The sequence below is a fragment of the Echeneis naucrates genome, chromosome 6 (genome assembly GCF_900963305.1).
Source record: "Echeneis naucrates chromosome 6, fEcheNa1.1, whole genome shotgun sequence".
Taxonomy (NCBI): Eukaryota; Metazoa; Chordata; class Actinopteri; order Carangiformes; family Echeneidae; genus Echeneis; species Echeneis naucrates.
Genome location: NC_042516.1, coordinates 18,903,756 through 19,047,934, shown reverse-complemented (window position 1 = coordinate 19,047,934; position 144,179 = coordinate 18,903,756). Strand labels below are relative to the sequence as shown.

At 42.1% G+C, this 144,179-nt stretch overlaps 4 protein-coding genes across 11 annotated transcripts; 2 read left to right on the top strand and 2 right to left on the bottom strand.

Moving 5' to 3' along the window:
• The first annotated feature begins 54,244 nt into the window (after nucleotides 1-54,244).
• On the top strand, nucleotides 54,245-55,428 carry pou3f1 (POU class 3 homeobox 1). Its single transcript, XM_029504514.1, has one exon. It carries the CDS (start codon nucleotides 54,274-54,276, stop codon nucleotides 55,399-55,401), a length of 1,128 nt encoding a protein of 375 aa, XP_029360374.1. The 5' UTR covers nucleotides 54,245-54,273; the 3' UTR covers nucleotides 55,402-55,428.
• Nucleotides 55,429-80,197: 24,769 nt separating this feature from the next.
• On the bottom strand, nucleotides 80,198-89,430 carry utp11 (UTP11 small subunit processome component). 6 transcript variants are annotated; one of them, XM_029503449.1, is made up of 10 exons: nucleotides 89,163-89,430; nucleotides 88,997-89,087; nucleotides 88,665-88,769; nucleotides 82,202-82,263; nucleotides 81,974-82,076; nucleotides 81,715-81,834; nucleotides 81,113-81,206; nucleotides 80,851-80,981; nucleotides 80,528-80,638; nucleotides 80,198-80,428 (listed from the first exon to the last, which is right to left on the bottom strand). In XM_029503449.1, the coding sequence occupies exons 2-10, from the start codon at nucleotides 89,003-89,005 to the stop codon at nucleotides 80,345-80,347; spliced, it is 819 nt and encodes a 272-aa protein (XP_029359309.1). In that variant the 5' UTR covers nucleotides 89,006-89,087; nucleotides 89,163-89,430; the 3' UTR covers nucleotides 80,198-80,344. The 6 variants fall into 6 exon arrangements, with proteins under 6 accessions (XP_029359309.1, XP_029359308.1, XP_029359312.1 ...); XM_029503448.1 differs by having other exon boundaries at nucleotides 88,997-89,430; XM_029503452.1 differs by lacking the exon at nucleotides 88,997-89,087 and having other exon boundaries at nucleotides 89,163-89,416.
• fhl3a (four and a half LIM domains 3a) lies at nucleotides 89,173-115,444 on the top strand. Of its 3 annotated transcripts, XM_029503454.1 has the most exons (7): nucleotides 89,173-89,397; nucleotides 98,825-98,930; nucleotides 109,765-109,937; nucleotides 111,042-111,216; nucleotides 113,217-113,386; nucleotides 113,556-113,742; nucleotides 113,947-115,444. In XM_029503454.1, exons 3-7 carry the CDS (start codon nucleotides 109,782-109,784, stop codon nucleotides 114,096-114,098), a joined length of 840 nt encoding a protein of 279 aa, XP_029359314.1. In that variant the 5' UTR covers nucleotides 89,173-89,397; nucleotides 98,825-98,930; nucleotides 109,765-109,781; the 3' UTR covers nucleotides 114,099-115,444. The 3 variants fall into 3 exon arrangements, with proteins under 3 accessions (XP_029359314.1, XP_029359313.1, XP_029359315.1); XM_029503453.1 differs by lacking the exon at nucleotides 98,825-98,930 and having other exon boundaries at nucleotides 89,174-89,397; XM_029503455.1 differs by lacking the exons at nucleotides 89,173-89,397; nucleotides 98,825-98,930 and adding an exon at nucleotides 91,196-91,212.
• A 12,227-nt stretch (nucleotides 115,445-127,671) lies between these two features.
• Nucleotides 127,672-138,950, bottom strand: rspo1 (R-spondin 1). The gene is made up of 5 exons (XM_029504870.1): nucleotides 138,722-138,950; nucleotides 136,621-136,815; nucleotides 134,041-134,184; nucleotides 133,169-133,393; nucleotides 127,672-129,366 (listed from the first exon to the last, which is right to left on the bottom strand). The coding sequence occupies exons 1-5, from the start codon at nucleotides 138,816-138,818 to the stop codon at nucleotides 129,128-129,130; spliced, it is 900 nt and encodes a 299-aa protein (XP_029360730.1). The 5' UTR covers nucleotides 138,819-138,950; the 3' UTR covers nucleotides 127,672-129,127.
• Between the last annotated feature and the right edge of the window lie 5,229 nt (nucleotides 138,951-144,179).

Genomic DNA, 144,179 nt, shown 5'->3' with positions numbered 1-144,179 from the left:
TCCCATGATCCTTTCAAGAGGGTCCATGAGCAGCAGATCAAAGGGATCCGCAATGATGGCCTCCTAATCTGTCGGGACAGCACAGTTGTTTAGATGCAGCCCCACATCATCTCCCTCTCTCCACGCAAACACACACACACACACACACACACACACACACTCTTTCAAACAGGTGCCTTGACTGATAAGTGATACAAAATGAAGCAGTGAAGAAAGAAAGGACCAACATTTAGGAGCTCTCCAGACTTCAGTCTCTTTTGCCTTCATCTCTGCCATCTCTGCTCTTCCTCGCTCTGCGTAGCACCCAGTCTGTAGCCCTTTCCCTAACTCCCTCATATGGTGTGGATGAAATAAAGGCACTTATTCGCTTAGTTCATTCTGGCAGTATGACAATCTCAGCTGACAAAAAAAAAGCAGTCGCACAGCATCCCTCTGTGCCTCCCTTTTCCTTTTTCTTTTTTCTTCCAGTGAGGTGATGAGAGTCCATTGGCGTCTGTCAAACTCTCTGGCTGATTTTATAGCTTGCTTTCAATCACCTGCCTTGTAAAGACCAAGAACACGTGTTCCCTATTGATCATCAATCAATGATCAATTAAGCAAGCCATTTGTCCAATTAGAGCAAAGGGTCCATCCGGACCATGGCTTATTTAGCTGTTTGATTGGAAGAGAGCAGAGGGAATGGATATGCTTGCATAATTGATCAGCAGCAGGTCTTTAAACACTTATCTCATCCATGTCAGATAGTGAAGCCATTAAGGTCGCCATCAAGACATCAAGAAAATCTGTGTGTAACAGACTAGTCAGGATACACATGTATTTTTACAGGTCTTTTAATCAGGACGCATTCCAACTTGTCAATTGATCCATCAACATCTGCTTTTCCTCACTGTATTGTCATTCCTTAATGCTGATAGAAGTGCAAGGTGTGTTATATTCTGCGCCTGTAAAAATATATTTCCCTAGAAATTTCAGTCTTTCATAGATGTCATCAGTCCTTTTAAATAATAGGAACTGTCAACCCACCCGCATTTTAATGACCTCTATTGGCTCCTTGTTTCATACCGGCAGTCAACATTTAATTGATGAAACCACCATCTCCCACAAATGCATTAATTATGAAAGTTTTGATGGGGAAATCTTCAGAGTTCATCTCGGTTTTGGGGAAAACCCAAACGTGCATCAGCTCAAGGAAGTTTTTGTTCCTGTGAGCTCCTCAGTTCCAGTGAATATTTGATCAAATGGCCTGCTGGACTCCTGCCTGAGACGGCGCCCCCTCTCCCTCTACAGTCCTGACTATAGAGGGGGCGCTGCCGCACCCTCATCACCCACACCTCGAACCTCTAACCCCGAGCTCTCTTCCACCTCCTCCTTCCCCTGCTACTTCTTTTGCTGGAGATAGAGATTGTTTATTTGGGTCAAATAGTCAGTTATCTCAGTGAAAAGAAGAGGGGGCGTCATCCCTTTCCCCAAATCCTCACCCTCCTTCTCTTTCTTTTCCACTTTTTTCCACCCCCAGCCCCTCCATTTTGGTTTTCAGCCATTTAACCAGTCAGCAACAATCAGAGCTGACAGAGCAACGGGAAACAATCCAGGCGGGGTCATCGGAGGCGTGACCTCAGAGCACTGGGGGGGTACGGGGGCGGATAGGGATTGAAGGGAGGCCCAGGCAAAACCGCCACCCCAGTGCAGTGTCCCGCCAGGCTCTTTGTTGCAGTCGGGGAGTGAGAAAATGGGGACACTTTAGCACTCCTCTGCATCCACCTCTCTCCAACAACCCCTCCACTCTCTTTCCCTATCGCCTTCTCATTTGCTCCCCTCACACTCTTTTCTTGTCCGTCTTTGTGCTCTTGCCCACAGAGGGGGCAGGGAGCGATAAAGTGACTGACGGGCCACTTTTCCTCTCATTTTTTTCATCTTCCTTTTCTCTCCAGCACTGTCTGTGACTGCGTGACACTTGGGTGTCTGATTGACAGGGGGCGTGGAGGTGTATGTGTGTCTGTGTGTTCGGTAAGGCGGGAGGGGGTGGGGGTAAAGCGACTGTGTATCTCTGTGCATGTACGTCTGGACGTTTTGGGGAGGGCCAAGGGTGGCTAGGGCAAAGTTTGTGGGACTAAAATAGGTGCAGGAGGGAGGAGGCTCGATGATAGGATGGGAGAAGTGTGAGGATGCAGAGAAGGGGGGAGGGGGGAGGCATTTGTGTTTATCCTCTCATTCTCTCACCCTCTCTCTGTGACAGTTTGGAGGTTTCACACTTAGCTGCCCCAGCGTTTGTTTGTCTGCACGCCTCAACCGGGTTCCCACGTGAAAGTGCGCCCTCACTGTCCTCTTGCACTCATCTGACCGTTGGGCATCACAGCAGTCAGAACCGGAGCTGAGTCGGACACACACAGACACCGACAGCTGGGCCCAGGTCTGCAGACGCAGGGCATCCAGCACCTCGGAGGGACTCCCTCTGGTTCCCATGCTGCGTGACCTCATGAGTTTTGTTTACATGAGTCTGGAGGACTCGTTTCATTGCATGCCATTTAGTGGCTTCAGTGTAATCCAAAATCCAAATTAGATTTTTCTGATATTTTACTTGACTTTACTTTTACCTCATAAAAAAACAAACAAATGGAAATATATATATTTTCATGCCATTATCTAGTAAAGGCATCATTAAGGATTTTTTTATTTAGACAAGAACAGTGGTGCAGGAACACTTTTCACAAGGTAACACGTTTTTAAAATTTGAAACACAGATTAGTGTGATGTCATTCTGCTGTTGTAGTAATGTCCAGCAATTTGTTAAATAAATCCCAGTCATTGTATGCATATTATTGCTTTATCTACTGGAAAATGTCAAACTCAGTTGGCTTCATTCTCTCCAAATATCAAACTAATTCACTGATATGCATAATTAGAGGTCATGGGCAGGCAATTAAAACAGTATCCCTTGTTCTCACTAGGCTCATCACAAATGTATGATAATTTAATAATTTTGCTACTCGTGTCATATATGGATGATTGATTAGAGATGGAGAGAAAGGAAAGGGAGATGGGTGGAGGCGAGGCAAAAGGAGGCAGAGTGGGAGGTAAGGTGGGAGGGAAATGAAAGGGGGGGCAAAGGATGAATTAGTGACAGGATGGGGGGAGAATGGGAGGGAAGAAAAGGGGGGAGGGGAGTGTGGTGGGGGGACATTCCTGGGTGATTCAGAACGGTAGAGCAGCGTAAGAGAGGAACAGTGAGTGGATGGACACAGGGTGGGATGGATGGATGGAGGGGAACGGAGGAGGGGTGACAGGGCTCCCCTCTAGCGAGAGCGGCGACAGGGACAGATGGCGTCCCTCGGCGGATAGACTGAGTCCCAGTTTTCACCTGCGGCCCCATGGGAAAAATCCGCCTTCCTCAGACATTCAGACGTACGTGAGGCCCTGGAATGCTTGTGCAACACTACAGCAAAATGAAGGATGTACTTTGAGGAGAAAGGGGGGGGGGGGGGGGGGTGGGATGGGGGTGGGAGGGAGGAAAGCTCAGAAGCAGGTCAAGGGAGTGGCGATGTAGGATAGTCTGAGAAAACTTTAAGATAGGAAATAGAGTTGGAAAAAGCACAGAGGATTAAAAGATTGTGGAAAGTAGAAATTGAAGGAAGGCATAAAAAGAGGCAGTAAATAAAATCAATAAGCACAATGTTTGAAGAAAAGAAAGCAGCAGGGAAGCCTTCACACTGTGAAAACTATTTGACAGATACTTTCCGACAGACAACACCCAGGCAGATGCCTCTCGTTCTCTCTCCCTTTCTCTCTTATTCCTTCCCTCCCTCCTCGGCCGTCATCTCCTTTCTCTCCGCCTTGTTTTCTTTCCCCTTCTTGCCCCATCTCTCCCACTCCCTCACTCCCTGACTGTTGGGTGATACAGATGGTGCCTTTGAGGACTGTGAATGGGGTCAGGCTGGGTCGGGAGGGGAGGGGAGCACAAGGGAGGACCAGACAATAATGTAACGATTCGGCCGGCCCCCTGGACCAGCAGGGCCGTGGAGGAGAGTGAAAGTAAACAATGGTCCGTCGCTGAGGGGGTCAGTGGGAGGGGAGAGAGAAGAGGGGCAAGGGGTGTGCAGGGGGGGGGGGCACTGTCCCAGGGTCTGGGCGCAGGCCGCTGTCAGGAGGGGGCCTAAATGAGTGTGTGTGTGGGTGTATGCACACACAGGCCGGCTGCAGAGAGGCACGGAGATCACAGGGTAGCAGCACTCCAGTGTTGGCATGTGGTCTGCTTTTGCAAGTCCTGTTTTGAAGACTCATTACTGCAGCAGCACTTTAGAGGAGTGCCTTAGTTGTGTCTGAACCTACGGTCTGATTTCAGATTTCCCTCTGCATGCACCAAAGAAATGATCACATTAATGACAATTTAAGCCAATGAGGAGGAAGCTCCTGCACATTACCTGGCAGTTCAACAGAAACTATTCAACAAAATAGTTGTCATTAAACATTGAATTCCTCTGAGTTGTGGTGTTGGGTAATGTGGCTTTGCTCAAGGGCATCAGTTGTCAATAGCTGGGAGTCTTTTAATATAGTCTGTACATGCATAATTGTGATTTGATGAAAGTTTTCATCTATTTTCAGTGGATTTAGTTAACACTGTTGTTGAAAGATAAACAAATGAGATGTACAATTTAATATACAAAAGATTACACTTCACTGATTGTAAGATTTTGAGCTGGCAAATTGGTGAGTTAAAACCGATGAAATTTCGCATGAACATTTCAGGCTTTGCTGTCAAAGTAAAAGTTATTTCATTTAATTCCTAGTTTTGCTCATTGGTTTCACATTATTGTTCTACAGGCTGCAGCGGACGGTAGAAGTTACCATCTGTGCAGTGGCAGCATGTGCCGGAGCACAAATGAAAGGGATAGTAGAGTGTGACAGTTGACACATGGTTAAGCAGGCCTAAAGATGCCCCATTGATCTAATTGACTGGAGAAGCAGGAATCAATGCCAGTGATCAGCAGGCCCCCAAAGTCCAATAATGTGCACAATGACTTCACTTCTCCAGCTAACCAGATGTTGGTCTTTTTAGCTCTCAGCTGAAAAGACCGGTTTGACCTCAGCGAAACACAGGGCATTATCTGGCATTAAGTGCTCACATTTTTATGGGTTGAGAGAGTTACATGTGGCCTAAGATAAAATTCTGTGGCAGAATACTGAAATATATTTTTTCCCCAGTTTTAATTGTATGCAAAATGTCCTGAATGACGACATTTAGTCATCTTTGAAAGGGAGAGTCAGCCCAACCAAAGTCTTTTTCTCCATGCATTAATCATACAACACCATACAAAATGCATACGCAGTAAGTTCAGTTGATGAAAAGATTCCCTTCAAACTGTTCAAAAATATTATTCTGTATGTTTGGAGAGCCATACTATGATGTCACATTAAGTGATAAAAATGTTGTACCACCTGAAAAACCAATGAGCCCGTCTAGCTTCCTCTCATGTCTTCCTCTACACTTCCCATCTGTGGCTTTTGATTGACAGCTGGTGAGAAGTGGAAAGAGGACCTTCAGAGCAGAGATGAGTAGCTAGGCTGCAGGGGTCGAGCCTCTGGGCCCCGGGCGGGGTTTCCTCCTCCTCCTCCACCTCTATTTGGGGCTGAGGGGCCTGGACAGGAGCAAAGAGATGCTGATCACAAACCTACATTGTGTCTGAGGCCCTCACATGTCAATGCTAAAAGTCAAACAGTGTTGTGACATGTTTGGGGAAGTGCAAGTGACACAAACACTCAAGCAAATGTCCTCTGGCAAGGTGTGCACAAATGTACTCATGGTGCACCAATGTGTCTGTGTGCCACATTTGCATGAGATGCATGAGCTGAGCGGTATTCACATTCATAAACGCGCACACACACTGCAAACCACTCTGTTAGTGCCACTTTAAATCTGTCCCTCAGCTCAAACGGAGCTGTCTGCGGTGAAAGATGAGACTTTTAGGGGACAGCTGCTGGAGAATACGCTGAGTTGTCTGCATTTGTGTACATGCACACACATGTATATGTATGTGTAGTCTGCTTTAGCCCCTGGTCATGTTTTTAACAGTTTCTCATCCTGTGACCGAGACTGGACACACACAAATATGAAAACACACACTATGAAGAATTGAGCATGCTTTTACATTGATGGCAATGATGACAGTGATTGGAATTAAATAAATAAATTAAACAAAACAGGATGACTCTTGTTGAAATTGGAGGAAATAGCCTCATGTCTCATTTTATCATTGCCAAATACTTTCATTATATTTTTGAATTTCACCGTTGTTGATCTTTTACAATTATTATTTTACTTACAACTTCTCTCAGTGGAACTTCATGTCAACTTTTGACTTCCCTTTGTCGTCTTGCATTAATAATAGCAGGTAGCCACTGGTTTTTAAATGTGTAGTTTGATACAGGTGATCAATAACTTCAAAATTTACAATCAGTTGACCAAAATAAAAAATGGCAGTGTTGATAATAATTGTATTGAAGTATTGAAGAAGTTAAATGAATTTTCCAAACGGAAGAATTTTATCTGTATTTCAGCAGTAAAAGTAGTTCAGGGGGAAAAAAATAAATCAAGGGAGAAAGTACAGTAAGTATTAGTTTTCAAATGATTTTCTCACTAAATGCTGTCGAGAAGAAGTCTCTAAATACAACCCAACTTCAGCACAATTAAACATTTCTTTCTAAACTTGACATCGATTACTTTGCCTTTGGGACTTTTGAAACTGACTCCGGAGAACAGTATTTTTCTGTAAGAGGTGTAATCTTGTATCAGCGGGACCCAGATATGTGCATGAATATTGCAGGAGGGTGGCTGCATTGCAGCTGAGGCAGCAGTACAGAATCGGTGCACACCCAGTTAATCTCAGGAGGAAATAACAAGGGGACTTTCCACCACCTGGTGAAACAACTGGATAAAAGTCATTACCATAAATACTTCTGGATGCAAGTCTGATGGAAGAGGTCCTCTTATTCATGGGTAAAGATCCAACAAGCAACAGCCTACCAAGAGCCCACTGACGAACAGCAGGGACTTGTTAGGATGTACTCTTGAATGTAACACAGTACCAGTGACAAAACAACAGTAACCTTCTTGCTAAATTCTCAATAAATATCAGTTAGGAAAAAAAATGTCAGGTAAAATTCTGAGAAGAAGTAAAAATCATAATAAGTTTGGATAAAATTCTCCTTTTCTCCAAAATATTGAAATGGAAATTCATGGCTGTGTAGGGAAAACACTGGAGAAAATAATAATGAAATGTGCTGCTTATCCAAAGTCTTCCTATATTTCAAAATGATTCTAAACCAACATTGTCTACCAGTAAAAATGACCTTATTCTTTAGACTCTTGAAACGATGAATGACCAATGATTTGACCTTTCAAGCACCTTCAAACATAATAGCCTTTGAACATGAAAATACATATCCTGAGTAATAGCACGTAAGTTAAAAATGTCCTTCATTGCTGAATGGGCCAGATGTGGGTGGGTATGCAGAGGGACCATGGGGAAAATCATATGGCATTGTGAGCGTAGTGCCTGGGTTCTCACCATCAAAGAATTTAAAGACAAGCATGGATATTGCTGTTGTGTGCTCTGATTTGCTGCTTTTTCCACTGAACAAAGGCTGATGGAAGAAAAATTTAAAGGTCTTGCTTGTTTTGTGGTAAAAGTTTTTCTGTGGTTGTTTAAATGAGAGCAAAGGCTTCTGCTCTCTTTCACATTTTACTTATTTTTATGCTGAGATTTTGGAGACTTGTTACTGGAATTAATTTCTTCAAATAATAGCAAACTTGTTGCTTTTCTTTGAGTGCGGGGAGCCTGAAATGTTTGATTTTTTTTTTCTCTCTGGCAATTCGACATAGAGACCCATATATTGATGTGGGAAATAAATCGAGTTTCCTTTTAATGCTTCTGTGTCGACGACACACGCTGTTTTCAGGTTATCTGTCCAGTTATCTGTCTTTGTTTTTGTTTGTTCGTCCACTTCTTAAGAACACAGTGTCTTAAGTACTCCCCTAGGGAATTTCTTCAAATTTAGTACAAACAATGATTTGAACTTGAGGGTGAACTACTTTCATTTTGGTGGCCAAAAGTCTCTGTGGCTTCACAAAATACATTTTCAGCCATAACTTAAGAACTCTGTTATGACACAATTTGACATATACCTGATGACATTTTATATGAAAATGATGAAGGCTCAACTTCACTGTTATATATTGTTCTTTTGAAGAAACACTAATAATCATTAATTAGCCTTTTATTCTGGAAAAGAAGAGACACTTTGCAGAGGCTGAGCCACGGTAAGGACTTGGTATGAGATTATAATAAACAACGATAACTTTCTAGCATCTAACGCTCTACAAGTAAAAAAAAAAAAAAAAACGCAGAAAAGACAAAAATGGCACATGCTATGCTTTCATATGTGCACATTGTCAACAAAAAAACAATGATAAACACAATAAATATCAACAAAAAATCTGGAGAGGACGATATCAAAATAAAACAAAATAAAAATGAAGTGTTCCTTCTCAAATTAAAAAAATGAAATAAAATTCATGGCTGTGTAGGGAAAACACTGGAGGAGAGTAATAATAATGAATAATGCTGCTTATTCAAAGTCTTACATTTCAAAATGATTCTAAACCAACATTGTCTACCAGTAAAAATGACCTTATTCTTTAGACTCTTGAAACGATGAATGACCAATGCTTTGACCTTTCAAGCACCTTCAAACATAATAGCTTTTGAACATGAAAATACATACCTTGAGTATAAGTGTGTAAGTTAAAAATGTCCTTCATTGCTGAATGGGCCAGATGTGGGTGGGTATGCAGAGGGACCATGGGGAAAATCATATGGCATTGTGAGCGTAGTGCCTGGGTTCTCACCATCAAAGAATTTAAAGACAAGCATGGATATTGCTGTTGTGTGCTCTGATTTGCTGCTTTTTCCACTGAACAAAGGCTGATGGAAGAAAAATTTAAAGGTCTTGCTTGTTTTGTGGTAAAAGTTTTTCTGTGGTTGTTTAAATGAGAGCAAAGGCTTCTGCTCTCTTTCACATTTTACTTATTTTTATGCTGAGATTTTGGAGACTTGTTTCTGCAGTTTACGGAGAGTCTGATGCTTTTCTCTGAGATAGGAAAGTTTCGTTTATCTCTTAAACTTTCTAATCACATTTTTGTCTAAATATAAGAACAAAAATCAGCTATGGACAGAATATCTAAATTAAAATTCATGCTTGTGTCCAGAAAATGCTGGTGGAGAATAATACTTTTTCAGCTTTAAACCTGTACCAATAATCATAAAGAACCGTAATAACCAATAACCCTACAACTACGAATGAGCAAAGCTATTTGGCAAAAATTAACCAAATGGCTAGCATTGAATATGCACATCCTCAGTAAATGTCAAAGATGCCCTTCAGTGCCGAAGGAGCCAAATGTGGTGGCTATGCAGAGGAACGATGGGGAGAATCGTATGGTGTGGTGAAAGTAGTAGCTCGGCTCTCTCCACCAAAACATTTAAAAGACAGGTGTGCATACAGTGTGTGCTGTGACGTTGAGTTTTTGCCACTCAGGAAAGGTCGATGGAAGAAAAGTAGGGAGGTCTTTATTGTTTTGCGACAAAGTTTTTTTTGTGGTTCTAAACTGAGAGCAAGGTCGTTGTCAAATTTACATATAGAGCACTTTGAAAGATAAACCAGGTTTGTAACAAAAAGCTTTCCAAAAAAAACAAACAACCCCAAAAACAAACAAAAATCAATGTTCTTTTTTTTTTTTTTACATAGAAAAGTAAGCATTGTATATCTGCACACAAACACATTTATATTTATATTTAAACTCATGTCAGAAATTATTGTTGGCTCCAGCAAGGGGGTGAAATTAAATCATGACAAGCTTTAAAGGATTCCACACGTTCTGCTGCTCTGTTCTGCTTGTCACTGTATTTTACAGGGAGGGCATTTCAGCCTCTAAACAAACGTCCAGATTTGGGCCTCATTAACAGTCCTTGACCAGTCCTCTCTGGGGATATATGTATTGTAATAAAGAGCATGCACTGCTTAGACACAAATGAGAGATTTTTGTATGGAATCCTATACTGAATGGGAAATGTGCTAAAACACTAATACAGCTGTTCCCTTTTTTCATTTATCATAAATCCAAAAACTGCATTCTGTACCAGTTGTAGGCATTAAATGGAGGCTTAGTTGGCTTAGTTGAAGTTACAGTAATCAGTTCTCAAGAAAATGAGACTGGTGATGTTGCCTGATGGTGTTTTATGCTCAAGCAGAACGGGTTTGTGTTTTCCTTGAATTGTCAGACGTCTCCACAGCTTTGTCTTTGTCAAAGCTCACATGCAGCATGCGCAGGGGCAAACCAACAATGAACCAAGTCACAATTGTTGCACTGGATATCCTTAGTAAAAGTTTTTTATCCTGGTTGGATCACTGTGCTTTTATATCAAGGTGATTGGCAGCCACAAGAGCTTTATGAACAACTTGCTCTGTCAAAAGGATGTACATTTCACAGCCTGGTCTTTGTGCAGCTTTACCTGACAACAAGGCTGAGGAGGAATCTCACAGCGAGAAGACTCTGTGGACTGATCTTACCCATCCCTCACCTCTCTACTACACCGCAGAGGCTCATAGAGAGAGTGACACATTTGCATGCGTGTGCATAGGTGAAGGTAGATTCTGCGAGTATTAATAACAAAGTGTGTGAGTTTCTACAGTCTGTGACTGGGGATAGGTATGCATTAGAGTGTGTGTATGTGTCTATGATTATGTGTGGGTGTTGGAGCTGTGGTAGACATGTAGGCGATGTGAGAAGGTGGAGATGAAGGACACATGAGGGAGAGTGAGGGAAGCGACAGTGAGGGAGAAACTTGGTTGGGGTTTATAATGGGGCACAGCAGACACCAAGCCCTGGCCCTAATTGATCTCTGGGTAGTGCAGAGGGCCCAGCCTCAGGGGCCACTGGAGGGGTCATTAGGATGCAAATCTAACAGTGTTTACCTCAAGCACTCACTAGACAGACACACTGACAAAGGAGGGAGTGATGGAAAGAGCAGGGTCAGGGGAAACGCATGTATGGAATCTGCCTCTCTTTGTCATTCAGCTTCTGATCTTTCTGCTCCCCTGTATTGTCTTTCACCTGCTGTATAATATCTATTTTTTTTTTCAATCTAAATATGCTGCCCTCTCCGAAATTCTTACTCAAAATGAACCAACTAGATATAGTATAATAAAATGAAACAGACAATAGCTGGCAGATTGTGGGTCCAGGGACTACTGGGCATAGGAGACAAAGTAGTGGATATTTGAATATCCCATATTGCCAGAACCTTGTTGCATTTAGACTTTTTTAGATGTTGGATCAATCAAATAGGGCAGTTTTATGTATCTGATTTCTGTTTTTGTTTTGCTTTAATTGTCGCACATGTTCTATTTCCATAAAATTGATAATACAAGCAGTAAAAGTTTTCAGAGCAAGTAAACAAAAGTTACTAGGTCTCAGACTTTTGGATCCCACTGCACTTTTAAAATTGGCGAAGTACTCCGAAGGCGGCCTGATGGTTAAAAAGATGAGTATGATTTCTGAATTAAATTTGGAACATTGATGTGGGAGTGAAGGACAGGAGGTAAAAAGGCAGATACATATGCAGATCAGAACCACATTTCTTCAGGGACAGGCTCAGCGTTGCTTTGTCACTTATGTTTATAATGTTTAAACTAAAAAGCCAATCATGCCCCTCCACTGAAACAAGCCTGGACCTCTGCCCTTTTCAGGATACATGCTGGTTATCCAAATGCTGGTGTCCTGCCCCTTGTACTCATGTCTCTCATTATTTGTCTTTTTCATGTCTCCATTTTTTAAGACAAAAGCTAAGGATATCCGTGGCAGGGGTTGGGGGCTGGGGGCCAGCAAGAGTGGGGATCGTTTTTTCATTCTCCCCTAATTGACGTGAACAGTTCTTTTGACCCTAATTAGCGCTCTGTAATCTCTCATTTGCATATCACAAAGGCAACAGCATTTGCATATTTGTAAACGAGATGGGCTCTGCATCTGCATGCGTTCCCTTGTTTCCTTTCCTTTCTTCTTTGCCCCTCGCCTTTCTCCCTGTCTCCCTCTTTTTTTCTCCAGTTCAGCATCTCTCTCTCTCTCTCTCTCTCTCTCATGAGTCCAGTGCCAGGAAGTGGCAACGACAATGGGGACAACATGCAGACAGGGACAAGAGGCAGCCACCGGTTGCCTGGCACGCACCCTGGCACGGGCGCCGACAGGAAGAGATTGCGGCGAAGAGGAAGGGGAAACCAAGTTGGGATATTAAAGTGAAGATGAGAGAGAACATGAAAATTGGGATATAAAGGACATGCTAGTGAGAAACATAATTGAGTTTTGGGCAGACTGATGATTGAGAAAAAGAGCGAGATAAAGGGACAAACGATGGGGCGAGATACGATAAAGGGGAGAGAAACAAAGCGATACGATAAAGGGGTGAGAGATAGTAATAATATGAGGGAATTAGAAGATGTAGTGGGGAGGAAGAGCTGAGGATTTTTGAGACGGTAAATCTGCCCTCCTTTCTTAATGTCTTTATCGAGCTATCAGATCTGTTCTCTTGGAGGCTTCTCTCATCTGTTATCCCCACTCTACTCGATGTTGTCACTCCCTCAATGAAGAAGAGTTGCAACCAACCAAACAAACAAGAAAAAGAAGATGAAGCGCTCACAGACTGGCATTCGCACTATCTGGTGTCACCATCTTCATTTCCCTTCTTTCTCCTTCCTCCCCCTCTGAAAAATGCATCACCAACATGCATCTTTGCGTGTAGCTGTTTGTTTTACAACAGTCATTATTGGTAATCACTTACGCTTAGCACCAGTTGCTGTAAGTCACTATTGACGTCCTGGAAAAGAACAGCCATGCCCAATTGGCCGTTTCCCTTTTGCTTTCTCCTTTAATTTCCACAATAAGTTCATCGGTTGTTCAAGATGCTTCACGTCTGACAAGGTCGCTGCATCAATCAAGTTCACTCAGGACCTTTTGGTCCAATCTGAGGTTGTTTTTTTTACTAAAATGTTTTCAGCGAGTTTCCTTCTTGCCACCTTTTGTTCTAAACAGTGGTTTCACCATTCCCTGACTTTGGTCTCCATGTTTTTGGCCATAATAGAGGCTGACGTTGGAGTGCCTACAGGTATACTAGCATCTCCTTCCCTCTGACCGCTCTCTTCCTCCCCTTGTCAGTCCTGACCCTTGTGACGCAGCGCTCTATTACTATGGTAATGGGGGCTAATTGAATGGCCGAGGTGTAATGGAGAAGACAACACAGCCTACATTATGATAAGGAGCCTAGACAATAGCCCCACGTCCAGGGTCACCACTCACCAATAAGGTGGGCTTAAGGGAGGATAGATGTCCTTCTTGCCCCCTCTGCTCTTCATCCCGGTCATCTCTGTCATCTCTGCTTGTGTTTACTGCAGCCTGACTCTCATTCTCTCCCACCTTTTCGTACTCTGCATGTGCACGGTTTTGAATCTCAACCCCAGAGCTCATCATTCAAGGTTTTTTCTAATAGCAATATTTTCAAATGGTCAAGGTGTAGGCACAAATACGGTGTGGATGCGGCTACTATAGGTTGGAGGTATGTGTTTTGGCCCAGTCTCGTGGTGGGTGGGGAGGTGGATATCCACTTAGGCAGGTATGATGAGAAATGTAATGGGGACGAATTGTTGTTTTCCACCCCGGCTGCCGTGACGCCAGGGTGCTGGGGAACTGAGCGGGCATTCATTTGCTCGACTCCTCTAATATATTCAACAGGGAAAGGTACTCTGGTCAAACGTGAAAGCAATGGCGTCCAATTGTATAGCTTTCTTTGCCTATGTGAGATCATCAGCTGATTGCAGTGTTTTGGGACAATGTAGTTGTTAAATGCCGCACTTTCACCATTTTGACCACTTTAAATATTCACATGAAATCATAAACCATCAATGCACCATATAAACCATCAATGGAAGCATTGAAATAAGAAGCCACGTATTGAAAAGCAGGAAACAATGGGATCACTTCTTAAATTGGAAATTTTAGATAGATTTGGATCGGTCCGCCATCTGAAGAAGAGCTGCAGTTTAGAAAGCAGGTTAATGGACTACAGATGGAAATTAGTGACTCACTATAATCTGGTGCAACCGTCTCTTCATATTTTCTATATAGTTAATGTCACTTGTACACTGTCCCTTATAACTAAAACTAAAAAAAAGAAGGTAATTTTGGTTCTTCAGCAGCTTCCATTGTGGTTTTCTCCAGCAGAAGAGAATTATTCCCCTAAAAATTCATTTACTGAATAAGATTAAAGAAGGAGCCGGGATGGGAGAAAGTGCAGCTCCCTTTGATTTTGTTTATGATCTGGAAATTGCATCGCCTCTGCAATTAGCAAACAGTGTGTTTTTATGTGTACTTGAACAGATAAAAGAAGAAGGTGAGAGATCAGAGAACAGGGTGTTCAAGTGCTCTGAGAAGTGTTGGACCCACTTGCTATCAACACAAGTACTTATTGGTCTGCTTTGTTTGCCAGATAACAAACTTGACCACCATCACCTCCACCATCCTCTGTTGTCAGTTATTCAACTGCCGGATCTAACTCTGATAATGTCTGAGAGCAAATCTTAAGGTGATTTATAAATGTTATATTTGCTCAGAACTTTCACAAAGAAAGTCAAGAGTATTCACTATGTTATTAAATAATAGGTGAGCATAATTTTGAACAGGTAATTCAACTTGGTGAATTGAGTATGTACTGAGGTGAAGTAGCTGTACTTGATTTTGCACTCTGACAGCAGTAGCAAGACTTCAAGGTTCAGGGTTGATTTACTGTCATTTGAATGTTTGATCATGAAACGAAATTTGTACTCAGGTCAGGAAGCGTACGATATGATAAATCAACATTAATCTATATCATATGTGGAATCTGGAAGGGTCTAAAACTTTGTGTCCTCACAGAATCAAAGAGATAGACAAGCTTCCTTTTTGTCAGATCTGTAAAGCTGCACAAAGGACTGGTTCTGTTTGACAAATCTGAATAAGTCCTGTTTCCAGTCCAGTTTGCCTTCAATGCAAACAGCTTCTGTTTGTAATACGAAGCCGCTTCTCTCTGTCTGTATCTTGACACTGTTCCACTGTGCCGGATTCTCCGTTCAGTCGACCTGTCAGAGAGAAGACCATTGTCAAGGTTCACCAAAAGCACCAGTACAGCCGTCATATTTGGCATAGTTGACGGAAAAATAATGACTTCATTTTAAGATTTTCAAAAAATGACACGGCTCATCACTGAAGCTCGAAAACGTAGAGAAGTTTGATACAATGCATTGCTTTTGTGCACACTGTGCATGTTGCTTCAGTGCCGTGTTTTGCTTCTGTTAGGAGCTCTTGACTCCGTTGCCTCTCAGATTTCACAGCAACCTTCTTTGGCTGTTGATTTTGACTCATGATTGACACACACACATGGCTGTTAAGTGATGGTTTTCAGCACAGTCAAACGGTGTTCACAGCTAGATAGTAATCAGGAGGCTTAATGTCATTAAAAAATCCCTCTGCGTGAATAAACTTCCTGGAATTGCATTTGTCGGCTGGTCATGAGTCATTTCTGACAGCGAAGTTCCATTTCTCTGAGTAAAAAGTGTTTTCCCTTTAGTGACAGAATCACTGTTTAAATCAGCTGTTTACTCTGAGTCCTCTTCCTCTCGACCCACACATCATCTCCCTTCCTCTCTCCTCAGCCCCCTTCGCCCTCTGCCAGAGATCTCCTCACCTTGAGCCACACTCCCACACTTTGTTGATATGAAACTCCCCGACCTGAGAGACCAAGCGGCCATGCATAAAACATGTCATACAGTGTTCGCGCTACTATTCGGGACTAACCATGTTTTCCTTTAGTATTTATACAAAGTGCTATCTTCTTTGACTTTTCAAAACCCACTGAAAGAACTTTCAGAAGTTTTGCTCTGCTTTGGCTTTTGGAGCCTTGAAAGTCTCTGAGGTGAACTAAAGAAAAGGAAAGAGAGAGTGTGAAATAGCGACAGCCAGATGGACAGAGGGTGGTCTCTTTAAAAAACAGATCCCCACGCACACCTTTACACACATACACATACAAAGTCTGGTTCGAACCCCTGCTTCATCTCAGCGGCAGGGTCAAGTGGGCTGCACATCCCAATCCCTGCACTACCCCAGTGAGCAGCGCATCAGTGAGGAAAAACAGAGAAATGGAGAAAAAAAAAGGGAGTGGAAAAAGCAAAGGCAAAGAGAGAGAGAGAAGTGGAGGGAAGATGAGGAAGCCAGGAAGCCATTTGAAGTCATCTCCTGTCGGAGGTCTGGGCATCCTCCACCTCTCTCCTTCATTCTCTACCTCCTCCTTCTCCTCATCGTGTTGTGTTTTCCACCCCTGCTGAGGGCCCACTCGCGCCCCCCTGCCTCAACCCCATATTGGATCTCAGTAGGCATTTTCTGCTTTTAAATGAATAGGCAAATGAGAAACGGGGTCCAATCGACGGAGGATGAGGGCGGGTAGGGGTAGAGGCGGGGGGAACAAGTAGCAGGGGAGCGGAGGCAATCGGGTCTTTGGGCGGAAACACAAGCCCCCACCTATCACCCTAAACACTCAACACACACGCATGCACATGCACATCCTCATCCATACACACAAACACACAACCAAATGTCAATTGTGGCAAAGAGCCTCGGGGAAGGCACCTCATTTCAATACGGTCTCCTGCTGGGTGCCCCTGATGCAGCGACCGGGAGACCCCCGCTCAGAGACCCACTGATCTGTAATAAAAGCTGCCCCTGTATCCTCACCATCCTCTTCTAACTTCAAAATCCAATTCCAACTCCTCAAAATTACTCACTGGTCTTTTTTCTCTCGGTACACTGAGTCTTCATGTACCAGAACACATTTGTTTGAAGTCAAATCTTCCCTGATATGTGTTTTCCCTCATCATTCCAATTTATTACAACTGCAATGGTTGTTATTCTTATTAGTAGAAAGTGCAAAAGACATGAGACAAATACAGACACACGGGATATGTAGAAAAAGCAGAAGGAGAGGAAGCAGTGAAATAAAGGACAGGAGTACAAAGGGACAAATACGCAGCGAGGTGGCCGTTGTGCACCCATTCCATGGTGGTTTGGTAGACCCGGTACAGGGGTCTCCAATAAGGTCCGTTGAAATATTAATCCTTTCCTCTCCTACAGCTGGAATGCGACACACACACACATGCACACACACTTGCATTAACACACACAGTAGCTCCCACTTGCTCCCACACCAAGCCTGCAGAGGGCCCTGAAATATTAATGTACAAAGTAAATTAAAGCTGCAACAAAAAGAGATAGGGTTTTCTATCTCTTCCTGTATATCTGACTGCCTATTCTTTATGACTGGATGAGGGGGTGGCAGTTCGTGCAAGGGAGGAACAAGGAGAGGGAGGGGGGGTGGATGAACAGAGGAGAGGAAGAGGTGAGGAAGGTGGGTGGCAGATGAAGAGAGTGCGACATCAACATATCTAATGACTAAAGACGTTGAGAGGTTTGAGCTATTGCAACTTTGGACGGCCTTCAGAACTGGCAGATCCAGACGAAACAAGAGAAATTGATAAGTAAGGTGCTTGAGAAAAGGAATGAGAACATGGAAAATAATGGCAAGAGAGGCATGAGGGCACTTGAGGGGAAAAGAGAAAAAGAAGTTGAGGGAGACGTCAAAGAAGGGTGCATGTTGGAGCAGTATTATTCTGAAAGGGTCTGGGGTCATGTCTGCTAGAGGTGAGAGACAGAATGCTTTGACACAAGCTTGTTTGCATGTACATGCATACTTTCCCAACTTATTTGTGAATATTGTCCCTCCTGCCTGTAATTGAGCTACGTGATGAGACGGGTGAGAGGTCAGCAGCGACCTTAGACCCCTCTGTTGGCCCCCTTCTCCTTTTAACTTTGACTGGCAGCTCAGCAGACTTCTGCTGGATGTTTGAGAGAATTACTTCCTGTGTGATTGTGGAGGCACATCCACACTCAGAAACATAAACTCAGACATGCACAAGATGGGATCCTTCATTTTCCTTACACATCCCTACTTGTTTTCTGTCACTCAGTTAAATACATGCTCGCCGTGGTTTCAGGTTTTTATGTACATCTCTATATCCGCTTGCTTGTACAGTATCAGCAACTCAAACATGTTGGCACAGCCCAAAGACTCATCCTGAAAAGCCTTAATTGCCACCTGATCAAACACTCGCATATAGACATTGATACATTTCATAAATCTTTCTATCCTTCTGTGACACACACACACACACACACACACATTGAGTGGTAGCAGCAGCAGTACAGACTTTATCTCTACCATCAATTTCCGCTTTCTGCATATGGCTGGAGCTGCTTATGCATGTTCCACGGAGCTGTACTTTATCAAAGGGCCCGTCCTGGGCTTGGGGCCATGCATTATTAAACGCACGCATGCACGCATGCCTGCGCACACACACACACACACACTTACCTAACTAGGAAAGGGCTTGTTGCAAGGCTTGGCCAGACAGGTACACTCCACACACGCGCACACTGCAGTATTTGCAAACACTGTAGACCAGGTGGTAGAGGGCAGACACCACTGGAGCTTATTCAGAAATTTAAGCCAGACATAAAGGTTATCACACAATCACATGCACAAATGTGTACATACAGTCTAAAATGACACCTAGCTTTTCAGGACGTTCATGATGCCGTCACAGCGGTGCACCAGAGAACTTTGCAGAAATGGTTTATAATTGTATTTAGATTGTGGAGAATAAATACATTTATTTAAGTAAAGTACTTTGGTACTGGTGTTCTAAAATCCTGCACCATTTGAGCTTTACATAATTCTGAAATACGTTTATTTGACTGCCATTGACTAGTTGCATTATGTACAATCCTTAATGTGTTTATATATGATTATAGATCTATATATACTATGTACATCCTGTTCATACACCATGAGCAGCTGGGATTGAAGCCTGTAGACCAAGATAAACACTTTCCTAAACAAGGACATGTAGCTGTATTATGTCATGAAACCTTCTATTCCTTTGTTAAAGATCTTCAAACACTGTGTGTCCAGAAACACGCACACACTTTTTCGGTCTCTGTGCTGAGCTTGGCTGCTCACCAGGGTAATATACCCTGTCGCTCTGCAGAAAGTGAATTTGACAAATTGAGCCTCAAGTGTTCTGTACATGAAACTGGACTAGTTTTAAAAACAATTTCCCTTCCAGTCTGTACAAAAAAAAAAAAAAAAAAAGAAAAAAAAGAGAGAGAGAAACATTTGTTTCTAAATGCAACAAAAATTTGTCAAATGATTAGATTTCGACGTGTATTGCACACATGTGGCTCTTCATAAATGAATTGTAACGTGCACAGGAGAAATTCTTGGGACACAGACTCTCGTCTGGTGTCTGCTTTCGTATTAAATGGCTGTTAAGTTTTCCGCTATAATTTTCCAGAATAAGTACAGGCGAAACCAAGGCTGTGCTGGCCGTTACTGCACGCTTGCATCAGCCATTTATTACAGCCCATTAACGCTGTAATATAGTGTGAGATGTGCCTCTTTCTTTAACAGGTGAGAGAGTCAGCCAAGGTAACCAGCTGCTGGGTCGCCCCCCCCCGCTCACCTCCCTCACCCCCTCTGTCTGAAAGGAACTGGAACAGTTACAGCGTTAGTGGCAGAAAGTACCACAGGTGTATGTATATGCGTGTGTGTCGGTATAACATACCCAGCCTCACCCAAACACTGACATGCCTAGCAGGTGTGTTAGGAGACTCTTGTGATCTTGGAGACCTTTCAACGTTTGATACACGGTGATTGGAATTTGATTTATCGCTAGACTGGTGGATATTTATATCAGCTGGAAGAAAGACGGCTTTGCACTCAACCTAGCTGGAGAAAGAATTCCAACAAAAAAAAGTAGACAAGCTTTCAGTCAGGAAAAGAATATTCCCCCTTTTCACCACCTCCACTATATTTTTTTACAGCTTTGGTTTGGTTGTTGCTAGTTAAAACACTATTTTACTTTACAGCTTTGCTTTAAATATTGAACTTGATTTTGCCAATTATCCCCGTGTTTGTGTGTGTGGACCTGAGGGAATTATACCAACATTTAAATTGCATTCATTTCCACTTTCCCTGATAGTGAAGTAAAAAAGTGGACGACAGTCTTAGTTCAGGTTGAAGCACTGAACGCAGATGCACAGATGGATTGGCATGAGCTTTTCTTCGTGCTGCACCGGTGGCTCGAGCCCGGCCATATTCATGCAGCTCGACAGTGTCACTGTAACCTGGCACTTCTGACTTTCACATTTGTCTTCTGTGTTTAAATGAGTTTTCCATGTGTTGGTACTTTATTGTGAATGTTGAGCGCTCTTTCTGAAAAAGCGTTTTTCGGTATTTCCAAAGAAATTTGTCTTTTGTATATGTGTGGTTGAGATACATTCAGTGAATATGCCTCTTTGACCCGCAGAAATGACTCTTACTCTGCTCCTGTCACAGACATTACAAAGGAGTTGGTTTGCATTAATATTTAGAACATTGTTTGCAGCATACCAAGTGGAAGTATTTGGTATACTGATGATCTCAAATCGTCTAACTCTGCCCCTGACTGCACAGCCCTGAGAGATGGTTGGTGTGAGTGGAAAGGTAGAGAACTGCAACGGGTACAGTGTGTATCGTTCATCAAGGTGACTTAAGCACGGAGAGGGCAGCGGGTGACCGTTGTGTTCTCCACCCCGCATGTCAGTCACGCTTCTGACCACCGTTGAGACCATAGCCTTTGCAAATGACGAGCACAGAGGTGGTGGACAAAATGCATGAGCTATGATGAGACTGTGAGGGAGTAGGGGAGAAGCAGAGATGGAGGGGCACACAACGCCCTCCAAACAGGTCATGTATATTCAGGAAGTGAACTCACACCAAGGGCTCCTGAACATTTCCGTGTTCAAGAATGAGTTTTACACAATTTCTTGTGTCCCGGTATAACAGGAACACTAAGAAGGCTCTTTTGAAGGTTATGACCCAAACTGAGATCAGTGTCCTCTATTGCAAAGGCACATAGAGGAGGTGATAGGAATCAACAGGATTCTTTATCAAGTTCCATCTTTTGTGCAGTGATGAACTACATCAGATGGTTCTAGTTGCACACTCGAAATGAGGTTCACAGAGGTTGTTAAATTTGGCATTCATTCGTTGTTTGCAGCTGTTAGGCAGGGGCTGGACTGCTGGGATGCGTCTGTGACCTGTGGCATCATGTAATGTGTTTGACAAGCAATTCCGCCCTGCAAGGCCCAGCATGATGTACGACTGCCAGCTCTGGCTCATCCCTATCTGGGCTGATGCTGGCTGAGTTTCCCTTCTGAATCTCTGGCCAAATTTTCCCCACCAGCTCCCTGCGCTTTGAATAATGTAATCGGATGGGTAATCACCCTCAAGCATTTGTGCTACGTTGAATGTAAAAAGATTAGAGGAAAAAGCACATATTGACAGTGTTTCACTTATTTCGATAATTGTTTTCAAGGTGTCTCTCGGCAGTCACAGCTCACAGATGACAAGCTGGAAGAGGAGTGGAGCACATTCTGCCTGCCTCATTGCACTCGCGCTCAGCCGCAACATGCTTGCTTACCCCAACAAAATGAAAAATCAATACATGTCTCCCTTCTCCCCCATCTTTTGCAGGACAATTCACCCTGACACCATGATCTCTCAGCGAGAGTAATATTATTTCCACTAGGTTGGGCCAGAGGCGAGAGACACATTTTTCAATGGGAAACCAGGACACCTCTGAAGACACCTCCCTACCAATGGCCAGTAAAGTCAAGTGGAGGCCATCGAACAAATAAATAGTTGTGGCAGGTTTAGGGTCTTTAAGGGCTTAATGAAAAAAATTCAGGTGTTGTTACTGTCGGGTGTAAAAAAAAAAAAATAAAAATAAAATAAAACTGTCAAATTTCAACACAACCACTCATATTGAACACATTTTCTCCTTTCTGTTCAAATAACAATATGTAGTTAGAAATTAATCTGTTGATTAAAAGTGCAATGTGGCTTTACAATGTAATAATAGGGTGGTTGCAGGGTTGTAGACCTGTAGTGCTGCTGGAGGCTCATCTTCATTTATACATACACAAGGGCATTCTTTCCAATTTCTCTTTCATTGAAGACTGTGACAACCTGCTGCCAAACTAAGCCTTAAAAATATAAAATATCAAAGCAAGTGAACACTCTTCTCTCTTCCCCTCTCATGCAGTTTTCTTCCAGCTCATGTTGCATTCCTCCTCTTTCCCAAACATGCCGTAACTCAGAGCCAGGGACACAGACTTCCTGCTGAGGTGTCGCGGTTTGAGCTTTCTCAAACGCAGCCATGTTTTAATGTATTAAAATACACTCTGTCAGCACATTTCAGAAATTATGGGCTAGATTAAACGGCAACTTTGACCCACCTGTCAGAAGATACAAGCTTTTTTGCTGAGAGAGATTAATGCTTTGCTCTAACATTTTCTCCTGAACCCCCCAGAATGTTAATCAGAGCCTGAGAGCAGCAGTGGGGAGATTGGTCATTAGGTGAGGTGGAACACATTGATTTTTAATTTTGACATGCAAATATGTTTGCCACCTTATTTGTACAGTAAGCTGACCTGCTTGTGTTCTTCTCAGCATTTCTCAGCATCATGGGATACTTTGTTTCAAAGTGAGTGATTAGTTTACTTTCCTGGCAAGTTGCATGAAGATGGTCATGCCCCCCCCAAACATAACATGATTTTTCACGAAACAATTTCTGTGGTCAAGTTTTCCAGTTTTATTATTGCAGCTTACTTTATGCTGATGTTTGATACAGCGTGCATAACTACAGCATCACTTCATTCTTATCTATACAAAGAATGAAAAATTTGAATCTCCCGATAATAAGATTACTTCTGAAGTGACATGTTGAAACGTTTTTGTCATTTTAATGATTTACGTTTCAAAGTAAATATGTTTATCAATAAAAAAAGTTGTGTTTTTGTTCTAACGTTACCTCCAAAAAAAGTCCAAATTGTTCCATAAAGTATTATTCCTGCACATTTGCATTATTTCAGGTTTTCAAACAGATCACGACAGAACCAGTTTCAAAGCTTCATCCTGTCTAGAACTTGAAACAACACATCTTTTGAGTTTCGTGAGAGGACATTCTGAAGAAAGACCACAAGGGAAGTCATCAGGGCACAAACCTAACCTTACACCTCAACAGGTCATTCTTTTGCCTTCAGTACGTCTCCAAACATGTGGACAGCAATCGATGCAGACTGAGGAGGTGGCCATGTTTCTGACCTCTAATCCTCACCTCCTTAACAGGACTGAGAAATGGGCCTGGAGGGAGGCAAGCAGGGATCAGGCCCCTCAGGAGGAGTGAGAGGAATAAACAAGAGCGCACAGGGAAGAAAACACACAATGTTAACAGTTTGGAGGCGAGGGAGAGGAGGTGTAAAGGGATGTTATATGGATGAGAGCGGGTTATACCCGAGGCGCTGCTCCAATTGATCTGCTCACCTTCCCTCACACCTCTGGCATCGCCGCTCCTGTCTCTGCAAAACACCTGCTCCGTGCAAGTTTTGTTTTTGGCTTTCCTCAACACTGACCTCCTCATCTGAATGTTCGACTGACCTGTCTCACTCCCACTGTTGTTCAGGTAATCCTCCAACAGTGGGAGTTCCTCCTTCACCTGAGCTACTCCTGAACTCACCCCGCATGCTTCACCGTGCGGCCTGCCACCGCGATCGTTGCTTCGGAGAATGTTGGCCACATCAGCAGGAAGATAACTTACGAAACCCGCACTCTGTCAAGGGTGCGTCACAAATTGGGTTCAGCACACACGAGCGCCTGTGGCACTGTCAGGGAGAATTAGAAAAAATTAAGACATCCATCCCAGAGACATCCAGTAGACAGACAGAAACAGAGACAGGCACCAGCAGATTGACATATTTGCCACATATTCATTTGAGCGTGTTCATGGGAGCACAAGCGGTGTCAGTGACAGCACTTTCTCACCTCGGTGACAGTGAAAAAGGCGCTGTGATCAGTGCAGTGGAAGGCGCAGCATGGCGGAGTTGGATTAGCTATGATAATATGATGACAGTAATTGAGCTTGTCATAATTGCTCAATCACTGAGTCTTTCCCCGGGGTCTGAGCGGCAACTGTTATCGCTGTACAAGCCTTCATTACAGGGGTGTGATACCAGGATAATTCACTTACAGTGGGACGACTGGCACTGTGATTATTGAGTGTGCATTACTAGATTAGGCCACTAAAGGATTAGGATGAAATAATCTTAATTGTACCACATGGTACTATTAATACTGAAGGCACTGAGTTTAAAAGACACTTTTCAACAAAGGACTGATGAATGAGAGCTCTTAAAACTTTTGCATTGTTGTGTTTAGATTTATGTTGTTGCTTTGTTCATCTAAATACTGAGGAGAGCCGACCATCTCATGATAACCAGAAAAACAGACAGTTTTTACAAGATGGAAGTTTTCAGTGTTGACTGACCTGATAACAACCATGAGGCCACAAAGAAGCGCATGTTCGCTGTCGCTCGCAAAGACAAAGACAAAAGAAGATGAGCAGCAGGGTTGGAAAGATGGGAGGGAGGAAGGGAGAGAGATATTGGGACAGAGAGGCGGTGACGACAGGACCACCTCACAGCGGAATTTACTGTCAGATTTTCTCCACGAGAATCTGGACCAAAAGCCCCCTTGCCACGAACGAGAGGACGGAGAAGAAAAGAAAAAGAGGGAAATTGGAAAAAACAGCTGAGGGTGTAAATAATTCATGCAGACAATATGACTTTTTTATGTAAATTCAGTGCATTAACCCTCTATTATAATGATGGACGACAGATACGGGTGATGTTTCCTTGGTAAGAGCTAATGGATGACCATCATAAATTCACTGCACATTTTATTGTGTTGCTGGGAAAATTGTGCCTGCAGGCAACGTTGTTTACTTTTATGTCAGGGAGGAGGAGAAAAATCCTGCCGTCTTCAAAAGGAGAGAGGGGAAAAGAGAATGGGGAGCAAAAATAATGGGGCCCACACAGAGCGCCTTGTTCCATACCTTCTGCCATGTTCGGAGCAAGCGATGCCCCGACTGCCTCGGTGTGTGTTCCTCCTCCTGCTCATCCCACTGCCTCTCCTTCTCCTCCTCTTCTTCCTCCCCTCCAGCGCTGTCTTCCTCAGAGAACAGCGGGGTCTTGTCACATTAGCAGCGCCGCACTCCTCCACATCACTCCGATTACAGATTACTCACTTTTTGCCACCGCTGCTAGACTTGAAATTTGGGGAGGTAAAGGGACAATCATTTTTCATTATTGTCTTCTGTGAGCAACATGAGACTTGCTGGGCAGCGTGCGTGACAGTATGATGTGTGCACAAGTATTGCAGATGGCATCAGTTTTTATGAGAAAATGCTTTTGCGTACAGATCCATAGATGTAGTTTCATCCATCAGATGATCTAAATGCATCATTGATTAACTTAAAATTGAGTGACACCTGATGGTGTTTAACGCTGACTTTGAAGCAAATAAGCAAGCAGCTAACAAACTTTTTCTTGCCACTTTAGTTGTTCACTATTGATGTAAAGAGGAGGCATGCACAGGCTCGATCAACATCTGGTTAGCCAGTCTATCATTCCCCTTTCTGCCCCGTAGGCTGCCCCCAGGCCCTGCTCAAATCAACACCCTGCCCTCCCTCGCTCTCTGTTTCTCACTCTCTCTTTTCCCTCCTTCCCTTTCCCCCCTCCTCTATCCCTCCGCCCCTTATCTCCGTCTCCTCCAAACCTTCCCTCCATCCCTGATTTATCTTGTAATATTGGCTCCCTAATTAACACTAGAGCTGCATGTCTCATGTGTCTAGTTTTGGGGGGATTTTAGCATACTAACCCCCCAACCTCCCAATCCTTCTCTCTTTTCCCTGAGTCCGTTCGATAGAGCAGGCTTGCTCCAAGCAAATGATTAACAACCAAAGGGAAAAGCTAACATGCATGAGATAGTCTTAGTGTAGCTTTCAAAGAAACATAAATCCACTGGATTTTCTTTTTAAAATTTTAAAATGAATGACAGAAAAAGTACTTTTTCTTCTATTTGAGGAGTACTTAAATCACTTTTTTTGCACATTACAGCCTCTCAACTCCTTTTAATTTTACATGTTGTGCACAATGTATTTAATTGTGAATAAGACTGAGTTAAAAAAAAAAAAAAATTGACAACACATTCCATGGCTGCTGGTGTAGAGCAATAGCAGATGGTGGGAGCCAGCTGTTTTGTACCAAGCTGGCAGTTGGGCACACACGGAGACACTGAAGGACTCATGTGAATGTATGCACCTAAACACACACACACACTCACACACACACATCTGTTCCCCCTGCTCACCAGGCATCCAGCTGGATCTTCATGGGGTCACTCTCTCACCTTCCCCAAGGACATCAAGCTGCTCCCATTCACAGCAGGGCCACCTCAGCCACCGCCCTGGCACCGCAGCACGGGTCGCACACCTGCACCGCAGTCCAAGCCGCCAACTATGGCTGACTTACCAGTACCTGCAGCAGGCGGAAATGATGCCTACTGTTAAAGTAGCGTATCAGTGAAAATCTGCACTCATCCCCCCAGTCACACATGCACACCGAAGCACAGAGCTAAATGGGCCAACTAAGTGGTTAAAGCACAAGTCATATACATTGCCCTGGATAAGGGCGCCTTGCTAAACACATGATGATAATTACCCACCCAGCTGCCGGGTGCCATGTGCCATAATAGGTCTCGCCTCAGCACCGGGTCCTCCGAGACTTTTCCCACCCGCACATTGCTAATTTCTCAATTTGTCCGCCACATTTCCTCTCTCATTTTACAATGCTTAACCTTTTCCGTCGGCTAATGTACACCTTCCCCAGCCTCTTTGTCAAATCTGGGCCAAAGTGATGCTTCCTAATGATTCACTTACCATTAAAGTCATTCTGTAGATTCAAATGAACAAACAACAGCTCAAATCTCACAGGGGAATTTGATTAATAATTCCATGTACATTTTGAATTGACAAAGTGAATGAATAATTTGCTTTTGTTCAAATGGCGAAGAAGCCTTGCTAGGTATTTAGTAGGTTTTGTTTGTGCTTAGAAGTTCCATCCTGTGCCTCTGGCAAAGCAGACACTTTGTAAAGTGTAGGACCACGTTGCAGAGCCCAGCAAGCGTCTGGGGAGCCCATCTCCTTTGCAATTGCTGGAGGAAAACCAAAGCTCGGTGTCGTTTCCCCCTCTTGTTTGCGGGCACTTGGAGGTTGTTTATCTAGAAAAGAATAACAACTTGTTTTATTCATGTAGGGGATGGTAGACACCATGCCCTCCTGAGAGAGGGGGTTGATGGGAATTAACGGAAGAGGGATAGTCGCTTTTTAGTGTGGTGTGTGTGTGTGCAGGTGCCTCGTAGCGTTGATGGCAGACCTGGACCCAGGGGTGCTGTGTTTGCTCGGTTGCGGCCAGTTCTTGAAGTCCTTTTTTTTTTTTTTTTCCAGAGGGCAATACAGAGGAGGAATACTGCTGGCCTCAAATTATTCTAATGTTTTTGCAACACAAAAACAGGAAACCCTTTGATATGAATACAATCTAAAGAACCATCTCTAAATCTTACAGTAAACAGCTATAAAGATTAAAAAAAAAATGTCAGCCACTTTGTGCAACTGTTAAGAAAAGCAAGTTGTAATAAAACTTCTATCTCATCTGCTTCCTTGTCATTGAACGGTTGTGACGTCATGTCTTCTACACTAAAACTCTGTTATTCCTTTTTACAAATGGCCAGTGCTGCTTTACATTATACGCGAGTGAGAGAGCATGCTGTGAAACATGAGGATGCTTGACATCTTCAAGCAGACAGCACATAACATCAGCCTGTTCCTGTGAGCGGTGTTTAAACCATGGCAATTAAAATATTAATCATCTTACTATTAATTAAGATGGTTAAGTGCTAGTTGGGGTTTTATTAGTGCCGCCATTTGGTGGTCTAAGTGACAACTCTAATGGGGCCACTCTGAGAAAAAGACAGTAATTGGGTTTGGCAATTCCATTTCCACCACCGACCATCCTCTCACCCACCCACTAGTCCATCAATAATTTATCTAATTACTGATATTGTGGCATGAGTCACTCTCAATTTAGGAGACAAACATGATTATTTAATAATAATAATGCTTCCAAACATATGCAATGTGTCCTGGCTGGCCTTACCTCCCTCAATTTTTAATGATGTGTTAACACAATGGGCAAAAGAGACCTCAAACAGCACAACAAAAGAAGTCCATCAGTGACCTTTACGGTCTAAATACCAGGAGCAAAATTACAATAAAGCAAATTGCAAAATACAAAGCTGCGGCTGTAAATGTGTGTGTGTTTATGTTTGACTGTATGCTTTACTGATAAATAAGAACGAGAATAGGACAGCTGTGGTAACCTTTTATAAGAGGTCTTCAAGATTCATAACCAAGAGGGGGGTGGCATTGGAGGTGGGGAAGGGGAGGAGGGGAATACTATCTGAATACTATCCACATCCCATAATGATCTCAATAATAACCCTGACAACACTCATGGACATAAAAATAGTGTGTGATATGGTGATATGAGTATGTGTGCGTGCATATGTGTGTGGTTGGCTTGGATTATGAGGAGCAGTAAAACACAGAGAAACTCAGTGAATATGCTGGAGGTAAATGAAGTCCCATGGGGGTAATATTCACCTCGCCGTAATAATTCTGCCACTGTCAAAAGCCAGCTAGCTTTGCTGTAAGTGCGTGTGTGTGTTTGTGTTAGTGCATGATGTGTCTTCTGAAACTATAACACAAGCTTTCTCTGCCTCTCTCTAGGTCTCGCTCTCCCTTTCTCCCACTCTCTGTCTCACACGCTGCCCTCCATCTGCACCGCGAGCCGAAACCAACTTCCCTTGTTCTTTTTCTCTCTCAGTGGCAAGCTCGACAAGTTGGAACTGCACCTCAGTAGTCGACTGAGGCGAGCAGGAGGAAGTAGTCATTCATCCAGTGTGTGTCAACCACACGTTGACTAGGAGAATGAGCAGGGAAGCAAAGCGATGTCTATTTCTGTCTCGGATGAGTGGGAATGGTCAGGGAGGAGAGCACAGACTGCCCACTGAGGGAAACACTGGGCTTCATTGTGAGCTCCAGGGCTATAGGGAGCAGTGATCGGAAGGATGGATCTGTTGAATATGTGTGTGTGTGTGCGCGCGCGCATGTGCACTTGCACGTCTCCTCTGCACCCAAATGCAATGAATGGCACTCATTAGCCTCATGTTAGCCTTGCTAGCTGCAATGCCCCGCGGCAATGAGGTCACATACAAGGTCATGAGTTGATTACATGGTAACACACTCACTGACATTGGTGTGTAAGTAACACATATTCTCTCCTCTCTCCTTTTCCATGTATTTTCAATTCCCATATCAAAGCTAAAGCCAACAAATATCTACAGAAGTGCCTCTCGATCATCATCTTATGAGTTTAAATTATTAGATTAGATTTACATGTGTTTAGCAGCGGTACGGATTAACAGTTCACTACTAATACAGGTTTTTAAACACACACCCACGGTACAATTCTCGGGGCACGTGCATCAAAAACAAGGCCGAAATAAGGAAAATGACGTCTTTTCCCATCTGCGTGTTGCTCAGTCTTTTGTCTTTAATTTACAGATGTGCGTATAAAAGGAAAAAAGAGCCCGAGGGCACTCTGTGTTCTCTGTCATCAACATTGATTTTTGTTCCTATCGTATTCTGAGCTATAATTTTTACAGCTACTGCACACTTTTCCTCCACTATGAACACCAGCTTTTACACACACACACACACACACACAAACCGTCCACAGTGTGAAGGATTTCAAGGCAAAGTTGTGCTTTTATTTATTTATTTTTTTTGCCCTCTTGATGGCGAGACTTAAGGACCTTGATGGCATCCAGTCTATTGATCCTCCACTTTTATACAGGGCAGGATATCTCAGCGGTATTGGGCAGAATCCCATGAGATTCACAGTTGATATTTATGACCCACAGTGGATGGTTTTCTGTTTTTACTGTAAACACCTGATCTTTTCTTCCAAAGTGCAACCAGCCCAAAGCTTCCACTTTATAATGGTTTGATATTGACAACATGCATACTTCCCCTTTGGTGATCCCTTTCCATTCTGAGCACTCAATGAACTTTCCTCTTGTTGGGCAAGATTGAAAATTTTTGGCCCAGTGCTGGTAAAATCTTTAGTATATCAGAAATAATCAGCACGTTATTTTTCATATTGTTCCTGGGTTACACAGAGAACCCATTTACATGTTTTATCTGAATTTTCTGCATTTCCAGCAACAGCTTCTTTTTTCTTTGTTGTTGTTGGAAAAATTAGCTGTAAGCATCGTGTTCAGCTGTCAGCCCCAAAGAACTAAATATTATTTATATTCTCACCTATTTTGCCCAAAACCAACTGCTTAAGGTAATGACCTCACCTTATAGTTAAGTTATAAACTTCATGATGCTCCATCACAGTGCTAATATAAGTCAAAATTTTATTACTTTTGGCAACTATGTGTGAATGAGCAGCAGCTGCTGAGATGAGGCGTGGATGACTTCCCAAGTGCTGGCAAGTTGTTGAATCTGCTCCGTAGGTGAAAGAATGTCTGAATGTGTGCTGATTTAAGTCAACAGAACACAAATATTCCTGGGCTTAGAGATTGTAGTAGTTTAATTTTGTTTTGTTTTTTTTCCTTCAATTTTTAAAAAAATCTATGAATCTATCTGTTAGAAATAATGATTTGGAAAAATCTAATGGTATATTAAAAAATGCACATCTGTGTGAATGTTTGTGTCTTTGGTTTAAAACTGTTTTGTGAGCTAATGTGTGTGTGATTTGCCTGTGTGCCATTTTAGGCATACATATTTTTACACAGATGCCCGTGTGTGTGTGTGTGTGTGTGTGTGTGTGTGTGTGTTTAAGCTTGAACCCAAAGCCCTCTAACTCAGACTGTCGGCGAAGCTTTCTACCTGAAATTAGTCTCTGTGGGAAGAAGAGAGGCATCGCTAAGGCCTTCTCTTTCAGCCGGTTGGTCCAGCCCACAGCTGCCCAGCCACTGTCACACTGAGAAGCACATGTCATTGAAAGGAGACATTAATTGCCTTGGTGCAATGGCAAGACGCTTACTAGCCGTGCTCAGGTGCACCTTTGCTGCTGCCTTGCAAATGAGATGCAGAGTGTTGGCTACAGAACCTCCTTCCCGGGGATAATTGACCCTGGGGATCCGCCTTGCAGTCCTCCCACCCTCCCTCTTTCCTTGCTTACATCCTCCTTTTCTTCACCTCCTCCTCTGTTTCCCCCTCTGTTGCCTCTGAGACAGCACAGGACACCTTCTGATTGGTCGGCAGTCAGCAGGATGGGGTTGGCCCTTTGACCCCGCAGCCTCCCTTCTCTTCTTCGGCGCCTCTTTCTTTCTCTTCCTGTCTCCAGTTCCTTTACAAGGGCATTCACGTGGCCATGCAGCCAGCGGAGACGAAGGGTGCTGCTGGACGCGGCTGCTGATCAGATCACAACCACGATGAACCCCTTCCTCTCTTCTTATGTTTTTAAACGTGCCCCACCCCACACACCCGCTGCTCAAGTCATGTTGTTTTTGTTGTCGCAGCTCCAACTTTTAATGAGGTGAGACTCCTTGTATTCCACTGTGCTACTGGCTGGGAAACAGCAGGCAGTGCTGTTTATTTACAGCTGAAGGTCCACGCCGCTCAACCTTAATTGACCCACGCACTGCTCAATCACAGGCGAGCGTATGGAAAACAAAGGCCCACCTCTTTACCTGCGCGCAGTAAGCTCTCCAGTCCGGCGCTGATTCTCCAACACAGATTTTGCTGGACTCTTTCATTGTTTGTTCTCTTTTTTTCCCCTCCTCTAACTGTCCCTTTTTATTGTTTGCCCTGTCCTCCTTTCAGTTTAGACTAACCCTCTCTCTCTCATGCACTTTGCTTTTCAGAGCACTGCAAAAGCAGTTAGCACAAGTATGCGCCTGTTAAGCCATTTGCAGGAAGTCTGCGGCTGAGATTGCAGCCCCCTGAGCATAATATGCTAGGGGTGGCAGAGAATGACACTGTTAATCTTGAAGGATTACTTTCTCATGGAGCAATTTGTCACTGGAGAAGTCTATACTGTTTGCTTATGTACTCTGTGCATATCTGCTTGTAGCCCTTGTGTCATTGCTTGTGCTGATGTTCCTTTGTGTGCACTTGCTTATGTGTGGGTGTTAAAATGTTGACTTACTAATCTAATGTAATGGAATAAGGGGGCCATCTGCTTGGATGTTTATCTTCTTTGTTTCTTTTTTCTTTTTTTGCAGATGTAATCACTGCTTGTATATCTGCACATCTGATTTCATCTTAATACGAGCATATGTGTGTTTGCGCGTGCACATGTGTGTGTTTCATCTGCAGCCTTTAACTGGCTGGAAGCCCCCTCTTTGGTGGAGAGGCCAGCCATGGCAGAAGAGGGCTGCGCTTAGTGCGTTTCATGCTTAATTCTGTGTCAATTAGTTGACTGCTACCTTCCCTCCAGCAAAAGAGCGCAGAGAGGAACACAAGCCCACAGAAATCCTCTGGCTTTGACAGGCGCAGTGTTCAATCATTTATCCCAAGGCCCCGGGCCACGGAGCACTGTCAACAAACATTCCATTGAAATCATATCAAGCCTCCTCTGTTCCCTCATTTTTGTACTCTCTCTGCTCTGCCTCTCACTCTTTCCATCTCCCTCTGCCTCTTTATCTTGCTCCTTCTTTACCCTCTGCTTCCTCTTTCGATGTGCCTTTACCCACCTTCGCTATTATTTGTCTCTTCCCCCTTACCCCTCACCCTCTGGGGTTTCTCCATCTCTCTAGCAGGGGTTTTAGTTCTTTCTTTAAGCTGCCTTGCCTCCGTCTCCCTCCTAGGACTTGGCAGCTGAGTGTTAATTTGCTAAGCTGTTCCCTGTTTGCGCTGGTTTCAACTCCCCCTGCTTGGCATGTGGTCAGGTTGTGGTCGGATGTTAAGATGAGCAGCAGATATACTGAGATCACAGAAAATAATATATGATCAGCTTGAATTTGGTTCAGGGGGTATTTAAACAAGGCAGCATTAGATGCATCTTGAAAGATAAATATCAGTGACCACGGTTCAACTGATAAAGTAAAGGCCTTTACAACGCCTTTTGACTCAAATCCTTTACACTAAGAGCATGTTAAGTCTAAAACCTATGCATATGTCTTTGCAGAGGCTGTGGTTTGAAAGGCGTCTTTGATCACAGCATGCAGTTGGATTGAAGATCCATGATCTGACAAATATTGAAACTGAGCAGAGGTATCGTGTAGAGGGCCACTCTTCAGCTTAACTATCTTACTTGACTGTCACACTGAGGAAATGAATAATTCTAGACTACAATTAAATTACACTGCACTCAAATTTCACACGCAGTATGCGCCATTTAAAAGAAAATAAAAATTTAACTGTCTTGAATACATCGGCCAATCAGCTTCATAGCTTCCATCTCTCCAGTTTTCCTCCCTCTTTCCTTTTGGCCCATTGGAACTCTGGGAAATATGCTGATGTAGGGTGTTTTGCAGGTAAGGTGGACAGAGGCCAAATCTGAGTTTTTTTGGTTTGTTTTCTTTTTTACCCCTGGCTTCCTCTGCTCTTGGCTACAAACACTGATGTAGAGCAAGAGATAGAAGAGAAAAACGAGAGGAATCTTCCACTCCTTGCTTTCCCCTGAGCCTTCATCCCGAGAGAAACTCAACTCACCTGGGTATATCCGTGCTGGAGAGTAATAAATAAATGTATTGGGTTAATTATTAAAGACAGCCTAAACGAAGATAGATCCTTCTATCCTCTGAAGGCTTGGTAGATCCTTACTCTGATGTTGTTGTGATTGCTGTTTGTTTGCCCCACTGGTGGACAGGAGACAGATGCTGTAAGTCTTCACAGGTTTAATCTGTCATTTCAGACAATTCCCCATATTCATCCTAATTTGTTGGCCCTGTTTTGCTCTTCATTTTCAAGTAAACCACAAACAGGACAGGATGCAAAGGAGGGGGGAAAAAGCAATTCTTCTACCTGCAACAAACGTGTATTTAAAATTAACCATGAATGCTTGACAACTCTAATAAAATGGATCAAAGGGCATAATTGAATTAGGTCTCACACAATTCAGACTTAAGGCCTTTGAACAACATTTTGTGGGTGCACCCTCTTACTCAGCACAACATGAGCCACCCACAGTAAACAGAACCTTTCTTCAACAACCACCACTATTTGAAACTTTCATCCATTTCTCTCAAACAAAGCAATCATAAACATGTTCTATGCAGAAAAGTTATCCTGCATATAAGCATCAAACAAAATATGTATTTTCTCTTTCCGCACGCTAGCCAAACAGCCTAAACCCTCCTCAGGCTGTTCAGGTTTACGTCCTGCTGCAGAGCGCCTCTGACTTGACAACTCGAAATCCAAAAGACAACAACATGGCCCTTGTATTAGTCCCTGGACAAAGCCAAATTAATATTTAAAGATCATTACTAATGCCCTGAAGTAAAACACAGAGACTAGGTAATTAATTGATTGAGCTGGGTGGTCCACAGAGAGATTAGACCGGATGAGTGTTGTTTATCTCTGTTGTTATTGAAGTATATTTGATTGCTCTGAGCAAATGATTTCCTATTGAATGTAAAGAAGGGGGACACTGTACTGTATATTTGACCTGTAAGGCATATGCAGTGAGTTCATATTCTTGGAGTGATATAATCAGCTGGGGATTAATTGTCCCTCGTGTCTTCCTCCTCTGTTATGTATGTGGTGTAAATTTGCAATGCCAGTGATCTATTGTACATCACAGTTTATATTGGAGTTAAGTGGAATCTGTGGACCTGTATTCACAGGCTCATATAACAAGTGGATGGATTTCCACTGCTGATAATAGCAGATGCACTTGGCAAGACAATAAGTTGTGTTCTACATCATTTGGCCTACTTCCTATATCAACTGTTGGATGTGAATAGAGTGTCAACAGAGTGCTAATTGTTGTTCGGCATTTTGATTTATCACAGGCACAAGCCAAGGGAGAACAGAGGATGATTTTGCATTTGGCAGGCTGCCCCCCCCCCCCAAATTCCCTAGCAGCATGCCAATGGTTCTGTTTGCTGGTGAAAAGCCTAAATTTGCTGATTTAGTACACTGGATAGACCTTCCCTTCTCTGTCCACATGCTGCTACACCACTAATTACATGCTGTATACAAATGCCTTGTAGTTTACACTGTGTAGTAATGTAGACTGTGTGCTAATTTGGCCTTGTGCTTCTACATTTATTTAAGTCTATTTCTACTTGTGTACTTAAATTTCGCAACCCTGGACTTTTTATTTCACATGGTTTATCTGATAATTTAGGTTATTTTGCAGGTAGAGATTTTTCTGTATAAAACTGTTCTAAAAGTTGATTAAATGAAACACGTTGCCAATTTATTGTATAAGCAGCTATTTATTGTTGAATGTGATTGAGTGCCAAGGCTCTAAAGATCATTAAACAGGCTGCTCATTCAGATTTTAATGCTTCTGAAGGATTTTCTTTATTTTCCTGCTAAGTAATAGAAACTTTTAGATGATCTTTTTCATTGGAGGACACTTGTAACATCAGTGACACTGAAATGAAAGACCCATGTTGGTCAATTTCAGCTCTTCTTTCCCTGTTGTGTGTTGTATTGTGTAGCATGAGCATCCATCAACATTACAGTCAAAAATCAATTTATCCATATGTGCTCTACGCTGGCACTTAAAAATGTTCTTGCTTTTGGCATTTTATATTTTAAACATCGATGTGCTCAAAATATTAGGTATGTGGTTAAACTTTTTTGGTGTGTGTGTGTGGCAGTCTAAATGTGAGACGAGTCCTATAAAACCCATAGAAATCATTTTTTGGGGAGCACATTGAATAAACTTTTTCTGAGTCGCCCCGAATGTCCTTGGCTTAGAATACATGAAAAGATGCGCCTTCTTTCCTTTTTTTCGATTTTGCTTTTTCTTTTGAAAGCATTTTGTGAAAGGAGCATTCAAGAATCACCAGGTTTTTCACAAGTTTTTGGAGATGCCTGTCATGAATGAACATGGCGGTCTGTTCCGGTGCCAGCTGGCAGAAGAAGCCTAACACGTCCCAGAAATGAGCGAAGGGCCAGCTGGATGCCCGCCGAGAGCTTTAACACACTCCTCACCAGTGCTGCAATCTCCATCAGCCCATCCTGTTAACTGACACAACACAACACTAATTGTGCATTAATCAGTGGGTTTAGTTATTCGATCCCATGAGTCCATGATGCATTTCAGTGGTCATGAAACAGAAGTCTGATGTTTGTGTTGCACCTCTCCATGACTCTCAAGATTCCTGATGTTGGCTTGCTGTATATCATGTGGTTAGTTAGGCGGTTCTTGCACTTGAGTGTTTATGATTTGATTAAAAGTGCAGATTTGAGGTCAAATGAATCATGGGGACGACAGCTGACTTTATTTTGATACTATCAACTTACGTCTTCCAAACTTTGAGATTAGTTGTTTCAGCCCTTCAGTGTTCGGCCTTTACTTGTTTGCAGCTGAAGAGAGAGAACTTTACTTCATGATCAGGATTGATTACAGACAGTACAGAGAAAGATATACAGTGGATGCAATGCCAGTGAAAACATTGAGCCTTTTTTCTGATGTTACTTTTAAAATCCCCCTCAAACACAGCAGTGACCCTGAGCAGCCAGTCACTGCGGTTTGATAGAGAGAAAGTAGAAAGTAAGGTGAGAAAAAGTACATTACACAAATGTTGCAGACTGGTTTTGTGCTTTGTTCGTTTTTCTGCTTTAGGCGGTAATCAATCATCAAGTCATTTATCTTACACTGGTGCTGAGTTTCTTTTATCAACCGCCAGACTCCCTCAGCTGCACAGTGTTCCTGAGTACAGCTTTGTTGGCTCACTTTGTAAAAATTACCACCTGATAAAAAGTCAAGTTCCCTTTTCTGTCTGCTGTATGTTTTTATTATGAGCACTTTGATCCAACTGAAAGACATATCCAAACCAAAATGTTGTGGTTATTATCCGAGTCAGTCTGTCTATTTATTGGCAGAGATTATGCAAAACGTACCAAAAAAAGTACTCAAACTCAAATCTCATTAAGAAAAGTAAATATTTAGAAACAAACTCAAATTCTGACCTTAACCTTTGGCAGAAATGGTTTTGCTGTAAGTCGCTGTTTGCCTTTTTGGTCTTTGGGATTTGTGCCATCACACATGCAAAACGTCTCTTCTCTGGGTCAAAGACGGCTATGTCTGCGGTGGTGAAGCACTAGGAAGTGTGTCGGTCTCCGTGTGTGTGGGTGTGGGTGTGTGCGTGTGTTGAAGGGGGAGTTGGAGTGTGAGTGCATGCAGATGGTTCACAAGCCAACCTTTCAATTAGGCCCGGAGTATAAATATCCGTGGCTGATTGGAATGTGGCGGCTGCTGGCACAAAAGGCTCAGCTTGGCCGAGCTCCAAGACCCCGTCGCTCACTCACTCTCTCAGTCATGCTGGAAAGCGGCCAAGGTTACTTCGTCAATGGTCGCAATGATTTCTAACTCTGTGTCTACGGACCACCCTCCTTTCTCCATCGCTGTTTCCATTCTCCCTGCTGCATCTCCCACCAGCTCCATAGTAAACATTACAGTGGAGAAAGGCCTTCAGATGAGCCCAGCTGGAGGTCGGCTGTTCATTCTCATTCTTTTCCCTCATATGGTTTACGCCTCATCTGGATTTAGAGAATTAACGCAGCAAAAGGTGTTCACTGTGTGTTTGTCTTAAATATTTTCAAACTAATTTCCAATCCATATTTTTTCTGTGTGTGTATATATATAACATATATAATCTGCCTATGGTGAGTGTTTGGGTTCCGGTCGAGCTTCTAATCTTATTTAGTTAATGCTGCAGGTGAGCAGTCCCTGCAGTCCGCCTGGGGAGACCCTGTATATCCTTCACAGATTATAGGGATGAGCTCTCAGACAACTTATCCCTCCGTCCCTAAAGCCTGTCACCGTAAGCTGTCTGAGAAATTATCCACACACCCAGACACACTCTGGTGAGGGTGTAAAATGACAAAGCAGAAATGTTGTGAGAGAAGGATATGTTATCACTGTCACAGAAAGATTTTAAATGTTGTGTAGTGCACAGTTTACAAATGGGACTGGAATTATTTCTGTTCCAAGGCAGCAAGCTGCAGTCTTTCTGCTCTTGATCTTGCTGTTGATATTTTGAGTTTGGGAACTTTTATAGCACTTTTTAGCATCTTATGAATCCTGAATTTAAATAATTTCTCTGCTGCTACGTTACAAAGATTTCCTTGTGTCGTCTGTACCGTTATCGAGTCATGCCCTGCAAATAATGTCATATGCCCTTTGTTAAACAAAGAAAAAAAAAAACAACCCTCTTTTCTCAGTTCACCTCCCGCCCCCCCTTCTCTGTTACCCATCTACCCACGCTGTGTCAGGGAAGCCCCTCAGTCTTTTACGCATCCCCCTGGAATCAAGAGAGATTAAAAATTAGGGGATTAGATTCCCCTCCTAACCCTGTAATCCAACGAAACAATGCTTTCTAACGCTGAGCGAGAGCTCCCAAGGCGGGGGTAAGTCCTCCATGTCAGTTGGTCCTTATGGAAGTGTTCCCTTGGAAAAGACGCACATTCGCTTTCTGTCTCCAACCACCTCCTCCGTCCCAACCCCCTTTCTTTATGATCCTGGGCTGTAATGAGGCAACAAGGGAGATGGGGCCTAATATCTGCTAATAGGGTCAATGGAATAAACTGTTTTATAGGGGTCACTGTTGGCACAAGGACAAAGGGGCCGCTAAATGCTTGTCTGCCCCGGTGCCAGTTGTAACTATGATTTTTTTTTTTTACAACAACAATACAGTGTCGGGCTGCAATAATGTTTCTGATAACACGGAGGAGCCCCGGTGATGTAAGACGCAGGCAGGCTACTGAATTAAGGCCCTGTTTTAAATATGTCAGTGCCACGCTCAGGCTGGAGCTATAGCCGGCCATGGGATGCCCCCCTTTAATTTCGTCGCTCTGTCAGCTTTTATTAAAACCCATTTGTCTCAAACAGAGAGAGAGAAAACGAGAAGGAGAGAGAAAAAAAGTAGTGGGAGGGGGCACAAACACAGATGGAGAGTGAGAGAAGGGAAAAGAGAGATATACATGGAGGGGAAAGAGATGTAGAGACAAAAGAAGGGTGACTTTCCTGAGGCACTAGATAACAGAAATTGTTGTTTTGAGGAGGGGCAAGTGTTGTGGGTGGTGGTGATAGTGGGCGGGGGGTGGGAGGGATAGGTTGCCATCACCTTGGGGAGTGGGTCTTATAGGTGGAAGACAGGAGTGGTAAGGAGGAATGGGAGGGTCTGAGGAGCTCAGCAGGAGTGATTAATGATGAATCTGGGGTATAGTGGACCTGTGGGACTCCCCATCCCCATCTCCAACCCCGGCCTGCTCATCCACACCCCCACACCACCTTCATGCCCATTTGTAACTGTCTTGGGAGGGGCCATCAAGAACCCAGGGATGTGCCCCCTCATTTTCTTCACGACAGGAATGAGGAATGTGTCCAGAAATGTGTCATTTCCAAATCCAGCGCTTCAGATTTCTTTGTAGATGATGACTGTTTATTAATATCATTGTCATAAGACTAATTATTCTTCCACACTTCTTACAAGATGAATGCCTTTACAATGTTCTCATACACGCTCGAGTGGTGACTCATGCTATTCAGTGTAAAATGAACACGTTTTGATGTTTCTCTTTAAATTTAAATCGTAACAGGATTACATTCAAATTCCTGTCTTTCATTTGAAGGGTTGAGGAAATTATGGAGTGAGAGAAACTTGTGCAGCATGTGCATTTATTTGTTTTCACTGGGGACTAGGCTGGGGTTTCTGCCAGAGAGTGTATGTGCTTGTTCGTGTGTGTGTTGCAGATTCTGCAGCAGCCACACTTTTCACACTCTGTCAAATGGTTTTGACTTGGTACCCCATTCTGAACTGGCATAAAAGTGGCCCACCGCCATATTTCCACCTCATCCTGTGGTCCCTTAGTCCCTGTCATATACCTCTAAGCCCACGCACCCCAGTACCTACAATCAAAAGGAAATTAAATGATTCATTATATCTTCCCGCCTTCTTCACAAAGTAAAAACATGAAAAATAAAAGACAAGAAAGGGCTTCTAAAAACACTTGTACAATGCGTTTTATGTTCTCTGCCCCCCTAGTTTCCCTTTTTCTAACTGAATAGTACATGATGGCACTTGATGGAGAAGAGGAGGCAGAGGAGGAGGCGAAAAAAAGGAGAAAGCAGAAGGAGAAAGAGTGAGAGAGAGAGGGAATAAAATGAAGTGTGACAACATATGAATTTCAAATTTCCGAGGAGACATCAAAGTGCGCCATCCGGGGTGTCTCCTCGACAAGGACACTTTCTGATTTTTAATTCCATTCCCTGATTGTATCGCCGAGGCCCTAACGAAGAACGGAGGAGCAATGCCAGTGAGTGGCATCAGGCAGCAAGAGATAGAGCAGGAAGGGAGGGTGAGGGTGTGGGGGAAAGGGGAAGGGGGTGAGTTGGGGAGGGGCGGGGGGGACACAGAGGAAAGAGAGAGTAAGTGAGATCAGAAGGGGTTAGAGGAGATAGATAGAGGAGGAGGAGGAAGGAGAGAAGAAAGAAGAGCCTCATCCAAACACAGGCGGCTGGGCTCTTTGTTGTCGAAGCGATCATAGCTTCTCTTTCATCAGACAGAGAGATGGAGAGGAGAGAGAGGAAGACAGACAGTGAGAGTGAGAGTGATCCAGTCCTTTTTCCGCTGGGGTGACAGGGACATGCATAGAAGGAGGGCAACTTTTTTCACCCTTTGCACATATCAAATCAAGGCTCCTCTTCCAAGGACTTATCATGTTGTGCTCACTTTGAGAACAAAATGCTTACAAGTATAGCTGCGGGTGCAAGTTAACAGTGTGCTCACTTTAACCTGGAACAATGTGTCTGTTTAGACTCAGTCGAAAAGCCTGTGTCAACACAGCATCAACACAAACTGGTATATATTTACTAATCACCGGTCCTGTTCTCTCTTCCTTCTGCTTCACAGTTCATACGGCAGCTCACCACTGCAGCAGCCTAATTGTTCAGGAGTTTCTCAGCAGGAGAGAGGCAGGTCTCTGGCATCCCATCTCCTGGCAAGGCTCTGAGCCAGCACTGCCGCAATGCCAGCTCGCTCAGCCCAGCATCCACGAGAGGGGTCTCATAACCCACAAGGATCCCCTGTGAGGCGCTCCCCACAAGGCCTCTTTGGAAACGGATGGGAAACCCCAGGGAAGCAGCAGAAAGGTTGGAAAGGTCATATCACTGGCATGTCCTCGCATCTTGTGCAGTTTTTGTTTTCTCTCACACATACACAAACGCCATATAGCAATCAAAAAATCTTCATGACAAAAGAGAAAATCAGAAAATAACTACTACTCAGCCCCGTGTACTCATCCCTGCTGGTATCTGAAATATGGCAGAATAAAATATGCTAATTAATCAAGATCAAATCATGCACTCAAACAAGAGCTCAGGACGAAGCAAACCTTCAATTTATGAGCAGGGTCAGAACACAGAACACCACTGAAAACATTTCACTTCTTTTAAAGAGGGAGCAAATCCACTTTCGCTGGTACCATCAATCAAAATGATAAAGTTAAAGGCTTCAGACTTCACTTCATGACTCTGGATCTAAGGGATCCTCCGATCTACGCAGAGGCAGAGCTGCTAGAGACTAAAGCAACACATCCGGGTTTGAAAGCCATGTGAGCATCAACAGAACATCATCTCAATGCTTTAAAAGAACATAAATTAAGCGATGCTAATGGCAAATGTTTAATTTAATTCTAAAATTATAATGTTTGTTGACTTTTTCAGTTGAAAAGTCACTGACCTGCCTGAAAGTCTTGCTTCACAATAGATGAACACTTCTTTGAAGAATGTCTAAAATCTAAAAATGATTCATCTCTAAAATAAGGATAAAGTGTTGAAAAAAGAGGACTGACATCCAACAGCATGTTTTATATTCATTTTTGATGATTGATAATGGTGAAAATAATTTTACATCATAAATCCTCACAGTTAAACTGGAAAGTCTTGTGGTCTGAATTTGAAAGTCCTGTAGTACATTTTCTGAAAGTTTAACAGCCACAACTTTTGACTAAATGGTAACATCCTGTTTCAACAAATCATCACAGATCCGAATTAAGACAGAAGGTCAAGCACGCCCAGGTCTTGCACAACACGTCACTGTAATACACAGATGCACGCACACAATCATTAGGGCCCCTCCTCAGTTGTAGAGAGGGGAGCATGGTGAAGCAGCTGGGAGACGTGGGGCCACAATGGCCCTTCAGGGCGAGACGGCCCTAATCCGTCCCCAGTCCAACAGCGCTAGTGAAAGGAGGCCTGTCAATCATACCGTGGCACCCTCGGGTCTCTGAGATGGGCGTGCTCAAATTTAGGACTTACAGTAGCCCTTCTCGCCTGTCTTTTTTTTTTTTTTATTTTATTTTATTTTTTTTTCAAACCTATTTGCAGACAGAGATACATGTATGCACGTGCATGGATGCAGCCACATACACCCACAAGCACACATATAAACTGTGCTGCTTCTAAGCTGTCACAGCTTAGTGTGAGTGTGGGGAAGGAAAAAGAGAAAAAAGCAAAAATGAAATATGAATTTTTGTGTTTTACATTCACAATGATACAAATTAATACTTCAAAATGTGAATTACCAAAAATAAATCTTAAAAAAAAAAAAAACTCCACATCAGACAGAGATTCATTCGCATTTTTTATTTTGATTATTTTTGCAACACTTTAAAGTTATACTTCAATTATTTATACACACAATAGGAACATTGTCAAATTAAATGAACAGTTGTACTTGAAGGAATTACATCCTGTCTTCGTTAATGATGGAGACAGCTATGAAGAGGTGGGGAATGGGAGATGATGGTTTTGGATACATTCCATTTCATAGGCCTGAGACACACACGCGCATACACACACACACACACACACACACACACACACACACACACACACACACACACACACACATAAATATGGATATAGAGGAAGCCATACAGACAAATAAGATGCAAAGGCAAGTACACATGCCCAAATACACAAACTCTAACACACACACAGAGTGAACACTTATTTAGAGGTGTCAGACTCTGCATGTAATATCCTCTGGCACAGTTGCAGTGTGTGTGTGTGTGTGTGTGTGTGTGTGTGTCTGTCTGTTTGCGTGTGTGTCAGTGAGCCGTCAGCTGAGCTGAGCTGTGCACTGGCCATTGGTGATGGTGATCAAATCTAACAGACAGTGAGGACGGGAGTACGCTTTCTGCCTCAGAGACATGGTGGGAGAGAGAGGGGGAGAGAGAGCACTAAGACTGCCTCTGGCCACCATTATCTCTTCAGTGCATGACTGTGTCCATGTGAGTGTGACAGTGTGAAAATAGAGTGTTTGTTTGTTTACTTACTGTGTGTATATGTGTGCCCTTGTGCTCTTGTGTGTATGAGTGTTTGCTTGCTCATGTGTGTGCCTGTCAGTGTATCCGAGTGAGTGTGTGTTCATATTTGCTGTTCAATATGCTGAAGCCCAAATAAGTGACTGGGAGATAACTACTGAGCCAGATGACATGACAGGAGGATACTTCTTTTCAGACCCTAATTCAACCCCTCCAACCGGGGTTAAAGCTCCTCACACTTCCTGTCTCACTCGGATGACTGGTTCATTCATCGTCATGTTTAGAGTTAACAAACTTCTCTCCAGCTCCACTTGTCTCTTCTAAAATTAGTTCAACCTGCTGCTGTGGGAGCAGAGAGGGCTAACACTGCGTATTGCAAATTGTAATTGCAAATATTTTTTGATAATTATTCATATTTTTGAACCATCTTAAAGGGGGGAAACTCTGTTTGCAGCTCTTTTTCTCTAACCTTTGTTTATTAATATCTTTATTGTTTTGACTGTGACAAAATGGGAAATTTTAATGGAAATTTTTCTGCCATTTTATTGACAAAACAACAAATCTGTTCATTTCAATGAATAGGCAAATTGCAACCCTACACATGTGATCACTATTTTTGGGGGGTGATTCAGTGGCAAATATGAAATAGTAAAACAGCTTTACAAGGCTTTGTCCTACATGACAGCCCAGAGGCCGCTTTTAATGGCAGAAAGTCAGTGTTGATGTCAGTATTGGTGCTTTTCTCTTATTGCTTGTACATAAGGATCCTAATAATAATGAACAATGCAAAAAATTATGCTGAAGCTCCCCCTGCAAAAACTCATATAGACTTTTTGCTGCAGTTTAAGAACTTAATACTAATTCCTGCCCCAATAAAAAAAAAAAGGAAAAAAAAAGAAATTTATTTCAAGCTGCCTGATAAATATTATATGTTGCAGACGAAACTGTTGAAATTTGCAAAATTGCAACAGGTCGCTTCAGGAAAATGTAAACTTTGTATATTCAAGTGATTTGAAAAAATAAGCAATAGTGCCTGTTTTCCCTCCTATACAAATAGTGATTTAATTTTAAGAGCGGTTCTCTTGGGGACATGTTCAAATACTCTACTTTGTCTGATATAGATGAGTCTATCAAGTATCAGATATATAGTACATAAACAGAATTCAAGATTGTATGTGATGATTGATCACTGCCTGCTTTGTCACATTTGTTCTCTTACTTATTATTGTGATACTTTTTTGTCAGTTTTTTTCAGACAAGGATAATTAAAGACATTCAAACTAAAATCCCTAACACAATGAATAGTCTGCTCCAGGATGTTGCTAACAGAAAACAGCTCGAAGCTGGGCTGGCCTGGTGTCCCACATCATTTAACATACTGCCAACACCACCCCGCCTCTGCAGCCTGTGCACCCAACACACTCCATCCACACATCAGTCACTGCTCGCTGTGTGTGTGATGGAGAGAGAAAGGGAGAGAGTGTGTGTGTGTGTGTGAGAAAGAGAAACAGAGATGAATGACTGTCTAATCACTCACACAATGCAGCTAAGCCCCGTAATGAAAACCATTGATAAGAAAAATTAACATAAAACCTAAGTGGTACAGAACAAGACAGTGGACATAAATAAAGGGGCTTATGCACCATAAATCTAAACTATAAACACAAATATATATGATACATATATTTATAACTCAGAGACTTCCTCATCCTAGGCTGCAGAAATGACCCCAAAGCATATATACACATATCTGCTTCATCCTCATTTTTGCTTTTTGCCAGTTCCCGCAGAGCCAGGCCCTCCACTCATAGCACGGTGCAGTAAGTTTTAATGGTAAATCAACAAAGGGCCGACATGAAAGAAAGGCTAGCTTTCCAGTTTGCAGGGTGAAGAATTATTCATCAGCACTGTAGTGTTGCACTGCAGGCGAAAATCCTGCAGCAGCGCTCCATTTTAATTGCCAGAAAATGACTGTAAATGATACAGAGAGAGAGGGAGAAGGGGGCAAAAAAAAGGAGAAGGAGGGAGAGAGAAAGGAAAGAGAGAGTTGGAATCAGAGGTATAAAGGACAGGGGGAAAAAAGGACGCCCCCACCACCAACAGCTGCCCTCCAAATCGAGGGCCATGGTGATAAAAAGCTATGTGGCAATCAGAGAAGTGGAGTGTCCCCCCAGCAGCCTAAAAGAGAGATAGTGAGGGCAGAAAAGAGGAGAGGAGGGCGAGGGGGAGCGCCATCAAAAAAGGAGTGGTGGGATTAGGTCTGAGAGAGAGTTTACTACGCTCTTTTTGTGCGCCAAACCTGCAGGATTAGAGATAACAAATGTTAGCCGAGGACGGGCACCTGCTGTGAGCTGGGAGGAGGAGGAGGAGCGGAGAGAGGAGCTAACCCGCTAAAACAGCAGAATGGGCTTTTGTGGCCCCATGCAGAATTAGAGGAAAAAGGGCTGAGGGAGGGTGGGGAAGGCGAGGAGAGGATAAAGGGGATGGGAGTGGAGAAGTGGATGGAACGGGTACAAAATAAATTTGTAATTGTCAAACAGATGAAGACGCTGAGATTTTGTGGAAGAGTAAACATTGAACTTGCTAATCTGCGGACCTCAAAGCCCGCTCTGCTCACAGCCGCCGCAGCGCTGTCACCAATATGCCTTTCTGTTTACTTGAATCTCGAGGCCCCTGTAAATCCCAAGATCAAACTTCATGTACTGCTAATAACAAAAACAATAATAAAGAATAAAGCGACAGATTTTCTAACTTTTCAAACTCTCACAGCTCCTCTCCCTCCTGCTCGCCGTGTCCTAACTACCTTTCCACCGTTCACCGCCCTCTTCATCGCTTTCTGCCCCTCTGCAGCACTTGGGTGTGCGTGTGGCCGAAATTGCCGCTGGGGCCTGGGGACCTCCCTGCCTGCTCTCTGCAATGACCCCAGCCCAGGAAGCACTCAGACTGGTCAATCAACAATTAAAAGCCTGTCTGTAGCCACTAACTCAATTCAACCACTCAGCTTAGTGCTCTGTTAGAGCCGAGGCACCCAGACAGAACCGAGACAGACTCAACGGCATTGACCCCTCCAGTCCTGTCCGCACGCACACATCCACGCAGCCTTGCTGATGTTTGAACTTCAAGGTGGGGGTGGGGGGGGGGGGGTCTCCAACAAATGCGAGACCCCAGGTGAGCAGCAGTGTTGTGGACGCAACACGTGACAAGAGGCTCGGCCCGGACAAAAAGGTCACAACCTCCCTCTTACAAATGTCTTGGTACCTGTACTTCAACCGGAGGGTTTAACCCTGCTTAGCGTTCAATACTGAGTTTGACCTTTTCCTTAAGGCATTTACTGTACCGGCCTGTGCATTAAGGAAATCTGTGTGTGTGTGTGTGTGTGTTTGTGTGCTCCTGTGTGTACGTCGTTAAACTTTTCACAGTTATAGGCTTAAATACATCAACACAAAAACAGTTAAAACAAACACTTAAATGAAAATGTAATACGCACAAACATATTTTATACAAGATCCTACTCCCAAGGATTCACACTGACACCCTTTTACACACAAACACACACACTCGCATGCTTCACTCACCCCATATGCTTCCTGTTTTTCCTGTTTCATCATTCACTCACTGCTTGAAAAAAAAAAAAAAAAACAAGACTTGGAAATGTAATATAAAAACAAAAGCCAGAGAATAACTGCAGGGGCTGGTAAACGAAGCATAAAGACCCCGAGTGACCGAGGGGAATTATTTGGCTCCATTAAGCAGGCATTAACATGAATTACTATCTAATTAAAATTAAACAGCTCATTAATAACTTTGCGGTGGGGCCTTAGTGTGGAAGTTCTCTGGAGTGTGTGTGTTTGTGTGTGTGTGTGTGTGTGTGTGTGTGTGTGTGTGTGTGTGTGTGTGTGTGTGTGTGTGTGTGTGTGTGAGTAAGAAGCTGTGTTGTGTCGTGGCCAAGAGAGCAATCAAGTGGGATAAAACTAAGCAGCTGCCCCAAAGGAAAGTCAGGGCCTGAGAGGGCTTACCTGTGGAACAAAAACAACTTCTCTGAATTAGCTGAATGCAAAAAAGATATTCTTCGTCAAATAAAGTTAACTTCATCCGCAGTTTAATTCTGCCACCGCAAAAACCATATTAATACAAAAAAGAAATGTGCACCTGTGCAGCTCAGAGGACCCTTTTTAAATCTGACTTGGGCATGCCATTCCCAGTCTCTTTCCCCCGTCATTTCACTACTGTCACATCTCTAATTAGGCCTGAAAATGCCCGAAAAATACTTTTAAAAAGCAAAACTGAAATCCATTTAGACTGCTGAAAACCTGATCAAGTCTGAAGCTCAGAGAGCCTTTGCAAGGTAGAAAACTCCAAATTGTCAACTTTACATGAATTAAACAGGACTTTTTTGTTAAATTAATATGTACTCTGGGGTTTCTAAAAGAGTTTTTTTTTTCCACTAACTCAATCCTGAATTATGTTTTAAAATTCAAGAAAGTGACATGTAATCCTTTCTATGAAATCCAAAAGCCGACAAACGAGGAGCTACAAATGTGACATGTATGCACAAACTATTCTGCATCTGTTTTCTAAGTTTTTGTGTCTCTCTCTCTCTCACAAACACACACACACACACAAGGACGTGGTCATTCATACTCAATTTTAGTACAGGAGTGTGCATTAAATAAACGGGTGGTGGTGCTGGAATGGAGCTAGCAGAGTTATGAACAAGGCACTTTCCATAACAGGCAATTTGTTTGCACGCTCACATGGGCACACGTTGGGACAATATAGTGTGACACACGTCGACTCACTGCTGCTGTGTCCTGTTGGGGTCGTGGCCTCCGTGTCGGCAAAACGCTCAGCCTCGCAGGGTCTGTCAGGAGACGAGAAGACAGCAAGAGAGAGAGGGGGGGGGGGGTCACAAGTCTGAGATCATCATGTTTTTATTATTGTCCTTGATAGGAGAAGAGAAGAGGTGATTATTGGAGGGGGCAGTATTGGCAAAAGTAATGATCACCATTATCAGTAGTGGCAGAAATATCTGACAGTCCCTCGGCCCTAAAACAATGCCCCCTTTACCCTGCGATTCCAGCTGGACTGATTACATTGTCCTTAAAAATGCAGCATCAGCATCGAGAAACTAAAAACGTCTGAGCCTGAAAACAGGTTTGCAAACACCCCTCCTTCTGCATGTATTCATAATAGAACCTCAAATCCATCAGATTGTCCAAAAGCAAAAACGTAACAATACAACAAATAAGGAGCAGGAATAATGTTAGATAGTTCTCAGAGATGGTGAGCGACTGACAGAGAGAGAGAGGGGACATGGACTTAGGCCTCAAATGTATGCCAGTGCATGCATCAACCCCCTTCCCACCCCCTCTTCTTGCTTCTTCTGGCCAGGAGCTGTTTACCTCTCTATCAGCCCTGCTCTCTAAAAGCAGGGACCCCATCCATATTCACCGGCCTCAAATTCCTCTGCTTATCTCCCCCCCAACCCTTGAAAAACCTCCCTGTGTTCCTCTCTGCACATACATACATACATAAACACGTCTTTATGGAGGCAAGAGGCAAACACGCCGGGCCAGGAGGGGGTCGGGGATAAGAATCACCTTGAATTCAAAGCGGAGGATTGCGGGACCTCGGCGGGCAGATGGACAGGCCGCCAGCCGCTACAAGCTATAAGGCTCATGCCGGCGTGACACACGAACCAGACAGGTAGCAGGCAGCTTTAGCGTTCGGGAGCAGATGTGTGCTCCAGGGGCCATTGGCGATTCAGAGGATTTGGCACAGTGAGGTGTGGTGCTTATGAAATTGTGTGTGGTTAGATGATGTGCATCGTTAGGCGCTAGGCGCATGTGCAAAAGTTATGTGTTTTGGATGTGCACGCACAACTTTGTGTGTCACTTTCTGGTGCAAATATAGATCTTCAGCCTCATTGAAAGAGAGCGTCAATCTTATGGTCCTGCCAGTGACATCTTCAAAAAAAAAATAAAAAAATCTTTTAGCTTAGAGTGAGTCCAAACAACTTCAAAGCCTCACCTGGCACAAGGAATATCTGCTTTGATCATTTAAGAGGTCGTTGAGGAATCTAATTGGATTAGCTGCGGCTCCCAACGTTGGAGGTTTACATGAAGTGGACACATCAGTTGTGTAGGTGGCTGAGGAGAATGCAGAGGAGAAGTTATGGCTCAAAGAGTTGCAGCAGAAGCAGAGACACATGGAGCAGGGGGGACCGGCACCCGGGTTCCTCTGCAAGCTGCCTTGTTTGGGGGATTGAAGTTGGGACTTCTCTCCAACACTAATTGCGCGCCGGTGCCTTTTCATGAATATTCATTTTGGCGTGTTCAGACCCCGCCTAATTAGCCGAGAGATAGAGGAAGAAACTTGCACCTTTTACCACAAGAGAAGCCCCCCCCCCCCCCCCAAACTCTCCCTCCATCCGGCGTATTCTCATGGGGATGCTGGCAGAATAGCCCAAGTTCATTAGCCAAAAAAAGGGGGGAAAAGTTACCTGAAAAGCACGGGACGGTTTGGTCTTCAAAATGGGCAAACAGCTTTTCTTTTTTCTTTTTTCTTTTTTTTTTTTTTTTGCGTTTGCATATTTAGTGCCTATTACGCACGTCTGTCAAAAAAAAAAAAAAGGTGGAAAACGAAATACAATTATCTGATTGAGTGAGTTGGTGAATATTATTCCACTCACTGTAGTTGGGAGGTACATTACATGAATTTTAAAATCTAAACACAGCTCGTGGCAGGTCGAAATGTTCCCCCTGGAATTGAGGGAAACTTGTATTTAACATCTAATATGAGGCCGAGGCCGTTTTAAGAATGTCAGTGTGTTATTCCAGGTATGCTGTGCAAAATAAAACAAGGTTTAACTTTATTCCCCAATTAAACGTATTGCATATTTATAGGCTTGGGACGGGGGATTAGCCTAAAATAACCCAGACTGAAAAAGAAATCACTCATTTCGCCTTAAAAACAACACTAAATTTTGAATTGCATTCTGATTAACTGCAGAGCTGATCTTTTCTTTTTTCCTGCTTTATTTTATCATCTTTTTCAAAGGGCTGTGAATCGCAGTAATTTATTCCTTGAACTACTTGTGGTTGTCGTAGATTAAAGTTCTGCTGTGCATCTTGACATTGTGGACGCACACACACACACACACACACACACACACACACACACACACAGAGGGCGGGGGCTTGGTGAAGTGAGGGGTCGATGGGGTCCTATTGGTTGTGCTGCGTCTTGACAATAACTGCTGCATATTAATTAGACTGGGGTGAAGATTAACACGTGACTGACTGAAAAAAAAAAGAGTCGTTCATTCTAATAATAAACTCCTAAATTACTGCTGCACAGGAATAATACACCTTCTGGATTTAGTTCAACACTGTATCAAAATAAATAAATAAACGATCTCGTTTAGTGAGTGTCCTGATGAAATTCAAAGAAAAGTTTTCACCTCCGTCCAGTTTCTGCATCTTCACCACATTAATGTCAGGGTGATGACAGAAAGGAAACTTGTGAGAAAGTGAAGAATAAATCAGAGGATTTTGTCTCCAGGGTGACACAAAGAAGACACTTATTTCCGGCAAAAGAAGTCATACAACTTCCTCGACACTCATCTCTGCGGTTCATATTCAGTGTGCCTCGCAGTTTCTTTCCTTTCTCCCCCACTCTTACTCTTTTTTCTTCCCTTTTTTTTTTTTATAAAAATCCATCATATCGAGTTCATTTCCAGCTGCCTTTTCCTGTACGGCCTATCATTCACCACTAAGTTCTGTGTGATTCCTTTCATCCAGCGCACCATGGAAACGTCGTGCGTCCTGGCAAAAATGCACCTCAGCTCACACAAGGCCATATTCTTTACAAAAGGGCCATAGCATCTGGATCTTTCTTTTCCAGCAGCTCCTCGCCGGCATGGCAAAGCACAAGACTGGGTCTGTGTGGCAGAAAACCACTGCTTTTTATAGACTGGGGAGACAAGAAAGAGTGAATGGCCAACGCATCTTCATTAACTGAGAGCTACATGGAGTCCCGGTCCCTTATAGCGGCGACACGCAGCCTCTGAGGTCTCTCAGGAGTTTCAGAGAAAAGACACTGACAATAAGAAATGTCCTGGCTGGGGTTTCCCATTAAAGCCTCGCGTTAGAGAAACACTGTCCATCACTGTCATAGGTGTTATTTATTCTTTGTATTTCGTACAATATCCCGGGGATGTCCTATCAATCAAAAATCACGTTAAAGTGTCATTCGTGTTATTATATTTCACTTTATCTCTTATTAAAATGTTCATTTATGACGCAAATTGTCTCTTGAGAATTAAAGGGGAAAAAATATCTACAAAATGTGGCCGAATCATAAGAAATGTTTCGCCAAACGAATTGCGTTAAGAATAGCACAAATTAAAAAAAAAAAATACTGGACATTGCATCAAAAACGGGATAATATATCTGATTATCTGACAGTCCAACAGCAATAAATTATTCCAAAATAACAAGCGGATAAATCGCTAGGATTGTCCCCCACTCATCCCAAATAAATATATAAAGGATGCGATGCGCGGATAAAAACCACGCCTTTCAAGAGATGATGACGAGCACCTGTGACCCCGACAACATTTGACACACACACACATACACACACACACACACACGCACACACACGCACTACACTGTAAAGGCTGCAGACAAGAGTACAGAGCAAGGACGCGGTCACAGCAGAAAGGAGGCAACTTACCTTTTAGTCATGTTGTCCCGGATTAAAATGAACAGTAGAGCCGAGTCGTCCTGTAAATAGAAAGAGAATAGTCGCTTGGAGATGGTGATGGGGGGGGGGGGGGAGGATGAAGCGGAGTAGGGGGGGGGGTGACAACAAACAAACAAACAAACAAACACGCGGCAGAGATAAAACTGCAAAACATTGCTTTCAGGTAAATGATTAAAATGGGACTGTTGCGCCTGAAAAACCTTCCAAAAAGCTCCTGTTTTAGAAGGAGTGGAACATGTGCCTGATTGCAGAGTTTTAGGCGAATGGAACGGGAGAGATGTAAGATTTGTTTAAAGCCCCGCATTTCCATTTAAGAACGTGATTGTGTTTGCAAAGATCCCTTTCAATCTTCGCATCCCCCCCCACACCCACCCACCCTCCCTCCCCCCTCCCCCTCTCTCCTCCACTCTCTCTACCCCTCAGCGTCTCTGAGGCTGCTTTGCAATTCATAGAATTGGTAATTTGCTATTGGGACAAAACGTGAAGGGAAAAATAATCAGATCAACCGGGAGAGAGGTAGAGAGGAAGGAGCCAGGAGGAAGAAACACAAGGTTTCTCAAACCAACTTGCTGCTTAGTAAAAAATGCTCCGAGAGGTAAATGATTTAAGAATATAGCCTATTTTATTTTGTTGAATCGGTGAAATCTAAATTTCCAGTGCTGAGGGGTGGTGTGTGTGTGTGTTTGGGGGAGGGGGGGGGGGGTGTTAGGACAACTGCAGCAGCTTGGCAGTGAGGATACTGTGTGATATAAAATTAAATTAGATTGTTTTATGACACATCATAAATGATTATTATCAGATATGGCACTAAACCTTGATAACATCTATATTATTATGTTCAGGATTTCAAAAATAAGATAGTGAATAAATTGCCTATAATATCTGTCACCTCGGTCACCTGCACATGTGTGTAAGGGTGAGGGTGGATGGAGAGAGAGAGAGAGAGAGAGAGAGAGAGGGTGTATCTTGGCCTTTTATAACTAAGTGGGTGGTGATGATGAGATCACACAACATTGAAAATGACCGAGACAATACAAATAAATGACGTACGCGGAGGCTTTGAGAGAGAGCAAATGCTTTCAAATTTGTCACTCATTTACGGCAGCATTCACAGACACATCACACAGCTTATTTACACGCCTCGTTGTGTGGGCGGCAGCAGAGCCGGAGCATCGCGCCTTATAATCTATTTAAAATGAGGAGCGCTATAATCATCAGTGACCAATTATAAAAGGTACACGAGTGTGTGTTTGTAAGTGTGTGTGTGTGTGTGTGTTGGACTAAGGGGGTGGGTGGGTGAGTGTGTGTGTGTGTGGGGGGGGGGTCAACCCTTCAAAAAGATCTCCGTACTCCCCCACGTGGTTATTTGCAAAACAACCGATCCAAACCGGGGAAACCTAATGAAACCCCGCCGCGGCCGGACCGCTCACCTTCCTCTGAGGGGAGAGGGGGCCATCCGTGCGTGAGTTATCAATGGAGAGCAGCTATGCGAAATGAGAGGGGTAGTGTTAAAAAACTGAAAGAGAGATTTAATAAATAGAGCATGTTTCTCTGTAACACATGTAAGATCGGAGCTCTATTCATCCTGTGCGAAAAATGCGCTGTACCGTGCGCTGAAAGCCTGCGCCTATTGAATCCGTCCCCAGCGGGCTTGAATCGGAGAGGAGCCAATACAAGCGGAGGGGAGGCGTGTCTTCGCTCTTCCCCAAGACCTCCCAGAGCAGGTTGTTGCGTTTTGGCTCTAAAGCCTGGAGACCTCCGAAGTGCTCGTCAGTTTTCGAAGTAGGAGCCATGGCGACAACAGCTCAGTATATTCCGAGGAATAACTCCTTACCGTCCAACCCGCTCATGCATCCGGATTCGGATAGGATGCACCAGGGGACGACCTACAGAGAGGTGCAGAAAATGATGCACCACGAGTACTTGCAAGGGCTTGCGGCGACCAACACGGGACACCCGATGAGCCTGACGCACCACCAGTGGCTGCCCACCTCCAACACCGACTGGTCCAGCGGCACCCACATCGGACAGCAGGAGCACAAAGCCAGCGTGCAGGCGAGCCGGGAGGACCTGAGCAGCGGCTTCCACCACAGATCTCACCTGGTGCACCAGCAGACGCAGAGCGGTCACCATGGTTCGTGGGCGCCCACCACGACGCACCACCTCTCCCCGCTGTCCCCGGCGTCCAACGGCCACCAGTCGCTGGTCTACTCCCAGCCTGGATACACAAACCTCAACGCAATGCTGAGTCCCCAGCCAGGCTCCCTGCACCATGGCATGCGGGACCCGCTCCACGATGACTCGGGCAGCCACGACAACCAGATGGAGTCGCCCCAGCAGGCGTTCAGCCACCACCAGGACCACTCGGACGAGGACGCGCCCAGCTCCGACGACCTGGAGCAGTTTGCCAAGCAGTTCAAGCAGCGGCGGATCAAACTGGGCTTTACGCAGGCGGACGTTGGCTTGGCCTTGGGCACCCTGTATGGAAACGTCTTTTCTCAGACCACTATCTGCAGGTTTGAGGCGCTGCAGCTCAGCTTCAAGAACATGTGCAAACTTAAGCCGCTCCTTAACAAGTGGCTGGAGGAGACAGACTCCAACACTGGCAGTCCCACCAATTTGGACAAGATTGCTGCGCAGGGCAGGAAACGAAAGAAGAGGACCTCCATTGAAGTGGGGGTGAAAGGTGCGCTGGAAAATCATTTCTTAAAATGCCCAAAGCCATCTGCTCATGAAATCAGCACTTTAGCCGGCACTCTGCAGTTGGAAAAAGAGGTTGTCCGCGTTTGGTTTTGCAACAGAAGACAAAAAGAGAAAAGAATGACACCAGTGGGGGTCCCTCACCCGAATATGGAGGACGTATATTCCCAAGCAGAGACCCCTCCTCTACACCGCACACTACAGAGTCCTGTGCAGTGACTGTTTTCATGAACAATCCGAGCAATTTCCGCGGGGTGGGGGTGGAGGTGGGGTGGTGGGGTGGTGGGGGGGGTGATAGGAAAGAAAAAGGGACTATGGAGTTTACAGTATTTAAGTTTGGCTTTTGTTTTTCCAGAGAGAAAAAAAAAGAGACATGGGAAAAGTTTGAACAGATGAGTTTTGCCCTTAGTATTCGGAAATCGTCGTGTCCAGCTAATAGATGGCAAGCGGGGAAAAAATTTTTAAGAAAAAAAAAATCATGCAAAAAAAAAAAAAAAAAAAGAAAGAAAAAAAATGTTCGCTATTACTAATTCCGTGCGCATTTAAAGTGAAACAAAGATCTTTATTTACCAAAATTATATGGAGGAGACACGCAGATAAGGTGAATTTGATATCCCATGGCTGTTTCAGATGGGGAGTAATTAAACGTGTCAATTGAGGCCATCTCCTCCTGGTGTACAATGAACTGTTGGCGCTCACCAGAATGAGGTGGCTGCCTGAAAATGATCAACACTGGAGATGAGCACTGAGTCAACGTTATTTTTTATGCTTTTTCGGGCTTAAACTGATTAACCAGATTTCTGAATATTAGTGTATACTTTCTTTGTTCTATTAAGTGTGATGTTTTGGTTTTGGATTTATTTTATTATTTTTTTTTTTTAACTTGACACGTGTTATTATTTCTGTCATGATTTGTTATGTAGGTGCTGTAACTCATCAGAGCAGCCTCTTAATTATTTTTTTATTATTTTTTTTTTCTGTTGATGGTGGAGGAGTGATAGAAATGATGGCACCAGAAAAACACTCATACTTAACTTACGTGCAGACATATTTCAGAAAATGTTCAAATGCAACAGGACGCCTAAAAGTTCTGACTGCATGCCTTAAAAAAAGAAGAAGAAGAAGAAAAAACAAAAAAGACATTGAGGAAAAAATTATTTAAAGCTTTGCAGCTGACCACGTCGAAATTTGCAAAGAGCACCAGACGCTAAAAGGGAAAATTCTACAAACATGCTTATTTTATTTTAATTTTAATTTTATTTTTTTTTTCTGTGGGAGGGGGTTAGTTGTTGTTAAAATTATTTTTTTTATTTGCATGGAGCACTTATTGTTTTGTTAATATTATTATTGCAAATTTTCCATTAGTTAAAAGAGTAGTGAGTGGAGCTGATCTCAATAGGCTTAAACACAATAAACCCCATGTTTACAGGTTCACCACAGAGCGCTGTCAGCCCACACTGCTCACTGCCTCCTATCCTGTCCTATTCCAAACATTTCAAGAGAGATTGGTCAAAATACGAAATGAAAAGTAATAATAACTCAGGTAACTTCAGTGCCCCATGTCGGAATATCACGCCTGTACATGATTTTTTGTTCCTCTGTGTGTTTTATTTTATATCTATGTTTTCTGTTTGGGTACAACCACACCGTTTTCCTTTGTCCCATAGATCCATTGTATTACACCAAAACGCTGGATTCGGAGGCAAGAAAATAATAATAATAATCCCTGAAGGGAAAGCGACTTTAGATATATATTTATTTTTCTTTTTCTGACCTGAAAGGAAATCTGAAAAATCTCATGCGTTGTGTGTCATTTCTTAATGTTGGACCAGTCCAAAAGCCTACAGCAGTGCTATTCAATACAGATGAGGGAAACTTTTTTTTTCCAAGAAAAAAAAAATAATAATAATAAAAAAAGATTTTAGAGAAAAATGTTGCCAGGATTATTTCCGATATGTAAATATGTCCAATATGTAAACTTGTATTTGTTCTGAGATATTGTTTTGTTTTTGTTTCTTTCCGGGCAGTTTTGTACACTTACTAATTCCAAGAAGATATTTTAATATGATTTCATTTATGAATCTGACCATTTATATATATATATATATTTATTTCTTAAACGTGTTTGGAGCTTTTTGTTTAGCTCTCTTAATGGTTATGTTGCAGTGGATTTCAGTATGTTTTTCCTTTTTTGTTTACTACATTGGTTGTATGTTGATTGCTAAATGTAGACTGCAAAGTCACATTTATATTTATGTTATAGTAATATTTTATTACTTACATAAAACATATATACAAGAAATGGTCTTTTGTCTTCATTAAGATCCAAACCAGTCCTTTGTTGCTGAAACAAGAAAAAGGTGATCATAAAGTTTAATGCTGTTCAGTGCGCTGAGCATTGGAGGCTGGTGAGTGCGCCATGTGTTCAGTGGAAAATCGCAGTGATTCGTTATGTAACAGGGGGTCGTTTTAAGTCAGAAGCTGTGTACATGTGCTGTTAAGGGGGATAGACAACAGCATTTTACCTCAGGCATTCCCTGCTAAGTTCACACAGTCTCTGACGTTGTTCGCATCTTTGTGTAATCGCAGTATTAAATTGTGCAATATTAATACGAAATTACTGTCTTTTCATTGAGTGCGCATCAATACCATTGTTGCCATTGGTAGACTTACATAGCCCAAATGAGAGCCTTCACACACAGTGAAATCTAAAGCTCACTAAGCATCTCACAGGCGGAGAGTTTGGTGTGAAGCTGAAGCACCTGCAGGCAAAAATCAGCCTCATTTCTGGAGATAGAGAGACGGAATAAGAAACATATACAGGATGAACAAATAGGCAGGCCCTGAAGTGTAACGGGAGGAAAACCAGGCCTGCATTTACAGGCGATGCATTTCTAGATTTCGGGACTATATTATGTTGGATTTCTTTAAAGGGAGCATTTAAAGTTGTTTTGAAGTTGGGCCTTTTCTTTGGACACAGCGCGCATTGTACATGCACATCTTCATATTAGATCAGGGCAGAAATTCATTTAGGGGAATAGATAGTGTTGTTATTCTTCTTCTTCTTATTATTGTTATTATCATTATTACCATTATCATTATTATTATTATTATTATTATCATCCGAGCCACATTCATGGTTTTATTTCTAAGTGGTGAAAATCAGCATGGAAAGTTAAAAACGACAGGAAACACAGCAACAGAAGAAAAAAAAAAATCCCCACTCAGTTCTCACTGTTATAAAAATCTGAGTTTAGTGAAGAGACGCCAACCTGTCAGCTTTGCTTTACTTACCAGGGGCAAGATAATCCAAACAGTTGTCAATACGCCATCTTTATTTTATTAGGCTACTCTCAGTTAAAGCGAGACATTATCAAACACGAATAAGCTGTAAAAAGTTGGAAGATGAGAAAGAAAACTCAGCTCAATATTATCCTCTTCACAATTTACACCATCGGTAAATTCACGGTTCCAACCGGCTGTCCACGATTATGTCAACACATTTTGCGCAATTTGATTTTATTTGAAAGGTTTTAACGTGTGTGTTGTCATTTCTGGAACCGAGACAGGCGTTGGAGAAAAAAATGCAACAAAACAAAGCAAACAAACCAAATGGATTTTTTATTTCTTTCTTCCGGACTTTAGTGGTGCTGTAATGATAATGTACAAAGGAGGCTTTGCGGTGTCCGAGCTGGTCAGCTGTGGGAGAGGAGGCCAAGCCTCAGAGCCAAACACACTCAGACAACAGCGAGCTACAGGCTCCCCCTGCTGGCTGCAGCCGGGGAGTGCAGCATGAAAGCTGTCTAAAAGTTAGAGAGGGGAGAAGTGCAAAAAGAAAAACGCAATAATGAAAATAATGAAAATATTACAGCTACCGATGCAAAACTCATTTGACATATTCGCGCATGTCCTGTAAAGGCATATAAGCCAAGAACACACAAAGGAGTCTGGGTTTTCTTTTTTTTCCCCCCGTCCTGTCAAATATGAAGCTGATGAATAAATCTCACCGGGTGTGATGTGTGCAACACTGCAGGAGGTGAAATGTTGTTCCTATGAGGTTGGAATAGCTACAACCCTGCTCACCAGTCATCAGTCTGTTTGTCAAGCAGCAAGACTCGGCTTTTAAATATGACTCAGTCAGGGATCAAAACCAAAACCACAGCAAAATGTATTGAAATGCGATGTAAAATACACAGGCCTACAGAGTGGACATACATGGAGAAACAGAAGGGCTGCACAGTTGACCAGACAAGAGCGATTGCGGTGACTGGTACCAACTGTTATTTTTTGATGATATGCAATTTTTATTCTGGACTGTATGGAGGGACACAACCTCCATTATGCCGATAAATCAATAAAACATGAGGAGAGCTCATCACTAAACAGCAAAACCCAGCTATTTGACCTACAAATCACCACAGTTCACCCTCTTCTCCTCTCCCCTCGCAGCAGACTGCTCTCCTGCACTGAGTGGGCCCTCGGCAGCACTTGCGAAGAAGGCTCCAGCCTGAGCATAGCCTGCCTGTGCCTCGTGAACACCGATGCCTCCTTCATCGGGGAAGTATAGTCACACACAGGAGATGTGGATTAGTGATGATTAGCAGGGATTATGGCTGGTTAATGGTGGGAAAATACATTAGGAACCATCAGCTCTGGGAGGGGGAGGGGATTTCACTCACACTAGCGGATTTGCATTGATCCACAGCAAATGAATGAGGATTAGCAGCATCAAGCTATCTGCCAACAGATAAATAACATTAAGCGTATTATACGCCAACGCCCGTTATTAATGACATTACAAACACCACTACAATGCTGGAAATTATGGAAATAATACAATCGGCTGAATAATGTACTTGGTTGGGATTCTTGGGATTCCAGATCATCCTCATGTATCAAGCAAGCTACTTACTGGCTAAGAAGCATGTAGTTTTTGGGAACCACTTTGTAACAGGACATATTTTGAATATATTGTTAGCCGATTAATGTTGAATAACTTATTTATCACTGAGTCATAGGTCACTCATAAGAACACCTTTTGGGTTGCCAGGTTTGGAAGTCTACCTTTCTTTGTTCTACATCCTTCGCCAACACGCAGAACCCATTAAAGTACAATTGATTTTGTAAGTTACTGTAGTAGGAAACACCTTTATTAAGAATTCACTCACTCCCTATAGTCCAACACCCTAGAAGTCTATAACCTGGTGAAACTATGAATAAGTCATTTTTTATGTTCTTTGATACTGATAATAGTATTAGAAATGGCTGCGATAAAGCTTAAAATAGGACATCAAGTGTCAGCACATCTGCAGGTCTATGCTCGGATCAAATAACACGTCATTTATTAATAAACTTTATAGTTTCATGCCCAGATGAAATCACAGTTTCTGCAGGAATCTATTCTTTTTCTCCGCTCTAAAGAAGTAGACTACACGGTAAGTTGGACTGTGCAGATTCTGGCAACTGCTGGAGGAGCAATTTTGTATTGAGAAAAATATATCCGCTCCATTTGGAAAGTGCCTTATTGTTGTGAACCGGAAAAATGGAAGAAAAACAAAAATGACTCGACTACTGCTCAGTAAAGAGTAGCACACCAGAGTGGAGAAGTATGGGGGGGGGGGGGGGGGGGGTTTGGTTGTTATTTTTATTATCATTATTATTATTGATTATATAATTAAATGAGAAAGGGAAGCTTGGCATCCCTGTACTTGTTCAAGTTTTGCCAAAGGTTGAACCTTAGCCACGCATTACTGATAGAAGTCATTTTACATCCATACAGGGGTCAGCAGTATCCAGCTGGTATCAGTACTGATACGGGCTGATGCACAAGTTCAAGTGTTAGAATCAGTATTGAGAAAGAAATAAAAATGGCAAGTGAGCACCTCTATTTTTAAACACGAGCAAACAGAAACAATGTGATCCTTTATAAAATGTGGTGCCAATTGTGATTCAGGCTGTGTGAATCTGTCACACCAACCATAAAAATACAGTATCGTTTAAAATATACTGAATTTTCTTCTTATATCAGTACTGAAATATGACTGACAGTCCTTCAGCTGCAGAAAGGGTATCTACAACATACTTGTCTATGTAGCCTCACATATTACTCTGGGCAGGAGCGTGGAGGATAAAAAAGAAAAAGAGTGCTCATTCCTCCATCTAACCCACATTTTAACCTGACAGGTGAAACAGCCTTTAGCTTTCCTACTCTCTATTACTACCTCTTCCTCCAGCTGAGTTCTCCTCTCCTCTTTTTACCGTTTATGTAATAAATACTCCACTCCCACAGTGAGTTGCAGAGAAAAGAAGGGTGTGGACTGGAAAAAAAGAACAGAATAATGCATTTTTTTCATCAAAAATTCCTTCTCTTCCCCTACCTCAAGGTTTCCTCCTCTGAGCCACTTGAAAGATGGGCAACAATGTGGCCACACAGCGAACACCTAGTTACCATATGAAACACCCCAGCAGTGAACTGGAGGAGACGGAGAAGGGAGAGGAGAAGTCTTGCGTTATTTATGATACTGGGCCTTGTAGCTATATGGGTTCTCCCTTCATGTCTACTCCGAGGTATGGCCTCCATATGCGAAGGGGTATGAGTGCAGCTTTAGAAAGTTACTCTCCCCTCTCCTCTGCATCTCTTAGCTCTTCATGTGGAGGTTTTGAAGAAGAGAAGTAGCCAGTCTCCCTCTTTCATGGCTTTGAGGGACATTTTATATCGCCTCAGGTGTCTGTCAGTGTGACTAACAGTTCTGAGAGTGGAAAACTAATATCTCAGGAACTTGCCTCGAGGCAGCAGCACATAGATGTTACCGTTGGTGGCATACAATGAAAAGAAAGTCATACTTTAGAGGAATTCAGCAGTAGCAATTACTACAGATTCAGTGGGGTTGTTGGTATTAAACAATGGCTTTGACAACCTTTGCAGAAGATAAGACACAGTAGGAAAGGAAAGATGAATACAATCGTCCATACGACACAAGCTGACTTCATTTTGTTGGATGTCTCACAAAAGCAAGACAAGATCCCAAGGAAAAGCTTTACGGGATAGTATGCTAGCCAAACAAAGCAAAATAATAACAGTTTTATTCTTTTTATCCCTGTTGGGACCTCATGTCACAAGGGGGAAAAAAAAAATCAGACAGTACAGCTTTTAGACTACTGCACAAGGTTGCAAAGTTAATTGATGCACCTAAAAGAACATGGCAGTCCCATGTTAAAGGTTGTCTCCTCTTTTCACCTTCAAGCCTGGCTTTTGTCAACTGTAGGAAAGGCACTGCAATGGCTTCTGACTTCAATAACAAGGTTTACTGCAGAGAAGAGGAGATGAAAAGAAAAGACAAGGCCTTGCAGTAAAGAGACACACACTGGTAAACAATAGGAAGGTCATCTAACCCTAGAGCCTGCTGAGATGTGCAGGGTTTTCTTTCCATCAAGGGTATTCAAAATGGAGAAAAAAAACATGAGTATTCCGAGTTCACAAATGTATAGGCAAAGCAGCCTATCTTCCTGCATACTCTTAGTAGCTTGATTGTCTCATTAAGGAGACGTATGGACAAACTAGGAAATAATAGCCAAAGATTCTCATGTAGCGATCCCGGCAGTCCAAAACTAACAAAGGAAGTTTCAGCTCTGCTCCACAGTGTGCTAGCTTCATAATCCAAACCCTAACAACGTTCTTTACTGTTGTCCTTTACCCATGACAGATCCTTCGTGATATGCTTGCTGGAGTGATTATATTGTGAACACTTGCAAATTGTGGCTGGACAATAGAAAGATCATCAAAGATGATCCCGCTGCGCCTGACAGTCAGTTTTGCCCTGCCATGCTGAGTTCAAAGGATGGAGATCGGTGGGCAAATGAGTGCTGCTGGTCAGTGCACAGTCAACCAAACCAACAACAAAGATAAGGCTGAGGGAAATAAATGTATAAGGCTGGAAGGATGGAGGAGAGGAGGAAAAAATGGGGGGTGGGTGGGACATTAGACGTAGCACAGAGATGAAATGGAGACCTGCCACTGTGCTCAAGGACACCGCGTGCCACTGTGTAATTAGAAATGTACACAGATGATTTGGATGCAGCGATATGATTAGGCAAAGCAGTCCCCAGTCTTAAGGCTAATCAGCTCACTTCTGAGAGATACTCCAAGACTGCTGGTGTGTGTGTGTGTGAGAGAGAGAGAACAGGGTGTTAAACTCCTTCCAATCTCTACAAGCTTTAGGAGGGTACATAAGAGAAACTGGCATACAGGAAAAAAAGTGACACATTGAAAATGAACAGGGAAACATATGCAGGCTCTGTTTATGGTAAAAACTGTGACCGCTGTTGATAGATGGTGACGTTCCAACTGTTTGTATTGCGTGTATTATGAACGGTTTCTGGCGAGCCAGTGTCAAAGACAAAAACACTGGAAACAGTATAGGGAGCTGATTGGCATGATGAAGGATAAGATGAAGGGGAAATGTAGACAGAGATTTTCGTAGAAGTGGTTGGAACCTTCATTATACAGTGTTTCTGGGACAAGCATAGTTTGTCAGTGATAATAAACTTGACTTGAAGTACGACTCAAGAATATCATGAAAGAAAACATTTCACTGTTGTGGTCCCAGTCAGCTTCCAGGTCAAACTTCAAATCCATGTTTTGAGACGCATTTTAACGCATTGTAAGGAAAGCACACGCAGAACTGAACATCCCGACGAACACCACACATATGTGCCCTGCAGCCAGAAGCCGGGACGCAAACAAAAGAAGGCGATGTTCTACAAAGACGCTGGTTACGAGCCGAGGCCAATTAAAAAGAGCTGCCCTTTCCTCCCCCTCATTATCTACCACCTCCCTTTCTCCCCTTCGCTCTATCTATCCTTCTGTCTCTCCTCCTCCAGTGGCTTGTTATTGATCACCTTTAACCCTGTCTCTCAGTGGTGTCAAAACTACCATTTAGGTTCATCCCCAGGGCTGAGTGTGTGTCGATCGCACCCTGTCCCATAAATCATTACTGGGAGGAGGGTTCGGGAGGGTCTGGCCTGCCTGAAGCGTGGAGGTGAGGCCATACTTTTACAGACACATTTTGGCCGAGCCCAGCCCAATTCCCCCAGGAGTCAAGGGGTCATCGATGGTCCCATGGATTAGCACCCAGACACCCCGCTAACCCTGGTTTCTCAAACAGATCTACCTCTATTCCCCCACAGACATGGCAGTAGTGCCCTTTTGATTTTTAAATAAGACAAAAGGTCAGTCGGCGTCTTGCCCTTTCTTAGTAGTGATCTCTCTCTCTGTACATGAAAATTCTTCTTTATTAATGATGGATCCTAATTTTTTATCTTGACACACAAACTGAATATGGGGAGGAAAAAAGTTTTAGGTGAGCTGTAGAGGGAAGTTCACAGAATGATATGGTCAGCGGCATACTGTGGGTTAGAAGAGGCTGTTGTCACTATCTATCTCTCTGGCTATCTGTGTTGGCCTCATACAAACTACCCCTCACCTCCTCCTGGGCCGGAGGCGCCTCATCGCCTCAGTACATGGCTGCATATCAGCCAGATGCTGCATTCACCCAAAGCCCTCCTCCTCTCCTCTTCAGCCCTTTCTTCCCCACCCCACCCAATGCTTTCCTCCCTGTACACAGAGGCAAAGTAACAAATCTCTCCAATCTACTGTCTCTTTGAGTCCGATTTCCCTCCCTGTGTATCTGTCTGTCTACATGCTGCTCTCCTCACAGTGGTCAGTCCAGGTTAGGTAAGCCTCCTAAGTTATAGTCAAGGGGCCTGGGGATGAGGGGATGATGGGTAGAGGTGACAGGTCCTTTGTTGGGGTAAAGACTCATGACCCATGGGTAGGCAGGAAGGTTGTAGGGGAATCTATCACTCACGTCAGATTCAGACCTGTTATATCCCTCAGGATGATGCGCTGCTGGGGGTCATTTTGCTATATTTAGTTTTAGTAAGCAAATCATGCTTTACTGGAATACTTTCAGATGCAATTTCTATTCAACTAAAAAAAAATACTTTACCCATATAGATGATTAGCAATAAATAGAAATAGTAAAGTTTTTATTGTGTTGTTTTCAGATACACCTCAGTTTAAAATATGATTGCAGTTTCCATATGACAGAGAATCAGCTCGCACCAATCAGCGTTCATTGATATAAAGATGAAAGGTGATCCATTGAAGTTGAAGGGGGATGGTAGTGAAATGGAGCAGAGGGCATAGATTTGGCACCCATTGCTGGTAGGGGTGCCCATATGCCTCTCCAACTGCACCCCACCCCCCTATCCCCTGCAGGACAGCCCTGCCAGGGGGTGTAGGCATGGGACAAGGCGCTCCACTACTGAAGGGATTAATTGGTGTGGCACCTCTTTGGTGCACAAGGCTAAAGCAATTAAACAGCGGCCCTAGCCCTTCAGTTTGTTGCTACGAAACCAGCGACAAAGCAGCAAATTGGACCTTTCTCCATACTTATGTCCACATAAGAAACACATTCTGCGTGTGTTTGCAGTTGTTTTACTAAGTGTGAATACAGGCAAAAGGACTCTGGGTATGGCACCATCAAAGACGCGACGGAAAGAACAGATTTTTAAAACACAGATCTTTCAAACATCAGCTCTTTGTGTATGTTTCCATATACATATCTGTGTGTTTCTGCATGGGCACTTGAATGTACTATGTGCAGTGTAAGCAGGGTCTGGTGGCTTTCTTATCTCTCCCACTGTCTCTCCCACTCCCTGCAGCCGTCAATTAGTGAGCCTGGGTGTGCAAAGGCCTTGTGCTTTTTCACATGAGTCTTTGTTGCTTCTCTCTCCCTCTCTCCATCTCCCCGTGTTTGAAGATTGAGAAAAGACACAAGGCAGGTTACTGTAGCTCCTCTCTTGGGTATTGGTTGGCTGCCTGCCCCTCCACAAGCCTGCCTGGGCCTGAAGCAGCAGACCAGAGAGTCCACAGAGTCTTCAAACACAGGGAGGAAGACACAGGCCTGGCCATGGAAAGTCAACCTCAGTCAGAAAAAATGGTTGTGTCAGATACAACACCACCTCTACCAATGTGAAAAGCTGAATAGTCCCTGAAATGGGCATGTACAATATGTGTCGATATTCTACATACATATTTAAAAGATACGGTTTGTAGTTTCCAAGTATGATGAAGAGGGGAAGAAGGTGGAGAGGAAAGTGAAAAGGAAAAAAAAACAAAACAAAACAAGGAGGGCACAGAAGTGAGAAGGGTAGGAATAAAAAGATATCAAGCTCAAAGAATCTGGAGGAAAAAACGTTTTTATCTCTTGTATTGTGGCTCTTAATCGGTTTCATTTATGCTGTCCGGGTTAAACCATCGCATATAAGGCAACATACTCTGTTTAGAGCAAAGGACCCTTTTCAGCTTTGCTGTTGTCCCTAAAGCACGGTCTGCAAATTAATCTATGGAAAAAAAATATCTGTGATCCAGAAAATCCTTCAGAATATAAAATATTCAAAATTAGCTGTAACAAAATTCAGTTTCAGACAACTTTATTTTTCCTGAGTGACAAATCACACACATCCATCCAAACATAAACTACATTTACTCTTATTTAACATTTTCAATATCAAAAATAGAACCAGAAAGGCACCTCTGTTAGATATCAGAGCATTTCCAGGTGCAAAATTGAACAACTTCAAGTCTAGTCTTATAAATAGTGATTGTTCTTTTAAACACAATTTAGCCAAAAAAGAACCATTGAATTTGCCTTTTTTTTTTTTTTTAAGTGCAGGCAACCTTTGTCTAATGAGGGCCAGACGTGCTCACCCCCATCCACCCTGCAGCCCAGCCCCTTTAGCTCTTCACCCCAGCCCAGCTCTCCAGACACTGGGCTGGGGAGGCGTAAAGAAAGGGCCCAGACTGCTAACCATCCATCACATCCGTCGGACCCGCCCCACAGTGCTGAAAAGACCATGGTTATCACTCACCCCTGACACAGTCATCGACGTTTGCCCTTAGAAGCGCACACGCACTCACACTCACACAAACTGACACATATACAGGGACACTGAAGCACACATATAGACACGGCACAACATTTTTGCAGTCACTCCAAAATGTCCCGTCACCACTTGTCCTTCCTCAATTGAACTCTCATCACCATCCATCAACTCTCATCATTCACAAAAATGCCAACAGATGGCCCCAAACCAATAAGATCGTGACAAATGCCAGGTAGCTCCCAACAGGGACCAATCACATCAGTCTGCACTCTCAACTAGGAAAGAGTTATTTCCAGTCCTGGAAAACAGTTATGCAAATCCGGTGTCAGCTTCGATCTAGACTGGTGGGGACCTTTGTGCTGATCTGAGTTGGGCGTTACAATAGCTCGTATTGTCCCACTGCCTCTCAGCTTTATTACATATGTATGTGTTGATTGCTGCAAAACAACAATGCTGGTGCATGGCATTAAGCAGTAACAATAACAGTGATGCTTGGAGCTCCTACTCAGCGTTGGATGTTTATCCAACAAACCTCTGTGCTAACGCCCAGTAGCCACTGGTGTGAAATACCAGTAGAGGAGCCAGCTTGGGAACATCATGAATGAGATCTCCAGTATATTGACTACTTTCCGTTATTCAAGCATATTTAGGCATTTTTTTATCTGATTATTATTGATTGTATTTCTTATTTATTTAAATATTATCGTGAAACGAACCACAACTCACGAGTCATCTGGCTAACTTTGTCATGTATGAAGACACTCAGCTTTGTGTGAGGATCCAGTGAGATCCATACTGTGTAGATGTGTGAAATTGATAGAAACCGTGGCACAATGAACAGATATGAGAGAGCTCCGTGGGCTCAAAGGTCACCTGGCCCACCCACGTCATTGTGGTGTAAGAAGCCTGCGTGGAATGCCTGCGGGTCGTTCTGGTCGAAAACCTTGGGTTTGTCACCAGCCTAACCCTCCAAACATCGTGACACACCCGAGAGGGCCAAGTTTTGTACCACCCCCGCCGGCACCCTGTGGTATCAGAGACCTCTCCACCCTTGGGTCCCATTCACACAAAAACCACACATGGGCGTACGCAGACAACAGACATCTCTGATGCCCTTCTGATTCTCTCAGCTGGCATTTAGCTGGTGAAGTTTAGAGCGTGTGCGTGTGTCAGTGTGTGTGTGTTTGTTTCAGCGGATCGGAGTGCAGCATGGAAGAGGTTGGGCTGAGGTGACAAGAGTTGTGGTGCAGATGTCCCCACAGCCAGCGGAGCCTCATGAATGGCTGCTGTTGTGATGGTGATGGGGAAACGCGTTGGAGGCATGGCCTACGCACTCCAGCGATCTGAATGGCTGGAATTCAGCATGGTCGAAAAGACAAGCTCATGCGTGTAGACGGGAAACAATGTGCCCTCTTTATTACTTTTTCTCTAATTCTCTCAGTCACCCTCATTCTTTCTTCGTTGACTTTTTCCCCCTCTGTAAATGTAGCTGCAATTTTCACTCTGTTGATGGTTTCATTGTGATACAAATCTTTTATGGTACCTTTTTTAAATTAGTGATCACTATCACTGCAAAGAAAATAAATATCTATAAATAAAACTTAAATATAAAATGGAATTAGTAGATGTAGAAATACAATGTACACTGTATGAGAAAAGACATAAAGGCAAACAGATTCATTCTAAATTATTTGTTAATTGAAGCAAATAATTCCTAGAGGATCTGCCACAATCGATTTGAATAAAGGAACAAAGATGGATAGGAAGTCACAGAAAATTTGATTTGAAGTGGAAATGTTATGATTGATCTATTGATTAGCCCTCTGCTGTTCCAGTCCTTTTTAACAGCAGACATACAGCTTCACTCAGGAGACCATGAAGGAAGCAGCCTCAGAGGAATACACACACACACACACACCATAGGTCCAACTATTGACCATGTGACTATCAGGACTCTGAAACAAAGGAGAGATAGGATGAGACGGCCTCATCAGGCTCTGTCCTATTAAACATCTGTTCAGCCGCTCTAAGAAGCTGATGCTTCGTCAAACACATCTTTGAATTTGTTGTCACATAGCTTTTTTTTTTTTTAAACCAATAACAACCATAGAGAGACAATATCGCAAAAACACATCAGAATGCTCCAGCCAGTCTTTGACAATCAGTCCATCAATGTGAATATAAGCTCAAACCTCTGGTGACAAACCGAACAAGTAAAGTAAATTAGTGAGATGACAAGGACCCAAAGGAAATGCTCCGCCATACTGAGGAACGCACACATGCATTGAAGTGAAAATCATAAACATTAGCAAAACAAAAGGACCTGATCAAATACAGACACAAATGTTAGTATTTACATTAGAGTAGATCGAACATATTCTCAATGATAAATGGACTGTTTGATATGTTTATATACCGTAGTTCCAGAGGTGCACTCAACTCTGTCTCCTTCTTTTATTAGAAACAGTGAAGTGGACAGCCAGACGACAGTGAAGCTCTTTATCCTGACTAACAAGCAGATAAATCACTCAGCTCTGACCCACACATTCACACAGGCGTGTGCACACACACACACACACACACACACACTCGGGGGAACGACAGACAGTAAAAGTCCAACATGTCCCACAAGAGACCAAGAAAAGGATTCTTGTTTGAATCAGGAAGGGGTTATTGTTCACTAGATGCCAGGGCGTGGGCATCCAGGCACAGATTAGCTACAGGGAAACATTATCTCTTTGGCACAGTTTACAAGACCTAGTCTGGCCTGGTCGAGTTTGGCCATTTAGGTACCGTATGATCTGAGTGGCTCTTGTCTCCCGTAAGAACAAAGTGAAGGCTTGTTGGAGAAACCCAGAGGACTGAATCCCTGCTCTCCTCCCCTCTTACCCCCTATCTTTTCTCCTCTGGTCCCCAGACCAACAGTGAGGCTGCTGGAGTTCAAGCCTGGCCACGTGTTGGTCATTACACTCCCACAATGACCTTGGTGAGCTCAACATTTAGAGTCCCATAAAAACATTATTGTCCGACTCCTGGGATCATTTGTCCACGACCACAAAGGCTCAGAGAAAACCAAAATGTTAACCCCCCCAGGGTTTTGCGGAGGCACATTTTTCAGATTCTGCCCCTTCTCCTTTCTGCCCATCCACACCCCCCCCCCAGTACCACATTGCACCCACACTGACGTACTTCCCAGTGCTGCCCACAGGGCACTCCTACTTCAGCGCATTCAGAAAAACTGTCTCATAAAACATCCATTTTGTGTTTTGCTCTCCCAAAGAGCAAAACCAACAATAATATCTATTCTCTTCTGCATACATCACCATTTCAGCCTTTTTTCACTCATTTTACTGGCTTTTGGCCACAACGGTTTCTTACTATCATCTGTCCATCTTCCCATCCCTCCATCCTTCCCGTTTCAGATGCATAACTGTGGGCCTAGAACAGCTAGAAGTCCCTAATGGTTATTTAGTATCTGAATATGTCTATTTCACTTTGCCTGGGTGCATGTACCTGAATGGGTAAGGTCGTGCCAGCCTATTAGCCATATTAAAAACCGACCCATTATGGTAATTAGGGGAGTATAATGCATGTACAGGTTGCTTAGCGCCCATGTATTAGCTCTGATAGATGACTCATTGATTAGCATTGAAAGGTACAATGTAGTACATAGCTGCAGCTTGTCCCCATGCTTGCCATCCTTTGATCCCGTCTCTCAATGGGATGACCTCTACTGCGGACACTTAGGTCAGTTATGAGTGTCCCTGACCAAACATTAGCTGCTGGGAATCAAAGTGACCTCTAAGGACAAGGACATTTGTTATTCACTTGAAGAGTGACTAAGAGTTTTACTCTTTGGGACGAAAAATAGACAATTTCCTTTGACCAGCAGGACGTGTTTGTGTTTAAAAATGATAGAATGCATATCTTCATTAAACTAAGCTTACATAAACAGACTTAAAATGCCCGTGTAAATGCAGACAGTGTGTACACCCTGGGGTGTAATCCAAGGCGACAACACACTTAATGCAAATGAAATTGAAAAAGACATCAGAACATTTATTAAAATGGCCATACGTGAGATTTTTAATTATTTATGTATTTAAATGTGGCCAAACATGGTGTCATGTCAGGAGCAGAGTTGTGGTGAATGTCCTTTGACAAGAACTTTGCCATTGCTGTATTTATGAGACAAGAGGTTATAGTAGAGCCTACAGAGAGACTATCATACAGCTGTTGGGCAGTAAGGGAAAGGTAGATGCTGAACAACAACAAGTACAGAGCTGTGCAAGCTAAAACTTACTAACCTTCCAATAGCTCCTTTAAGGAGTTAATGCTGATCATTAACACTGTTCAATTTAAATAGAAGATGTCTTATTTCATTATTATGAGGCAAATATCTTAAAATTTGAATGCAGAGAAAATTTTGAAGTGAGTTCGAAGGGTAGAATGAAATTTCTGCTACGTCGACGACATTGTTTATACTACACAACCAGGTTTCTTAATCTAGAACCCCATAAGGAAAATACATTTCATAAAATTTTACCATCTTCCCTGAACCACCGACACCCACCCTAATCTTCATTTCACTCCCAATCCAGCACTCCCATCCACTGCTCTGTGAGCAGCCCCAACTGGGTCTCTCAGGGAAGGGAGCACATTCTCCTTTCATCCCCTCTTAGAGGACAAACATCAGTCCCATCTCGCCGCCCATCCATATTCATGAGCTGCTTATAAATATCTGATAGCAGCATTGCTACAGCTGTTTAGCTAGGAGAGCAACGTAAATGGCTTTGTGCATGCATGCACACACACACACACACGTGTATGCATCCTGCCACTTTCACCAGGGTGTTCATACAAACATGTACTGTACCATTTCTCTTTTTCACATACATACATACATGCGTTGTTTTGGGGGCCAGATCTTGGTGCCTCATCTTCCAGCGGTTCTACCTGCCTGGCTCTCCGATAGCATCACCTCATTGCAGGGCTATCACTGTCTCGCCCTTACTTTCTCTCTGGCGTTAATTAAAGAGCAAGTCTGACTTAGAAAATGAGAGAGGAATCCTTAAGTGCTGTATTTACCTTCCCTCTGACAGGGCTCATGCTTATCAGTACGGCAAGAGCACTGGAGCCAAGAGACAGGAACCTCTCGCAGGCCTGAGTAATCGCTCAGGCCCTTCTCTCTCAACACACACATACACTTGGATACCTCCTCAACCTGGGCATCACCCACAATGTGACACCTCTCTCAGAACGATGCATATGGAACACAAATCTTTCACTGTGGTTTTCATCAATTGCAGGAATTTAAATGATCTAATGAAACATAGAATAACTACAAAGAGATTAACAAAATCAACATTTGCAACACCTCATTAAGACAAAACAAAACAACATAACAATGTGTGAAAGGAGACTTTAGGATGCTCAGTCATGTGGCTGTAACTATTAATGCTAATTATTCTTCTATTAGTTCAAAACAAACAAAGTTTTTTGTTTTTTTTTTCCCTGTTGCTGGAATACTTCATTTCCTACGTGCAGGAGGATTTTTCCCTGGGAAGATGGAACTGGCACCCAGGTGAACAGAACAATGATTGTAACAGCTCATAAATCTGATATCCATTGTATGACTAGTGTGTTGGAATAGCAGGAGATAATAGCAGCTGAAGAAGGAATTGATAGAGTAAGATCCTGGAGTTGGTCATTCTCAGAGACTTCAGACAGACCGAGTGCGGTGCATTAGGTGGGAAAGCAAGCAACCCAAACATCATGGAGGGCTGATATTGAGTTAGGAAATAGTTGCTCATATACAGATTCAACTGTCATGGAGCAAAACTAACTTCATCTCACTGAGTGAAGCCAGCAAGTAGGCTTGACTTTTATTCATCAGTGAACTCTCAAACATCTTTGCCTAATGCTGAAGTTCTGGACAGAAAAAAATACGCTGATGCTTATTTGAGCCGTCAAAGTGTGAGTAAATCTAAACTGTATTCATTTGGAGCTGCTAAAACCCAAACAACGTGCTTAAAGATGCTAAAATGCTCCAAAGAGCGATGAGTTACTGGCTGATGACTGACTGAACTTGTTGCTATGAGTGACCCTGTTATTAATTTTATACTTCTGTAATACAAGAAAAGCGATTACAGCATCTTTAAATCTCATGCACTTATTTCTTCATTTTAAACCTGTCTGCGATGAAAGATCTTCCACAAATTCTGCCGTGTATGAAAACAAGGCTCACAGTCATTTACAATGCAAAGCCCTTGACAGAGGAAAACAGTGGTGCCTTTTTTTTTTTTTCTTTTTTTTTTCCTGGGGCTCCAGATTAGAAGAGCGATATGAACACCTCCCTATCACTGTCTGCTAGTGGCTTCCTAATCACATCCCTGCAACTGATACTGAGGCAGACACCAAACGTGAGAGGGACGCACAATCTTGGACATCAAATGCCACAATCCTCCACGTACTTAGTGTGACACAGATACCGCAAAAGTGACATTGTAATCAATGGACCATGCTGGTACATGCTCCTGCACTTTCAGGAACGCAGTAGCCGCAGACCTGCAGTTCTAAAGGAACTTTATTTCCTTTTCTTTTCTTTTCTTTTGATACTTTTTTTTTTTTTTTTTTTAACTGACACCTAACTGTTTCCAGTCGCTCCTCTGCTCCTCCGACTCATTAGAAACATTAGAATTGCTGATGCTGGCAAGAAAGCACATTTTGCTTTGGTCTGAAGAATATCTTTGTTCTGTTTCCAATACAAATAGAAGGAGATTTAAATATTGCTCCTCTGGAGTGTGCCTGTGTGGTTGAGTGAAACAGGGAGGCAGAGAGAGAGAGAGAGTTTGCATGTGCTGTGTTCATCTGTGTGTTGATGTGCATACGAAAGGATGAAAAATTGCCTGAGCTTTATGGGTGTGTGTGTGTGTGTGTGTGTGTGTGTGTGTGTGTGTGAGTGAGACTAGATGTGTGCTCCCAGAGGGTGTTTCTGTTTCTTGTGGGGAGTACAGTTAAAGTGAACAATAAGATGTGTTGCACTTCACCCTGTGCAGCCTGATCAGCATACAGTATATCAACAAAAGGCAGCCCAGCTTTGTTGTGGAAGCTTGAATTTTGGAAACGGCCAAAAATGCTGTGGGCTTTTAGCTTTGGTGTTAAATATCAATGATAAACTTGGATGAAAGGCCACTTGCTGGATTGGTCAGTGGCTTAGACCTCATAATTGTGAAAGGAATTCCTGATTTCTTTCCTTTGGGAAAAACAGAATACATTGGTTTTTTAGTGTGCAACACAACAGGTGCATGGGATTGTTTTTGTAGCCTAAGTTAGAACGATCACAACAAAAGCACAAGGCCAAATGTAGAAGAGTGGGGGGGGGGGGGGGACAAAATCACTCTTGAAATAGAGGAGGAAATTTAAGAATTAGCAAGGCGAAATTTCAAAACAAGGAGAAAGAAGAGAAAAGACCAAAACAGAAGTATATAGAATTGGAAGGAGAAAGGGTGAAGCTAGCTAGCTTTCCTCATTAACCATGCAGAGCGTCTTGGCTCTTCTCCCACACCTCCCGGCTCATCATCGCCTGGGCCCTGGCTGCCAGCGCACCCCCACTTCCATGAGCCATCCCTCTTTGCCTCATCCCTCCCCTTCCAGCCCCTATAATCACACCCGCAATCACAGCCCCTAATTAGGTTAATTAATTTGTATCAGCCCTTGTAGGGACTTGGCTGATGAGGCAGCCGTAATAGCCCTCCCCACTCACCCCCCAAAAAAAAGGAGGGAGGGGTGGGGGGGGGGGAATAAAGATCTAATGCAACCCTGAGTGTGACAAGACAGGACTATAAACTATAGGGTCACATTTACCTCCCCACCCCCAACTGCTCTGTCAACTACGTCTCCTCTCCCCTCTAACCCCGACACATCCCTTCCCCCTGCTCTTGTTATTCAATAGGAGTGACACCTAAACTGTGATATATATCTCACAATGTCACGGTGCTTCATTGTATTCGCTGGAATGAAAACATCCTGGATAATAATAACTGAGTCTGCATCTTCCTTATGACACACATACTTGCATGTGTATAGAAGTCTTGGTTGTTTGTTTACACTCTCGCTGTCTGTCGTGGAGTTCACAAAAAAAAAAAAAGAAAAAGGGGGGTGGGGGGGTGGGGGGGTTATGGTATGATAATGATTCTCTTGGTGGTTTGTCTCTGTAGTCGTCAGACAGACCGTTCAAAGCATCACATTACAATCAGAGGCCCTCATCGCCCCTCATCAGGCCACTGACGAACAAACTCTGATTAACACCCCCATCTGATTACTGCAATCACCCAAGCTAAACCGTGCGCAAGCGCTGTCCCCCCACCAGCGCACACACTCTCAGTCAAACACCTCACTGTTGAGCAGATACAGGCGAAAACGTGTACACATAAAGTAGCTCCCATCACGCACCGCTAGGTAGTTACCATTAGAGAGGTAACACAGTGACAGACTGAAAACACAGACAAGGAGAGAGTGTCTGAGTGAAAGAGAGCATTTGAAAAGAAGCTACTGATAATATTATAAAAGAAGTGAAAAGCAGTATGGCAGGAGAGTAAACTGATTTAATGAGTTGTTTTCATAAGCTCACACCTACAGTATCAAACCCAGGTACAGTGTGAATTATGTGTTTTGGCAGAGTAGTGCTCAGTTTCCAAACACACAAACACCTACCCGTACACATGAACTGGCTGCGTTCAATTGTGATGCAAGCAGACAGATGCATAAATATACACACGCACACAATCTCGGGCAGACAATGACACAGGGGAGGCTGCGAGACAAGGACAGATCCGGTAGTTAAAGCGTAATGAACACGTCCCCGGGGCGCGCGCCTGGCATTCCCCTGAATGATGGACTGACAGTAATACCGGGGCAGATGGGTGCGCTCCACGCCCCACTCAACACCACACACACACAGACGCATGCACACAAGTACACACCCTGCCCCTGGTCTATCCTGTCCCTCTCTCCTGCAGAGATACCCCCTGTAGGTCTGATGTGGAGGCAAGGGATGGGGAGGAAGGGTGCTGTGTGTGTGCGTGCACCTAGAGGCGGGGGGTACAAGTATGAGGCCCCTGTCATGATTTAGGCTCCCATGCAAATTTAATCAATTCGAGTACCTCTCGCCAGCCAGGGCTCATTAGCGGCAATTTAAAAAGAGAGCTCTGTGATCCCCACCTCGTTGCATGAGCCAGACGTTCAACTCATATACACACGTTCAAACACGCGCGCACACAGTCTAAGATACACACGTATCCAAAAACTGACACAAATGCACAAAAAACACACGCACGTCAGGGGCACAGTCAAGGCTGTAAAGATTTTCCTTCAGACGTCTTCCCCCTGGCATGGAGAGAGACCCTGCCTGTAACCCACCAGCCAGCACCCCCCCTCCATTTCTGTCCCTCCTCTCTATCCACTACTTCAAAAGCCCAATGACATCCAGCTTCAAGTTAAAGGCGAGAGGGATCCAAAGATAAAGACTACCTCTCATCCCCTACCCCTTACATTCTCAGACACCCTCCCAGCACTCCAAACCCCAGGCTACCTCTCTCTTCTCCCACCTCTAGCTCTGCAGCTCTCAGTAATTGGAGGATCGATTAACACTGTCCTCAACCATCCTTAACCTTGGCTCTGTATGCTTGGCTTTGGAGCAACGCAGAGCTGTGCCTCTGAGTCAGGTGGGTGCGTAGCTCTTGTGGTTTGTGGAGGATTAAATGTCATACAGGGAAATGATAGTGGTACGTGACTGATTTGTGTCCTCTAATAAAGGAAAATAGCAACAAAAAGGGCCAAGTTCACTAAACGTATGGCTTGTTTTCATTTGCCCTCATTTGTCTCAGATTTCCAGTATAACTGAGGTGAGCACTGAAATAATGCATTTGAAGAATTTAACAGCTATAGTCTCCTGTCGCTCTGGATGAGGCACCAAACACACTGTCAACGGCTTTCAGCAGAGAGAACAACTGTGTCGACTGCAAAGTAACTTGTAGATTGGAGAAAATCAATTTTTATTTTCTGAATAAAGCAGAAAAAAGGTTAAATATGTTCACTTCCATTGTCCCGGGATGACTGCTGAAATCACAGTCATTTTCAAGCCTAAGCAGATGAAGTCAGTCGTACTTGTTTTTTAAAGGTGTATTTAATTTGGCTGAACTGATCTCTGTAAAACCAAATAATTCCCCCACATAAATAAAACTACAGGTCGTGTCAAATAGGAGACTCCACGTTGCCATGGATATTGGATATTATTGAATAGACACTGGGATCATATTTGACTGGAACTATGCATCTAATAACTAACCTTGGAAAACAAAGAATAATTTGTTGTACCCTTTCTTAACCAGCCTGCACTTTCACTCTCAAACAGTTACTATATATCGAGGTTAATCTCATACCCTGGAGCGGTGTGACTTCAGCCCCCCCCCCCCCCCCCCCCCAACTCCAAGAAGACTGTTCCTTAGCAAAGCTCCAGGGTCATTAACTTTAGAGATGGCATTGGTGGTGGTGTGGAGACAGGATGCCCTGTGTGAGTCGTCAAATGAATAACAAGGCTTTTTGACAAAAGAAGAATGCTTGTCTATATCTTTAAAATCAGAAGGTCGCCCACTGCCCACCCCTGAGCCCTGCCACTGCACCCTGGCATAAGAGTCCCGTTGCTGGGGGGAATGAAAGGCGAGCTTGAGCAGGAACAGTGGCTCATCTATGCTCGGGTTGCCCAGTCAGATAGGGGTCCCGGAACTGCGCACACAGTGTTTTGACCCCTGGGCTCTCCTCAGTGACCTCCACCCCCTCCGCTTATGGATGCTAGGCCTGAGGGTCCCGATACAGACACGCTCTCTCAGTGGTGTGACGCAGTAGCTGAGGGCAGGGAGGGTAGGAGGAAGGCGTGAGGAAGTAGGAAGGGGAGAATTAGCCGAGGACATCAGTCACTCTTCTGCTGCTTACATCACAGTTCTGACATGAATGGTTTAACACTGAAATGCCAGCGTTGGACCGGCGGCTGCCAATGAAATCCACATGCACGTTCGTATTGTGTGCATTTACTAAATATGTTTACCCCATTAAAAGAAAAAAAAAAAACAACCTCATCAATGTTTCTATTACGATTATGACACTGATAGAAGAATTTATCTCAGAAAAACAAGGCTTTTAGTGCTATTAGTTCTGAATTTTAAATTAAAGCAACTGCCATCACTTTCTCTCTCTCTTTTGGCCCATCATGAGCTGTTGGCTCACCTTTTCTCTGGTCAGCAGTGTTTGGGCCAAGGCCTCTGGTGCCTCTCCTGCAGCTCGTCCACCTCTCACAGCGCCTGGTGACATTTCCACCTGGCTCTGACTCTCTCTCTCTCTCTCTCTCTCTCTCTCTCTCTCCCCTCTTCCCCTCCAGTGGCTCCCAGGAGAGGCTGATGGATGGGGCCTGTTTATGAAGCTGCTGCCACCACAGCGATCAATCAAGCCTGGGCCACTCTGATCTGCTGCCGGGCACAAGGCCCTCAGTCTATTTCACAGTAGAAGCGCAAGGAAGTAACCACACACATACAGTTTTTGTTAGTAATCACTTCATGTACATAAATAGTTGAAAGAGACACAAGACGACAAAATAAGAAAGTAGAAAAGGCCCCATGTTCTAAAAGAATCTTCTGTAGCTGATAGAGAGAAACCAAAGGGTCTTTTTACATTTGGGCATCAGAGCTAATCCTAGAGATGTCAGGAAACATTTTTATGGACAGTTTCATCCACCACAGAAGGAGCAGGTGTAAATAATAAACTGTATGATGGCTGTAGCTGCTCAGTTTCAGGGTTCTGGTGTTGTATCTGTTGGCTCACTGTCACATCTTACTGGGACTCCAGAGGAGAACAGCCATTGTTGATGTCATCAATCTAATCTTACTTTTTATAAATTATACTGTGGAAAGGTCCTATAAATATATGCTGTATGGTTATGTACAAAGACCTAGCATCACACCACCCCCCCCTTCTCCACCAAAATGAGAGTGGGAAAAAAAAGTGAACAATAGTTACCTGTATCCCTCAAGGGAGCTTTTTTAGCAGACATCATTGTGTAAGCGCAGCTGCAGCTAATAACATTAATAATCTCATTTTGATTGATCAAAGCGAGTTAATGAGCTAACATCAGTGATGGTCTTATCAGTGTTTACTAACCGACACCTAAATCAGGTTTAATTTTATTAGCTGCAGCTGTGAAGGATCTGCTGTGATGCCTTTGCAGCTACAAAGGTGTGTCCTTCAGAGGCCCAACGTTTGAGCCACAGCTTTGTGTTTGCAGTGTTGAGTCAAAAAAATATATACATATTTTTTATGTTAGAAAACAAATGTCAACACAGTTACTTACCAGAAGCATGCAAGTCTGGCTCAGCTGCTTTTGTTGCCTTTGCTGGTCCTCGTCAGGTGCCCAGTAATAATTATACATGAGTGTGGGGATGTAATGCGAGGTTTTGCTTTTGTTTGTTTTTTTTTTTCACCTGACTTTATGAGGAGATCTTGAATGTAACATTCTTCAACTAACTCACATGCAGTTGATTGTAGAATTGTGTTTTGTTTTGTTTTTTTTAAGTAGATTTGAAATCTCTTTCCATTATGACAAGTTTGAAATGGGGATGAAAGGTCAAACTTAAAATGTTTACACACCTTACATCACCACGTATTTGTTATAGGGACTGAAAACATCAGTGAGCAGCACACACAAAATTTAACACAAGTCCATTGGGAGGTCTTGGCAGTTGCTTTTGGAAGCCAGTACGGTCTGTGTACTGCAGGATATAATGTCTCGAACCACCAGCTGGTGCCATGAAGTACATTAATGCCACCTACTGGTTCAAGATTAAAATACAACAACTCAGCCAGCTGTAGCATGAACCACGCACAAGTTCAAATTCACGCTGTAGGCTCCCGGACAAGTTATTCTCTTTGTGCTTCAGAATTTTGAATTTCAAAAAACATGAAATATAAAGTTCACAATCACATTTTTCGTAAACCAAGACATTACATCAAGTTGCATGTTCTTCTGACCTTTATTTGAAAGAAACTAAAATTATTTGATAAATATGTACAAAATTGTACTGCTGCAGCAACAGTTGAGAAATAGAAAAATATTCCACAATTTGTGTTATGGTTTGGGAATCCACCATGTTCACCCACACCTCCTTCAGCGTTTCCTTTTGCTCTCAAACTTGTAAATAGCTGCAGAGGTGGCTGTCTCCTTCTTCACCTTCACTTTCTTAGCCTTATCCTGGGGCACAGAGGGAAGAAAAAATGTAGCACTTAAATGACAATAAACAGCAACAAAAAAGAAGACCAGAAACCAAAAGGACAGCCTCTTCCTCCTCACCTGTAGATCCTTGCGTGTCTGGATCTTTTGGCTGATGACAAACATTTTCTTTTCTCTGTCAATCCTCTGTGAAAGGATCCTGTACTGGTGGTCCCTCTGCCTGGCCAGCTTCTGCTCAGACAATGCGGGGAAAGACAAAATATAAATTGAACTGTAGCTTATAAAACAAACAACAAAAAACAAAACAAATTCATCACAATACACAAATTTATATTCAGTTTGTCAATACAGAGATATGCTGATATTGACAGTTATTCAGATTAGAGACAGTGTGCTGTATCTGAACATGTGCGGTGTAATCTGAGTTCATCACAAGCACAGACCTTCACACTGCAAGGATCTGCTGCTCCCTGGATAGTCTTGGTCTCCAGTGTTTTCAGCGTTGGTCTGTTGTATACTCTGTCCACCAGCTGAGGAGCTGTGTTGAGCTGCTTTGCCAGGTCAAATGACTTCACTGATGAGACCCCCCCCCACAGAAAAGCAATATCATTTGAAAAACATGAGGCTATTTTGTGTTCTCATTAATGAACATTTATGTTACAAGCAATAGGTTATTTTCATCATGGGCTAAACATTTATATTTACCTTCCTTCTTGGTATCCACAAAAAAAGTGTGCTTGTTTTTTTGTTTTCTGTCTGCATCCAGAAGGTGGAGCTCTCCTTTCATCCTCTCAATTTTCTGAAAGCAAAAATAAACAGAGATGACAGAAAGAAATGACAGCATGGATTTTACAGCGAGTAGGAAAACATCTGTAATTTATTCATTCTCACTTGCATTTCCTGTGAAAAGTAAACAATAACCTCAATAAAACTCATACGGTCAACAGAAATACAACAATGAAGTCTTGATATGGAAACTGGCACTAAAATACTCAGGGATTTCTTCGGATTATTTTTTTCTTTTTAATAATTACCAAGTTACATTTTTAACAGTTCATTTTACAGCTGAGAAATTAACCTACATCTGCCCTGTGTTGGACAGACTAACTAATGGAGGCTACATTTCCTTTCTGTCCCGCAATTTACTAATAACTCTTTGACAGAAAGTGACAGCGTAAAATTTGTCTCAGGAGTAAATCATCTGTCACACTTTGCTCCACTCTCCGATTCAGTAATATCTTGAACTGAGATATTCATGCACTGGAGATTTTTTGACGGTTGATGTTTTACAGATATATTAAATTTACCTTGGCCTCCGCGACTCTTTTCATCTCCACATACTTGATATCCTGAGTCTTCATAATTCTTTTCTGCTCCTCTGTCACCTCTGCCTCCTCCTTGGGTCTTTTGGCTGTGTGAACTCCATCCTGCCGTAAAACAACACATACATATGAAATCCAAAGACCATCCACTACAGATTTCGCAGAAAGACAGAAATATACTTATTGTTTCTATGTATCTATGCATGAATACATCTTGTGGCTCTGATGGTAATGCACAGCGTACCTGCAGCTGAGAGTTGATCATGTTGAAGTAAAACTCATCCGGGTTCTTCTCCAGGGCTTTCTTTCGCAGAGCAGCCAGAGTGTTTTGTTTCTTGTGGTAGTCACTATATTAACACAAAAAAATTGCACAGATCGGTAAACACAACGAACACAAAGAGTTGCATGAGTTTATATCTACAGCCTGGACACATTGAAGTTTGCTGGAAAACTTAACGTTGAATGAACTCACTCTGCGCGGAGCTTGTAGTCTTTCTTCTTCTCCAACAATCCCAAATGTTTCCTGGAAGCAGGCTGATCAAACAATACGAAGACAGGCGTTAAACATATTATTACATTTTCAGGAATAAGGTATTTGTTGTTGTGTGTGTGTGTGTGTGTGTGTGTGTGTGTGTGTGTGTGTGTGTGTGTGTGTGTGTGTGTGTCACAGGGACACACAACGTCACGTGTGTTCATTTGGTTACCATCTGTTGTCTTCTTTAAAAACAGCAGCTGGCTAACATCACATCGAAACACACTCACCTGAGATCTTTCATGGTGGTTTCTCTGACGGGATTTCAGCGCTTTCCTGAATGAAGACATGTCTGAAAGAAGAGTCTGAGCTCTCTCTCACACACACAGACTTTGGTCAAACGTGAGACCTCCTGTGCTGCTTCTGGTCCGCCACTTCCGCTATCGGCGGAGCCACGTGGTTTCCTGTCTGCCTCAGTCCGCGACGAGTTTGACTTCCCGTCCGCAGATTCGCCACAAAAACACGCACCGACGTGAGCCTGGATTTTTTTTTAATGTTCACTTCAAATAAATGTTGTGTCATTTTCTATTTGAAGTGGAAATGAAGAAATAAGAGTCAGGTTTTCCATCAAATAAGAAGCTGTCGATTGTTTGTAAGCGCGCCTCGAAAACACAAGAGGGCGCAGTTGTGTGTGTGTGTGTGTGGGTGTGTGTGTGTGTCTTGTGTTGGGACTCATAACAGCCTGTTGCTCTGTCACCATACTAATAGTATAAAAACAGTCCGTGGAATCAGATCGGGGGTTCTCGAGTACCTTACTTTGGGATATCTACATTTTCTGTCATTTTATATTCTCATCCTCGCGTTTGAGAGGGAAAATACCCTTTTGACTCATCGAGATTCATGAAACAACTATTTTCCCCAGATTTTCGTGCAAATTCATTCATTCATTCAGTCATCTTCTACCGCTTCTCTGTTTCTGGGTGGTGGGGCATTCTGGAGCCAATCCCAGCTCACTCTGGTTGATGGTGGGTTCACCCTGGACAGGCCACCAGTCCATCACAGGGCCAACACACAGAGACACACAGAGACACACAGAGACCAACAACCACTCACACTCAGACCTACGGACAACCTAAGAGTCACCATTTAACCTAAACATGTCGTCTTTGGACGGTGGGAGGAAACCAGAGTACTCAGAGGAAACTCACACAAGCACAGGGAGAACATGTAAAGTAAAAGACCCCTAGCCCGGGAACCCAACCCACAACCTACTTGCTGTGAGGCAGCAGCCCTAATCACTATGCAGTCATGCTGCCACTGTGCAAATTACGATTTTAAAAAATGTGGCACATTGTTATCCATTAAACGTATAAATGCGACATGCAAAATAGGTAAACTAATCAGGCCTCAACTAGTTACATGATTGAAATGCCAAATAGCACGATTATGCGTGACTGATATTAATCTGCTCCGCCCATAGAGGCTGTTATAGCATAACACTTTCATCTTACATCCAGTTGAATAAAAGAGATAAGAAATACAATCATAAATCTTAGAAATTGTTGGAGACATAACAAAACAGAAAGCCTTTGAACAACTTAATTGCCTCGTTCTAATAGCACCTGTTAATTTGAAATCTTGAAGCCTAATGCCATTTGAGTTCAAAGCCCGTTGCTTGTTAGTTTAACATTAAACATTTAAGACCACAATAACTGCATGACAGGACTTCCTGGGGAAGTGAGATGCGATTACTCACACTGAACCTGTTGTCAAAATTCAACTACAATACCAGTGGATTTGTTTTCAATCTGCATTCAAGCCAGAATGTACCGGAAACGTTCACAATTTGGCTGCAAAGTTCATACACTTACTTTGGTCATTATGATGAGGGCATTGCATTTTCCAGACTGCAGTGTTAACACGAATTGGTAACAAGTTTATGTTTTTCAAACATTTGGTTCCAGATCCCTGCTTTGATTTATGTCCAGACCAATAGACCTAAAAGAGATTACACGGAAACTCTGTCATATTTCTATCCCTCACATTTTGTTGTTTGTATAAATACATATTAAGCATTTCTTTGTGGTTTTTGAGAGAACAAAAGTTCTGCAGGGGGATCACCGCTCTGCTCTGGGCTAAAAGGCCATTTGCTTCCTGGCATGATATAGTGTGAGGAGAAGAGACAAAGGCAAAGCTGCAAAGGCACCAGTTCGCTAATCTCACCACGATTCCCAACTCTTTGTGGATGTGAGAAGAAGCCAGCAGGACAGCGAGTTATATTCCACTAAAAACCCATTTTTCCCCGTGGCAGCTCGGTATCCCTGCTCCAACCACAAGGAATTTGTTTTATATGTGTGAGATTTGCCTGGCACGCACAATGTGTTGCGGGTGATGAGACCCATGAATGGGATCAGTGTTTCCACATTATGTCCCAGGCTTGTTTATCAGTGTGATGGCTAATGACCTCGATTCCTGTGAAGGTTTCAGCCCAAGGCCCGGCTGGTCCACCCACCTGACACACTAACTTGTGTTTAACTAGGCAAACACAGACGGCAGCTCGAGCCAAAATTTATGGGTAAAATGTCTGCATTCTGACTTATTGGGCTCCATGCTGTTTAATTCTTATAAGTATTTATCATTACAAGTGAAATGCCTGGTGAGCCACGGCAGGGGTAAATACTACTTTAGAAATCGGGGGCTTGTAACAAGCTGATGCAAGAGAAGAGGGACAAGAGGTTGTGGGTTTGTTCAGGGTCAGCAGTGGAGGAATGCCCTTGTGGGACAGATGCAGAGCCGTTTGGTTTTCTAATATGACCCTGTAAAAATAACACTGCTGACATATTGTAAGACTGCTGCACTTGGGCTGAGCTCAGGGCTTTGGTATGTCTCCCCTGACCATGGTTGGTCCTCATCTGCAGCGAGCCGCCGGGCCAGCCCAGTTGAAAAATGCATGAGCCAGTAGTTCCTCCAGTGTGATTATTTGGTTGTATCTGCTAAACTTTAAAAGCAACATCAAATAGGTTTGGGAGTCCTTCTTGGCGGCGGCGGAACGTTTTGTATTTCAGTACAAGTTTGAGGTACTCTTCGTGTGATTTATCCTTGCGTCTCACTTTTTCTGTTTACTTCTAAAACTTTCTTTGTACTTTTACTGAGATGGAGGCTTAATACAGATCTCTTAGTTCCATTCATCCATTGTCCGTATCACTTATCTGTACAGGCATGAGGGGGGGGAGGGGGGGGCTGGAGTCAATCCCAGCTGACATTAGCAAGTTCAACCAAGGTCAATGAGTTGTTCAAAGGTTTTTTGTTTTGCCATGTCTCTAAAAATGTTCTAGACAGGTTGCCAGTCACTTGCAGTGCTGTCATACAGAGACAACCAACTGTTCACACTCAGACAAACAGGTAATTTAGATCCACCATTTAACTTAATTCTTCACGACTTTGGACTGCTTAGTTGGAATAAAGTGTTCTTAAATTGTGGTATTCCCACTTTAATTGACGCAAATTACCTGAATACCTTTTTCACTTTTGTTATTGAATGTCTACAACCTCACCTTCAAATGTCCCACTGTTTTTCTTGACAGCCAGTTCCCAGCTTTTACAATGGGTGCACTACTAAGTGCCTTAAATAGAAACTCGTAAAATAAAAAATGTCTGCAGTTCAAGTTAGCAGCATTATGTCGCCTTTTTTTTTAACCTGCTTGAGGTTTGAGTTTGCATATTGCAGTATCACCTATTTAATACTCCAGAGTCCAGACAATCATAGCAGTGCAGTGGAGATAAGTGGAAGGGCTTTAGATGAGGTACGGTATACTGAAACTGCTCTGTAAAAAACCTGTTTTGAGCTTATCTTTGAAAGCCAGCACATGATTCCACATGCCCCTACTGAAATCAAAGGCTGTAATACATTTTCCATACGGAGATTCTTTTTACGTTGCACTACTTAAACATAAAATAAATAATAGTGTGACATGCTACAATTTCCACATACCATCACATGCATGGCTGAAATACGAAATGATGGTCAGTGGAGTGAATTTCACTCAGCTGTTCAGAGAGCAAATATCCAGGAGAGGAACTGAGATTTACAGCGTAGAACTAAATTAAATCTTCTTTAGCACAGCATGACAGTCATTTGAGGCGGCACCACCACCGTTCACATGGTGTATCAAAATGTAGAGTGTGTATTGTTTTGTTCACATATTGTTGATGATACCTAAAATAAAATCACGTTTATCACTTTTTCCATACTGACATTACAGAATTTAAATTCTGACAGTAATGCTCTTAATTTAACCAAATTTTTTGTCCAGTTTTAGAAGAGCTCACACCATAATCTCTTATCAGTTAACTCCTTTTACCCTGTAACTACTTTTTCAAAAGCAAAACAAAGAGACACTTCATGTAAAAGGTAAGAGGAGCAACCATTAATCTTTTCATCAAAGAGAGAAACCGTGAGGGAGCCATCGGGCCATTCCTCAATGATGAACTGACAGGCATCTATCCTCTAATTTGCTGTCTGATGGGGCCACGCCTCTGAGTGTAAAATTAGAGTTTATAATTACTATGTTTGGAGGTATAGAGAGGTCAAACCAGTACAAATCACACTTGTTCAGTTGTTACAGGACCGTAAAAGCCAAGTGTCAGTGTTTGTTTAGTAATGTCAAAAAGTGTATTTTAAACGGGACATCTTGTGCAGCATTTCACAACTGCCTTTTTGGAAAACCAAATGAAAAAAAAAAAAAAAGGCTTCATGCCACATCTATCAAAAATGGAGACATTTGCAAGCACATACAAGACAGTTGTTTTTATGAATCTTCTTATCTAGCTTGAACTTAAATGAAATAAGTGTGCACCTCAAGGGTTGAGCTATCGTGTTGAGAAGCCCATTTGATAGCATTGTCCCCATTATAAATGTGTAAATAGGTAATAATGTTTTTAATCTGAAGAAAGCAGGTAGAGATTGAATATGTGTAGAGCAGAGTGCACTAAAAAATCCATCCCAGAGAGATTGCAGTGTGTGTTATCATACCCATCAATGTTGACTGTAATTTGTCCTACTGTATGGCATCTGGTTTGTTTTTTTTTTTAAGCTTGCAATCAGGATTGCCTGTTTGAAACAGATGTAAACACTTTTGTTTTCTGACATAATTGGACAACAAACTGTGTACAAATCAGTTTGTTTTGGCACAGCCCGACTTTAAAGCCTGAAAGGAATACTCTGACATTTTGATAAATGTACCCGAGCGCTAAGAGGACAAGACTGATGCAAATCTCATATCTGCCTGTTAAACGTGAACCCACAGCCGCATCTGGTCAGTCGACCTCAGCACAAAAAGGTCTCGCATCTTGGTCTTGGCAGCCAGCCGGTATTTTGAAGCCTCCTGACTGTAAGTTTGGACATTATGGGGAATAGATCTGACCTCCTCTGTACTCAAATAAGGGAGATATAAAGCATTCATTATTGAGCTTTTGAAGGAATTTCTAATTATTTAACAATGCAATGCTCGCTGTTTCTCCCTTTTTCCAGTCTTTGCACTCGTCTTAGCTAACTAGCCATTTGCTGTAAATTTGCATTGAGCACACAGGCTTTCTAGTCCTCGGCCAAAATTGGATACTGTAGTTCAAAATATGTCAAAATATTTAAAATGTTGCATTGTTGATTAGGTCTCCTAGATGTTTTTATTCCTCCAGGAGCAATTATTTTTCAGGAAGCATCATTTGGATGACTACTAAGCTTGGTATCAGCTTTCAAAGCGTCATCCAAGTCAAACTCCGGAGCATTTTGTTTGAGATACAGCAGATAAGGCCGGAAACCCAAACCACAGAAAGCGCATGGTGGCTGGATCCTGGCAACCACCATCGGTCCTCTATTTCACGAGAAGCAGGACAATGCCATCTATCACATGGGGTGGTACTTCTGTCAACAATACTGTTTTAAGTGCTGTGAGCACATGCTGATAACAGCACTGACTCCAACGATCAGATGTAAGGGTCCTTCCATGTCTGACTTAACAGCTGCCAGCTGCATCCAGATAAACGTCACTCCCACTTGAGTCACGACAAAAATAAGACATCAGAACTGGAGAAAGGAGCCAGACTGTAAAATAGGGAAGTGAAATTTAACCACTGGGTTGGTCCTTGTTTGGTAATGCTGTGGTCTAAGAAAGAGAGTCAGCAAAGGTCACAAGATATGAGTGATGTAGGTGTTTCAGAAAATGTAATATCAAAAAATTAGACCATAGAGTAATTTAAATGGTTTAAAAATTACAAAACAGGAATTGTACTCTCTGTAAAATGACTCTGACCTTAAATTGGTCCTTATTGTAGAATTTTTACCAAACCGTGTACGAGTCCACCCAACTTATTTGTAATTCCAAACCAAACCTTGGCAGATACTGACATTCACAGGCTGTACATGCAAGTAATTCAAACTAAATCTTTTCAAAACTTTTGCACTTACTTTCTTGGTTGTGAGCAGCTCTGGAACCACCATTACTGATTCAAAGGTGAGCGCCAGGCTTGAAAAAGTGAAATATCTCCCCCCAGCTTCACAGCTGTAATATAGCTGTAAGTTAGGAATGAAAAATTAAATGAAAAGGACAGCTTTTCACATCACGTCTTTAAAAATGACAAAGCTATTCGTTTTTCATTGTATATTGGTTTTATTCAGATGGCAGATTTGACAGTTAATTAGATTTTTTCTTTACGCAGAAATGTAAGCAAACCAGAAAAAACTAAAGAAAAACAGGCTCCACTAATGTTCACCTATAAAACATAATTCTTTGAAAATACCTTGGACATTAAAGGCACCTCAGCACTGACGGGGCCCGGGGCCCGGTCCTCCGAGGACCGAACCGGACTCCTCTGGTCCCGTTTGAAGTCACTGGAGGGAGGGAGGGAGGAATGTGTGTGTGTGTGTGTGTGTTTGGTGAAGGGGGGGCGGGATCTTGTGACTCACCAGTAACTTCCTCAGTAGTAGGACAAAAGTAGCCGGCAAGCTGCATCACTGTTCGCCGTGGAGGTTTGACTGCAGTCAGAAGAATCTGAAAACGCTTTCCGGCTGGAGAAAGACGCTCCGGAGCAGAAACCTGCAGGCTGATCCCGGTCCTGGTCTGATCTGAGACAGAGGGAAGGAAAGAGGAGGGCAACTTCTGACAAGTTGCAAAAAAAGGTGTCTCCAGACATTTCTCTTGGTAAGAGTTTTTTTTTTTTTTTTTTTGGTGGGGCTCTCGAAAACAATTAACTCTTTTGACGCCAAATGACTTAAATTGAATTTGGAAGAGTAAAGTGCTCATAATCCAAACCCCATTTTAACCACTGAAGATTGTGAAAGAGGTTTCCAAATGAACATAGATGTCATAAGGACATCTGCTAACTACTGTTGTCTATGAATCTATGACTTATGGAAGTGACAGACTTCAGTGGAAAAGGTGTTTCCTCAGACCAGCTTTTGCCAAAGTCAACAGTTTAAAAGCAATCAAAACATATTGTGGCTTTATTATTATCTGTAAAGTTATTATAGATATGATTGTTGTTTTGAGTGTAATTTATAGTGTTATTATACACTTATTTCACTGATTGTTATGACCTATTGTGAGATCATATTACTGTCTCAGGAAAATGAAGGCAGGCGTGTGCTTGACAGTGTGACGAGCCCTAATACCTCACACCTTAGTCAAACAGACTGCCGGGGAGAAGCCTGCAGAGTAAAGCCCCGACAAAAGAGGAACCACTTCCTGTGACAAGAGAGGGGGTCTGCACTTTTTTGTCAGCCTGTGTGTTTCTCTGCCTTGTTTTTTTTTTTTTTTTGCTGTTGCTTTTTCTCACACCTGTACACCTGTTAGTGCAACATACACGCACTGTAAGGAAGTACCAAACAAACACCATCCCTTCAGCAGGCCAGACCCTGCTGGATTGTGCGACCTGCTGAACTGTGCGGAGGGAGGATTAAGGAGCAACAGTTGTGTCACAGAAGCTCCCTCCTGAGCCGTGAGTGAAGGCCTCAGAGAGCAAAATCCTTCAGGCTAAACTTATCTTTTCTCTGGCAGCAGGAAGTGGGATATGGCAGTGTGCATCTGGGAAGGGTGTGTCTCTTCTGGGCTCGTGTTGGGCGTTTATCGTCCACATCATAGCACGTAGTAGTAATGCCATCCTCATGACAGTTGTTTTGGTGTTTCACCTGTTGTGTCATCTGGGAACAGTGGGAGCGGTGTGAAACTAAAATGTTGGATGTTGCCAAAGAAGAGAATTTGCTCAAGCTCATACATGTTTCCTAGTGAATGTATCACCTGTTGGTTTCAAAGGTATTGGGAAGCTGCTCTTCAGCTGAGCGTACCGATGGCTGCCATGTTTCGACTCGGTCTGGTTTGGAAATCAGACGTACAAATAGCAAATTTTACTGTAAACACTGTAAACGCATTGACATTTTACCACCATGTGGCATATTTGTTGCAACACATCCAGTAAAAATTGAGCAACTCTGTTATCCATGGAGTCATGTTTCTGGCAACCCACAAAATTCAGTCTGATGTTCAGTCGCCTTGTCAGTTTTTTTCAATTTCCATGAACTCCTGTGGGAAAAAAATCTGGCTCTCAAGCTGCTAAATTCTTCACTGTGTTCACCACCTAGCTGCTAACTTTTTTCGGTCCACTGTTCTGATGCTGGGCAGTTTGTGTACAGTGGCCTAATCTGAGCTCCTTTTCACTGCCGCCTGTTGCTGCCGGAATGATGAATGTGCTCGCTGAATGTAGGAAAAAAAAAATGAAAGCGAAGATGTGGCTGGCAACTGAAAGATGCTAAAACGCCATGTAGAAACAAGAGAAGCTTTAACTGCAAATATCTGTGAAAATTTGATTTAGAATTGACATTTTCAATATATAGCTGCCTGGTTAAATTATGTAGATCTGATGCTGGCCTAGTATCTCTCTCTTCTTTCTGTTGCTGCAGAAATTACACCTTGGAGGAATTTGGTGTCTGAGACGTCCTGCTGTGCTTTCACCACTGACAGGTTATTTTTTTACTCACACTGTTTGTTACAGCACAAGAAATAATCCCCTAGCAAACAAAAGCCAGTCATTTTGCTCCATTTAGCATCTGGGAAGTTTGCCTTGACAGAGACCACGGGCTGTATAATGTATTTGTTTGCTTTCTTCCTCTTCCTGTTTCTCAGTTTCATTGACCATGGTCACATTCTTAAGAGGTCTCAGAGTTTTCCAAAGGTTAGCCCCGCGTGGTGGTTGGACCCCGGCCAGCTCTAAACTACAGTGGGGCTGCAACTAAATGCCTTGGACTGGTTGAGGCTGGTTTTATGGGTAGGCATTGTTTGAAACCAGGCCAACGATAATGATGGAGAATCGGCGGTCAAGTGGTTGCAGGTGGTTAGTGAGCAAAATTTAGATTTATGTTACGTCGTGACTTATTTTTCATGAGACAATAAGCAGCCGTCTGTCGCTCTGCGGTGTTTCAGATGAGTCTGGAGACAATTTGTAAAATACTGGTCGTCATTTAAGCAACAGGTTTTGATGCGTTTACTTTCTAACTGGTGCTCACACCTGGCGAGATTTGAAGTCCCTGTTGTCAAATTTAGAGATATAGGCTGTCTGCCTAATCATGAAGTGCTTGTTCACTTCTTTTTTTTTTTTTTCGCATTTTGGGGACCAGATTACTGTGAAAGGTTTTCACTGTCTGAACATTCCTGCACCGCTATTAGGGTGCATACTTTGTTTTCTTATTCCAAGCAGGATAAAAAAAATGCAACTCAATCCAGCTTTTAGCTGTTGAGACTGATTAAAATAACATCACATCTGTGTTACATGTGAGACCAAAAAAGGGAAATTGGAGCCCTCTCGGCTTTGTAGCTAACAAAACTTATCTGGCACATAATTCTCGTCAAAGCTCTTTGAACTAAGAACCCAGCAAGTCATACTGTTTCGGTTCTGTAGTTTCTTCATATTTCAGACGTTGCTTTTAGTTTGCTGTGCATCTCGTCTCTAGCTTCCTCCTCCTTGGTAGTCATCCCCCTCTTCGACAGGCTGTGGGGGCGCGTGGCTGGCAGCAGGAGTGCGGCTGCATTCCCTGAGAGGGGGGAAGTGACCTCAGGTTTCCTGCATGGGGATGGCCAGGTGCTGCGGTGTTATTGTGAGGGGTGCAAGACTTCCTCCACGGTTGCTTTGTTGGTAAACGTCTGAAATCAGATCCTCTGAGCCAGGGCCCCTGGAGGAGGTAATATGCACCCCCCCACCACTGTCCAATCACCCTGCTTTGCACTCTCTCCCTCTCCTCGCTCTTTCTTTACCTTCGCTGCCACAGTTTTCACTCCATGTGAGATTTTATGTAAAGAGAACACAAGCATTATATAGGCAGCCGAGGAGTGTAAAAGGTAACTGACTCTGTGCTAATGGGGTAATTACATTCCTTTAGGGATACAATTACAGGTCTATACCTGGTACTTACCTGCTACTTGCAGAGGCCGTTTTCAAAGGAAATACCAAATTGTTAGCACAGAACAGATTCCCCACAACGACACAGTTAGTGGTTTAATACAAACTAATTATAGATTCTGAAAGAAGAGGGCTTTACCTATCTTTATCTTTTATCGGGGCTTCACTTTTTTGTCTTGCTGAAGCAGTGATGCGCCTTTTTCCTTATCAGGATTTCCTTTGCACTTACCTGTGCGAACCAGATGTTGTTTGGGTGCAAGAATCCAGACAATTCACTGCTACATCATCGCAGTCTGTAATGTTATGAACCTGCGCTGAGTCACACCATGACTGTTTCCCCGTGTCCTTGCCTGAAGGAAGGAGGGAAACATCATGTACTCTTCAGGGCTTGATGAAAGAATTGCTATGATAAAAAACACGCAGCGGTTACCAACTCCTTCATCATGTGGCAAACTTGCGTCGGTTATTCTCAGGCAATCGGATCCCAGACAAACCTGTCTGTGCTTCCTTGTAAGTCGCCTCTGTATTTTGTTACCACTTCGCCAAAGTGCGTGTAAAGCTCCCCAGATTTGCTTAACATTGCTCAATATGGTGGCACCCATAAAAGATAATATCATGGGAAAACAGTAAAGTTGCAAAAGTCCACAAATAAGCATGACAGCTGTGTATATTTTGTCAGCAAACGGCTTCAGAAACTAACCAAGCAAGTCGCAGTCAGGAAGGAGGGAGGACTGAGAAGGAAGAACAAATTCAACGGTTATGGACAAATTGCAGTGGTTTTTATACAACTGGTAATGTAATGTGTATTGTGAATTCATATGACTAATGGTTATGTTGGGCTGTGGCTAATAACTAAATCATAGGATAACCAATGTTTAACGGAGCAACTTGAGGAGAAGAATGTTGGGTGAGGAGAATTTCTTCAGTGCATGAGGTAATCAGAGGTTATTTCACTGTGACAGAGCTCAGCTAAGAGAAGAAAGAGCCAAATTTTCCACTCCACACTGTCACATCACATCTTTATATCTGGGGTAAGAAAGCTGTCTCCCTAATAATGCTGTTATTGAAGGAATCACTGTGCCACTGGCCTGCAATGATGAAGGCTCCTGTCAGATGTAGATCATTGTAGAATTCCTGCAAGCTCCACTTATTATAGAGGTTAAGATTGTTTTTTGTAAAAATTCAATTCTTACTTACCATGAAAATGAGCCACCATCTGCCTACATGGATCTGACACAGCAGCTTTACCTTTGTGAAAGTAGAAATGTCGTCACCCTTCCCATTGGATGTTCTTGCACGCTAGCTTAATTGGGCAATAATTTGAGACCATGTGGCACGCAGTCCTTAACCACACAGTGATACACAGCGGGCCTCAAACAAGGCAACAATGCATGTGGCCCAAAATGTCACCTTTCAAAACAGCGTAGACCCTGAAGTGAGTCGGTCGTTAACTATTTCCCCACAACAACATGCAAGCAGCACTCTGTTCCCATAACAGATGTCTTGAAGAATTAATGAATCTCTTGGCTCTGTGTATGTGCGTTGTTTGTTCCAGCCTGCCACTACTGTATCCCAACCTTCACCCCCTGCTGCCGTGGTGGTTGTGTCTTTATATGGCCGGTAACTTCAGTTTGCCACATTGCCAGCTGCATTAGTGTTGATTGCTTCCCAAACACTTAATGGGGCTGGCTCCCACATCTGCAAAGAATGAATCCAGACTGTGACATCATAGCAGAGGAAGTGCAGTCATGAGAGCGTGGGCGTATGACAAGGTGTTGGTGTTTAGTATGCTCACATTTCTATTCAAATGCAGTCAAATGTTCCCCGGGTTGCACAACCGTCTTCCAGGCTGAACTAGAAGGACCTAACATGTTGGACAGCAGGAAAAGCTGTTACTTGTTCTGATTAGATGTGTATTATCTTGTCTCTGACAAATACAAGAGTGTTTATTTAGAGTGCAGCTGTGAGTGAGAGCGTTACCCTTGCTGAAAGTAAACACTGTTAAGTTGCCTGCTCTGCATGATGAAACTAGAAGGCGATCAAGAATGCGACTCCTTACCCAGTCTCATACACCATCCCTCACTCATCCTTTTTTTCTTTTTTGCCCACTCATATGTACAGGCATACACCTACACACTTTGTCTCACCCCTCTCAATTTTGTGTCTATGGGTGTTGGAAACAATAGACTCCACAGAGGAGGCAGGCTGAGACAAGCCAGACTTGCCACATACACTGAGATGTGGGTCTGTGTCAGTCAGATTTGTAAATTGAACCGTGTGTACAACAGTTGTGCCCTTTTCAAAAAGCACGGTAGTGTGCACTTGGCATTGCCCAGACACACATTGGCACTGATTTGTAAAGCTGTCAAATGTACAACGAATGGGAGAGAGGGCCAGGCAGGATGTTTCTTCACCTCCTCTGCTTCCCTGTCTTGTGTCTCACCTTCATGGGCTACTCACTGGTGGTCGTACAGTGCCTTGGAGGAGCCATAAATGGCAGAAACTGTCCTTGGTGTGGCTATAAAAGGACCCCTACTCCTCGATGAGAAGATGACAGTAATTTACGACATGGACAAGTAGCAGAAAGCCCAGGCTGGATTTCTTGGCTCATAGAGTTTGGGGAGCGAGAGGAGTGGTCTAAGTGCAACATAACTGCCGGTGGGTGCATCTGTCAACGGGCCGTCACAGAAAGGCGTAATCGAAGATAAATGCAAGTCCTTACTGTGTTTAGGTCTTTGAGTGCGCACCACCTTTCCATCTCTGCAGAGTTTCTGTAAGTGTGCAGAAATTCCAGCAACTATTTACCCTTATCGCAACAACTGCATACAAGAGAAAGTACATGTTGTGACTCCCCGAGGCATCTGGCGTCAGCTCTCATTCACCTTGTGTAGTTAAAGTTCTAGCAATTGGTGCAGAGAGAGCGAAACACTGCTTTGTTTGACAGCATTTTCACAACCCACAGATCGCATTGAGCTCAGGATGTTTGTAATCGGACCTAACTCAATCCAGAGCATTTATATTCAACTAAATTGTCAAATGGTTCACAAAGCAGTACTCGAGAATACCAGTGTTATTTTCGTTTGACTGATAGTCAGCATGGCCATCAGGTATACAACCAACATGGCTGTAGCTAAAAGAATTTTCACTTATTGATTTATTTCTTTTATGGCATTCACCATTCTTATCTTCCTGTCTTTCTCCCAAAGCTGCACATGGAAAGCTCCACTAAATGGAACTAAGATTGTATGATGAGCACAAATCCAGTTAGCAATAAAGATTTTTAATATTTTTATTGAGTTATTGCTATCAGTCATGCAATGCAGCCATTGCCTGGGGTCTACTGTCACCACAGTTCACATAAATGACAAAAACACATGCATAATTGAAGATATATTTAATACTAATGAAAAAAACCCTCCTGTCTCTCTTCCCACAACTGAAAAAGAAAAGATGGGCACACAGCAGAGTGCTTCGTGCAGTGCACATGGTACAGCAATAGCCTGCATGTACAAACGGTACAGTCAAGTAGAAGAACAGTGTCTTGGTATGCGTTCGTAATAATTTAATTTCATTTGATGGGGAAGAAATTGAAGATGTCTGGACCTCACAGTCGTCAATAGTAGCTCTTTTTAGCCTTAAAAGAAATCGTATTTTTGTGTCTGTGGAAAGTCTTTCATTTTGCCATTCAAGGCCTTTTTTCTTTTTTCTTTTTTTCTTTTGTTGGAGACACTAAAGAAGTAACAACATTTTGCACTCGTAAATTTTCAGTTGTGCAGATTTCACTTCTTGCATGAAACCGTAATGATCATGTGCTCTGCCTTATCTGAGCAGGTACAGTGCCGTTCTCTGGAAGATGAAGCCACTTCTGTGATGATGTGACACATACAGACCTCCCATTACAGGTGGCAGCTTGATGTAGAGTATATGTCTTGGGCATTCAGCCAAGCCACCTACAGAGATGAGGCATGACTTCATTTGCTGCACTAAAGTGCAAATCTAGCACGTCTCTGTCACCAATCCCCATATAGGTGGAATATACATGGGCATAAAGTGCTGTGTCCTGACACAACAGGAAACGCCAGCAGAAATACCTTCAAACTGATTTTCAAACAGACTAGATGAAGTCTTGTTTTTAAAGGACAGGTGATATTTGTGTTCTCGTGCAGAAATTCAGATTTTGTTTCACTTTTAATGCCAAATGTTAATTCAAAGCAGCTCAGACTTAGAATGCAAGACGCTCATTAACACCAGCTTTAAAGTGGGCCATAGATTTTCCCACCTCGGCAAACCGCTGAGGAATTATACATTATGTTTACATTTAGGAGTCTGGCAAAAATCACTAAGTTGTTTTCTCTTCTGCTTCTCCTGAAGTCCACCATACGTTTGCAATTCTGTCAGTGCTTTAACGGGCCTAAACATCCAGCTTCAAACAGAACCACATCCAGTGTTGGCAACAGAAATTAGATCAATGGGTAAAATGGGGGCCAGACGGTGAGCAAAGCACAGCAGAGGCCCAATGACACAAGCACCATGACTTCACTATGGAAGTATTCAACCCCCCTCCCACCCTTAAAAACCCCCATCCCTCATCCCGCTGCACGCCTTCTCAACACTGGTGAGTGGAAACTGTTCAAGGTTTGATGATTCCTGAAGAAAGGATGCAAGAAAAAAGTGTCCCATAGTATGAAATTTCATGCATAAAGACGGTCGTTTTTCATACCAAGGCATGCTCGTGGTCATCGCTCAGGGGAGGATTAATGTGGCTCTGTGCAGCACTTGGCTGCAAGTTTGTGCCATGTAGCTTTTAACCTTCATCTACTTGTGCCAGTTGATTCCCTGAGTCCAATAATCAAGCCAGAGTCATACATCCTGTTAATTTACACGATGTATGACATACATTTACACTTTGTTTGATGAACGAAGAGGCCGTGGAGCTGTGACAAGAGCCTTGCGCCTTTAACTATCTTCTTAGCATGCGTGTCTGTTTTTTGTACAGCATTGTTCCCACATCCCTCGAAGCCAAGAATATTCCTGTATAGAAAAAAAAAAGGAGCAGGATAAAAGCAGAAAGAGGGCGAACAGGAGTCAGGCGAGAGCTGCGGTTAATAGATTGAAAACGATAGGCAGGTCTGCTTGGGAAGCAACATAATTCAACCACCCTATCAGTGTTTACCAAAGCACCTGCTTTCACATCTTCTCTCCATTTAACAGCTGCAGCAGGGACTTTGCATTTTATCACTGATAATGAGTTAGGTGGACAAGATGAATAGAGTTTTGCATGGCTGCATGATAAAGAGATCCCAGTATGTGACGCTCTGAGATAAGGACCTGACGGATTGCAGCTCTTTTCTAGCAAAGTCGAGAAACTAGTTATAGGATTTGGGAACTCGCAGCACTTCCCAGGACTTAAACGATACTCTTATAAATCCACTGACCTCCATTGTCTACCAGCGGGAGTGTGCCTTTTTCCCAGCAACATTAAGCAGTTTTAGGTAAGTACATGTTCTTGAATTTACCTCCACTGCTCAGCTGTGCCTCGGCTATAATCTGCTCAACTGTATAGTTGTAGTGTGCGTGGACGCAAAAGCCCAAAACTCAAATGACAAGCCAGAACTAGTGACACACAAAGGCACAAGGTTTGAAGCTGGAGTTAAGGACGGCAGTTGGTAATGTGCAGAGGTGAAGGCGGAGGCTGTCTCAGATACATGGCAGCATGATTTATGGACACCTTTTGAAGTGAGCTCATTCCATCCACAAAGCCTGCCTGCTGCATTTCAGCGGGGACAGTCTCCTGGCAGTACGGTGGGGAAGGGGGTAAATGACCCTGAGGTCACTAACCTCCGATAGTGTACCACTCACTTATGCACTTCCTGATTTTCCACCATTCCGTCAGTGTGTTTAGTTTCCAGCAAGCAAAACTGAGCTTCCAGTGGGGGCATCTGATGAACATGAGACTCACTCCACAGAAATCTATTTGTAGGTCAAACCAACAGGGAGAATGACAAAGAGGAGAAGGAGGTGGTCCCATTCTGGCATGCAGAAATTGGGTCAAGAGAGATATGTTTCGACAGAGCTAGTTTTCTATTTTGCTTCATTGTGCAAAATTATCTGGGAAATTTATAGCAACTGCAGTTGAGCCTGAATGGAAACTGATGATTTTCTTTTTATCATCTCTTGCAGTTTCAACCCCTCTCTACAATCATCTCTAGTGATGTTAACATCATTGTCTGATTAAACAAAGCGTCCCTCTTCTGCTCTGCTGGTGGTGGATTGAGGACTAAGGAGGGTAGGATTGGCAATACAAGTCCCAAACTCTCATTCTGGTTCAAGATCATCATCATCTTGATGTGTTTGGATTTTTATTACCAAGATCTTGCCACTATGTTTGAAGCTCATTTCCTAAATATGTCAAATTGTTTGATCTTATCGGCCTTTTTTATGTGAGCAGAAAAGCAGGGGATTGTGAATATGAGCAGTAATTACACTCGACGGGAAGTCCCCACAAAGAGACTTAAACAAACTGCGGGTGTGTGTATGCAGCTGCTCGCCGTGTCTGCCCTTCCTGCACAAGTCATCCATTGTCCCCCCTGTTTGGCTGCCGTGTTTATTTTGTTGTTTGATTTCTCTATCTGCCCTCAGCTCTGTGCGCTCACATGTGATTGCACGTATGTTATTGGGAGACCTAATATGTGTGGCTGCAGGTGTGTCTATGTCTCTGTGACTTTGTCCTTCTGCATCAGTGTGTTTAGACGCAATACGCCTGTTCCTCATTGTGACTGTGTTTGCAAATGTGTGCGACCGACTTTCTGAGAAATCCCAGAGATGTCTCTGTTTGGGGTAACAGGAAGAAGCACAGTGTGTGCGCGTATACTGGCTTGTGCGCTTCGTTGTTATCAACCCCGCATTGGTGAAAAGGGTCGTTGCCCAGTGAGAAATGAACCCATGTTTGGTTTTTACAGTAAATATCCAAGTGAAGGAAGAAGACATTATGTTTTTATGACAGGAAAGTGGCCCACAGGGATGCTTCAGAGGTCAGCCCACATTATCATCATCACCTATTTATACATCTTCGGTTTTATGCTTTGGGATTTTAAAGTGGGGCGATTTAGAATTCAATTCAATCCAATTACATAAATTTCAAATTGCAAATTTACTCAAAGTAACCTTTTGACCAAATGTTTTACTTTGTAGACTGCATTCCAGAAATAGACAGGAAATCTGAAGTCATCGTCATGATCTAAGTATAGGATGTAGTCCGAGTTCCCTGATGGGTTCAGTATTTATTTTTTATGGCGCTACACGAGAGCTTTCACGTTTCCATGTCCAATCTAGTGAAACAATATGTTGTGCCCTCAGTCAACGGTGCACAGGATGAAATGAGAGCTACACGTCACTGTCAGAGGTTTATGGTCCAAGGGAATGAGGGCACTGTTTACATGTTGCCATGGAGATCTGCCTGAGAGGGGAAAAAATGGTTGCATGTACTGGAAATGACTTCTAAGTTATCCATCCCAGTCGTTTCAAATTTGGCAGGAACCACTTGGCCTTCTAAGCCAATGCTTTTTCTTTTCTTTTCTTTTTTTTCTACATATGAACCCGTCTTCTCTGGGTTACGGAGTCAAAGAGTGAGAGAGGTGAGTGTTTTGGTCTGTTGCGGTTGTGGGGGGATAATTCATGCAGCTGTTGTTAAGAATGTGGATTGCTCTTACTGCTTATAATCTATTATACCCATAAAGGCCCGCTGCACAGAGTGATTGGACATTTCCACTTACCTATAACGACACACTGTTAATATTAAAGTCTGAGGATGTTGGGATGCATGCATTTGTTTTGTTTCGTTTTTTGTTCCTTTTTTAAATAAAGACGACAGAACGCCTCCTCGTCTGGGCATTAACCTCAGGGTCAGGTGCCATCACTGCAGCCACGAGCCACAAGTCTGAATGAGTTATAAATAATTGCTTGCAGTTGTGGGTGTGTACCACACAGTTGTGTGTGGCTTAGATTGCTGTGTGTGCAGTCTGTGAAACCTTAGCCCATGGCTCCTTGATGTCCTGGCTAGTTGTGCTGACTCAGCAACAAGAGAAGACCACCTGGGACTGACCAGGAGCTCGCAGGAGCCAGTCTTTTGTTTTTATAGGTTAACAGCCAGCCTCGGTGTTCAGTACCCTTTAGTTAATAACAGTCATGAAGCCGTCAGAATACTTCATGTCAAAATGATGACACAGCGATTTCCTTTTTTTTTTTTTTTTTTTTTAAGCGGTTATGACGGTGCAATAGTTTTTAAATTCTTTAATTAGTTTAGTAGGGATACAACAGTGAACAGTGAAGGATAATCGGATTTGCATTGGAGGCGCAAATGCGATCAAATGAGCTAATAATGCAGACTAAGAGTTTCTTGTCTTTCTAATAGTTTTAGTTGTTGAGCTCCGTCTCACCAGGGTGTAAAAGTGACATTTCCTTATGTTCCTCTTGCAGGGCAATTGATAAAGAATTATTATGCTTTCATCAAGGCCACAAAGCTGTGCAACGCGGCCTTCTATCAGTGCAACAACACAGATGTAGACATAGCAGAAAGAGAAGGAAAGGAGGAAGCCTGTCACCAGCTTTCTCTATCAAAAACAGGGAAACCATGTCAAAGCATCTTCAAAACACTGATCAGAGTTTATGCTCTCACAGTTCACAACAACAGCTCAAAGACACGCGCCTGAAATCCATATTAGGATCTGTGTAAATTGAAGGAGGCCAAAGTGACCCCTAAATCTTCTGACTGCACTGGTTTAAACTTTTTGTTTTGTTTAAAGAAAGAAGCAGTCCAGAGGTGATTTTCCATTGTGATGACTTGCGAGGCATTTGATGTGTCTCTGAACAGAGACAAAGATTTTTCTGTTATTCCAAGATGTTGCATCAGAAGGGCTCGCTTTCAGCGCTCTCTCTGGAGGTTTGTCTTGTGAGCGCAACATCCTCTCTTGGGGCTCACAAAGCACTGACTGAAACACTGAGCTTCTAAGAGGAAGCGCCTGGACCTCACTAAGCATTCTTCTAATTCTGATCAGATTTGAATGCAGGCATGGTTGTGGGCTGTTAAAAAATGTAGATATTTATTTGAAGACTGCACAGGCCTCAGCCAAACAAAGCAGGCGTCAAAATTGACAAAAGAGGGCAGGCTTTAGATTTCAAAAGGAAGCACTGTCCCTTGGATGACAGGGAGGATGTGAAGATATCAGGACAGTCACTATGGTCGCCATTTTTGGGCACAAATCTTCCCTGGGAAACTCTGCAGGAAAGAGGTTCCCGGGATTAATGACTGTGTTTGCCCAAAGAGCAATAATATAAACTGTCTCTCATATGGCTGTTCAGAAAGGAGAACCCTTCTCAATGTATTTTTTGCTAAAACTAGCAGCCACAGTGAGACCCAAAGAAGATGTAACTGTTACCCTGCGATATTTCACCACCTCCAATGTGTTTCTTTTAAAGATATACAATATGTTCGTCTTTGTGACAGCACACTTAAGTTCAGCAGGCTTCAGCTTTTAATCTTTTTTCTTTTTGGTCGAGTATAGGCTGTTTATCACAAGTTATTTGTATAGCCATTGTTTCTGTTTGTTACCTTCCTATACTCTCACCACTTTGTTTACTTTTGTAAAGTGTGTCCAAAGATCAGCTAGCACAATTTTTTTTTTTTTTTTGCTTTCAAGATTTGCCTTCTCTTTTCTCACTCTCGCTTCAGTTTTCCCTTTGCCATCTAAACATTCACTGTCAAATACCAGCACAGGGAGTGAAAGAAAGAAAGAAAGGAAGGAAGGAAAAAAGACAACCTTTCGTGCATTCTCCAGGCATTGACTCTTTCAAACCTCCACTGGCACACAGAAGTTGACTGCATAGTTTCCCCAATGCAAACCAGATGTGAAGCTCTAATGTATGGCAGCATTTTTTTTTTTTTTTTGCTTCAAAGGAAGACAAATGTAGGCCAAAAATGTAGTTGTTGGGCCATCCGCATAGAATGATATAAAAATAAATTCAGATCCACTCCTCAGCTCCAAACTTTCCCTCACGGTTGGTTGGGACAGTACTGTATGATTTGGAGTAATTGCGATGTTATTGTTTGGTGTCACTGGAGTCTCGTGGAGCATTGGGAGAGAGACGGGAAGGGGACAGATGACATGCAGCTTGCAGCGTTTTCAACTGCGTTTCTCTTCAAAAAGTCCACTGCATGTCGAGTCTTCCCTGCAAACACGTCCTCAAGTCTGCGCGTGCCAAGTAAATGTCAGCTTTAACAAATGTATGTTTTAAGTATAGCTAAATATAACATCGGTGGATGATGTGCTGTGCTTTTGTTTGTCTTTTATACACAACATCACTGTGTCAAACCTTTTTAATAATTGAGTACACAGTGTTTGATGAGCTGGTCTTTTGGGCCAGCTGATGCTTATCTGTAGCTTTTCCTCTAATGCTGCAGAGTACACCACACAACAGGTCCAAGGCTCATATTATAAGACATCAAGTCATATCCCCACACTTGCATGGTCATTAAAAGTTGCCAAGAGGGGACAAATTACAAAGGCCGTGGTGACATTTTCTCCTGCAGGTAGTCATTTTCCTCCTTCATGTTTATGATGCTGGCTTTCATTTGAGCCCTCTGTCACCTCCCACTGCACACCAGCCGGTGTTTAAACGCTCAGGGACAATAACAGGTTAGGGCTCCAGTGTCTGGTCCTACAGCCTCTACTCTATCCTCAAGTCTGACCCAGTCTCCCACAGAGGAGCAGTCTCAGGTGCCCCCACACCAACCCCCAGCCATCTCTGCTCCCCAACGCCCTACCACAACTCATTCAACAGCGTTTTTCAAAGTAAAACACAGGAGATGAAGCCGTTCTGCACACAGGCCCCTGATAATGTGGGTGGCCCAGATTCTGTTCTAATGCAACAGAACGACAACGCTGGCTGTTTACCACTTGCATCTTAACAGTGGCTGAATGCAGACCCCATAGTATAAACTCTGATGACCACAGATTGCTCAAAGCCTTAAATATCATTGTCATGATTACAGCTCTTTTTTTGTTTTGGGGTTTTTTTTGGGGGTTAAGAATCTGTGTAAGAACTACACTAAATAACATAGTCTTTAAATACAATGGAATTGTTTTGCACCAGATTGTTTGTTTAGATTGTTTCTCAACATTAGAATTAAAATGTTCTCTGTATTTCCATAACCAGCGGTTGTGAGCTTGTTTAAATAAGCACATCTGTTTATGAATGAGCTGTAGCATTATCTCTCCTTCATGAACAATTTCCTTCCCTTCCTGTGATAAGATTCATTGCCTCACATTGTCCTTTCGATTGCTGGACTTCATTTATCTGATCCACCAAAAGCCAGAAACAACCAAGCACCAAGCATTGGCTAATGTAACAATATATTTGTGTCTAACTCTTGTGTTGTTTTATTGCAGCCTGAATAAGTTTGTCCACTTGAGTCAATGCTCATGAAAACAATTAGTCATGCAGATGTGATTTAGCTCGTGGAGTGACTCGTCTCAGGGAGTATGTTGAACTGGAAGCTTCTCCCAAAGGACCTGACCTTAGCTGCCAGTGCCTGTGACATTGTGTCATAAACACAACTTCTGAACCATCAAAAAAAAAAGTAGAAGCTTTTTTTGTAATCCACGCCTTTGCCTTTTTGTGTTATTCACCAAACGGAAAGTCCTCCATGGTTATGAGGCACTGGACTAAATCTGATCAGATGTCACCGCCATCAGGATCCTTTCAAGTGGCCACTGGACTGAGTATAATGATTTTTTCTGAAGTGTGTTTTTGACATTGTACTTTATTTTTGATATGCTCAACCGTGCTCTTAAATGATATACTTAAGTGTCCTCTGCTGTACTTTTTCCTCTTTTCAAACCCAGCCAAGGAGCTTTACTGTGTCTGGAAGATGTCCAGGCACAAGACAGAGAGTAATTTGATGGTGTGTGTTTATCCAAAAGCAGCCGTTTCACTTTTCTTCTGATTTGATTTAAGATTTGTCGTAGGTATAAGATTCTGCTCCAGCATTTGTACACTTCTAAATGCCACCTTCTTCTTCTTTTTTTTTTTTTTGTTCCCTTTTTCTCATCCCACTCTTTTGTTTGAGTTGTTCTCTGTTCTTTCATCAGTCTCTCAAGTACCTGTATAAAAGGAAACAGTCATGTGTACTTACAGAGGACGCGTTTAACAACACACTCCTTCCTCTGGTGTATGAGTCCGTTTGCTGCCAAAAGATCTAGACCGTTAAAGGTGATTGAGTAGATTTTGTAGCTGCTTGTTTTTTAGGCAGATAAGACCCTACTATTCACAGTAAAAACCACACTTGTGGTTTCTGCACCAAGTATCCACTCGGACATAAAAAGTACACAAGTCACAATGGACGTGTAAACACAGGCCTAATAAATAAAGCAGTTTCTCTGCTATTAAAATGGTTTATTTTTGACTTCTTGACTGGGCTGCTCATAGACATCAGTGCAGTATATCTGCAACTTTTATACAGTCTACCACTTGGCAGTAACCATTTTAGAATAATTTGCTAGGTCATCGCTGGCAAACTCTGATAGTATTTCCACAGCAAGTCCTGCATTATCAGGATGGATGCAGTTGAGACACTTCTGCGGTTTTTTGTCGGTGATATGACATAAATGCTTGGAGGTTTTTCTGTTGTAAAGAAAAAAAAATAGACTAGTTGTTGTTGCTTAACGATGCGCCGCCAACAATGGATAGGTGAGCATTAGAGCCAGGGCGTAATGGAAGAAGGTGGCTTGGTCAGATGAATCATTTAAAAAGCCAGGTTTGTGTTTTGGGAAACCTTGGGTCCTGCAATTATGGGTATTATTTTGACATCCACGTGCACCCCTTCATGATCACGGTGTTCCCCAATAGCAGTTGAAGGAAAAACGAGTCAAAGGTGTTAGCATGGCCTCCAGATTCCCCAGATCTCCAGCCAATCCAGCAACTGTGGGTCCAATCCTTGTAACTGACAGGACATCTCTTGGTGCCATGTACTGTACCAAGCTCACCTTCAGAGGTTTTGTGGAGTCCCTGCCTCGACAGGTCAGGGCTGTCGTGACTGCTGAAGGGGGACCAGACCTACCTAATGTGAGGCAGGTCCACTTAGTCCTGATGTGATGTGATGTCACTGAGATGAGCCTTTCGTCTAGTTGTTTATCTGTTGTGTATCTGTTTTCCATGACTTTCACAGTCGCATCCCATCCTCCCTGTGCGTTAACTATGTTCTTTCCTTACAGTGCTTTTGTGTAATGATCCTGTATATATTATGGTCTTTTTCTCCTCACAAATTAGATCTTAACAGCTCTGTGAGACATTATAAAAAAAAATGACGCTCTTCAAGATATTATATCCAGATCCTTCTAATGGACGGCAGGGAAGAGCTGGCGAGCTTGTTCGGAGCAGGTTGTGCGGACTGTTCATTTGGAACCAAGCAGAGCGTAAGCGAAGTTTGGACTGGGGATTAACAGGCCGGCCTGTGGGAGTGGACCGGACAGGGTATCTGCTAGCCCTTCAGTAACCAACCATGACCGTGTTGCTCGGCAACAGCATACAGTCTGCTGCCCTGTGGTGTCACTCACCCTGAACTTCTACCCCCTCGTATGAATCGGGACAGATTGTGACGAATAGCAGAAAGCAGCCTTGGCATTCCCCTGCTATCTTATAACTCGATATTTGACAACAAACTAAAAGTCCAAAGGAAGCTCCAAGGTTCATCACATCCCCTGATGTTCAAGGTTTGTGAGGAATGAATAAGATTGAGGATTTTGTGATTAGTGCCTTTATGGCTTCCTGATTTCCGAGTGAAAGTGAACATTTTGTTGTGATGATTGTTAAACAAGGCCAGCGTAGGGTTCATCCACACTTCCCCATTGTGTTCCAGCTTTTGACTGTTCCTGTATATTTTTGTTTCATTTTTTTACATTTATATACATATATACACATACACACACATACACTCCCTCTGGATCATTAAAAAGAATAGAATGCACTGTTGCCAAAATGAAACAATGATCCCGACTTTCTGCTGATATAGTATAACTGACTCTACAACGTTTCTGGACCATTGTCCTGTGTGGAGACAGTGGTGATTTCCTTGAAGCCCACACTTTTCCCATGGGGCTGAATTCAGTCACAGCTTTGGTATTTGGGAATGTTATTAACCCAGAGTGGGGTTCTTAGTCACCAGGTCCTGGGCAAGAAGATGGACCTTTGCTGGGAAGTTTGCATATACAGCAGTAGATTCAAAGCCCTGTGAGAAGTGTGACCCAGATCCAAGTCTTTTCTTCTCCTCTCTTCTCTTTTTCTCTCCTCTCCTCTCTTCTCTTCGCTTCTCTTCGCCTCTCTTCTCCTCTTCTCTCTTCTCTTTTTCTCTCCTCTCCTCTTCTCCTCTTCTCTCTTTGCTTCTCTTCTCCTCTCTTCTCTTCTCTTCTCTTCTCTTCTCCTCTCTCCTCTTCTCTTCTCCTCTCTCCTCTTCTCTCTTCTCTTCTCTTCTCTTCTCCTCTCTTCTCTCCTCTTCTCCTCTTCTCTCTTTGCTTCTCTTCTCCTCTCTTCTCTTCTCTTCTCTTCTCCTCTCCTCTTCTCTCTTCTCTTCTCTCTCTTCTCTCTTTGCTTCTCTTCTCCTCTCCTTCTCTTCTCTTCTCTTCTCTTCTCCTCTCTCCTCTTCTCTTCTCCTCTTCTCTCTTTGCTTCTCTTCTCCTCTCTTCTCTTCTCTTCTCCTCTCCTCTCTCCTCTTCTCTTCTCCTCTTCTCTCTTTGCTTCTCTTCTTCTCTCTTCTCTTTTCTTCTCTTCTTTCTTGAATTTGGGAAAGTCAGTTGGATCAGCAGTTTTTACATGCGGTCACAGCTTAGTCCATCGCTCCTGGGGTCGATGCACTGACATCAGACTCCTCTCTGTGAGAGCCTGTGCCATCAGGAATTCAGAGCTCTGTCTGATGTACATTATCCAAATATATATATATATGTGTGTGTGTGTGTGTGTGCATTAATCAGGATTTAGAATATTTGCAATTGAATCTCCTGTTCCCACCTGAGCTTTAATTCTGTCTTACTTAATCTTATCAGACTTTTAGCAAATAGTTACTCATGCTGAAACCCACAGCTGACTGGAAACCTTAAAGCATTTGTTGAGAAAAGGACCAGCCAAGCCTGCATAGGGCTTTGGTAGCTGGGAAATCGTGGGTGGTGATGATCAATACCAGGCCCCGGGTTGTTGGCTGGATAGACATCTGTGTTCAGATATCCTTCATCCTGTCAGAAAACATATTGTATGTATCTCTGCCTGATGGAAAATGTGACCTACTTTCTGCAGCCTTTTTGTAAGTGGAGATGTGAATAATACATATGAATTGTGGGAGGGCAATAAACAGCTGCCTGATTTGCTTTGGAAATTAAAGCTGACATCAGACGTCATAGCGTTGCCTTCCCAGCTTCATGAGTCATGCCTCATCTCGTTCCCTCTACCTGGCAAGCGAAAGCAGTGCATACCTGCCCGGCACTGCAGATAACATTAAGGTCATTGTGCTCATTCTCAGCTCTGTGCTTTGTTCATCTAATCTTGATGTTGTGGTTATGTGGGCCGATGGAAACGTTGCTGGACTACTCTGACGGATGGTGTGTTTAATGTACAGAAATTGACCTCAAAACAGAGACTTGCAAGATCAGCACCTTGTTGTACATAACACAGCCTGAGCACAGCTGCTTTTTCTGATATATTGCCATAACCTCCAGATGGATACTATAATACGAGACATCAGATACTTAAGATGTATCCACTGAGTCATTTGATAAAGAGATGTGACGGTCCGGTGATACAAGTCAGTGTGTACAACTTAGCTGCAGGATTGCCAAGTATTTACACTCTGTAATTTATGTCTTAAGGTTGTCGGAGTGGTGCTGAGTGTGCTGTTGTTGAACAGCTGGTGTGGTGGTGAACTTTGTCACCCTGACTTATTAAGAGCTGAGACAGATGAAACATGAGTGTGCGCAACTAATGCTTTCTTTCACGATAGATCCTGTGCAATTTGGCTTTCTGGTGTGTCACCCTCTTTTTTTTATGGAAGTTCCCTACAACATCTATGTGTTCAGATGGGTTGGTGTTATTGTGTGTGTGTGTGGGGACATTTTCATGTTTGATTGATTATTACTCTATATCAGAGGTGATTATTATTCCTGGGTGGGGGGAACGAATAGGCATAGGTGAACCCTGCCAGAGGGCCATATCACTTATCCCTGGGCTTTCCTCCAGCCATGCTGTAATGTTTTGGCAACCTGATATAGTTGCCATAATGGCCTCACAATATTATTCTGTCACTTTTGTTGTGTGCTCAGTCATGATCAAGGGCCCTGTTGCACAGTGCAGGCCGTGCTCAGCGCTCCCATATCTGTGCAAGCGTGTTACAGCAGTTGCATCTGTAGGCTGAAATAAATGCGCTTGTTAAGGAGTCATGTTCAAACAGCTTCTTCCGTCTGCTCTTTTGACACGCATACACACTTCCAGTGGGGTTTCTGTATATTTTGGTGGGCCATGCTTTACTCAAGCATAGATTGTTGCTTTGTAAATATTTACAAGATTGTATGATATGTGCATGCTTTTACTTCCACTTCAGTCCTACGAGAGCGTGTGAGTGTGCCTTAATCTCAACTTTGCAGAGTCGAGCAGCTGACAGCAACAGGAAGGATTTTGATAGAGAAAGAAAGAAAAAGTGACAGCTCTCTCGCTCTTTTCCCCTCCCTCTACAGTCACTGCATTTTCATCACACACCAATAAAAGTTAACAGGCCTCTCATGACTCTCATTCGCTCTCTTTCCCTGTTGTCGCACTTTCTTTTTCCACTTGCTCCCACTTGTACCGCGTGTTTTGTTTAAGTTCAACCTCATCACTAATAAAAGCCAAAGTATTTACAACATAAATATTGGCAGTGGAAGTCAATGCCGTTGCTCAACTGTTGCACCGGAAAAGGTGACCGAATGACTCAGTCCTCCTTTCTCTTCAATATACTACTTCTCCTTTTTCCAACCCGAGCTATTCTTGTCCCTACCTTTCTTGTTCTTGGTATTTGAAAATAATACTGTCTTCTTTTTGTGTTTCAGACTTGCTGAAACCTACAATGGCTGACCGTTTTGACTGTGACAATTGCAAAGAATCTCTGTATGGCCGCAAGTACATCCAGTCAGATGACAGTCCCTACTGCATCCCCTGTTACGACAGCCTTTTCTCAAATACATGTGATGAGTGCAAAGAGCTGATCGGCCATGATGCAAGGGTAAGTGTTTTTATTTCAAGCGCAGCTATCCAAGGCATAGTTACTGAATCCAGACCGTGTGTGTGACTTTCATGGCATTTACGTAGCATTTAGATCTGTTCAATTATCACAAAAGGCACTGAAAATTCACCTGATACAATGAGAGGTATTTAATAAAACATTGAGACCGGTGTTGATGTATCACTGGTAACATTTATTTCTGTAATACGTACGCTGGAATGAATCCCACATATGACCTCAACCTTTCCACACTGTGAGCAGCATGTTAAAAGTTGAGACTAATTTAAAACACATCCAAAGAACTACTCTTATAAAGTTAAAGTCATTTTTTAGCAGGTTTTGATGTGGCTTTGGATAGCTCCAACAGAAGTTGTGTCATGTTAATGATGCATAATTCATGGTAAATGAGCCATGTTCTATATATTTTGTGTGGCAAGACACAGTAAAGGCTAATTTAATACACAATTATCCAGCCAATTTCCACTAAGTCTACAAAAGCCAATGGGCTAATTTTGGCAAAGACTGTTAAATTTCAACATGAGGGAGCGTCTCTTCCCCACAATCAGGTTAGAATGTAATCTTTCTTTAATGGAAAACGCTAACATGATGTGGATCATTTAAAACCAACATACATTACTTAATGGAGTTGGAAGAATGGGGTGCAGCAGTTTGTAAATTTAAGGAGCCTTATTGAGTCATCAACACCCTCACAGGCAGTGGACGATAAATAAATCCAGCATATACTTGGCTCTGTGCTTTATAGATCATCATTTCAATCCCATCCTTGAAAAACTTTTAAATGTAAGCACACACGTACTATATAAGTACTACATGTACAAATAACCGCTTACTTGTCACTGAAAACATTAAATGTGTCAGTTTGACCCAGAGCAATCTCACACTCCTCTCTGCTCCCGTTCAGCCTTTTCTGATCTTTACCCTTGTAGTAATTTCTCTTATTTGCTTCTTCTTTAAAGATATAAAAGTCGATGTTTTAGGGGAAATGCGTAATAATTTAGGTGATTGGATTTCGGGAATGTATTTTTAACTGTATGAAATGAACTCCAGTATCCTTTTTTTCCCTTCCTTTTGTTCTGCTGGCAGGAGCTCTTCTATGAGGACCGGCATTATCACGAGCACTGCTTCCGGTGTTTCCGTTGTGACCGCTCACTGGCAGATGAACCTTTTACCAGCCAGGGGGAAGCTTTGCTCTGCAATGACTGCTACTGTAATGAGTTCTCCTCCAAATGTGTAGCCTGTGACAAGATTGTGATGCCAGGTAAAAAAACAAAAAACAGTGTTACTGTCACAAATGTATGCACATTGACCTGCGTGTTCAGATTTACAAGGCGGGGCTCACTGAGTTTGTAGCTTCTTTTTTTATTAAATCTTTCTGTAACATTTTATGTAGAAGTTTAAGAAGTGTCAGTAACTTGTCAAGCACTGTGCATACAACCCTGCCGTATATGGTGGAACTTTACTTACCCACTAAACACCAGTCTCATTGTCCCACATTTCAATTTCCATGTAGTCTACAAATTTGTAATAGAAAGGCAAATAACTTTGGAAAATTATGACATGGCAAGCTAGGAAAACAGGGACAAAAGTATGAAGCCCCAGATCAAGAAGATAGAGGTTTTAGAAAAAAGAAGAAGTGGAAGACAAGGAAGAGAGGACGGCGAGGGCCCACGATCGAGCAGCAGGCAGGCCTGGAGATGACAGAGTAATTGCCAATTGGCTTGACTTGTTGTCTGTAAGCCAGACCCCCAGGGCTGGAAGGCTGCCAGCAGACTGATGATAACAAGAGATAAGCTAGTCAGTCGCCCCTGTAGCAGCATACAGATCCTTCAGAAATAATTATGAAAGAATTATTTCTGTTGTAGGTAATCTCTATGTTTTCTGCTGGAGCACTCACATTTGTCTCCTCATAGAGCGTTGAAATAGGCCCAAACAAACAAGTCACCTTGAGAAGTAAAAATTTTTTACGATGGTTGAATAAATCAGACAATATAAATTACAGCCACATTATTGATCTAACTCTAACCAAGAGTATATAGACCCTCAAAAGCAAACATTCACTTATGTTTGTTTAATAGCTGGACGCTCAGCAGAAGTGGTTTATGTTGGTATCAAAAGGAGAGAAGAAAGTTTATAGCAAAGCCATGTAAACGGATTCCTTGTTAAGCTGTTTGGTTAAAAAGGTTGGCCAGGCACAACTGCTCCCTTTGCTCGATGTTGTCATGTGCAAGTAGTTTTATTGTGCTCTCCTGGACAATGGTCCTCTGCTTTCGTCTCTCGGTTTACCCTGCTGGAATATTTTGTTGACAGCCGACAGTTTAGTTCTCACAGCAGTGTGTCTTATTTGAGTTTTTTTTTTTTTTTTAAAGGCTGAAATCATTTATTCACTGAGTAAAAAATTAAAAAGAAAACAACGACAAATACAACGTGGCAAGTACTTGGTATAAGGAAAAGTGGCTTTGATTGTAGCTGCTAAAAATATACAAATGTGCATATTGAGAGTTAAATCTATAGACAAAAACAATTAAACTTCCTTTGTGTGTAGAGCTCATTGTTTATTGTAGAGACTTTGTTTTCTAATGCTTGCGAAATTGCTCCCAATAATTGGATCTTGCTTGTTTTGGATTAAAGCTTGTTCACGTTTTTGTATTTGCAAAATACTCATATCTAAATGCTAAAATTGTCCTCAGTGAGCCAGTGTGCTTACTGTAAGCTTATGACCTGGAATGTTTTTGAAGAGGATTTTTGTGTTTTTGATTAGAGAACACCACAGCACACAGCCTGAAGCAGTGAAACATTAGGAATCTGCAGACAGGAGAAGTACAGAATGGCAGCCCCACACAAACCACTGCGTCATCATAGAATAAACCAGCTAGTCCAATAAAAAACTCAACGGCCAAGCTGTAGAAGATGGATCTATTGGGGACATGGAAGGGAAAATGACATTATTCCTTTTCTTCTAAGGCGTGATGCCAGTTTCCAGCAGCAGGAAAGAAGTATGGGGCCTGTGGTGTTATGATTTAAAATGAAATAAATCTTAGTGAAACTAAATAAGATTTATATACCTTCATGCAGTTGAAGTCTTCTGTTTCATAGTTCCATAAAATAACCACCAAAAAATACCAAAATGGTCTTGTGATAGACAGTAAAAGATGGATTCTACACCAAGCAGTTTGTCTCCATCTTCTGTCTTTCATTCTTTCCATTTATCTTATTCTCTTTCTGTCTCTGGATCCTGTCATCTCTCTTTCTCCCTGCCAGGTACCAGGAAGTTGGAGTATGGCGGCTCTACATGGCACGAGGCCTGCTTCATCTGTCACAGCTGTGAACAGCCTATTGGTTCGAAGTCCTTCATACCCGACAAGGATGAACACTACTGTGTGCCCTGCTATGAAGACAAGTTCGCTCCACGCTGCACTCGCTGTAAAAAGGTCAGTAAAGTTATCAAAAAACTCCCATCACAGTTGAATTCCCATTGGCCAGCCTGTGAAACACAGGTAAAGACAATGGAGATATCAGGAGATTTAAACCTGGGTCTACAAGGACGTGGGGGAGGTGTGAATATAAGAAGACATGACCTCTGACCTGCCTCATTCTTAGACCCTGGCTAAAGGTGGTGTGACCTATCGGGATGAGCCGTGGCATAAGGAGTGTTTTGTGTGCACCAGCTGTAAGACGCAGCTGGCAGGTCAACACTTCACCTCCCGAGACGACAGCCCTTACTGCCTGAAGTGCTTTGGCAGCCTGTATGCCAAGAAGTGCGAGGCCTGCAGCAAACCCATCACAGGCAAAGCTCCATGTCTATCTTACACCAAAATAAACTGATGACTCTGTAAAAGAATGATTATAAATACTGTAAAGTTTGCAAAGACAGATATGTGTTCTGCTGGACACCACAGTTGAAATAGGGAATTTTTTACTAACATTCAAAGTCAACTTTGCCAGGCTCCATACAAAGTCTAATATCTGACTCTTTTTCTTTCTGTCTCAGGTTTTGGAGGAGGAAAGTACATCTCATTTGAGGAACGGCAGTGGCATCAGCCGTGCTTCACCTGTTCCCAGTGCTCAGTTTCACTGGTGGGCGCCGGCTTCTTCCCTGATGGTGAAAGGATCCTGTGCCGTGACTGCCACAGCAACCTATAGAGCAGTCATACACGATATTCTCATCCTTCCCCTTGACTTCCCTTTTTCCCTTTATCACAGCATTTCGAGAACCCCAGGTCATTACCGAGGAAGGTAACACAGGCTAACAAATGCTGCCTCTCAGGTCATTTTTATATGAAAGACATGAGTTCCTTGTCTGTGTCTGGATCAGATTTTCATCTGGGAACTAGTCTGCAAAATCCTGTGTTGGTTTTGCATTGTTTGCATGAACCACCACAAAGATCTCCTCTTAAACCAAAATGTTAATTATTTTGTGAAACATCTTTTTGGAGTGCCTTAAGAATAAAATTTCATATATGTTATACTCTAGTAAACCAAAGAAATGCAAAATGCTAGTCACTTTGCAGGAAAATAAAACTCTTTCAATATTTTCTATTATTAAGGTGCCACATCAGGTAGCATCAGGCTCCGAAGAGAAGCCACAAAACACTGATACAGTATAGAATATAAACCTTACAGTCTGTATTTTCAAAGTATGGTGGAGTTACTGTTAAAATGCTCTTATAACTGCAGTTTTATGCATTTTGAATGTTGCTTTTTCTTTACACGTCAATTATCTTTCAAAAATGTCTGTCTTGCTTTGTCTTGAACAAGTTACTGTATATAGCGACATAGAAGGAGGTATCACACTGTTGTATAATGTAACAAAAAATTAGACCAATTAAAATAAAATGAAACATTTACACAAGTAAAAACAGGAGGAAACTTTAGACTGTCAGTTTAACATAGTCATGACCAGAAGTTTGCACTTTGGATAAGAAATTCTTTTGTTACCATGTTACAGTATATGCACATAAAACACAATTCTGACATGCCGCAAGACACATGCTAACAACCCCTTTTAATGTTTTATATCTGCTTGTGGAACTTTGCAATGACACTTATTTTACATAATGTTTCTGTCTCTTTCATTTTGTAATGAATCTTTTTTTTTTTATCACCTGTACTCAAAGAGCCAGCATTTATAACCCCGAAAGAAGCTGAATTGAATCGAATTACCATTGTGTATTGCAGGAGTATGCATGTCTTCATCTGCCATGATTTGCCGAGTAATTATTTTCTTACTGTTAAGGCTGTTATTGGTTGTTTTTTTTTTTTTTTTTTGTATTGTTAGTTTTTAACTTGTATGTGAAAAATTATGGAGAAACAAAAAGATCGTAATTACAGCTTTGATGCTGGTGAGTCAGAGTTGGCAAATATACATTTTAAGATGGGAACTAGGCCATTGAGGCAATAAGAATATGAGCGAAAAATATATAATTGAGATGACTAAATGCTACAATGGTTAGTCTTATTTGTGAAGTCTTATTAAATACATTTACATAGACTTGTCTTTACTGAGCAGTTTTTATATTCTGTGGTTGTAGTGAAATATCCACCACGGGTTTATGAGCTCATAGCTTTCTGTGGACTTTTGTTTACTGTCTAAGCCAGAGAAAACCCTTCTGGTGTTTGGAGGTCTTTCTAGGAAAGATCATTTTATGTATGTGTGTGTGTGTCTCTAATCCGGAGGGGGGAAGGGCATGCAAGTGTGTACGTATGAGAAAGTGTTGGGGAAAGAAAGCATGTGTGTAATAAAAAAGTAAATTGTGTGTGTGTGTGCGTGCATGTGGGCAGGTTTAAGGTATTTTTGTGCATATGAGTTAGATGGCAGAGTGTGTGTGTGTGTGTGTGTGCATGTGTGGCCGAATATGTATACATCCACTGTTGTTTATGCTGAGTCGACTGTTTCATCGCCTTGATGAAGCACACATACACAGACGGCCAGATACACTCTCCTGTCTGCGATGGTGAAATGTCCTCCTCCCTGCCTCGTTTCAGATTTTTTCACCAAAAAAGGAAATGGAAAACTCGTAGCTGCATGGGGGAGGGAGAAAAGGAGGGGGGTGGGGTGTGTGTGTGTGTGTGTGTGTGTGTTGGGGGGGGGGGATTGACCGGTGGTGGAAGTAGGAGAGAAAAGACTGTGGGAGAGAGAGGAGAAAGAAAGAGAGCGGGAGGATGTTCACATCTGGAGTTACTCCATGGCACTTTCACTGGGGGGGAAGGTCAGCTTGACACATGGCCCCTTCTGGATTTATTGGAAGGAGGAGATGGGCAAGGAGGTGACGGCTAGCAGGAAGGGTCAGGGGGAGACACTTAACTGTATCATATGGTGCATGCACTCTATGAGCAAGTCAAACATAAACAGCTATTACGAGTGTGAGGGTGAGATGCGGCGATAAGGATTTTATAGCTGTCTTTTCAAGCCTCATTCTCTTACTGTTGTTTTTATTTTTTTCCTCTCTTCTTGTCCAACGTCTTTGTTTTCACCGTCACCCAGAATCAAGCGCGAAAGTGTGCAAACAGCAGCAGGGCTAAGTTCTTAAATGTGTGGTCAATTCACACAAAAGTTATTTGGCTCAATATTTTGCCATGTCGGATATTACATTAAAACAACGACCTCTGATGCAAAAACAAAGACCATCACTTCTATTTAAGCCTCGAACATGAGAAGAAACATGATTCCATCACCCATCCACGGGTTTGTAGAACATGATATGCTGCCTGCCAGTAATGATTGACTAGACTGACACACTCAAACCTCAGATTTGCTCGACAATCAAATACAAATTGTGTGAATTTCTATAAAATGCACACTGAAACAGAAACACTTGTTAATGGAATATGAGGTCCTTTGCATCACTTGCATGATCTTGTATGAAGAGGAATTACAAATTCTCATGGTTCATACAGACAACAGTTTACAGTACAAGTCAAACATGCAAACCTTCTGTGGTCAGTGTCTTCTGGCCCAGCTTCTGATAAACAAACAAACTATAATGTATTTCTGTGGTCTGTACAAGAAAATACGATAGCAATTAAGCTTATCTGTCAAACAAATACTAACGATTTATAAGAATTTTGAAAAACTAATTTTATGTAAATATTTCCTATATCTTAACTACACCATGCATCCCCATATATGTAGAAAGGAAGGTTACAGATGTAGAGCGCACATGAATAACACAGGTCAAAGCTACTTGTAAGGTCTATAAAATGTACCCGAGGAGGGGGAAGGCTGATAGGATCATGTTAAGACAGGCTCAGATCCCAACTTTACTGAAAGTTGGGTCCATAAAAACAGCAGTAAGGGATGATTAGCACCAACCCCATCTTTATCGCTCCCAGATGTCTGCTCTTACCCTGCTGGACCACCTCTCTGCCAGAAATCAGAAGCACTTATCACAGTTTCAGAGCAAAGCTAATCCTCAAAATCTAAAGTAAATGTGTTGTGACAAAAAAAGTATTTTTGTTAAATCTATCTCTGGCCATTTAAACATGTTTTTTTGAGCTCCTGTCTTAAATAACTAATTAATTGCTTGATACATATTTAGATTCAATTGAATGTAATCAATTTACTATCATGTGTTGCATGTGGCAACAGGTTTACATCAGCGGGAGGAAAAAAGGAGTGCTGCACTGGGTCAGAAAAAAATTTGTAAAATCAGGTGCTATTGTGCTCTCAAAGATGAAGAAGAGAAAAGGTCCAAGCCACTCTGATGTGGTGAAAATATATAAAAATCCTTTATTGATACATGGACTAAATAGAGTTTTAAAAGCGTTTCAGCTCACTTTGCCTCTGACCTTTTTTCTTCACTTTTAAGGTCTACATCAGTATCTGTTTATAATTGACAGAAGTCTGATACAACGCTGTGAAACAATAAAACTTTTCCAAGCTGTTAGCCAACCCTAACCCCCGATTCTCAGCATGGTTTTGAAAAATAGCAAATGGAGCGCAGGCCTAAATTAGCTATGATAAATGAAAACATACGTATGGGTGTGTAGTCTTTTAAAGCAACAGGAATTTCATTTTTGCCATTTCATTACACCCCACATATTCTAGGCGCACTACGACAGAAAAACCCCAAATGTCAGGTAATATAGTCCCACTCCAGTAACTATTTGAATCTTCTGACAAGATATGCAATTTACAACAACAGAGCCATTTTTAGACGACTGGGCAATGTATGGGTTACAAATTTAGAAAATACTTGCTGAGTATTACGTCAGTGGTTATTTAAGCCACATCTGTATCCAGTCCTATGATCCACAAATGAGAATGAATACAGACACACACACACACACACACAAAAAAACAGTTGATGAATGAAATGTATGAATACCATGCTCTTGTATTTAATTTGCCAAACATTAAAGCAGTCATAATCAGAGAAACTTGATTGAACAGAGTCAGCGACAGCACATGTTGCAGCACTCATGTGCTGGTCATGTGCTTGGGCCTGTTTCAGAGAGCAGGTTTAATAAAGTCCTGAAATCTGGGTTGACTAACTCTGAGGTGTCAAATTCAGAGTTTTGCATTTCAGTACAGGACAAAAAAATTATTCACTTACCTAACACTGCGTCAAGTTAACCAAAATGCCCACAACAAGCCAAGTCATCCTGGCAGTAGTAAAAAAAGGGGGTTTGATCATCCTAGTAGAATTAGAAACAACAACGAATGTGAGTATTAATTTAAGAAAATAAGTTACAGAGTTACAACATCCAAATAAAACCAGCTGGCATGGCAGAAAAAAGTTGAACAAAATTGTAAATATTAACTGAATCTCTCTGTACACAAAGCAAAGCTGCCCTCTACACAAACAGAAACCTTTTTTTTTTTTTTTTTGACTTAGAAGTCATAGTTTTCCATTACTGGCTACTCATTTCACACTTGTGTTAAAATTTTCTTCTTGTTATTATTATTATTGACAATTAAAGAATAGAAAACACATCAATTGTTTGAGTTCATAAAAAAGGTGAATAAATAAATAAAATAATGGTTTATATAGTAGTTATATTTAATTTGTAATATAATAATGGAATGGCTCAGGGGTTTAACATATTATTAATAGCGTTTTTCATCCATATTCAAAATAAGCCTGTAATGCAAGTTCTACTTTACTCTGGCCTGTCCCACTTCCCATACTTCAGACTTCCAGTTTTGTCAGGTGTGTGTGGTTTCATTATTTATAATGTTCCAACCTGAGTTCCATAACTCTCTAACCCAAAGCCAAAAGTATGTCATGGGAACAGTCATCTACCAATGGCAACAACACAAACAAAATTGCCACCAACAAGCCCATAGTTGAGTTGCATGACTTAAACGTTTGATCACGAGTTATGTTTTTTTGACATTTATTTGATAGCGTGTCTGTGCCTGTGTGCTAGTATATTATTGACACAGGTGAGCAGCAATCTAATTACAAAATTAACTAAACCATATTCAGTGACTACATACAGTACAGGCCGAAAGTTTGGACACACCTTCTCATTCAAATGAATAGGAAAGTGTGTCCAAACTTTTGGCCTGCACTGAACATATGACACCTATATTGCCCCCCCACAACTAATGGTATTCATTATCTATTTAAATGCAACCCGTCTTCAAATTTGTGTTCACTAGATATGTTTGACTTCCATTACAGCTGAAGGGATGGCCACCAGTGAAACAGGAGATGACCTTGCTGAAGGCATTTCTGAAAGTCATCTGATTTACGGGACTACATAAGGTTAGTTGGTCAAACTAAGGATGTATATACATTAATCCCTTTGCTTGTGTTAGACAATAAGTATCATATAAAACTAAAATTATGTCCATGTGTCAACAACAAAACAAAAAAAAAAAAATGGCAAGATTCCTTCCGAGGTAAATGAATGAAAAACAAAACAATACTGTGCTCCAACAGATAATAAGCAGGAATTGATACATCATAACTGAATTCTGATCGTTTGTGCTTCAATATCATCTTGAGTCTGCATAAATTCACTTCGGCTCCTTCTGTGTAGTAATGGCAGGAATTGGAAAAGAATGGAAGTTGGACAAATCGCCACTACACACTTCACTGGTTTGATTTGCTTTGATCCCTTTTAATTTTTCTATGCAATGTTATGCAGGTGAAACAGTGTTTGTTCTACTGACTGCATCCATAGAAACTGACGCACCTGGCAGGAGTAATGACTGTGTGAAGAGTGTCTCACTTGTTGGCTCTGATTGGGAAACACACCTTGGTGAGTGATATGGTGCATGTGTGTGTACATGTAGTGGGTGCTGTCATTTGCGCGCTTGAATTTTAAATCAATTCAGGGATATTAAAATAGTTGTGGTTGAATGATTTTCAGTGTAAATAGTTGTGTTTTGTTTTGTTTTTTTTAAACCTGAATGTGGTTTTGACTGCATGAGCATCTCACCTTAAATTGTGGCATGCAATAAGAAGTGTTGAAATTTGAATTGCTCATGCATTAAAGATTCGAGATTCAAAGTCAATATAAAATAGTTCACATCTTAGTCATAATTTCAGTAGTAGATCAATATTAGTCACACCATTTGAAATGTCAGTTATTTCACTCAAACATTGTGCGTGGTATATTAATTTATTGAACTATTCCTAATCATGTTCAAAACTAAAGTTAAATTATGAGATAAATTCTGACAAATGTTAAATTTTTAAGGTACATTAGCAAGGCCTATAAGAGCCTCAGTAATAATATTTATTCAAAGAAGAAGAAGCTTTCATCTCACACTAACACTCCTAAATTTGGGGCCCATGGAGTGCCCCATCTTCATTTAACTTCTGTTAAACAAGCCACTGAATGTAACTGGTGTCTGTCTACAACCCAGTTATCAGCAGTGATGTAACAAAAGTTGAAACACAGCCAACAAGGAGGGGAAAGATCTGTCTTTTCAGACCAGACTCATAGCTGGGTTTCTGTTTTATGTGTGAGTCATTATTCAAGTGGGTGCAGTAAAAAAAAAAAACCTATGAGAACTGTAAAAACAGATTTATTTTATGTGGTAATCAAAAGAATTGCGGTCATTGTCTATTAGGTGTTCTTACAGGATTAATGGATTACGAGGTGATGGAAACATGGTTTTATACAACAAGCAATGGAGCGGCTCAGCTACCAGAAAGCCAAATGAATCATGTTTTAAGATTCAACTCATGGATTTGTCAGAAACATTAACACGTTTTGTGTTTATTGTGTTGTTACACTGGTCCACCACAGTCAGTCTGTAGTATGGAGCCTCAGCAGACATGGGTTAACCCCAAATGAGAAAATAAGAGCTTATCCTATCCTTGGTAATTCATCTTCAATCTGTGACTACTTCAAATTCAATTTAATTTCCAATGTTATTTGTCACATTGCCAATTATAAAATCTGCAGTGAAATATTGTGACTCAATGAAATAGTGAGAAACATGTCAGCTCACAGTCTGATGTCTGATGCTGTAAACTTGGTTTTTATTTTTATATTTGTAATATTTGTTTTCCCACGTTGCTCACGTGTGTCACGGTGTCCCATTTTGTATTTTCATCTAAAGCTAGGGGCCCTAACGAGGGGTCTTGGAAAGTAAATTCCCAGAATGCTTTGTGAAACTGAAAAATGTTACCGTAGCAACCACTAATAACGTAGCATAATTGATCCGGATATCTTCGCAAACCACCATAAAAAAACATTAGCAAACTGTACGAATTATTGATATGATATATTTCCAGTCCTTTTCTGTGAATTTAGTCGCATTACTAAACATCTATAACACGACAGCTGGTACAGATACGCTGCTCGTAAAGTTAGCTAACGTTAGCTTGCTAGCTAGCGGAAGTACCGCCGTCCTGTGTAATGGCTGTAGGCTGCCACTGATCCGTTCATTCGTCAACAGTGAGTGGAGTCTCTTCCTCTGGCGCCCATCGTTTGAAAATGTACCGGCACAGGTAAATGGCCCACACTCAGTTGTATATTTCCCAAAGTCTTAATATAGTGTTACATGTGTGAAGGTAACGAAGGGTGTCCCAACATTTCCAACACGAACACTTGTGGCTAGGTACTGAAGACCGACTGGTAAAGATGAGGGGTCTTAGATTCGGGCCTAAATGTCACAGCTTTTTCTTTCTTTCTTTCTTTAAATGAGGAAATACAATATGCACAGTTTGCATAATCCATTTGAACTGTGTGCACATATGATTGACAGATAAGAATTGACTAGCTGCCCCCTCCTCCGTGCTGCAGATTATTTTTTTGTCGTTCTAGCAGCATGACTCTTGGGAAGGCGAGTTCATTGCTTTCATTGATCTGGCCCAGATTAAAGCATTGCATCTATTTTAAATAATGTTCATTGTAAACAATGATGTTCCTCAGACTTTTCATTGAGATGGATTTTAAGGTTGGCAATTTTGGCTTCATGAGAAGTTTCTCAGCAGTCCATTGAGCGATACATCCACTGTACCTGTAGCATTTACTGCAGAGGGAACAGTCATTTCCATGGTTGTAATGGACAAACAACAAGGTGACTCATTTATCCACTAGCTATTTTCTTTTTCAAACATACATTTGTGTCCCAAGCTGACATTCATGGGGACGGTGCTGGAGTCGCCCCCTCTGTGGGTTGGCCCAAGCTTGCATCCTCTTCATTCACTCCAATCTGAGATCAAGGAGTTGGGCTTGCTTGTGGGGAGCTCTTATACTGTCTTGTAATGAGTGCTCTCAGCAGGAAAACAAGGCCTTGTTTTTCCAGAGTTCAGGGTTGGATGCACCCACCACTCTGATATGGCCTCTGTTAAAATCCCTCCTTTCCCAAGTGACGGATGAGAACTACATCTCTGTGCAGGATTCCAACTGATTTACTGTTTAAACTAAAAGATGGGGCATGTGAACACAGGAAAATGTGCAACTAATGTAAACGCAACACCATATATAAGATAGTCCTTGTGTAAAACCAACCATGCTAATAATGAGCAGTGAATGTTCTGGGTAGTCAGCTTGTATTCACTGCGCTTGTGCTTCACACTCAAATTGCAATTTCTCACATTCTTCATTGCAGAATGTGTTTAAACACACTTATTAGTTTGTTGTGCTGCCATTTACTCCCTCCCATACATTTTTACACTTTTCAGGGTTTGATGTGGTTTTGGAACGAAAAGTGTCTATTAATGTGGGCATGTAGTAATGTGATGAATTCTCATAAAGAAATTCAGACATGAACATCCGGGATGCGAAAATTTTGCAACTATTGCCTGAAAGTATTGGGAATGCGGTTTTGAGTGTTGCCCTTTTTGGTTTTTGGTTTGTTGAAACTTGGTGATGCATGAAAAGCTTTGTCTAAAAAGGACCTTTGAACTGCAGAAAGAATTATAATGGAAGGCAAAAACCTACTGGATAAGGCACTAACATAATTGCAGACCACATGGATCACAGTTCATTGACTGTCCAGTGATAAAGACAGCAGTCATAATCAAGGACCAACAATGAGTGCAGATATCAGAAAAATTAGCATAAACTGTTGGCGAAATGAAAGAACTTTTGAGTATTTTTCTGCTTCAGGGAGAAAATATTTTTATTGTAGTGTTCAAACTGATGTGGGTTAATGAGTTGGAGAAGAATTAAGAGTAAAGAGACAAATAATATATGAATATTAATTCTTTAAAGAAAACTGTGTAATTTATTGCTGTCTTAGGGTAATCCAAGTATACGTCCTACTACAGTGTAGTCAGTGTAGTGACAGCTGGGCAGCTCAGTTGGAGCAGTTGTTTAGAGATGAGATGTTTGGAATGCAAAAAGTGGAAGGAGGGGATAGACCTGAAATGTTTAATAGCGGGCTAAAAAATAACTAAAATAATATCTAATGCTCATCCATTTGATAGTTGTTATCACAAAGAGGTTATTCAAATTGGCAAATTATTGATTATCAGTGTAAATGTTGTGAAATTCATATTTCATATCAAACCTTCATAGTAGATCGTACCAAAGAACAGTTTGTTCCTTTTTTTGGTATACTGGAAGAGATAGAAATTATTACGTTTGAGATATAAACAGACGTTAATCGTGAAATGTGGCTCACATTATTAAAATTACTTGCTTTCAATGAAGACATTATTTTAGTACACTGAACTGCGACAACAAAGATTGTTACAATTTTAATCCATCATTACATTCTCTGCTATTGTTTTTATTTTCTTTTTGCTTTGTAGCTCTCCTTTGACCTTTACTATGATTATTAGGAATAATATGTTAATGCTTCTTTTCATAGAAAGTTAACTGGTAGTGAATTGTGTTTTAAATGTCAGTACCCCCCTCTTGTGGTTTTGTTTGTCATTACAGCTGTACACCTTCATAGAAGTAAGAACATCTGCAAAATGGTATTGTGAAAATGTAATCATTAAAAACAGTCCTCACAGTGGTTAGTTATTTTCTAAACTATTCTTTAATTATTTTGACTATGCTCATTTCTTTGCCTTTTGTGTGGTGTTTAGTGGTTATTTGTCTTCTCAAATGGGATTAGATTATTAAAACCAGATAACCTGGTTTTATCCTCTTTACTCAAACCAGAGTTAGTTAAAACAAAGAAAACAAACAAAAGTTTGTGTGTGTTATCAAATTTGCTTGAGTTTTCTTTACATACTTATCATGCCCAAAAGGGGGCAGCATGTATCAAGTGTTGCCAGTTTGCCAGTTTCTCGACATTCATCCTCGAAACTCTTCCTCTCCTCTATCAGGAGTAGTTTTTGACCCTTTCTCAGTATAAGACAAACTTGGGTGAAATTAAGCTTTGTTGATAGATGCTTAATCCCTTTTTAGTTTATTACTTGTCCAATGCATTCCCTCAGCTTTTCACTTGCTCATTATATGAAAATGTGTTGGATTCATCACGGGTTCTCCCTGAGAAATCTCAAGTTCAATGCAAAGGCCCCCAGTCTCTCCCACCTCACCTTTGATCCAATTTCAAGTCCCCTGTGTCTTTTAAATGTCATCAGATGTAAATTTGCTGTTTCCCACAAGAAGTGTTGGCTTCATTATAACAAAAAATAGTTTTGTTATTTTGATTTAGCAGCCTTGCCTTTATAGATATCTGTTGCTGATCATACATGTCAGACTGTCAGTGTTGATGTACAATGCTTTGGAATATTTTTGAATCGAAGAGGACATTTTCTCTTTGTACATTTCCAGATTCAGCCCCTCAGATCGTGAGCCATAAAGAGAGGATGGTTGTGGAGTTTTAGAGATGGAAATTATCACGGATCAGTCAGATTGCTGATTTTTAAAGAGCTGGAAGCCACTATAGTGGGAGGAGAGACTCCATTAGATACTGCTGGCATTCATTGGTGACTCGGTTGGAGACTCCAGTGGCCTCAAATACCCCCAACCTCTTATTCACCCATATGATGACATCTTAGGTAGTTTTCTCAAGGAAGTATGTTATTGCTGCTGCACCTTTATCATTGAAATAAGGAACATAGTAGAGCAAATATTATAAAATGAACAGTGACGTCACACTTGTTTCAGAAGAACACAGCTGCAATAAAGGACAGGGGGTCTGGTCCCCCAAATGTAACAGTTCTCCATTTACACACGAGTTTGACATAGCCACTCGTATCACAAAACATGGCAATGGAGGTGAAATTAATTTCTTATGTGAGCTTCACAGCACTGAACAATTACTTGTTATTTTAAAATCTCCCTGTTTTTTAGATAATTCACAGATCTTCCTGTGGAATGATTCCAGTATTTTCTATGCCTGAATGGAAACTTCCTTTTGGATACTGTGATTTCTAAGAGTTATCCAGAGGAAGCAATACATAATTTCTGGGAGAGCTCTTCTCTTGCAGCTTAAACTCTACTTCACTGTCTGACAGGGGAAATTGCACTGCATTTAAATGAGTATTTTCTGCCATTGATTACTGTTTGGAAGTGTCACTGGTACCAACAGACTCAATGCAAATTAGAAGTTTATTCTTGGCTCCAGATTGCCAAATGGGAAGATGGCTCTGCTCTGCAGATGAAAAGCTTTAGCAAGTTTTATTTTATTACTATTATTTTTTTTTTGTCTTCTACTCTCCAGGTCCAAGTTCTCTTCTGGCAGCGAATAAATGCTTAAAATGATTAATGAATGAAACACCTGATCCTGTCACATTCCTAGATTAAAACATTTGGACACATGAAAAGGTGATAGGATTAGTTTTATTCTAATGGCAGTCTTTGTGTTTAAAGACCTGTCAGTCAGTTTGAGTGTGATATCAGGTTGATGTCAAGAGTTCTGGTATCGTGGTGGTACCCTTTTTGTTGTTAATTGGATCAGAGACTGTGTGTTTCAGTCAAGCATAGACATGGGTGTTCCTGATTGACACAATGCACTCCCTGGGGCCAGGCTTAAAGGCCAAACTAAAGTAATGAAATCATTCATTGTTAAGCATCTTGGCAAATCAAGGGCACCCATATACTCCAAGGGTTTACCATTCATTTCTCTAGGAAAACACGGGAGTGGGGAACAAGAGAGTGGAAAAAAAAGAGGGAGTGGGAGGTAAGGGAGAGCTCCGTCCAATGGAGCCAGGGTAAGAATTTATGGTCAGGAAGAGCGATGAATGTGTAATTTACGGTGCATACTCTACCATTCCCCCTGCCCTCCCCGATAGTAATGAGAAACAGCTGTTTTGTTGTTAGGCCAAGCCTTGGTATACCCCCTCCCTTCTGGCTATGACACACCATTAGTTTTTATTTCTGTCTCTGCTTTTACGACCCCTGCCCAGGCGCCAGCATTTGGCCAGCGATCGGGACCATCACACCATCTTAGCTCGTCCACCTCTCAAAATGGCCTGCTGTAGCCAAGGAAAAGCCTACCATAACCACTGAAGGCAGTCACCTGGATGCACAAAGCATCACACCTCAGCAGAATGAAGTTCTTATTCTTTTAATTGAATTCAGGACAGAGATTGAGAAGTTATCAAAGCAGGCAAAATGATAAAGATGTTAAAGACGTTGTTGTTGTTGTTATTGTTATTATTATTATTATTATTATTATTATTCTTATTATTATTATTATTATTATTATTATTATTATTATTATTATTATTTAACAATATTTGTGTTGTTTTGGCCATCACTGTGTTATGTAACATAATGATTCAGAACACACTGAGGTAATTGCTGAGATCTGGAAATAAAGCAACATAGGGAGTTTAAGCAGTAAATCAAAAAAGATTATAACATACTAGAAGTTTAGCCAGATTATCTTTATATTTTATAAAGGTACGCAAATTTTGGGAGACAATTTGCCAAAAGCATACACACAACAATAAGTATATAAAATCAAAAATGTGATGGAAGTTTAAAATTGATCGTTTTGGTTGTAATTTTACAATTACCTTTACAATTGTCTTTTTTCATTCCAAATAAATTTATATCATGCAGGTTAAGTTAAATTCTGTTTCTTTCCATGTGAGGACTATTTATCTTCCCTATCAGCAAGTAACCTAGTAAGTAAAAAACGTGCAAAACTGAAAATAAGAAGAAAAAGAAGTTGTTAAAGAAATATTATTTAAAAAATAATTTACTCTAAGTGTACCAAGTCTTTATGTAAATGTGTCCTTATATGTATAAAAGTTCCTGAGTCTTCGATCATATGTCGCACCGTCAGAAGTGACAAAACCGTTGGTGACATTTCAGCTATAATCAATGACACAAAAAGCAAAATCAGTGTATGACCGAAGTGACATCAGCTTCATCTGAACTTTATTTAGGCTGTCACAGAATAAGCTATACATGATGGTATTAATACTTCTTAGGTTTGATGATAAACACAATTTGACATATTCAGTATGACAATCCATAGTATGAATGAATAATGTAGCGTGTAACTTCTCCTGAATCTAATATCTTGTGGAGAGCAAACAGATCCATTGAGAACATTCTAGGAATAAAAAAGAGAAACTGTATCTGCAATGTTATGAAACCAGGATTTGGAGTATAAATGTGTAAAAACTGTAAATGCTTTCATAGTTATGAAATTTTAGCAGTAGGAAACATCAAAGTTGTGCAAATTCTTCAGACCCTGTTGCAAACATATATGATTACTGAGCAGCTGATGATTTGATGGCTTATATGATAACCAGTGGCTTGAAGTTACTGCATATTTGATACATTATTGTGCATTTACATTTTGTTTCCTTTTGATATCTAGACCCTATCTCTATGAGACCAGCATTAATACATATGTGCAAATGTACACACACATGTAAAAACAACTATGTTCCATCAAGAAAACAACTCAAATCCGTGCAGAAATGCATACGAAGTACACAAACACCCAGACTTTAGATAGGAACAAACAAACGCGCACACACACACATGCAACCTTGTACCATGCAAATATTTGTGTTTTTAATTGCTCATCTTCTGTGCAGAATTGTTTTCTGATTGAAATATTGTTTAATCTGAGAGAAACAGCTATGCTATGAAATGGCAAAAGTTTGCATCAAGACACCAGAGAAGGACATGAGCTGAGGTCCCAGCTGATCCCCCTCTATATCTTCTCTTAGGCCTATTTTCTTGGAGACTCCTTCATCAAAATAATATAGAAGACCTTCCGTCCTCAGCAACCACAAATGATTTCCAGTGCCTTTTCTTTTCATCTAACAATAGGAAATAAAGGTACAAGGACTTAATACTATTCACCATCTTTACATCACATACAGCGGCTGTTGAGAAAATCCATCTGCCATTTCTCACAAAAATGAAAACTAATGAAGAACAGATTGTGATTAAAATCAAACTCCAACACAATACATCATAAACTGGAGAGGCCCTTCATTCGTTATCAGACTTCCAGCTTTGATGCTGCATTTGAAACAGATTCTGTTCTGATTTCAAGAAGTGACACGGGTCGGTTCATGATATGGACTGTGCTGAACCATGACCGCCACGTGACTGCTTGTCCAACAGTGATCCCTCACAGTGGAATGAAACTCAACATCTCTCTCAGAACCACTAAGACACCAGTTTCCTCTGGATGGGTTCAATTATTCAAAAAGCTCTGGAAGGCCTTTTGTGATGCACCTATCCTCCAGTTCTCTTTGCATCTTATACAAAGCATAGCAGCATTAATCCAGTCCTTCATCACTTTTATCTTTGCCTGTGGCTGGCACCACTGGGTGAGGCACTGTCTTTGCTTCGCTCTCTGCCCCACCAGCAGGCACTGAAGTTTAGCTGATGGTGCTGGTTGTGATGCTGGGAGCGGTGGTTGTTCTGTTCTGGCCTTTTCTCCTCTTCCCACCTCCGCCCCCTCCTCCACCACCACCACCGCCACCACCACCTCCTCCTCCTCCTCCTCCTCCTTCTTCTCCTCCTCTACTGCCATCTTTGCCTTCTCGTCCTCGCCCACGTGTGTTATCCCTCTCTCTGCTGTTTGTATCATCGTGTTGATCTCCCTTATTCTTCCTCTCTGAAATTAGAATTCATAGAAAACAGTATTAATGGGATGGGATATTTCTCATATAGGCTCCTGTCAGATTTATTTCATCATCAAATGTCATATTTTGGCTGAGCCAAAAAAAAAAAAGGAAAAAAGGATGGATTCCTAAGAGATGAGAGTAGAGGATATGGGATGTGTGCTGGATGAAAACTTGCGGGTGTGGTTGTGTGGTTTTTAATGCAGGCAAAACGAGTTAGCCATGCACATCCAGCCCAGAATCATTCAAAAGTGCCAAAATAATGTTTGGCCGTATAAGTGCTGTCAGCATGTACCACAAAGGACCCGCAAATAATCAGACTTAATAGGACAAAATAAAACATCCTGAAGGTTAATTTTTATTTTTTTGGGGGGGGCTTAGGGGGGGCTTGTCAGTCGGCTAGTTTACCTTTCTGGCCCAGTACCTCAACAGCAATTTTTTGTGCTAACATTTGCATCCTCCTTAATGTTAACCATATTGTTCATTTAACTTAATCTGAAAAATTGTCAGGTCCCATTAGCCTTGGCTGGATTTTGTTAAAAAACGTTAGAATGCCGATGTGCCAATTTTAGATGGACCAGTTTACCTTATACCTGATATTAACATGGAGCATCAAGAGCTGGTAGCGGGGGTGTCGACTCTTCAATCTTTAATTTCTGTTTCAACGGCTTCTCACTCCTTCAGCCCACTAAATGCACATAAGCTTTCCTACTGCCTTGCATTAGGATTTACACCTGTCACACATTTTTAAGAGTGCTCTCTAAATATGGGCATTCATCATGACGTGGTTAATGGTTGCACATTACACATTCAAGAGTGATAAGAGCTGCTATTCAGCTGGTGATTTAAAAATGCAGCTCGTGTATAAACAGTGAGAGCTCTTATGACAGTCAAGTGACATTAATTTCTGTCACATAAATCACTTTGAAATCACTTCTGGTATAATGAGTTAAACATTGTCAAGAGGCCCAATAATGCCGCACAAGGACATGAGGAATTGTCACCAAGTGGAAATGAACATTGTGTCTAGAGTCAGATGGCTATTGTTTAAGCAGCACTCAAAAGTATTTGGTTTTGTATATCTGTGGGAGTGTAGTTATGTTGGAGGATGTTTATTGTGAACTTGTGCGTTGAGAATCTCTGCACATCCTAGAAACTGAGTGAACACATGCCAAGGGCTGGACAGTGTTCACCATGCAGTTGACAACAGCAGGGCTTATGGCGCCACCATGTTTGTCTACGGCCATTCAGTAATAACTTAAAGTCTGTGTTTATTTCCCTCCGGTATTTTTTAAACTTGTCGAACAAACAGTTATGATTATTTGGTTTAAATGCAAATTTGAAAAAACCTAAAAGCCCAAAGGTACAATGTTTCTCAAATTTCACCAAAAACAATGTGTGCGTAGCCAGTGAAATTTATTATCTGGTGATGAAGTGGAAGTAGAGAAGTAGAGTTGCTGTACTCTCAAATTAAAATTAAAAGGCCCAGTCAGACAGAGTAATGCAAAAAGTGAAACCGATACAGTGAAAATCCCATTTGGTGAGTTGGATCAAATCATTTTTATGTACATGCTCATCATTTATGTTTGTTTTGAATCAATAAATGTACCTTTCAACTTTTATGGCAAACAAGTGCATAATACTGAGCAGTAATAGTTTCAATTGACATCAGTGAGAGACGGTGAACCAGAGTGCAGCCTGAGTGAAGTGGAGGGTCCTCACACACACTCTGCAGCATCTGAGCTAATGTGCTTACTGTGTAAGGACTTAATTATTTCTCTAACAAATTACCAATGGAGCAAAGAGAGGGGGACTCCATCCGTTTATGACAGCTCTGATTGCACCTTCTCTCTATCCAAGCTAAACAATTGTGCCTGACAAATGCAATAACACATCCAGAAAATTCTGTTTTCGCGTGAGACCCTTTTGTGGAGCTTCAGGAAAAGGGGAAAAAATTGCAGCCAAATCAACACAAAGCGTGAGATCTGCAGACCACTAAATCACTAATGTTATACAAGGTCTACCCCCCGTGTTTTATATAGCCAGTCTGCCAGCCAACTCACACAGATGAATCCACAGTTGCACTCTTTCTTTGCACAGTGTTTACCCACATGAACTGGTTGACTGGGGTCACGGTACCATCACCCATGATTTACCTCACAGAGGGAATAGTCACTCTTGTGCATTCTGCCAGTGATGCGTATTTTATTTACATACAAACGTGCATAGCATCCCAACAGAGGAAAAGCTGGACCAAGTTAAACTCAAGTAAGTTGATGCCACCCTTTGCAAAGCTGCCTTGACTCATCACTTGTCAGGTGTTACCTCACGTATCATGCTTGCCTTTCTTCTTGCTGACAGTGGTAATAAGAATTTTAGATACTTTACTTTTATTACTTTTACTTTAATTTAATTTAAGATACTTTACCATTAATTATTTTTCCTTTAGACTGGAGTTCTTTCCAGGATGTAGGTGCAATACAGAGTAAGTTTGCTTCTTATTTCTCAAATTGCATTGCCACAGCATTTTTAATGAACCCTCTACTCCTCACACACCAAGCAAACCTCCTCATCTCTCGACATGCCCATCTGTATGGGACAATTTCAGATTATGTTCTGCTTCCTCAGACTTGTGAAGGAATTTCTCTAGGAAAGGAGAGGATGGTGCTGGTGTATGTGAGCCTCCTCCATGTTTACTCACAAATATCCAGGCATATCATCTGTTAAATGTTGCAACTTCTGTAGAGATGCCAAGACTGTGCAAATATTGTTACGCAATGTTGCTGCTGTGCCTGAAATCCCCTATGCGTGCCACCGTCCAATAAAGACCTTTAAATATGGCTTGTTGGCAGTTCTCTTAGACTTTGCAAATAAGTGTAAGTTTACAGCCTTGGTTAAAATTAATTCATTATGCTAAACAGATTGGTATTTGGTGACTTTAAGAAAACAATAATTTACTAATGGCTCTTAATTAACAAATAACCTCTTTTGGTCCAAGAAAAGGAATCCTATAAATTGAAAGAACAACAGCTCCACTTGTGTTTCTCCACTTTGGAAGGTTCATCTTCCTACCAGCACTGCTGGTAAATTCACAGTTTCTTCACCTCACTGCTAAAGATGGCATTTTTAAAAGCAAAAAAGCAAAAAACTAGGATCATTGCTGTGCTTTGTAGCACTTTTCATCCAATAAACGACTGGAGTGCCTGGCCAGATCTGTCATTTATTGGCACTATCTGCAAATGAGCTCAAGAGTGACTAATTAGCTGTTCCGAAAGCTGATAATGGCCACTGGCTGGCGGGAATGACTGTTAACCTTCTGGAGAGCAAGCTGCTGTGTGGGTGATAAGGACCCAAGTAAATATGTCATGACCCCAAGCTTCAATGGCCTTCAGAACAAATAGCACTTTCTCGCTCTGATCTTTCTCCAGCTTTGCAGTGCTCAATGCCTGCCCTTCATCTGCTTGGCTTGTAGATTGGGGTTTATTGTTTACATGCTGAGAAGTCAAGAGAGTCAGTATCCCTCTGTGAGCTCAGCCAAACAAAACCCAATCAACACACTGTGGGGTCACATACACACTGGCGGGACTACAGGGGTTTTTGCTGTTGAGGAATGGTTCCTTCATTCGTCATATTAACCAGTGGAGACATTTCATGAAGCACATGGATTTTACTGCGCATTTAGCTGTAATCTGAACGGTGTCTTCTGATTACAACTATTTGAAGCAGTAGCCACTATTAAGTGCAGTTTCCTCCTTGTTTGTGCATTGGTTTTCTGCTTATGTGTGTTTTGTTTACCTCGTGTACAGGGTGTCTTGCTCACGACGCATTTCCTTCTCTCTGTCTGAGGAACACAAGTCTCCGACACCACAGAGGCCGTGGAGGTGTCTGGGCTTTGGACCTGTGGCAGGGGGGAACGAACTCGAGCCTGCGAGCCTTTCTTAAATCCACATGTTTTGTTTTTCTTCATGCAGGAACCCCATTGGCTCCACTCACCCAGTTCGCACTCTGAAGCACGCTGACCTGGGGGAAAACATGGCACAAAGACTAAGGTAGGGAGTCAACAGTTTCCAGCTCCAGTGTCTCACATTTGTTTAGTAAACTTCCAGCCTGCTTTTTACAGCTCAGTAGTTTTGGCACAGGATAATGACTTTAAGGTAATTTGGAAATCTGAAAGCAATTTTTTTTTTCCCCCAAATTTTTCAGACAGATTTAGAAGGTTGCTATGAACCTGAAAATGTATCAAAGCATATGCCCGTTAAGTATCCCATGCTTCAACACAACAGCTAGTTTTTAAAGTCAAGTTTGTAATCCCAGTGGACACGCAAGTCGAGTTAATGGTACAAGATGCCAGAAACGCAGTCCAGAGTGCCAGGTCTTTCAGCTCTTAACCAAGATGCCTAGAGAGCTCTGATTTTCACAGTTAATGCCATCATTTATAAGTTATGACATAATCATTTTCAACAGAAATAAAACCCCAGCTAGGAAAACCCAAGAGACTTTATTTATTTTTCTCAAAAGTGTTCACTTCCCTTTTTCCAGGCCAAACAACGGGAGAAAACTGGCTTCTCAGATGAAGTATAGTTTATGTGTTACAGCAGGTAGATGTCATGGATGCCATGATGATATTTTTAAGTGGATAAACAAGTGGGATGTTTAAGGTCACTTACCAACACACTCCATGGTTTCGTTGGAAGTGCGATGGCCTGGAGGGCAGCTTACATAACATCGCCCGCTGTGTGAATACAAGCCCTCCTTACATTTTGTGCAAAAATTCCGATTGAAACATGCTTCACAGTTGTCTATTTTACATTCTGGAAGACACAGGAGAGACAAAAAACAGATGATCAAATGAAATTTTGTTAGATTCATTTTATTGCCGTCCAATTAGTTTTTTCTTGCTTGTGAATATAAAGAAATCTTCACTCTTTTAATGAAGAATTCATTGCATCTTGGCTCAAAAAGAAGGAAATAGGAAGAAGAACTCAAATTTTATTTCCTCTGAGACATTAATTGGTGGTTAAGCAACATGGGGTCTATTTAAGGGGAGTAACACTTCTTTTAAAAACACATGCACCAGAGGCCTTTTTGTTTTGGAAAGTAGATGTGAATGAGTACAGCCAGGAGTGTAATGCTTCACTAGGTTTCTCAAGAGTGGGCTTTTCCCCACTTCAGACTCATTAAACACACTGACTCTCCAGTCAAACAAAGAACTTTTTGAAATTAGTGTAATTACAGGCACAGGAGGATAAAAACCAGATATGGTAGAAGACTTCCAAAAAGCTTTGTCTCATCATTAAAGGTGCTTCCTTCCTCGCGTCATTCATTCCATCTGAATTGACCTGTCTTGCATGAGGACAACAAAGGAAGATAGGAATCTGTAACTTTCCATGTGCCAGTGTTACTCGGATCTAGACGCATCATATTCATGAGTGTTCAGGTCAAGAATATTTGATCTGCGACTGCTCTGATGCCAAGGCCAGAAATGGTCTGAGACTAAATCGCTCATTGGGATCTTTCAGTCTTTGCCTTCTGCTCCCAATTACTATTTTTAAGCCCCTGACAGCTAAATTTGACAGAACTGACGTTTGTAGCCCTATAATGCAAGACAAATGTTGGTAACAAGACATTCTGGGATGTCATGTATAAAGTCAGATGATTTGATAATAACCCAGGTTAGCCCATGAGGGCCTCTGTGTGGAATTTGCTACAAAAATTCAGCCCTTTCTGCAAAAGTCAGGATGGTGAAATAATGCTTCTTTGAGAAATAGAACACATGTGGTTGATTTTATTGAAATGGATCCAGTATTTTAATAGAATAGCAAAAAATATCTCATAAATAATTCTAAATGTGTAATTTGCACTGATGCAACAAACTTTAGAGGCTAAATAAAATTCTGTCAGTTTGGAATAAGATACAGATTCTGTTGTTGACCTCTGAGTATAAAGGCTATAAAACAAAGACAGCTCAGACGAGAAAGCATGGTACTACACTCCACTGTGGCAGCACGAAATGATAGATCTTTAGTTGTATATTCTTTGAGGCTCTTTTAATCTTACAGAATATGTAGTTCATCACATATGACATTAAGAAGGTAGTGTTTTCTTCTTGCAGCAGAAAATCACTATAGGTTTGCTGGCGTTGTAGCTGCCCACCAGCTATCTAATATTAGACTATCTTGAAGCAATGAATGTAGCCGCATGCTAGTAATAAAGTAAAGTAATAAAGATGGTGGAAGCAGTCAGCAAAAGTGCAAAGAAATTATTTTATACCTACACACATTCATGAATAGCGACTGCATAGATTGCTTTAAGGGCATATCCAAATTAAATATACACTAAAACAAACATGGATGGATTGTCTGCAGCATGACCCTTGCCCACGAGGTCCCCCCAAAAAAAAAAAAAAAAAGCAACAACAACAAAGCAAAACACAGAAATCCTCCCAAAAACAGACAAACAACAATGAATTATAAATGATTTTGTTGGGATTTTATTACAATCCTGTTTTCTGCCGGCACTTAAGAGGAACCAGACATCAGACTGAGGTGCTGGCACTCCACTAAGTCAGTGTCGTGACTGTGGCCTCACTTTCACCCACCTTCCAATTGAGCCAAACCTGTCCCATAACCATAAAAAACACCAGATTACTTACAAATCCCTCCGACTTTCCTTCTCTTCAGCAACTATTTTTCCAAATCTGTCAGCTATTTGCCTCCTCTTTTCCAAAGGGACAGAAAAACAGGGATTTGATTTGTGTATTAAGTTATTGTCAATAGTGGCCAGTTGCCTCTTTTTCACACACTTAAAGTGATAAAAGGTTATTATACTTCAGTCACAAGCATGAAAAAAGCAACAGAGATTAGTTTAAAATAACATAAACCACCAGTAAATAGAGTTGATTTGTTCATATTTTAGTATTGATTAAGGTGGGACCCATGGTATTAATATCTTTGTTAAATACAAAGTAGGAGGACACAAAGGAAAAAAATCTGATGTGGTATTCCTCTACTCTTCAAAATGTTAAAACTATTGTAGATACACAGGTTTTAACACTTGCAAGATTGATTTAGCATCAGCTGTGTACATTTTTCCACAGTGAGAGTGAGCAGTTACCAACCAAAAATTGAAGTAAGCTCCAGTCTTTGTGTGTTCGGGAGATTCCAGATGTGTATTTACAAATGTAACGTGCCCACACACATGGTCCTGTTTACTGTACCCCCAAGTCCACAACACAAAGCAGAACTCACGGGTGCATCTGTTGTTGCCTTCTGGGTTCCTCATCCCAAAGTATCCCATGGGGCAGGAGGCGAGGCACACGCCTATCTGACGAATGTCATTGCGCTCCAGGAAAATGAAGAGCTTGGGCTTACATTTGATGCAGCCGTTATACTCAGAGCATCGGTCACAGCCTTTGGGACAAGATGGTGGCCCCTCAGTACTAACTGTGGAAACATAAAGTAAACAGGAGGAAAGTAACAGGCAAGTTGAAATAAGCAACAGCGCAGTGCGGTGTACCCTTACATTAAAACATAAACTGTTTTCAGACAGACATGAATTTAAATAAAAGGAAGTATAAAGTGCATTTGTCAATATACTGCCAATGAGAAAAACATCAGGCAAATGTAACATTATGCTGGCATGTCCTCTGATCCAGTCATAAACCTGCCAGCACTTTATCACTCCAACAAGCAGGGCTTAATGCTTGCAGCTTAATCTAAGTGGGGGCCAGGCCAAACATCTTTGTTTGAACAGTTACTCACTGTTTACTTCAAACTGCTTGCCGGAGATCCTTAACAGATTTTCATTTGGAGAAACCCGGGTAATTGGGGCTGACATTCACCCAAGAACCAGTCAAAATCAGGCAACTCACAACATACAGAGCCTCCACTGGAATCAGTCAGAAATGATCCTGGCATTAGAAAACTCCATTAATGATGGACATGACCAAGAGATGAATATGCGAATATGATGAATATGCCAGTGCTTTTCTATAGCAAGTAAGTCCTGAATCTGAAACTGCACTGCACATGTATTCACACTTCACCTCCTTGTAATCCCAGGCTCAGACTTTAATCCAATTCCTTCATCTTCCCAAAATGAATAGCGCCAGCGCACTTAAATAGAAATCAAGGGTTAGGGCTAGTCATTCAGAGACAAAAGCACGGAGGTTGGAGTTGATTTACAGTAGAGGACTGTAAATCATCAGCTCTAAATAGAAATACTTTCACATTGCCATCCATCCCAGCTACCACCGTGCCTCCCAGAGATGTGTTGGATATTAAAAATGTTGAAAAGGTTTTCCCATGAACGGATCACCCCAGTCCTCAGCTCAAATATGCAATCATCGCAGCCAGGTCTTACTGCTCACTATCACAAATAATGCTAAAAGCAATTACTGGCTTATGAAGTGAAGAGTGTTTGAATCCGAGAATCTGGTGTTGTAAACTGTGATGCGTGGCGGATAGAAATAGAGACAGTTTGCGCTCCCTGGAGCACAAGGACCAGTGGGTGCTACCTTACTCTCTGATGGTTTCAGATTGATTCCTGCATGATGCTGAATTCATTGAGAGAGGCAACAGAGGTTGAAGAAAACGCATGGTCTGACCATCTTAAAGACACAAAGCTGTATAGTCGCAATAGCACAAGTACAGTACAATTTCTATTTATGACATAAACAGTTCCGCCATCCTAGTATCTGTGATTTTAATAACACAACATCTGTTTCTGTGGCCAGCTATGATATTTTATGAATTCTGGTTCATGGAGGTTGGGCTGACTTTGGCATTGGCTGAAAGCTCCTTGTGTGTAAAGGAAGAATTATTTCAAAGCTGACAGTAAGACTATGACGGAGGCTCTGAGGCCAGAGATATACAGCAAGTTGGCCCAAGCACCATCTTTTGGTTGCGTGAGGTCAGAAAAATGCTTACAACAACAGCGGCAGTGAGGTTCAATTGAGAGCTTAGAACTGTCAGGTACTCCTTCCATTATGTACCCACAGAGCCAGACACAAAAAGACTGATGGCTTTGAGGGCAAATACATCAAACCCCCCTCTATATACAATTCTAATACTCTATATGTAAGTTTTACATAAACTGAGAGAGGCATAATCTTAAAGAGAGGAAGAAAGACGAGCCATTCAGAAGAAACACTGAACCTAACATAACCCGCGCAGGAAAAACAAATAAGAATGATGAGAAAATAAACAAGATGTTATCTTTGCTTTGCTTGTTAAATGTTTATAAGACAATATAAGACCTCCGTGACTCAGACCACAGTAACGTAAGGCAGCAATGTTGAAGTGGAAGGAAAAAGAGATCAAAACAAACTAAAGGAGGAAGAGAACTCACCCCGTCTCTGCCTTCTCGCCTTGGAGAGCTTGAGAGCATCGCTATGACCCATGGCGCTAAGGAAGACCATTGCCAGCACCACCAGTCCCAGCTGCATAGTCCCTGTTGCCTTCTCGGCCACGCAGGGTCCCCCCCTGCAACCAGATGGATCAGGTGGGGGGGCCCCCTTCCTCTGTGGGACAGGTGGATCCCTCTGCTGCTGGGACAGATGATCCCACCTCCTCCTCAGTGTGGCGCTTCTCTCTTTCTCTGTCTGTCTCTCCCTCCCCCCCACCCCCCACCCCTCCTCTGTCTCACTGTATCCTTCTCTCTAGTGGCTGCTGTATCCGCAAGTCTGTGTAGTGGAAGGTGATGCTGCGGTTGCAAATCCAAACAAGCCAGAGGCGCAACAAGCCATCACACTGGTGGCAGTACTGGGAAAGGGAGTAGACAGAGCAGTGCTGCAGGTGGGTGTTTTGTCCATTTGTGGGGGTTGAGGGGTTTTGCAGAGGATGAAGAGGAGTAGAGAGTGAAGAGGAGCGTGCCGAACTTGTGGTGGCTCAACCCATTAAGCTTGGGATGGGCAGGCAGGAAAGCAGGGAACCTGCTGTCAGAGCTCGTGTCTTATTGAAGGTGCTCTAAGGATGAACTAAAATTAGCCCTAATAAGCTGGCAGGCTGAGGAAAGATGGATTCTGGTACTTGACTATTTGTGGCAACACATCTGCTTGCACCAGGACCTGCTGAGGGAAAATGAAAGGCAGAAAAGAAGAAAGATAAGGAAGAGGTTTAGAAAAAGTAAATGTTGCAGATACTGATGGGTGAATTAACAATGATGAAATAGTCTCACAATAAGCTTATTTACTATCTTTCTGAAAGTCAGATGAAAAGATCAGTAGCTTCCTCTCTCGTGGACACAACTGGATTAAGACTTGTGGGGACATTGGAGCCAAATTTGTGGTTTGACCCCTACTGAGCCCACATCATAGACAATACTCTTAAGCTGAGGTGATAAATTGATTTTTTTATAATTTCTTTGAGGAAGCATTCATGGGAAAACAATTTTAATAACATAAGATCAAAATTGTGATATGATTTTGATAAGATTCACTGTATAAATAATTTTTGCCAAGAAAGAAATTACACAAACAAACTTGTGTTTCAGGGGAATAATGAAATGAGCAAAAAATAAAGCAAAATCATTTATCTTTCGGTTTTTAGCACCATCTACAAGCATAGAGCTGTGAGCTGAGGAGGGTGAATTGGTTACAGTTGTCAATAAAATTTATATGAGAACTTTCTTTCAAATTACTAGCTGGAGACAAAAATTAAATGAAATAAAAGGTGAAAACATCTAGCCTGCCTCTGTCCAAAGCTACATCGATCTGACCACCAGCAGTCCAAAGCTCAAGTAACATGTTGTATTTTGTTATGACAAGTTGCTTCAGTCATTGTGCTCAATCAGAATATAGTCCAGCAAAAAGTCCTTTGTAAAAGTAGTTTTTAGCACTGATTTATTTACCTTTTTAAATATGCAGCCTGTGTTTACTTGTGAAGGCAGCTGTGGACACCACCCGAATGTTTTCCAATGTTTTTAGTTTCCATGATAATGCAAAACTAAGATAGCTAGTTGCTGGCTGTAGCTTCACTACACTGATGAGAAAATAGTACTAATCTGCTCAACTGGTCATCATCTTTCAGCAAGAAAGCAGATAATTGTTTTTCCAGAATTTTTTCCTTCAATTTGTCCATGAGCTAAGTTTGGATACCCAAACCAGCAAAATTAAATACTAATTCATTGTGAGTAGGCTCTATTACTTAGTCTAAGATGCAGCTGATCAAGTACGACACATACTTTTTCTCTGTAACATCAGATGTTTTCATAATCTGATGAAATCAACTCTTGACTGGTTTATTTGAGTAATCTGGTGTGGTGCAAGGAAACTAAAAACCACATTTGAGCTGTATTTGGACTTGGATGATGAATTGTCATCGTCGTCAAAATACAATGTAGTCAACTCTCTCTGGGAGAATGCCATACATGCTTGGACTGAGGGCCTTTGTCATATTTGGTGCTAAGATCTTTTTTAGATAGTGTCATACACTGCCTGTATTTACAGCTCTTGTGTGAAGAAGATACACAGAACATGTTAGAATCAGAGCAATGGGAGGTCCTCCCTCGCAGCTCAATAAAGAAAAATAGGACCATATTTGGCTGTTGAGTTGGTTGTGGTTCTGAATCACACTAAGGACAATGCCATTTGGTGCGTCTAAACATTCCAGGAGGCAACATTGCATTCTTTGTTCGAGTATAAATCAAAAGAGACAAAACAATATCAGTATTACAGTTAACTTGACGCCAGGAACAAAGTACAATCTTGAAATAATAAAGGCGAATACAGATTTTTTTTTTCCTCCTAACTTCCCCAAATGGGTGTAAAATCATTCTGACAGATTTTCAGTCACAATCTTAAGCTTGTCTTGAAAGAAGCAACAGTTAAAACACCCCATTCAAAGATTGCAGTTGAAGAAATAAAGGTCCCTATGACCAATCTATCTGAAACATGATATTTCATGTGAAGTTTAGTTGACCTATTTAGTAAATGGGGGAATCTGTCATGGTCTGTTGGAATCAGGGAAATTATATATACCTGCGCACAACCATGTAGGATGTGTCACATTTAAAAAAAACAAAAAAAAGAAGCTCATTTTCCAATCACTACCATCATATAGCTCTTTATAGTGTTAAATTACACTGAGGTCTTAACAGAGAGGGGAACGTGTAGCCTCTCCTAATTGGGAAACACTTCAGACTCACTTCTCCCCCAGTATGTTTATTTACTCCGTAATACTTAATGATTCACAATGTCACGGACACCTCTTAGCTTTAGTCATATTTACGGGAAAGGGCCAAAAGAATGGCGCAGCCAGTATTCAGCAGCACCTGTTTGTTACTTGAGAGAGTGATGACTGGAGAATGGGACATGTTAAGTCTCTGGATCTGTCAGGACACAACCTTTCCAGCTCTGAGTAACTCAAGACATGCGCCAGAGATTCTTTCATAACGCAGCACTCCCACGACTCTGCAACCTGCCAAAAAGCTCACCTCAGCCCATCAATATCTGCTCTCGCACACCACGGAGATAAGGCTATTAGGTTGAGAAAATTGATTGTCATACTTTTACTTCATCTACATTGCAAAGCCCCTATGAAAAAAACAAAAACAAAACAAAACTTCAAAAATAATAATATCAATTTAAAAAAAAAAAAAAAACATCCTTCGCAAACACTGACCTCATCAAGTGTGGCAGCTGTATGTTTTGAAAATTCCCTGTTTCTGCTCCTTCACCCATGTAACAGTCTGCCTTTCCTAACCATCAGTCACATTCACCTGAGCCCAATGAAACTAAGCCCCTGCTCATCAAATAATCAGGAGATTAAATTGCCTCCTTTTTAAGTCTTAAGTTTGATCCATCAATTATTCAAGCAGTGAAAGGGAGCTTGCACACTGGGAATTCGTTGAACTCTAGAAGGGGCCAGAATCCTAAACTCAGAGTAACAAACGCAACCTGTCAATGACCTTTTTGCCTGTGGAATCAACCTGCCTTACCTTTTCCTAAAAGGCCTGAGTGGCACGCAAACTTACTGACAGGGCTATGAGAGGCACGCAACAGTGGCATTTGCGATGAGTGATGAGCCCGAGACATAGATGGGAAAGAAGCAATTTTTTATTTATTTATTTTTTCTTAAGAGGTTTTGTGAGTTCATAAAGTATTACGCCTTTTTCCTCACATGGGAATAACAAAAATAGTGAAACTGGTATTTTCCTGTTCGATGGGACCACACTAACCTAAAAACCCTCACTCTCAAAATTAATAAAATTTTTACCAAAAGAATTTGCAGTAAATTTGACTTTCAAATGAGGACATTTTGCTCCTGGAAATTTTGCTGCACGTGTGTTCAGGGAACAAAGCAACAGGAATTAGTGGGTGATTTCACTCTTTTATAGTGTCCATTCATGTTCAATTTACTATGATATTTGTTAAACCCATGATTTGCACATCCAAGCCGTAAGCTCTCTTGGTGCTAGCCAATGTAGACCACAATGAAAAACAGAGACGGAGAACATTAAGAGATGATGTAACTGAAAAAAAAGAGGAAATAGAGAAATGGGGTGTTGACTGAGGCAATGATAAGAATAATACAGTCCGAGTCATCATCATCCGTGCGTACGCACCCATGTTTTCAACACCTATTAATCTAAATCTGTTGATGATGAGTGGACTGTTCAGCCCAGCTCGCTCCGCTGAGAGTAGACAAACACCTGGCTGCATCATCAGGACCCCCGGAAACCCCCATTTTAGTAATCACTTCCTCAGCTATTAAAGAGTCAAGATGCAGCAGCTGAATCGTACTGAGCACAGGGGGCAGAGGAGCAGCGGCACTGACCGCATCTTCCAGGCTAACCACCACCAGAATCTCACTCTTTAAGTTGTCATGTAGCTCTGAAGCCTGCACAGCTCCAGCAGTCAGAGGGCTGATCCTGTACAGCCCGGCTGAGCACAGATCAGCTTCGCCTTGAGGCTCACACACCATAGTGGATTACAGCTGTTTGCACTGCACTGCTCCTCAGGGAGAGGGGAAATCAAATGCAGACCCCTACCTATCCCCAGTCCAGCATCCCTGCTGTCATATCATTATCCTGTTATTTTTCTCAATCCCTCCCTGTGCAAACTTCACTTTGAAGCCGGGGAGGCTGATATTTATGCAGCTCCAGAGGATGATAAGGAACTAGTGCAGAGTGTATGCATGAGTGTGTGTGTGTAGGAGAGCTGTTGTTCAGTGTAATCCTAGTAAGAGAAGGAACAGTGTGTAAACTCTTCCCACTCTGTGAACTGTCAATGTAAGATGTGAAAAAATGGGCTCTCAGTGTTGGTTAATTATTGGCTGAGTTTTGATGCAATTCAGGACAAAGTTGTGCCTAAAGATGGGGCAATAGAGTCTAAAATAAAAATGTTTAAAATTTTAAATGAATTAAAAATAAAATAAATATATAAATAAAATTAGAATCGTTTCAGTAACACAAATTCAATACTACTACTAATAATAATATTAATAACTATTAGTAATCATTTCCAGGAAAAAAAAAATGTTGATTTATTCAAGGCATCAAGTTTTCTTTGACATAATCGAATTTGCAAGTACTTAGAATAAAGAACAACAGCAGTCGAATATTTGTTGATAAGAATAGTACATTTTATCTGAGATCATACAATGTAAGGAGAGAAAGTCAACCCACCTGTACGTCGGGGTCCCTGGATAATGCTGTTCATTGAGCGTCGGGGCTCAATTTCCTTTTTTATAAGGGAAAATCCGTTACTTGTTTGGTCACAAAAAAACTCCTCCTACAGGATACCCCCATGCAACTTTTCTCTGTCATCATTTAAAGACATATGATTTCATCTCTTTCACATCTGTCG

Bases quoted from the DNA above. Each gene is read 5' to 3' on its own strand.
- rspo1 (XM_029504870.1), bottom strand. From the start codon at position 138,818: ATGCAGCTGGGACTGGTGGTGCTGGCAATGGTCTTCCTTAGCGCCATG. The intron at 136,816-138,721 runs GTGAGTTCTCTT...ATGTTTCCACAG, and splicing joins GGCGAGAAGGCAGAGACGGG to TTAGTACTGAGGGGCCACCA. The intron at 134,185-136,620 runs GTGAGTTCTGCT...TGTGTCTTCCAG, and splicing joins AGGCAACAACAGATGCACCC to AATGTAAAATAGACAACTGT.
- pou3f1 (XM_029504514.1), top strand. From the start codon at position 54,274: ATGGCGACAACAGCTCAGTATATTCCGAGGAATAACTCCTTACCGTCC.
- fhl3a (XM_029503454.1), top strand. From the start codon at position 109,782: ATGGCTGACCGTTTTGACTGTGACAATTGCAAAGAATCTCTGTATGGC. The intron at 109,938-111,041 runs GTAAGTGTTTTT...TTCTGCTGGCAG, and splicing joins TGATCGGCCATGATGCAAGG to GAGCTCTTCTATGAGGACCG. The intron at 111,217-113,216 runs GTAAAAAAACAA...TCTCCCTGCCAG, and splicing joins TGACAAGATTGTGATGCCAG to GTACCAGGAAGTTGGAGTAT.
- utp11 (XM_029503447.1), bottom strand. From the start codon at position 82,551: ATGTCTTCATTCAGGAAAGCGCTGAAATCCCGTCAGAGAAACCACCAT. The intron at 81,207-81,714 runs GTAAATTTAATA...TTTTGCTTTCAG, and splicing joins AAAGAGTCGCGGAGGCCAAG to AAAATTGAGAGGATGAAAGG. The intron at 80,639-80,850 runs GTCTGTGCTTGT...TTGTCTGAGCAG, and splicing joins CAGATCCTTGCAGTGTGAAG to AAGCTGGCCAGGCAGAGGGA.